The 143,168-nt window shown below is 38.5% G+C and overlaps 4 protein-coding genes and 2 long non-coding RNA genes across 11 annotated transcripts; 5 read left to right on the plus strand and 1 right to left on the minus strand.

Annotated features, from left to right (window-relative positions):
* Window positions 1-13,871: 13,871 nt before the first annotated feature.
* Window positions 13,872-65,074, plus strand: RIC1 (RIC1 homolog, RAB6A GEF complex partner 1). 6 transcript variants are annotated; one of them, XM_067315224.1, is made up of 26 exons: window positions 13,872-14,128; window positions 25,216-25,323; window positions 29,239-29,315; window positions 39,615-39,722; window positions 40,788-40,930; window positions 41,177-41,313; window positions 42,685-42,776; window positions 44,047-44,135; window positions 44,924-45,068; window positions 45,567-45,615; window positions 46,676-46,828; window positions 47,175-47,378; window positions 48,822-48,860; window positions 49,121-49,231; window positions 49,889-49,978; window positions 50,536-50,696; window positions 51,766-51,904; window positions 55,008-55,124; window positions 56,056-56,784; window positions 57,097-57,255; window positions 57,372-57,505; window positions 58,501-58,787; window positions 59,542-59,736; window positions 61,918-62,107; window positions 62,264-62,452; window positions 62,789-65,074. In XM_067315224.1, exons 1-26 carry the CDS (start codon window positions 13,988-13,990, stop codon window positions 63,072-63,074), a joined length of 4,272 nt encoding a protein of 1,423 aa, XP_067171325.1. In that variant the 5' UTR covers window positions 13,872-13,987; the 3' UTR covers window positions 63,075-65,074. The 6 variants fall into 6 exon arrangements, with proteins under 6 accessions (XP_067171325.1, XP_067171329.1, XP_067171328.1 ...); XM_067315228.1 differs by having other exon boundaries at window positions 61,930-62,107; XM_067315227.1 differs by having other exon boundaries at window positions 42,688-42,776.
* A 5,642-nt stretch (window positions 65,075-70,716) lies between these two features.
* Window positions 70,717-71,827, plus strand: LOC136995309 (uncharacterized). The gene is made up of 2 exons (XR_010886876.1): window positions 70,717-70,816; window positions 71,554-71,827. It is a non-coding gene; the product is annotated as an uncharacterized lncRNA (long non-coding RNA).
* Window positions 71,828-73,976: 2,149 nt separating this feature from the next.
* ERMP1 (endoplasmic reticulum metallopeptidase 1) lies at window positions 73,977-93,974 on the minus strand. The gene is made up of 15 exons (XM_067315664.1): window positions 93,649-93,974; window positions 92,732-93,033; window positions 88,902-89,029; window positions 88,446-88,551; window positions 87,461-87,607; window positions 86,142-86,234; window positions 84,406-84,618; window positions 83,279-83,499; window positions 81,341-81,515; window positions 80,576-80,766; window positions 79,817-79,969; window positions 79,078-79,280; window positions 78,205-78,320; window positions 77,540-77,703; window positions 73,977-76,279 (listed from the first exon to the last, which is right to left on the minus strand). Exons 1-15 carry the CDS (start codon window positions 93,972-93,974, stop codon window positions 76,115-76,117), a joined length of 2,703 nt encoding a protein of 900 aa, XP_067171765.1. The 3' UTR covers window positions 73,977-76,114.
* A 134-nt stretch (window positions 93,975-94,108) lies between these two features.
* On the plus strand, window positions 94,109-95,024 carry LOC106496778 (uncharacterized). The gene is made up of 2 exons (XR_001294681.2): window positions 94,109-94,335; window positions 94,446-95,024. It is a non-coding gene; the product is annotated as an uncharacterized lncRNA (long non-coding RNA).
* A 14,946-nt stretch (window positions 95,025-109,970) lies between these two features.
* Window positions 109,971-117,896, plus strand: LOC106496767 (monocarboxylate transporter 13-like). Its single transcript, XM_067316379.1, is given in 5 exon segments — window positions 109,971-110,172; window positions 114,063-114,206; window positions 115,340-116,143; window positions 117,671-117,787; window positions 117,790-117,896. Coding segments are annotated over 5 exon segments (1,374 nt in total).
* A 10,899-nt stretch (window positions 117,897-128,795) lies between these two features.
* On the plus strand, window positions 128,796-133,957 carry MLANA (melan-A). Its single transcript, XM_013957538.1, has 4 exons — window positions 128,796-128,866; window positions 131,205-131,301; window positions 132,820-132,924; window positions 133,889-133,957. Exons 1-4 carry the CDS (start codon window positions 128,796-128,798, stop codon window positions 133,955-133,957), a joined length of 342 nt encoding a protein of 113 aa, XP_013812992.1.
* Window positions 133,958-143,168: the final 9,211 nt, after the last annotated feature.

The raw sequence follows: 143,168 nt of genomic DNA on the forward strand, positions 1-143,168 counted from the left end.
AAAACCACAAAACAGCTGAGAAATCTGTTTTTGCTTCTTTTTTAAATTTTATTTGCTGTGTGTTAGCAGCATGTATGCATTTTGTAATGGATGGACTCTGGATCTTCCTCTAATGGTCTTACAGTTTTAATGACAGCTAGCCCTCGTAAAACAGGTGAAATCCTTCCAGGTGTAACTTCCATTTCCATTGCCACTGGTGACACTAGTATTTTACATGTTCTTTACAAGTTGAAATACCAAAATTCGAAGTAGTTCCACCTAATGTTTCATTCATAATGAAATGATAATGCTCTGTTCTTGGTGCCAAGCTCTTTGTTTCTGGACTCCTCATATTCTTCTGTTGATTTAAGCCCAGTTTTCAGCTCTCTAATTCAGATTTTCAGATCACACCTGGAAGCTCCTTTTCAGACACTTACAGCCACATTTTCAGCTCAGCACTCTTTGTATGGAGGCATTTTATTTTGCTGTCTCAGTGGAAAATAAATTATTTTGAAATCCAGTTCTTTTTAGGAATCAGTCTTTCAAAGACTATTATAAAACTTAGGGGAGAAGGATCACAAGACAAGTCTCAGAAGGCCAAGAATGTCAGATGGCATTTGCACAGCAAGAGACACTTCTTTTAACTTTGGCTTTTTCCAGATTTCACTGAGCAATGATGTATCTGCTTTTCCTGTATAAACACAGAGCCAAGTTCTGAGAGGCACTGAGCACTTGCAAGTGCCTTTACCTTCAGTTGCAAAAGACTGAATAGTACCCAGGACTAGATCTATACACTTAATTTCTCTAGTGACTTCAACTATACATGTCTTGCATGTAAAAGCCTTGCAAACTTGGAATCTTTTCCAGCTGAAAGAGTGAAGGCCAAAAGAGCATTTTTGCCTGTGTGCCTTCCAATAAGCTCTCAGATGTCTGATGGAGGGGTTAAACTGAAGATAAAATTTTGCAAATCCATCTATTAAGAATTAATTTGGAATTCGTGAGTTACTAAGGTTCTCTTTTTTCTTCCAACAGACATTAATTACAGTTCTAGCTACTCTTTGAACATGGTTTATGGATGGAAAAGACATTCTGTCAAAGAACGCAGAAGTGGCCTTTGAAATGTAGAGTCTAAGTAAAAAGGATTAGAGTAGGATCATTGGATACCATGGAAGAAGGATTAGAGTTTGGCCTCATTTAATGCTGTGGGCTGCTCATAGACTATGTATTATGCAACCTAAATGGAGGTGTCACAGAAGTGACAGTGATTTTGATTCTGGGCGTTATTATTTTTATTCTTTATGCAAAATTCTTTCTGCTCTTCAAGGAACACTGGATACTGGCTGATCTATTTGATTGAAAAAATCATAAATTAGGTTCCTAGAAAAGAAGTGTCTGTAACATAACAGCACCAGTCATGTATTCTGTACCTACTCACGCAGTGGATCCAGTGCAACGAGATGCTATCAACAGGGAAAAAAAAAAAAAAGATGACCACAATGGCACTAATTTCAAATGATACCAGAAAGCTCCACTTGATTTAGTGTCGATATTCTGGACTGAGTCTTGTTTAGACAGAAGGAGAATTCAGCCCTCTGCCTTCTACTGTGTTAAAGGAGCAAATGGCTGAATAGGGGAAATAAGTCCCTGAAGCTGTACGAAAATGTGTGTATACCTTTCCATCTAATTCTGAGATCCTAGAAATACAAGTGAAGTATCTGAGATTATTTAGATTTTGTAATTCTGTTGTTTTTTGGCTTTCCCAGCTAATGTCTTCTGACTTCTATACACTATAATGGTAGAGTCAGCCAGTTGTGTCAGTGCTGCCATTTCACAGACCAACTATTACTGGAAAAAACAGGCTAAACTCTTCTCCTTTGGACTATAGAACTCCGCCCCTGAACTTGTCACCTTTTCTAAATCTGGCCTAATAACGTTATTGCCTTTCTTTACATCTTGCCTTGTCCTTAGACTGTTGTGCCAATAGTCACACTACTGCTACAGATCTGTCATGAAAGATAACTGAATCCCAAAGGCAGTGGCAAATAACAATCAGAATCACTTCTGGTCAGTGTAACTTCATGATGTTTTGATTTTTATTCACTCTTTAAAATCAGCTCCAACGGAAGTCTAATCTGAATTAAGAAGGGCCACACTCAGTCAGACTGAGAGTCTGTCTAGTCCAGTATCCTGTCTTCAGTCTGCCAGGCACACATCCCTTAGGAGAATTAAAGGAATAAGGCAAGCATATATGTTACTTCCTCTGCTTACTCTCTTGTTCTACAGTAATTTGTGGTTCAAAGACTTCCTCAGCTAGAGGTGGGTTCCACAAATTTAGTAACTCTCAGGGTTAGTAAATCTTTTCCATTATACATTGCCTTGACACCATGTAAACATTTAGCATCCACAGTGACATAAGTGAAAGCATTCCACACTTAATTACACCTTACAAGTTGACTGCCTCCTTCTGTTTGCTCTGTACCTACCAAAGGCTGGTTTCTTTCCATACTCTCTAGGTCTTAGATTGGAAGAGACAGTGAACAAGAGATCCTCACCCACATCATCCATGACACTCATGGTTTAATAGACTTTTATCATATTTCTCCCTCTTCTTTCTTCCATGTTAAGGAATCCTAAATCCTAATCCCTAATTAGACTAGGGTCTATTTAGTCACTCTGTAACAGAAGTCACTCCATTTCTGATGCTAAGGGACATTGAGACCAGTGGGCTTCTGAGACCAAGGGGATTCCTTGCTGCCAGATCCTCTAGATGCCAGGCTTTGCCCTTCCCAGGTCCCTGGTCCTGCGGGTAACAAGGCTGAGCAGGTAGTCCAAAGATGCAAATATATACACACAGACACTGACAAAATACAAACATGGCCAGCCATGCAGATTAACACAGACAGAAAACAGTGCCTTTAGTAGTTACCACATAAACACAAACCACACTCACTCACATAAACACATGCAGATGGCCTGATCCTGTTTCTTCTCTCCAGCTGATCAGGCTTGGAGTTTGCCAGTGGAATGTGTCCATGCTGTCACTCACATACCTAACATGCATTCTCACATTTGCAGTCCATTTCAGGTCACGTTCACTAATTTTCCACATCCTGTTCACACAGTTAACCTCAGGTTAATCACGGTCTAGTCAGCAGCCTGCAGCCCTTTCTTTCTTGTTGCCTTGGTCTCCTTTTTCAGAAGAAAGAGTAAGAACAGCCAACACTGCCGAAGGGGCAAACATACCATGAACTCAGACACTGAAAAAATAATGTTCTCATTACTATCATTGAAGTGATACGGAGTTGCCAGTTGCTAAGAAAAAAAGACAATGATTAAATAAGTGTTTAAGAATTGGTATTGTAGCCTTGGTTTAGCAGTGCATTAAAAACATGCTTCATTATTTAAATGTGAGTAAAAATCTCCATCTGTTCAGTAGAACCCACTAGAAATATTGAAGTATTTAAGTACCACAGAAGCCAGTGGAGAGTTACAAAGGCACTTAAAGCACAGGCTTGCTAAACTAGAGTCTTATGACTGAACATCTTGCTGCATCTGCCCTCTATCAGGCATGTGTCGTTTTGGTGACACAGCTTATTTCAATCTATTCAGGGCTGGCCAACAATTATGGGTGAAGTACACAAGTAATACAGAAGAACAACTCTTAAAATAGAAGTACAGTATTCTTAATAAAAACCTAGTAAGCATTCTTAATAAGGCTTACTATAAATATGCTAATCACCCTGTGAGACCTGTGCTTCCAAGAACTGTGTAAGAACAGTTGTAACTATGTTTTATTATATGATGTCTCCAAAAAGATCAGTAATAGAAACATTTCTGTTTGAGCAAGTCTTAATTTGCATTAATTGTCCTTTATTTATTCCGACTATTAAACAAGTCATAAAGCTGTATCCAAACTGGAAAACTCTCAAACATTGACTGATACATAACCCATTTACCAAAACACATAATTTGTACTTTGTTTTGCCAGCCTTCCATCCAATTTGCTTCCCACTTAATAGTCTTGCGGGTAAGGTCTGCAAAAGCTGAAATGCTTCTCTCTTTTTTAATTAAAACCATGTAACAGAAAACAAACCACTCTGACTGCATTTAGAAAAATGTTTATTTAACTCTGTCAAGGAACTGCTGAAAGGTTGACATGGTTCAGTGATTAAAAAACTGTGATTACTGGAGTGTAGCCTGAAAACAGTTCAGATAGATAGCTCTTCCCCTTTTATTTTGCTGGTTTGATGCTATGTATTTACATTTTGTCTCCAGAAGAAACAAGCTCTGTAGCTCCACCCAGTGTTTTTTAAAGAACTTCAAATCACTAAACAGGCCACAGGAAAACTCATTAAAGATTTCTCTAAATGTGGACATATACAACCATCTCTTTATAATTTATCTAATGCATACCTTTTAATAGGCTTATCTTTCTAATAGCTTATTTAATATATGTGAGTTACATTTAAGAATATAACTTAAAAATAATCAAGTTTTGTTGAGTATGCATATTATCAGCTATTCCTGATACTGCAACCTTTGCCATTTCAGATCTTCAGCTGAAGTTAATATGAGCTTTTGGTCGACAAACAACCTGGAATCTGTCTTATTAAGTAATTTATATCCCTAACACTGACTTCTTAAAGACCGCACAGATACCCTTGTATGGTCTGAGAACAGAAGTCAGAAGTCTTGGAGTATAATCATGCCATTTTCTCTGAGCCTCCTGATCAGAAAACATGTTTTGCTTATGTGCAGGAGATAACCACAAAGAGGAATAATTTACTAATAAATGTAGTAATGAGAAGGTTTTACTTCATTCTGATGATATTGCGTTCAGACATATGTTAGCTTTTAATCAGTGATGGTTTGGGGTTGAGCAATCAGTTTTCATGTAACTGACCATGTGGCAATCCACTTCAGAATTTTTTCCTGCAACTGGAAGGTATGTAAAGTCTGAGACAGATCATTAACAAGTAGAGAAAAGCAGAATTAGAATATATTTTATTTTGCTTTCCATTGCACTTGAACAGGAAACTTGACAGCTCAAAAATATGACTGCCTTCTATGACAGGGACAAAAGGCAATTTAAGTTTTACTCACAGCTGTGTTGCAGGGATGTTGTGACAGCTCTCCCTCAGCATCCACTTGGCTGAAGCTAACACAAAGCCCCTATAACAAAGCCGCTTATTTTCCTCAGTGTAGTCACTGAACACAAAGAATTGAAAATTGAATTGCTTGTCCATTTTACTACAGATAAAGATGAGCCCCTAAGGAAAATGGAGGTGGGAATGAGAATTATTGTTGCCAAGAGTGCAGAAGGACTGTAAGAAACAAACTGATAGGAAAACGGATTTTGTTATTTCCGTGACTCTTGAAACAAGCCGATAATTTGTTTGCATAGTGCTTAATGGATGTTCAGTTACAACACTCTCTGTTTGCTTCAGGGCAGCCTCGGGAATAAAACTCCAAAGTTCAGACGATGCTCTCCTAAAAAAATATTTAAAAAGAACTAGCTCAGCCCAGTAATAGGTAATTGAAATACAGCGGGGTTGCTACAGCTCCCTTTGCCTACGAGATAAGAGTCTGCAGAGTGCACTGCCAATGCCACCGCCATGTTAATACTCTCAGAGGTTATGTAGTGTGCTTCTCAGTCCAGACAAGGGCCTGCGTTGAAGAGATATGCAAGACGGTATTAAGGCTAATATCCACTAGTCATGCACAAAATATTCCCTCTCTTTTGTGCTCCATTCTTTCCTTTCACTTCATCCTTTTGGAGGTTTGACGCTGTTGTCTACAAGTAATACTTGCAAATATGTTGTGTACCTTGACACGTGTAAATCAGTGTCCTGTTCGAGAGAGATAGTGTCAAGGAGAGATGGCTGGAGAGAGAGGACCAGGCTGCAGGTGATGTCCAAGAGCTTACCAGATGCTTACCCAGCATGTTTTTCTTTACTTTCCTTCTCCAGACTGAAAACATTTGTTTTCAAATCCAACAGCACAGTCAAAGCATTATCTGCTGCAGATAACACCACATAGAAGTATTTCTTCAGTGAGTGATCTGGTAGTTATAATTTTAGGTTCTTTTCTGAACCTCTACTACTTTCTTACTGGGAGAGTGTAAACTGATACCAAACTAATGGGCAGAGTCTGTGTGAGGATCAGATAAAAAATGGAGCCAAAACTTCAAACCTGAGGTTTTCCTCTTCTTCTCTTCCAAAGAAATTTTGTGATCTAATTTTTGGAATTATCTTCTGTCTCTGACATTTCTAAAATTAATGCATTTCTAAAATTGATACAATAACCTTTGGTTTTTAGAATGCTGCTATCTTACTACCTCCTTTTTTTTTGAGAAATACATGTGCTAGATGTCTTGGAGGAGGTGTGGGCCTCCTCACAGTCTTCCAACCACAGCTAAATCTGTGGGCAAGGAAATTGTGCACATCAGCACACCTATGAAAAGCTCAATGTGCAGTACAGCTGTCCAGCCATTAGCATTCAACAGCATTATAAAGAAGGCTACAAATGTGACAGCTGAATATCTTGTTGCTATAACTACATGTAAAAGACATATACAGTATACAGCATATACAGGACATACAGCATACGTATAACAGACAAGCAAAACATTCATTGGAGGCTGTTGCTATACTGCTCAAAACACACATGCAACAGTCAGATTGCTGTCTGAACACTGATGAGACCGAACCTTTCTTTCTAACCTACATAATACTGCTGCCACTTGCACACTTCAGAGGTTGTCTGCCACACAAGAAGAAATGGTCAGAGCAATCAGATTTTATTCAGAAAGCTCTCATTTTGAAGTATGGGTCACAAAGTGCTCTGCCTTTACCAGGAGGTCTAGAAAACTCACCTTCCACGGTGTAGCCAACAATGAAAGATACATTGCAAAATTTTAACATGGAAACACCCATATACATCCCACACTTGAGAGAAAGCAGCAGTGGGCATATCTTAACTGACCTGTTACGAATGCGCAATATCTGCCAAGGATTCACTGGAACAGAAATATCCCATCATCATTTACGGAAAACGGCTAAGATACAAGGTCTGTATGACACAGGACTTGCAAATATACATATATGTTATCTCTACTAATTGCCTATGAGTGTGGACAACAAAGTGAAAGCCACCATGGCCACTGGCAAGTCCAAAGACCCTCAGGCTTCTTCTTTGTTATGAAGACTCATTTCATAGTCAGTGAGACTTAGATTTGCTACATCTGAATGTAAGAATATTTGAAATGGCCACATGTTCCTCTCATCCTCATCCCTACAGCGCTTATGGCTGTTCAGAATTAGGTGAGTTTGGTGCATAAGTGATAACAGTCTATTACTGATGTGACCAGTGCATGTACGCATGCACATATGCAATACCATGCCTAGGAAAATGGCTTCTGAGGATTCCTGTGGCACCATCACACATTTTTAAATGTGATTGGAATGTCTTTGCAGTCCTCTAAAACTGAAGTAGCATTTGTCTACAGGTGATACTGTGCTGAACACCAGCTAGAGGAAGCTAGTGAACTCTGTATTGTGTGGACAAAAGACAAGTATATCTTTAATGTCCTATTTACAAGTAGATTAAAGACAGATTTTACTGTGTGATGTGAAACTCTGTATGTCGCTCTCCTTACACAGCATACAGACACCAACCTTCCTAATGTAGCTGAAAGCACATCAGTACTGACTACTTGTACATAGGACTTCTTTGTGATAAAAGTTAAGCAGTGTGCTTAATTGAAAGGCAAGACAATTCAAGTGCACTTTTGTGAGTTTTAGATAATTTAATAAAGCAAATGCTTACAAAATTTGAGAAACACCTCCTAAAGGCAATAGTTTAAATGTATAACATATGGCAAGTCTAGGTAGTTGTAGCTATCAATTTCACTTCCATATACAAGAGCTCCCACCTCTCCAACCACCTTGCCCACAATTCCAGGTCGATGTAACATGCTGTGGCTGTACTGGGTACCCAGAACTTCAAGCAGGGGGTGTTACCTAGCTAAAACATGCAGCAATTATCCCAGAAAGCTTCACTCATTTTTTTCATTTTTGGCAGCTTGGAAGGTTCCTCGGTCAGTTTGTCACTGTCCATAAAGTATGTCTTTCCAACACTGTGTTACATTGAAAGCTATGCTAGGAATCATGTTCCTGAGTCATTTAATTCCTTTTGCAACCCTTTTACCCTTTTTTTGGAGAGCCCTATATAGTTTGAATGCCTCTTCCTCATTGATTATAGATGATCCAATCAAATTAAGTAATTTGCAATTCACAGTGTTAGTAGTGGTCTTTCGAGGCTGCACTATGTCCCCAGAATCTAAAAGAATAAACTTATTTCCTAAGGACAAAACTTAAAATGATCTGTGATTCTGGATGCTTCAGCTTCCTTGTATCCAATATCAATCATCTTCAAGGAATGTAACTCTCTGGACATATTCAGAAACCACAGTGACTTCTGGCATAGAAACTGTGTGCACAAAGCAAATTCTTCAGTGATCGAATACTCTTAAAACTAACAGTGCATTCCTCAGTCACTGAAATCAAGATAATAAAGTTTGAAAGAGGATCATATATTTCTAAAGATATTTTCACTGACCTAAAAAGAGTATTTTCTAAAAAAAAAAACCCCTTCTAAATTTATAGCAGCTATGAAAACCAAACTGAAGGCCTCAGGGCTGTTTATATAGAGATTTTATTCCAAACGATCTGCATCATTGGCAAGTGTTGTGATAGCTAGCAATGTTAAATCAGTCCTACATCCCATGGTTTTGGCCACACATTTATTTACACTGACAATAATTAGCCCATTAAATGATATGGATTGCTTTCAAAACTTTCAAATGATAGTTTTATACCTCTTCCTTCATATTCTGTTTTAGATATCATGTATGGTTGTTAATGTATAGGTAAAGAACTCAGTGCTGATCTCCCTTTCTATTTTCTCAGAGCTGAGTAAACATAAGAAAGTATTTTCAGCCCATACGTGATTTCTAAACTAAAACCATAATTACAACGTTGTTGCTTTTACTTTCAACAAATATTTCAGCTCCAAAATTTAACTAACAAATTCACTAACTTACTTGCAAATGTTAGGCTTGGATTCAATTCAAGAATTTTTGGTGAAACCCAATTCTGAATGATACATATATCTGTAAAATTCAGAATAAAAACGTATCAATTGCATATATAACTCGTCCACTGGAAAAAAAACCCAGAAACATTATTGCAAAACTCATGAAATTGAGTTCTAATACTAGTGATTTATACTGCTGGTTAGTTACACAAATTTTTTAGTCAGAAATTGAAGACAGTAATATGCAACATATAAAAAGACAGTCCACTGTAAAATGGATGGTAAGTATTTATAGGTAATTAGTGAATGATATGAAACCAACAATTACTAATTGCATACACTTCTAAATTATCAAGTGGTAGATAATGTTGTTAAATGATTTTGTGACCATTTGTGAATAATTTATTAGGAAAATATTTGTTATGAAAACAGGTGGAATGTATACTATTAATTTTATTACTTGTACTTTCTTTACTCCAAATTAGCTTTTTATGCTATTTAAGTCTAGTTGGGTATAAAAAAAAAAAGTCAGAAAATGTGTTTAAATTTAAAGATGCATTAAAACCCCTTCATTGGAGTATTAAAGAATGCTTCTTTTATGTGATAAAAAGATGGAGTCTAGCCATTGCAAAAGAGTACCTTCTTGGTATTTGAGGCCCTATCTTGTATATATGTACATATTGCTGACTTGGATTTTGCAGCTAAGTAATACATTGTTCTTCTTCTTTCTGGCAGTTTCTTCACAGGAATACTCCTCTGCTGTGTTGTGGCTGAATTTAGAAATTCCCTGTAATAATTAGTGATTTTTCTCTGTATGTTTTACTAAAAAGTGGATTTGCAGTTCACTAGCCTTAGGAATTAGTCTACTGCAAGTTTCTTTCTTTTCTTCTTAAAGTACATCAGATTTTCCTGTGATGCTGTAGTAAATAATTTCCCTTTCACTGTTTTTTAATATCTGACCTAAGTATTTTGACAGTTCTTTAGATTACATCTTTAAGGATGACAATAACCACAATAACTTCCTCTTTGAAATCTTATCTGTGAATGGTCCATAGGAAAGAGAGCTGAACACCTGTCATACTTTGTTCTGTTTCTATGTACCTGTTCTAACTGAAAAAAAACATTTTTTAAGGTTCAAAGGATGACTAGTACAGCAAGGAGTTTAAATGACCTGCTGGGTGAATGACTCATTTGTCCTAAGATCAAGCTCAGTTTGTCCTAAGATTAAGAAGCTCAGATGACTTAATAAAGACGTCTTGATGTACATAATAACAGAGATGTGCATGCATTATCACATGCCTTCTGCTTGTTATGTGACATAATGCCTGCGTCTTTAAACAGCCTGGCAAACTTCATGCCATGGGCTGTGACAGTGAATCATTAACACTCTTCCTGTAAGGTATTTTTGGCTTTAAGCCACTTTGTCTGTAGCAGTAATTTTTCGTTTTTTACAGCACCTATCAGGACTGGCCTTCCTTAATTGTTCATGCAGATATACTGTAACACAGCTGCAGATATGACATCAGTTCCCGCAGATCTTCATGAGCTCTCCACTTTCAAGACAGAGCTATCTCAAGAGTGCAGTTTCCAAAACAACATGCCTGTCACTATGTCGACAGTCACATGAAAGTGCATCTTATCTTCAGCTGAGTGAACCTGATGACAGCTGGACCTCTGTGCATGAAGGGCTTGCATGATTCCACCCAAGTATGTTATCATAGCCTCACTCCCATATCCCATAATTGTACCTCAGCAGTCACTGCCAGATCTGCTGAAGAAACTCTGTGGGCCTGGTCCTCTGCATACTTGTCATTTCTACACATCTTTTACCCCTTGGGCGAGTAGGACTTACAGTCTAGTATCATAACACTGAGAAATGTGTGGATGTTTTTGCACTCAAGCACAAACAGTCTATGATTCAAAAAAATCTACTATCTTATTATCACATTACCATTCAAGGCATCTAAATATGCTCTTGGTTCAGCACACAAAAATGTAACAAAGGACATAGTTCAGTTCATATTAGGTCACTGATGTCAAGATTTGGATAGTTGCACTTTCAAAGGAAACATTGCACCATTTTGTAGTCAGTGAACTCCTCATCATCACTTCTCATTTTTATGATGTGTCCCATGTCTCTCCACAGGGAAAGGAATGACAGCAGCAACGTACACATTACAGAGACTTCTGTCTCTTTGCTTGTTGCACAATGTAGAGTTATGACAAAATCCTACAGAGTAGCTGTTATTAGCAGTGGCAGCTTTCCTTCATTAATGCATAGAGTCAGCATGATCTAAGCAGAGGCAGCAGAGGCAGCATGGGCTGGAAGCACATTTGCCTCTCATGTATGTATGTGCTACAATGCTGTAAATGCTATTTAAAACTAAGAAAGACATGTGGATCCCTTATTAATTTTCTCACAGATTTGGAGAAATTTCTCTGTATTTTCCTTTCATCAAGTAAGATGAAAAGACAAAGTGTAATGATCCCAGAAGAAAGATGATTCAAAAAGCCATACTTATGCCATGGGATATCTTTTGTGGCATTTATTTCTTAAAAAAAGGAATAGAAGGGGATTCAATAAATGAGAGGCTGCTATACTCCTGAATACTACTGCTATTTCCTCATTTAAAAGGCTAGCTAACAGAAAAACAGGCCAAAAAGGGATCACAAAAGAGATGAGTGTTTGTAGTAAAAGCGCTGATTGGCACCTTCCTGAGGGCAAGGAATCTGATGGCAAAACATTTTCAAGTTTCACACATAAAAGTTTAGTGTAAAAAATATGCTTTGCTTCTTTGCTATGAAATCTTTCAAGGTTTATTATGGTTTTGTCTAGGTTCTAACATATACATACTCATAACTCACTTCTCTTTTTGTGTCTGTGCCCACACAGACACGAGATTTCAGCTAGAACATGATATTCATACAGTAACAAAAACAATTTATTACCAGGAAAGATACTAGGAAAGAATGTATCTTAGATGTGGGGACAGGCCACACTCCTTGAAGGGAACTACATAATGTGGATTTTGCATTTTGTAGGCCAGCAGAACTCTTTTCACAGCCCATGTAGGGCAGTGGTTCAGTAAGCTTCTCTGATTATTTCTGCCTGTAGCTATTTCTTTTTGACATGGGTGCTGCCCTTGCAATGGTGGGGGAATTTACCTCTAGTTCTCTTCCATATTCCTTTTTTTTTCAATTGCAAGAGGAGACAATCAATAGCGAAAGCCTCATTCACTACATCTAAAGCTATAGCTTAAGCTTAAGCAGTTACCACTTCCAGTCATCCTCCTCCCCACATGTTCCTGCTCTCTCCTTAATGCGCCAATAAAAGTGTTTGAGCAATCACAGAAAAAAGATTATAGAACAGGTTTTGGCTGAAAAATAATCTAGCAAAAAAAAATATTTATTTTTCAGATGAATTAGTTCCGTGACCCAGCTCATCATGCAGCAGGACAAATCTTCATGCCCCTACCCAGCAGAAGTGCCAAACTGCCACTGCACTGAACATGCCATGGGTGGAGCCATGCCCTGAGCCTGAGGTAATCCCAACCCAAAACACACAATCAAAAGTGACCTCCATGGCATTGGCAACTCCTGGATCTGTCTTTCCTTCCCAAGCTTGTCGCCATCACCTCCAGCATCGCCCTGTGGAGCTGTGTGTCACTAAAACGGTCTCTCAGGTTGTGTGTCGGGTGCGAAAGGACCCATTTTGTGTGAAGCCTCCAGCACAGTGCCTAGGCCTCCCAGGAACTGTAAAATGTGAGTGTGTAGCAACACAATACTCCTTTCCTAATTGATGGTGGGATGAACCGGAGAACATGACCTCTCTGAGCACTGTTTGCCTATTTGAAGCATGCTTTTTTCCTCTGTAGACATATGCTTATACTGGTGCACCAGTTCCCTTCCCCAATAGCATCCCAGCATCCCAACGTGCTCCCAAACGCCCCACTGCCCTCCACAGTGTCCCAACGCCCCAACGGCCTCCGCAACGCCCCGCCCCCACACCGCCCCAACTGCCTCCGCAACGCCCCGCCTTCACCGCCCCGCCCCCTCGCCCCGCCCCCGGCGCGCGGGGAGCGGAGGAGTGGGGCGCCTTTGTGCGCCTGCGCGCCTCTCCTCGCTCCCCCCCGCCCCCTCCAGCTCTGTCCCTCCCCGCCCCCAACCCCAGCGCGCGCATTTTCGCCCGGAACCTTGACACGAAGTCTCCTGGGGCGAGGGTGAGCGGGGGGGGGGCGGGCGTCCCGGCCGCCTCCGGACGTCACTTCCGCGCGGCCCCGCCGCCGGGGCCAATCGGCGGCCGCCGCGGCGGCCCCGCCCCGCCGCCCGCCCCGCCCCCTCGCGGGCCGCCGTCGCGCTCGGGGCTGCGGCGCTCAGACGCCGTAGCGGGCGGGGAGGAGGCGGGAGATGGCGGCGGCGGCGGCCACGACAGCCCCAGCCCCAGCCACGACCGCGGCGAGCGCGGGAGCGCCCGGCACCGCGAGGCGGTCGGAGCCGCCGCCGCAGCCGCCGCGGGCCCGCTCGCAGCAGTGACCGGCCGCCGCCCCTCAGGCCCCGGCCCCGCGGCTCGCTGCGCCCGGGCCTCGCCCCGCCCCGGGCTCTGCTCCCGCCCCTCGGCGGCGGCGCCGCTTCGCTCTGATCCCCCGCGCCGCGGCCGAGCGGCGGCTGGCGGCGACGGCTCGCCCTGCCCGCCGCGCCCGGTGAAGAGGCCGCGGCCGCCCCCCTCCCCAGCGTGGCGCAGGGCGGCGGCGCCGAGCGCAGGGTCCCGCCGCTTTGCGCGTGATTATGCTCGGCCGGCTGCGGGCCGGCGGTCAGAGCCCTTCGTCCGGCGGCCCGGGAGCGGGGAAGCGGTGGCCCTGTTGCTTCTGCCCGGCCCGCTGAGAGCCCGCGCCCCGCGGGGAGAGCCGCAGCCATGTATTTCCTCAGCGGCTGGCCCAAGAGGCTCGCGTGTCCTCTGGAGTCCCCGGAGCAACCTCTGCACATCCAGACGGATCCCCAGAGAGCCTTCTTCGCGGTATTGTCCCCATCTCAGCTGAGCATCTGGTACTGCAGAGTGAGTATCCTCCTGTTAGCCCTCAAACCCTCGCCCGCCAGCCGAAAAACCCTCCCGTCTGTAAAATGTATGTTCGTTCCTCTTTCAGAAAGCGTTGTGAAAGCTGGGGCTAAATCTGACAAAGTGCTTCAGTATTTGTGAGTCTCTCTTGCGAGCCAGACCTTTTAAGCCGAGACATTTCCTTGAGAGTATGTTGCTATCAGCAAACATGTAAAAGCAGCCTACTCGGAGTTACCACCTGTTATTACTGAAAATGAGACTTCTAAGCAACCTTTTTTTTAGTTTGACTTTAAATAGCACGCTAGTCTATTGCAAAGGGTGTTTGTACTAACCCCCGTTTTGTAAACGTGCTTTATGTATTTCATGGTCATGTGACCCATGTTTTTTGCACCCAAAATTGGGAATCTAAGGAGTCTTCCCCAAACTTAACTGCTTATGTTTGCCATTACTTTCAAGATTCAGGCTTGATTCAGGCTTTATTCAAGAGTAATTATATAACACAGAAATTCATAAACTTGTCTTGTTATGATGCCCACTTAAATGTTCTGCAGCCCTGAACATTAGAATCAGCATGGAATAAAATTGAATTTGGCAGGCTTTTGCATGGAAGTTGCAGCTCTAGCAGCACTGAGTTCAAGAGTATGCATGTAACATTAAATACCTTGCTTGAAATGGAAATTTAACCTTCTCCCTTTGAGTTAGTTTGGTAACAAAAAGTGTCATTTGTCAGTTTGTTTAGACACGGTCTTATGGAGCAGCTGTGATATTGGCTTTAGATTTTGATGACGGATCTTTTTAAGTACTACCTAAATTAGACCCTACATCTGTGTATAAATATCTCTGTCCCCATCTAATTTATAGAATTCATCTCAGATTACAGGCAAAAACCAAAAATCTAATCTAATCAGTCTAATTTTAGAAAGTTGATATTCAAAGGTATCAAGTGACAGTCAGAGCCATAAAATCTTGTCTTAAGTTATATTGAGATTTCATCACCTTACCTTGTTGTGTTGTGCTGCGCTCAGCGTGGCTGTTCATTAGTTTCTGGGTGGGGTGCTGTTGCTGTTTTTTAACCTGTACAAATATCTAATTAAGGCCCATTAGTCCAGTTGCTATGCTGTGTGAACATCATCATGTGGCCTTTGGTCTCTTAGATTCATGATACATAGTGTAGACATACTCTTCTAGCTTTTGCCAGTTAAATTATAGCTGTAGTCAGCCAACAGAGCCTAATTAAAGGTAAATATGTAAAAGAGGACAGACTTATAGAATACTTCTCAAGATGTGTTGTCTAGAATGCAATTTCTTTTATGGTCCATCACTGAGGATTAGATACGTTAACTTTCAGGTTTGGGCTTGTTTTCAAATTTTAACTGTTGTATAATTGGCTAGAGGCAAAGCCTAAGCAGAATATTCACTTGATGCAGAAGTCTGAGCAAACTTACAGACCATTTAAAACTTTTTTACTATATTTTAATTCCAGTTTGTAATGGGTGCTTTGGAGTAAAATACTGACTTTGCCAGGTCTGATCAGTAGTTGACCTTAAACTAAAAAGTATGTTACAGTCTCTTGCCCTCTGCAGACAGTCAGCCTTAGCAAAACCAGGCAAGACAAAGGTTAAGATCGTCTTTTCTAAGAGACTCCTTTGTTATTTGTATCTATATAGAAGAAAAAAAAAGTCATTCTTTTATTGAAGATAGAGCTTAAAATCATGTGTTGGATTTTTGTGAAAGAAACTAACATTTTTGCATTCTGTAATAAGTTTCTGGTTGTCAGAAGTATCTTCTTTGGAGCAAAACTAAATTCTAGTTGGGTTTAATTCAATTTCCTGAAGTAAAAAAGCCTTCGGGCTAATGTCGTTGTTAAGGCTTATTACTATCTGAACTATATATGAAAAGTTCCACGTCAGAATGAGATGAGGAGTCTGGTGAGATTCTGAGTTTCGTATTACCTATTTCAAGCACAGGGGCCATTGAAATATTTTCAGGCTTGCAAACTTACATTTATTATCGTGTATTTTTCATGTAAAATGGTAATGTCTAAAGCTCTTTTAAATCTACTGTGTGCTTAAGAACTAGTATTAGGAAAATTTATCTTAAAGTGTGAATTGCTTTTTCAGTTTGGAAAATTAAAGATTAGAAGCGGGTAAATGATGTGGGTAAAAACAGGTGGAACTCGGTTAATGTTTTTGAGGCAAAAATGCATAGACTATTTTACATGTTATTTTGTAGGGAGAGATTGGATGTGTATACGAAGATTGTTGGTGATTCTTATTACTGTAATGAAACAATAGTAGGTAAAATCAAGGCAGTATTTTTTTTGTATTTTGAAAATTAGGAATGTGGGACACAATACTCGCCTGTACGGCCAATCTTTAAGATCTTATTTCTTACAGTTTTATAATTAAATAGTTCTAATCTGTTGTGGGATCTTGATTCTTAAATGTTTCTATTGTTAGAGTACTGAAATTTGGAAAGGGAGGACAACTTAATGGTTGTAATCTTTGGTTACCAAAGAAGCCTTGAACTCCTACAGTTAACTTGGAAATCAGAATGTTGCTGAAAATTGGCTAAACAAGCAATGTATTTCCTGCCCTTCCCCCCCTTCCCAAGAAGTTGCAGTTGTACAAAGATGCCATTTTATTGCATGAGACATAGTCAGTGGTTATCTGCTGTTTTTAAAATATGTTTGTTGGCTTTCACTTGCTGAAAGAAAGCTTAACCTTATTTTTACCTCTCCATGGGTTTTAGCCTTCTTTGATGCAACCTAGACTTCTCATTTGCTTCTATAAGGAAATGATTGCAAAACCCCTGGATATAACAAAGTAGATTGCTTATCTTGCTGTATAAGTTGGTCTTGGGGGAAAAAAAAATCTGCTTTGTGGTTTTTAATGATATTGTCGCGAAACTGAAGATGGCTTCTTTGACAGAGTGTTGTTATTCTAAAAAATCCTCCAAGTTTAATTTTGAAGTTTCTTTCTGAGGCTGCAGTTCTGTTTTTGTGCATTGTCAGTGATATATCCAATTTGAGGGGTTTTTGCCTACTTACCTCCGTTATGCTTTTACAGGTACTGCTGTTTGTTATGCCAGCTTATTTTTTGCATGGCTGTGCTCTAAACTGAATTTGTAAAATGATCTTTTTTTAAAGAGGAAAACTTTCCTTTTTTTTTTTTCCCCCCCAAACTGGGTTGCTTCACAGATCTGTTTCATAAAGTAACAATGCAAGCAGTTAAATTGGCATAACTTGGGTCAAAAGAAATAAAAATGTCTTAAAATGGACCTGCTTCTGACAGAAGAATGAGGAGGAATTACAGCCTAACAGTAGGATGTGATAAATGGTGGTATTTGAGGTTCTTTGATATCATAAAATAGAACTCATATATTACAGATTCAGTGGGAAAATGATCTTTAATAGTATTTCATTAATGTGACAGGTTGAGAAGCCTGATTTATTGATGTTTGTTGGCTTGTTTCTGGTATTGGAACTTTTGCTCACTTTGCCTGCTTTCTGTACGTAGTATAAATGAACTAAAATAATGCTGATGTTTTTCACTGTCTTATTGAGTAAGATGACATGCCGATTTTGCTGCATAGATAGCTGTTTCCTGAGAGAGACTAAGAATGGTCTCCTAAGGCAAATTTCAGAGAGTCTTATCATCTAAAATCTAAAATCTTAAGTGAAATGTCTTGGAAGGATGAACAGAATCAACAGATGTTTAAGACTGTAACAAGTAGGAGACAGGGCATACTTCCTTTGTGTGATGTTCTCTGTTTTGCCACTTTCCCAGTTTGACAGTCACATAAAACAAGGGAGAAACACTTTTAAAATAGTGTTTGAGGAACCAGAAAATATGCAGTGGTGGTTGAGTAGCTAAAACCAAATGTAACTGAGCTTTTTGAAACTCACTAGTTTACAAGTTGAAGTCATAATTTTCTTTATGTAACTCCCTATAGAGCAGTTCAAGCTGTGTAAGGATTTGAAATCTGATGATTGAGATGTCCTGTAATATCTTCTGTACAGATAGTTGAGGATGTGGTGCCCTTGTGGACCAACTGAACTAAGTTATTAGCTTTCTTGAAAGAAAGGTTACACTGTGTTTCAGTCTTCCTTGCTGTTTTCTGATATTTTTAAAGTGTTTCTTTTGCAGTGTTTTAGGAGAAATTTTCATTTAAATACCTCGGAAGCTTCCTTGACATTAAGAGCTAATGAAACCTGTCATAGACAGCTATAGAGAGCTTGTAAATATTTTTAATCTGCTTCTGTTAGGTACTTGGATTTTTGAAATGAGAAATTTCAATTCACGAGAGAAATTTTCTGAAATGTTAAAATGAAGTAATAACGTTTACTAGATGGACTAGGGATCTTAAGGTGAGGTTTCCTGAGGCAGCTGTGCAGTCTGAAGTGTTGTCGTCTTTCTTGCTCCCAGCTATACTTTTGTGACTCTTGTGGACTAGTGTTGGCTTTTATCTTGATTCCATGGTTGTTCAGCGTGCTAAACAGATAGAAAACTGTTTGCTTTTTTCCTGCCAGGGTAGGAGACTGTACTCATCAGGGGATCAGAGGAGCGTTGTAGTTGGCTAACTGAAAGCAATTACTCCTTTGACAGCAGTAACTTTTAATGCCATTAAATTGGTTTGGTTATTTCATGAAACGTGAGCTTAAGATATTTTAGGGAGTTCTAGATAATTACCCACAGGATTTGGTAAGCTGAGGGAAGATGTATGTAGCTGAGGAAGGTGGTGTGATAAATCAGTGGAGTTCCCCTGGAGATCTTGAAGACTAAAGTAGGTGGAACAAGAATAGTGTCTGATGATGCAGTTGTATATATAAATATAGTTCAGCATTTCCTTTCTTTAATCTTAACAGACTGTGGCGGTGTCAGGAATATGTATTGTCCTTGAATATTTAACGAAAGCTCCTGGAGGTTGTTAGAGTATCTGGTATGACTCTGCTGGTCAAATCCAGTTTTGTAAGCTCTCTGGAGCTCAGAGTAGCTTGGCCCAACCACTTATTTTGAGGAAAATTTCTTAATAACCTAAGTGTTTACCAGCTTATGATTTATATCTAGCCATTGTTTTTAAGCTTTCCTGGTTTTTTTTGACAATCTGATATTGAATCAGGCCAGACAAATGAACTTTAACTTTATGGGAAAGCATGTGTGTCAGAATCCCAGACTACAGAATAATTTGTATTTATTCTGTATGCTGAGCTAGTTTGTATACAGACAAGTCTCATAACTCTCTTTTCATGTGCATTCAGTGTGATGCAGGTAGCATCAATGCAAGTTACCATGTCTTACCTCCTATCACTGTGTTTTTTCCTTAGTTGTTTAACCCCTGAGATGATAATGAGGAATTTCTTACTGATACCCAACAGATGTTGATCTGAGAAGACTTTCTTTTTATATGAGCTACACAAAGACTCTGGGCCTGATGTGACCCAATGACCTACAGATAATTATAATCTTAATTTCCTACTTGAGCTTTACCTTTGTCATTGCCTCTGTTGTTTGTGTTAAATCTTAATAATCAGTTATTAAATAGATAATACTTCAAAAAGCAGTAGCAATTTTGCTGTTTCTTCTATTGTAATTATATACTTGTAGTTACATAGTTAAGGAAATAAGAGAAATACCCATTAGACTGATGGGATCATCATGTGAAATGTAAAGTTGTCATGTTAATATTTGGTGGGCCTTAAAAGTTTTTTCAGTTTCTCCTGTGCGAATACCAAATAAATGACCCTTGAAAGACATTAATTGCATTAAGAGAAAAGGATTCTCAGTTGTGAATTTTAACAGTCCAATCTGTTGCACATAAAGTTATTTGCCAATTTGTTTATGGTTAGAGATTCTACTCTCTATCACATAGAATTCTGTTTATTTCAAATTTAAGCACTTGTATAATCTCATTGCTGGTAATTTGTGAGACTGAGGGGCAGCAAAGCTCTGCAGTATGTTTCCTGTCTTATTTGCAACATTTTTGAACAGTAGGTTAACTGAAAAATTTCAGCTGGGAGAGACTGTGATTCCCATGTACTAGATGATTCTGATACACTGAATTTTTTGAACTCTTTCACAGTAGTTTACATGAAACATGGTCTGTCCTGACATTTTTCGTATGCTGCGTCTGTAGTGTTTGTTGAACAACTGCTCTGTTGATACTAAACTATTTGCTGGTTTTTAGACTGAATTCAAGGAATAACATTCTTAAACCCTAGTTTTAGGAATTTTTACCTCCATACTATGTCTGTCTTACTGGCAAAATGACTTTTGTCGTCTGTGTTTACCTACCTTTTTTTTTTTTTCCCCCTGATCCTTAGTAATAAATTTTTCTCTTCCTTATGCATGCATGCTTTTCTTAGTTTCCTTCATCCAAACTTTCCAGTCTTTTACTGTATAAACCTACAAAGCTTCAGCCTTAAAAGTTTAGCACAGACCACCTAATGATAACTAAAATAAAGTGCAGTGTCACCAATCTTGTTTGTGATGACCTTTTTGTTCTGGTTTCTCCATGCCTTGTCTTTGACACTTAGATTGTAAGCTCATCAGGGCAGCGAGTGTTTGGTTTTGTGTTGAAGCATTTGTCATATAAAGCTGAACAGAAAGTCATTGCATTTGGTTTTTTTTGAAACAAACTGCCTTCTGGTTCTGGATGAGGTTAAGTGTTGATGCCTAAAATAGTGAATTGTTAAGGGATGAGAATATCAGGATTTTGACAGATATCTATGGCCCTGCAACTTCCTGTATTGATGTTCCATTAAAAAAAACCCTTTGTAATACCATATTGTCAGCTGCTAATACTGTTGTGTACTTTCAGCCAATGTACTATATTAAGAATCTTCTTCCTGGAGATAACAGCTGGGAAAAGACTGCTAGTCTTCCAGATGTTCAGTGTTTGACAGCCATAATTAAATGCAAAAAACTCTTTGGAAAGTAAATTAGTTGTAGTGAATTGGTGGCATTAAGGATGAGAATCTTTTAAGAAAGAAAAAGAAGTATTAAGACTGGTGCAATTTACTTGCATTGGAAATTCAAGTAATTTTGGTTTCTTATTTAAAATGAAGAAGAACATGGAAAAAAACATATAGCTCAGGTCAGAACATGGTGTCTACATATAGCTAAGCAAAGCATTCAGACTTCTGGATGTTCTTTGGGGAAATAATTGGATTCTGTGCAACTCATTTGGTATTTTAAGTATATGTGTAACTTTTTTGCAGTACGTACTTAAGAATTTGAGCATGACTTGATGTATCAGCTGCTTGACATATCCTTGCATAAATTCTAAGAATGTTATGGTTTTACTACTCATATTTAGTATAGAACTACTTCTTTGTATTGTATAAAAAATGAATGCTGTTGCCTTACAGGAACATCTAAAGACCGGAGAGAGACTGTTACTTCCTATTTTTGCTCTGTATTAATTTTCTTAACTTTATTTGTGTAGGTTATCAAGTTTAAAAAATCAGTTCTACCATTTTCACTAGCAAGCTGAATATATGTATATATATGTGTGTGTATAAATATACATTTTATGTACAATTATAACACAATATTATATATTATATAATATTATACATTAATAAAATATTATAGTTATACCTAATATAATTTATACCCACATATATGTGTAAAAATCTCACTAGTTAAAATAATAGTAATTCATCTCAGTATGATCCCAAATTTCAAACATTTACTATTACTGTAATTGAGTGACTTAAGGTGAACCTTCTGGCTTTGAAAGTCCAAGCTACAGTCGGTCAAGGCAGAGAATATATCTAACAGGAAAAAAAAAAGTTAGTTTTGACAGCCATTGTTGCTATCACCCAAATAACCACTCCTCTTGAATAGCTGACGGGGTTCATTACTCATTTTTGGGGTGGCCATAAATGGCAGTGTTCCTCTCTTGCACTTTCTCTTTCTGGATTCAGGTGAACTGAAATTTTTTTAGGGTTCTTTCATTTTTACTTGCTCTCTTACTTTTAATGTCTGAAGGTGTAGATGCTGTTAGGTGTCTACTTCTCAAAATGTGTCCAGTAGTTTTCCATTTTATTTCCAGACCTGTTTAACTTATTTATTAAATCTACTATGTGCACAGTTTGCCATTAACCTGCAGCAGTCAAACCACAGAATCCAAGTTAAGGAAAACTCAGTTTTTCCCAATTGTACGTTCTCCCAGACAGAAACAGTGACTTTACCTCTCTCTCTGTACCTTGAAATTTATTAATATATCATTTTCTTTTAAGCCCTTTAAACATCTCAGTTAAATCAGGCATTTACTTCTATTTGGCTACTCCTGCTATTTAAAGACTGCCTGTTCAGAGCAACATTCACGTCTTAGTTTAGGATTTAAACGTCTATTCAATGTGCACATGAATCAAGCGTGGGTAGAATGCTTGTGTTTGGAAATGGTAATATCACTTCTACTGAAATGGTAATATCACTTCTGAAATGGTGATACAACTTCTACTTTGCTGAAATAATTCAGATGTAGGGTTTGAATATCTTGATAAATCTCTTCATGAAAACTACTTGATAGAGTTCAGTTCGTTTTGAGGCTGTCCGTGTTGCTTGTGGATACTGCTTAAAGTAATTGGGAAAGATGATGTATCCCATCAGGTAAAGTTAAGTTAAATAATTACAAAATTCCAAATGAATATGACAATGCTTGTTCTAATGTTGATGCAGAGCTATGGCAACAGAGCTGCATCTTCAAGTATTTCTTGGCTGAAAATCCAAAAGAATTCTTACTGTACAGCCTTACAGCAACTAATAACAAAATGAAAATGAATTTTAACATAGGTTGTTGAATTAGATGTCTTTACATATGAAGCTAGCCAGCTACTGTTTTATAAATAATGCAGTTCTTCTGTTTCAGCCTTGGTCATCCAGAATATATTTGCACTCAGCCATCTCCTGTGAATGTTGTCATAATCTGACATCAATAAAAAAGATATATTTTATACTAGAAAGGCATTGTTGAGAAGAAGCATAAAGATTGGGAGTGAGAGCACTGTGGAAAGGGCTCTTGTGAGAAAGGAAGGAGAAGTAGTTGAATGGTAGTAAAAAAGGGAAGGAAATCTAGTGTATTCATGGGAACAAGAAGTTGTATCCTATTTCTCTTTTCAATATTATTAACTAGAGCACTGGAGACCTTGTTTACTTTTGGGGGATGACATCATTACATACTTTCTAAGATTCTTTCCCTTTTTCTCTTTTTTGCATTTTTATTATTCTGTGAGCATCCATCCCCCTGTTCTACTCATAAATGAGTGTCAGCTTCTGTTATGCCTGACCTTATATGCCTTACTTGGAGGCCAAATTGTTATATCAAAATGCTAGATTTTCTCTGCAGCAGATTGTGAAATGCCAGATCTACTTTTCTTCTATTTTGGTAAGCTATTGCTAACTTTAAGTCACAATTTGAGGGAGAGAGTTACATATTAGTTGCACAGAAAGTCTTCAGTTATTTCTTCCTTAAAAACTGGAGATGTTTATTTTTGTTCTATAAATGAATCTCTCTATATATCTTCTTAACAACTCTGGTTTTATTTGATAGATCAATTCCTATGTTTCTGGAATCACCAGTTTCTTCAAAAGCTGTTACTCTACCATTAAATCTTAACTGAAAGCTGATTTTAAGCATTGCAGAAAGGAGGGTCAATGTTTTGACTTATTTGAGAAAGAGAGTAAGCATGTTTCAGTTATGCCTAACTAGATTTGTGTTATAATTTTCAATTGCTGCATGAAGAAGCGTGAATAGGAAAAGCCATATGGAGTTCATGAAGCCGATGTGGGAAGTTGTTTTTTACAACAGAAACAAATGTAAAGATTTAAGGAAAATTCTATGTAATAGAACCTAAATACCTGTTGTTTCTGTACTGGCTGTGAGCTAATTATCTAAAACTAACTAGAAAAAAGTACTGTACTAATTGGGCCCTCCTTTTGCTAAAAATAGGCATTTAACAGCTTGTTTCACTTGGGACAAGTAATGAAAACTATGCCAATATATCCTCCTGTTTACAGAAGGAGTGCAGTTGTACACGTCTTAGCACTGTTATACATCTTAGATGACTTTTCACGATACATAGCTTTAGATGTAAAATGCTTGACTTTATTAGAGCTTGACTTGTTTAATTTTGTTGAATCCTGAGGAGATACGGTTGTCATCTAACTGGTATACATGTTTCTTCCCTCTTTCCCATCCTGCAAAAGGATAGAGGGTGGCAGAGGTGAGGATACATATCTAAGCTGAAAGTTGTTACAGGTTCAAGAGCAAGTGAGTACAAACTAGTCTCAAATATACTTAGGAAGGAAATTAGAAGGATGTTCCTGGAGCAGTGAAGGGTAGCGTTCTGTTAGGGTTTCTCTATTGCATCTCTCAACTACCTTCACAAAAGGGAATAAACAACTTGGTGGTTACGATAGCACTGTCTGGGCTTTGTGACCCAAAAGCTGTCATCCTTTCCCAGAAGGAAAGGTGCTAGTGAGGGCATCTCATAAGATCATATGCAAAGTCTTTTCATCAAACCATATATGTGGCTTTGCTGAATAATTTCTGGCAATCTTTTTTTTTTTTTTTTTTTTTTTGGAGATACAAAGTAGATTTCCTGATTTTTCACTTTCTGTGATGGCCCATACATTTAGTAGGAACAAGTAAATAGAATATACCAAATCCTCAGTGTAGAGTATTTCATCCTGCTTGATTTGACACTATTTTTTATTATAAAAGCCTGTTTGAAATGCCTTTTCTTCATCTCAAGTTTCAGTCACCCTGTTTCTAACTTAAAACTACTTGTACACTCTGTGATGACTCCTTACTGAAAGAATGAAGTATTTTATTTCTCTGTCTTGAGTTTAAGAGTGAGATTAGGACTGACAGTGCCACAGGTATGCTGCATAATCTCTCTTTAAAAGCATTGTGTGTAATCCATTGTCAAGTATACACTAATAATTTCTTGAAACTGTGTTTTTTAATGGAAAAGTGTTGTTATTGAAGAAGTGTGATTGCTTAGACTTGTATCACAAGATAACAAAAATCCCTTTCCTTCTAGACATAACATATCATTGTTGTTGTCTTTTCTCCAGCCCAGTGTATTAATTGTAAGCTACAAGGAACATTCAAAATCAGCTTCTCAGTTTGGACCTTATAAACAAGCAGAATGGCGGCCTGACAGCACCATGATAGCTGTTTCAGTAAGTAGGATTTTTTTTATTATTTATACTGTGATTAAACTATTGTAAAGAAAATTTTGTGTTACAAGTTTCCATGCAGAGACCTGCAGGCTGTATATACGCATATGTGTATATGTATATACGCATATGTGTATATGTATGTATAATTGATACATATCTCATGCACATATATAATAGTACCCATTTTTTTTAGGATGACTAAATGAAAATTGCTTAAGAAAGCTTTAATTTTTCCCCGAAGAATTGCAGTTCTTTGTTTTAAAACAATGTTCAGATGCGCTGGCTTGGGTTGACCCAGCCGTCTCATTACTTTAGAAACCTGGTCCTGAAGAATACGTACAATCCTTTCTGTAGGGAATTTAAAGACAAGGCATGTGAATGAAAGAAATAGTTGAGGTGGAATTAGGTAACATAAGCATATTTAGTCTGACAAATTGTAAGGGTTTACAGGTCTTCCAAAAAGGTGAATCTAAAGAGGATGAAACTTCGGCTTTATTAAGGTGTGAGAGTGGTATGTAGTGTTGATTTTTAAAAGCAAAACAAACAAAAAAAAAAAAACAGTGAGGCCCTGAGAACATAGAAGCAAAGGTCGTGGTCAGTGTCATAGGTGATACATAGACCCTTACTTCTGTTAAGGGTCTGAAAGGAGTAGATGAAATCTTGTTTTACGTATGAGAAAAAAATTTTTGGGATGATGGTCAATGGCTAGTGCTGCACTTAACAGCAGCGAAGTGAACGATTTTAGCATCAGCATTTGAAAAGTAAATCGGCAGAGCAAGATTCCCACAGCAAAGGAGTCAGAATGTGGAATGATGCCCTTGGTGACTGTTGGTATGTTCAAGATTAATCTTGATTTATTTAACTTGGGTATATTCCTTTTAAAGATATAGCTTAGGTATAGCTTTTTAAATCAAGGCTGTTATATGTAAGGTTTTCTTGTGAGAAGGTGCAGAAGAGAAGAATGAAATCATTAAAATTCCTCATCAAAGGTTGGCTATGTGGAATTACAAATTGGATAATAACTGCTGTATTTGTTGGTACAGTGACTTCATCTCCTAATATAAACAATCTTTTGTACTTGAAATGATGCCTGTAGTGCCTTGTATGGTGCCTTTTAACCACACAGACATTGTTATTTTAGTTGAAAATACCTCAGATGATTTATGGAAGAGTTCCTATCTCTATCATTGTCTTCATGACTCTATGTAAATCAACTAAACTTCCTGTGCTCCAGTTTTCTTGTGTGTAATCCTGAAATAGACTTCACTGAGTAGTTGGTTTATAATGTTTAAAACACCTAAAAGGATCTGATGAAACCAATCCTGTTAATGTCAGATTATATCTTCAGAAGATAAATGCTGATACTTACCAGCAAAGGCAAAAAGGAGACTATTGTAAGTCTTATCACAAATAACCAGAGAATTCTGTTTTATAACGTGGCATATAATCACAAGTAAATTGTCTAAAGTAGTTCAGAAGAGATTGTTTGTTGTATTGAATTAATTTGTATATTATGTTATCTCTGTGATGTTAGGATCCATTTGCTCAAGTGACCTTATGTTTCAGCTGAGAGTCAGACTAGCTTTAGTTAGCTTAGTGTTATTTAGCTTAGTGTTCTTTATGGCAGATGATGTAATCTAAATGTCCATATCTTAAACTCTGAGTTTGTAAACTTAAGTTTCACAAACTAAAATTCAGAATGGTCAAGCAGTTGTCAAAGAACTGAATTTCATGAGGTTACTAGTATTCTTCATGTTTCTCATGCTTATCTAGCATCTCCTATGTGTAATTATGTATTCAAACATGTTATGTTTGCTTGAACAGCACCTTTCTTTAGTTTTTGCAAGATTTTTTTAATAAACTTTTGGAATATGTCTCAAATTTAGTTTGAATTAGATACTGAGTCCTACCAAAGGACCAGATTTTACAATACTGGTATTTTTGTTACAGAGAGAAAGGCAGCTTTGGGGGTTTAGTGAGGAAGATGGTCCTAGGTGATGCTTTTATCCCCAAATAAAAGATGTAGTGAAGTTTTTTTCCTAGAGAATAAACATGTTTTCCCTTTTTTGTGACTTGGATCTGTGAACTTGTGAACTGGATTGAGGTGCTTCAGTGTAGAAAAGTATATAAGAGATCTGAGTCCTTGCCCTGCTGCAGTCTTCTAATAGTCTACTCTTCTGCATACATTCCCTTAGCTAAATTGGAGCATTATTAAACATCATAGCATATGAGAAACTATTTAGTGAAATTTGTTCTGAGGCAATTGATGGTTATACTTTGATCTGTAAGAAGATGCCATCTTGATGACAGTCTGAGATGAGAATGATCAGGGAACAGATGACAGTGATGGTAACTTTAGTGAATTTCTTTGTAAGACATACATTTCTAAAGCGATGTAGAAACCTAACTGAATGAATATGATCAGTTTACAGCAAGTGTATGGTAGAATGCTTTTACAATTCAAATGACTATTCATGGAATTTGAGGCTCTGCTCAGAAATGAACCTGTGACAATAGCAACTGCTACTTTGGATAGAGTTCAGGAAGGCCTTTTGTATCTTAATATCAGTATAAAGATACTTCACAGTATTGTTTTACTTCTCCTTCCAGTATAAGATAACTTACGGGTTAAATATTTAAATATTTAAATATTTAATTTAAATATTTAATGATGTAATGGAAAATACCTGTAAAGGTGTTAGAAATGAGTATGTTTCTTTATTACGTAATACCTGAACATTATTTTACTGCATAGGGAAAAGCTTCCACTTATTTTCAGTCTGTCTCAAGATCAACCCTATGGTACCTATCTTATTCTTGCACAAGAAAGATACTTGCTTTGAAGGGGAATTGTGTTTTCTTAAGTACATGCCTGAACCTTGTTTGAAGCCGAAACACTAAATTTCTTTCATTTTAAAGCAAAATGTTTGAGTGGAAAAAAAATGCCCCCCTCCAAACTGCTAAAATAACCCAACAAGAGTGTTTCCCTTTCCTTTATTGGAAGAAAGGGAAACCAACCCTACAAAGCAACTTGAAACCATTCATTTCACTGGTGCTTGTCTTCATAGTGCTTTGAGTGCATGCCCAGCCCCTATTAAAATGACTGGACAGAAACACTGTTGAACTGGAATGCATTTGCCAATTTATCTGAAGGACAAGCTTATGCTTTTAAAAAAATAATACTTCCTAATTTTGGACAGCTAACCTTGTTGGTCACCTGGCTCCTGTATTTACACAAATGCTGGGTCAGCTTCTAGTCCTGACTGGAACATCTGATAACTAAATGATTTGTATTTGTTTTCCAATTAGTGTTATAATTTGAAGTCATTCTTCCAGAGTAACAGAATATGAATTGGGCTTGAATTATGAAAAATTTTCCAGACACAGACAGGTTTTTAAAGGTATTGTGGTACCTGATGATACCGGGTGACTTTAGGATTTTTTAAAGCCTATCTGGATGACTAACAGTGAGAGTCAGTGCCTAGCTCCTATGCACTCTATAGTACCTGTCAGTGTTTGAATTGGCTCTGAATGCCTGATATATTCTATTAGATGCCTTTTGTATTAACTCTTTCTTTTAGTGGGAATTAGGTACCTACGTTTTTGACTAGCTGAGGTAGCTGTCTATTTTTATGTATTTAAATCAATGTAAATCAGAATGAAATCCCTTCTGGGGGCATACATCTAACTGTTTTCCCTGCTTTCTCCCTACTGAGTAATCTGTATAGTGGATTTTAAAGAGTAGTATGAATTTTATCAACAATGAATTTTAAGGGACAGGTTTTTAATATATCCGAAACTGATATGAGTGTATGTTTGTCTGCAATGAATTTGAGACTTGTATAGAAATCACAAGAGTCTGTATAAATTTTATATACGCAGATAGATATATATTTATCAGTGTTTCTGTTTCAGACTGCAAATGGATACATCTTATTTTTTGAAATTCCATCAGCAAGGGACAAGTATCTTTATGAGCCTATGTATCCCAAGTAAGTATTTAAATTTCTCTTTGCTTCCCTACAATATAGTAGAGTATGACTAGCCAAGTCTTAAGTGGATTTTATGATTAGAAAAGACTTGTTCTTTTAAAGTAGCTTTTAAGACTTGATGGATATATGAAGTATCATTCTTCTGAGTTAAAGTCAGTTCAGAGGACAACTTGAGTCTAATTGGTGTGCTGTGCACTGGTAAGATTCCTTAACTCCCTTTTGTCAGCAGCAAAAACTCTCAATAGCAGGGTTATAATAGCCTGATTTTATAACTGATTTAAGGCAATCTATTTAATTCATGTAATCTAACAGGCTTTAATAGTTGCTTTTGAGTAACTCAGTTGAACAAACCATGTTTCTTAAGAATTGATAGGGTGAAATCCTTTTTGTAGATTCCTCTCCTCACCCCAGCTTTTTGGTAGTTTAGAGACTTTTAAAACAAGTTGGGAAGAAATTCTAAATATTTTTGGAAGAATATGAAATACCTTTAGTAAAAAGTACAGGTATTTTAACTGTAGTATGTTATGTTGACATGACCATCTTATTTCCCTTATTGTGAACCAGAGAATATTTCTTATTTTTTTTAATGTGACTGTGCATTGAAGGTATTTCTGATTGGCTTTTAATAGAATTTGGCAAAATTATAAAATGTTTAGGAGAGAAATTAAAACCTTAAGGGGTATGTTTATACATGTGTGTGTGTCTATGTTTAGGCAGGATCTGTAGTCATTGTTTGAATCAAATTTGTCTAGGGCAGTAGTAAAACACTATTATTTCTTATTGGCTAGAAACTGCTTTTTAAAATGTATCTGAAACTTGGCATTTGAAACCATGATGTGGCTTGTTTCAGGCAAATTCTGAAAAAGAAAGCATAATACCAAGAGGCCAGCAAGAATTTCACTGGGCAGTTAAGAAAGGATTCATATCTGAGCTCTTGTTCTAGGGATACAGTTTTTCGAGTGTTAGCCATTCAAAATTGTATTCAAATATTTTTTGAAATTTTTGTCTGAAATACATGAGACTTCATGTTAAGTAAATTTTTTGTCCTATAAACCAGAAGCTAAATTATATACTTGCATTATTGTGATAATGCTAGTCAATTTAATTTTAAGCATTTTTTTAGTATTCATAAAACAAACTAAAATGGAGTGGATGGAGTGAGTGGGATAGCCCTCAAAACTCTGGAATTAAGTGGAATTTAATTAATTAATTGGAAAGCATAATACAAGAGTATCAATGACTTACCTCTTGTGAGACCCAAACAGCATTTTTCAAACTGACTTTTTACATCTAACTTACTGCCTTTAAAAAAAAAAAAAGAGAGAGAGAAAGAGGGAGCAGAAAAGCCTAACCTGCTAAAAACCTGCTGAAGTGAATAACAGGATAGTTTATCTTCAGCTGTACGTAATATACAAAACTAAACAGGAATTGATGGTATGCTGCTCTCGTTCTATTAAGAATGTATTTTTAATTGTTCTTTTATTTGTAAAATCTGAAAATATATGGAAATATGTATAAAATTGCAATAAGGGTTAAAACTGGCCAACTTGTTGGAAAGTTTGCTTCAGTCTGCATGTAGGAGGCTTTAAAAATAAACTCTTTTATCAAGCCATGACTAATTGGTCCAAATTTGTAGAAAATATTGATTGATTTGTGTTGTCAAGCTACAGGCTTATATTTTATGAAAGATGTCTTTCTGTTAGCTAGGCTTTATGTTGAAGGGTGAGGATTTTAAGATATAAATATATAGCCCTAAAGGATATTAATGCTAAATCTGTGGGTGTATAAGAGAAGGTGTTTGTCACTAGAGTGTTTATGATAGGTTGCTTACAATCTCCTAAGACTAATGCATATGCTTAACTTTAAGAAGATAAATGATCTCACTGAACTTTTTGGGATTACTTGTTGGCCTATATTTAGCCCTCAAGTTTGCAAACTTGCACAGAATTACTACTATTTGACTTATATTAGATCACAAGAAAAATACAAACCTAAGAGGATTTGTTTATAAATTAATTGTGATTAACCTCGAATTATTCTACAAGCTATTATGATTGGATAAACTTTTCTAATGGTGCAAGGCTCTGTCTGCAGACAGTTTCATTAATTCAGCTTTATAGTTTTTCCTTTAAGGATCAAATATTAAAGCAAAAGCAAACAAAACCCCCCAAATCCCAGATCTGAAACTTGAACTTTCTTCTGGGATGTGTTTATTTTCCAAAGAGGGAGATTATTTCACTGAAGTACTTGGATTTTATTTCTAGTGGACTGAACAATATTGAAAGAATTTGCTTAACTTTGAGACCACTGAAAATCAGTGTGTGGCCTCATACTCAGTTTAACATTGTGCTTGAAAGGAGTTGTATTACTGTGTTCTCCCACTGTAGCAGCGTGTTCATGGCCTCTTGCTGTATGTTGGCAATAGTGACTATGCAGCTGTGCCTTGAGTCAAATCAGGCTGCTGATCTGATGGCGAAACTAAACAGGCCCCTTTCCCTTCCCCCTTATTTGTGTAGAAAAAGGTAGAATTGGAGACTAGGAAAATTGCTTTCCTGTTCAAAAAATGCTCATTAGGCATGACTTCCCCCCCCTCACAGCAACCTATTGTAATGATCTTTATATTCTGAAATTCACTGTTTTAATGGAAGTGCTGGGCATGAAGATTAACAGAACTTGCTGCTGGTGCCCACAAAACCTTTTCAGTTTGTTTTATCAATATCTGAGGACATAGCTCTTATGAAGCTGAGGCTGTATGAAATACTTCAAGATGGCTGAATGGGAGAATTTTTTTAAATGTATGTAAGTATTTTATGCCTTTTGAGGCTTAATCAGTTTCAAATGTGCTAAAGTAGATACGGTAAGTGTTAAGGAACTGTTCAGCATTATGCACGTAAAATGTAAGATAAGAATAATGTGGTAAAGTGAACGCTTGTATCATAAGAACAGTATTCTGCCATTAACTTGGAGTGTTTTTCCAAAGAAGAAAGGAAGCTTTTGGGATGTCTCCTGGAGTCACTTGATAACTTTTTTTTGTCAAATTGTAATATTTTAGGAATGTTATGAATTGAAATTGTCTATTGAAGGAAGTATTTTTGTCTTTGTTGAAATTAGGCTAGGAATTGCTAGTCCATTCTTGGAGCGAGTGCCCAGTGAAAAACCCAACCTATCCTGCTTAATTTGTTAGAATAAAATCAGGGGAAAAAAAGAAATAATTGGCTTTCAAATTGAGCCAGAATACTCTGCATTTTTTTCCAGCTCTTAGAAACTTTGTTCCAGTTCAGAGCTGACTTGGAACAGTTTCACTGTTGGCCACTAGCCCGCATTCTGGGATACTTTTCCTTAAGTGAACACAAACACATAGTCCTGCTTCAAATAATTCAGTCTATTTTTACCACCATATTAAAAACAAAACAAAAAAAGCAAAATTAAAATATGAAGAAATATATGTATGGTGAGATAGCCTCTAGTTCTACACCTTATAAAAGTGGCAGTATATGTATGCAAATTTGTAACTTTATAAGCTGTGGCAAGGTATGACAGTATTTTTTTGGAAGTGTTCCCAAAGGAATTTGTACAGATATTCTTTTGTTTCATGGTGATGAGATCTATAACACCCTTACAGTAGAAGCTTCTCTGTACTGAACTATTAATTATTTCTGATGAATTTTGGCAAGAGAGCAACTTAAGCTTTGTAAGTGAAGACATAGCATGCAATGATTTAATGCCAAGGATATTTTCTCATTTAAAAACAAAACAAAACAGCAACAACAAACTTTACATGGTTTATAAGCTGCACATGGTAACTAAATTTTTTTTTTCCTCAAATTTCTTCATATTTTCAAGTGAAGCCTTCAGTTGACCTTGTAATGAAAAGATGTGGTACAAATGTTGTGCAAACAATAGAATAAGACCAGAATGCTTTTAAATACCTGAAGAAGTCTTAAAACTTCTTGCTAACTTATTGCTGCTTACACATGTGGTTAGTGTATTCATGTCCTACTCTTTTTGGCACTTTTCACATCTTTTTCCTTTTCTATAGCAAGACTGTTTATAGGCACCATAAATTACCCCATCAGCATGAAGACTTTTTTTTTCTGATTCAGTGGATTTAAGACTAGTGTGTACAAAGGTTTGAACTTTAAACTCTAGAATAATCAGCACCTATGCAAGGGCAATTGATTGGGTGTACAGTTAATTAACTTATTAAAGCATTTTTGCTGGGAATTATATTTGGACTAAACTTTAGCAGTGCTGTTTTTCCAATAAGTTGTTTTTGGTATTGGTTAGATGATGTATAATTAAAACTAGATTAGTTATAGAATTTTTATTAACCATTATGGTGCTTTCTAGCCCATTATGTGGTTTCAGGATATTTAGTGTTTCATCAAGAAGTCTTTGAAACCAGAATAATAATTTGGCAAACCATTTAGCTTTTAAAAATAAATAGTTGATTAGTATGCTAGCTAATTATTACTATCCTCAAACCATGGAAAGCTATTATTTTTCAGATTATTCACCCTTTGTTAGGAAAAACAGTACTAAGAATTACTTCTTAAAACTCTTGCCCATTCTGGAGCTTTTATTATCAGTTCCATAGGCTCTTTTAGTTAAATTTTTCATTGTCCAACTGTTGCCATTCTTTGTATAAAGGGATACATATATCACACACATATATATATGTGTATATATATGTGTGTGTGTATATATATGTGTGTGTGTGTATATATATATATATATCTCTGGATTATGCATGTCATTTCTTCTGATGGCTGGTTGCAGTATGCGGTGGGAGATGCAGGTTTAGGAGACAAGACGCTATCTATGAAAGCAAAACTCATGGAGCAGCTTGTTTTACTTGTGTCAACATTGTTCATAAAAAGTATTATTATTGAAGGATCACGCATTTAGAGATGATAATGCAGTCTGTTTAAATCTGGCTTACAAAAAAGTAATAGCTGTATAGACAATACACTAACTGAAGTCTGGGCTTGAACCCTTGAACAATTAATAAGCATTGTCTAGTTGTGCTAATACAACAATAATCGATGTTGCCAGTTTTCTGCTGTTACAGCTTCAGGGGGAGCAACCCATGGGACTACTTCATGGTATAAACTCATTTGTAAATGTTGTTTGCCCTCTTTCTCACATCATATACCAAGCTCCTAATAGCAGAAATATCAAGCTGCTTTTTGCCAAAAGCACTATTGAAGGAACCATTTTAGCAGGAACAATTGTGAACTTCGTAGTCCCAAAGTAGTATAAAAATATTTAGTCTTGTTAGTTAACATATTTGTTCTAAAGGTACTTACTTCTGTACTGGTCTGGAGTGTTGTTTTGTGTATTTTTCAGTAAAATGTCACTATTACTTCTCAAGCAGCTGTGATTTGACTCATAGGAACTGATGTTATTGACTTGGATTTTTTCTTTATATCTGACATTTAGACACATTCACTTTTTTTGGAAGCATAGCATTTCTTGACCATGAGAGCATCTATGAACTTCTCTAAACTATTATCCAGCCATAACTGTAGTTATGGTTTTAAAATTATGTAATATGCAGATATTCTAGGATTTCTTTGGGGTATATAATAATTTTGTTATGTGTTCTCTTCTGCCCAGCCTTCATGATGTAAGTTTTTAAGTGCCGCCTTTTGTCTACTGAAGCCTTAGTTTGGTATGAGGTGCACTATAATCCAACATACTTAAGGTCCTGTTTCCTCTTTTTCTAGGAAAGGTCATGTTCAAATTCTCAGGTACTTTAATCTCTGAAAGTAGAAAGTATTCTATTCATCAAATACCTTTGGGCTGCCATGCTTTTGATAATAATTAGGCTCTTCTGTGTGTGACATCCCAAAGGTAAAGCCATAAACTGATACCAGAACAATCTGATGGTTTCAGAGACATCAAATAAAATCATTAAACAGCTTCCTGTATTACTCTGATTATTCCAGATAGTAAAGTGGAAACTTAAATCCGTATCTGTTATCTCTACCTCCAAATACAGTGCTCCAGTAATAAAGAGAAAAAAAAAGTGAACCTTGTTTTGAAAAACCGGAAACTTCTTTACAACAGTCAGGCTAAAAAAGGTGTTGTGTTGTTCTTGGTCACAAATTCAAGAAGTCCTTAAGTACATCCTTTACTGATCAGCTTCTAAAGGAGTACTGTCTAGCTTTTCCAGTGAGAGTTTGACCCCTGTGCCTTTCCCTGTCTGTGGAGCACTGTGGCCCAGGGTGGCTTGTTAGTAACAGCAGGAGTTAATTTATAAACATTTATAAACAAACATTTTATTTAAAATTTTTAGTTTAAAAATTTATTTTTTCTACTTTTTATTTTTGCCTGTTTAGGAAAACAAATTCTTCTTTTAGGTTGAAAAACAGAAACCTGATTGGGTTTCAAGGAAATAACTATATTTCCTTAGGAAGAATAGCATAAATTCAGACAGTAGACGATTTCAGATGTGTCTGGTACATATTTTTCAGCTAATTTTAATAGGGAAGACATCCATATGATACATTGAAGGACAATTCAGGGAACTCTCTATAAATGTCTTAATCATTGATGACTGGAAAGGAAGTATTGGAAGTATTTCTGTTTCTGCTGGAATTAACCTTATTTCTAAATATTTCTTGGTTGCTTCTGCTAGCAGTGACTAAGACTGGTAATGATATTTCTGAGTAAGTTTTGTCTGTGGATCACACTCTATCATTTAACCACCACTTATGTAGTGGAGGACATAAATGCAGCACTGTGCTACTGGAACACCTAGCTTGCTTGCATACTGTGTCCTCCCTGGACCTCCCCCAACCCCAAACAACAAACTCCCAAAAAATGCTTCCCTATTTCTCCTTCCCCCATCAGATTCAGGGGAGGCTAGCTGACTATAATTTTGCATAGTGCTTTCTCTTTTTTATAGTTAGGGTACTTTAAATTTTTGTTTTTTTAATACTGTTCTCAGTTTTCTCATACTGGTATCTTGCATCTTTGAGCTTATCGTTTTTTCTTTTAACAGAATCCTTTACTGATTACAGAGCTAATTATTCCCCTTATGAATACAACAAATTATGACTTCATGTGGGAATTTTGGCCATTCACTTATGTATAAGCTTCTCTTTCATTTTGGGGAAATAAGGGCTAGAACTGAAGTGCTGGAGAGGGTCAGTGTAGGAAAAGCTTAGAAAATCAGAGTTTTGGAAAGGCAGGCAGCCCTTAACATAGAATTATTTACCATTCTTCTTAGTTTTTATTTAAAAGATAATTCATAAAATTTGGTTACTTAGCTTTTCAGCCTCTGCAAGGCATTTAATTGAACTATATATAGGGCTCTGTTTTTTTGTGAATAAGCACATTATCTATGACATGTGAAACAGGGAACAGAGAATGAACTTTGTGATTAAAAACTCCTCCTAAATAGACAGTTTAAGAAGATCTGAAACTTCCCATAAAAACTTGCATTTTACCATTAAAAATAGTCTTGACATTCCTTTTTTTCTTTTTTGGGATGTTTTTAGGTCACACATGTAGTGGGAAGTTTTTCTGAATTCTGCATGTTAAGAAACTTATTTGAAGTTTTAGTTACATCAGCAGATAAGGCTAATATCTTTAATGAATAAAATACTTGAACATGGAATCTTGCTGCATACAGGCCTTCAGTTATTCACAGAAATTAATGCCAGAACTCTGAAAATTAAGGGACAGACAATAGACCTTTGTATCCTTGACTTATAATTTTCTCTCCATTCTTTAAACCACAAACTCATTCACTTCATAAAGGTGTTTTTATGTGTATTGAAATGCAAGTAGAAATGAAATAGCACTGTTCTTTTCACACATTAAGTTTAGTCATTGCAGTGTGCTCATTCCTTTCAATTCCTGTGCAAAGCTGAGTTACTTAAAATTAGGATTCAAGTGTAGCAGATGCTGATGTGGCAACACAGACCAAACATTCTTTCCTGTTTCTGTCAGCAGTACACATTCTTGGTTTAAAGGTCAAAGTAACTTGTAGCTGACTCATGAAAATGTGGACTGTTTGTGAACATGGTGTGGTTTTGATTGCTCCTGCCAATAGTAAGTTTCTTTTGATTTGGAGATTTTAACATCATCATAGTAAACAGATTAAAATACTGACAATTTGAATTTTGATCGTGACAATAGTGCCTCTAAGGAGAAAATATACCCTACAGCTAGTAATAAATTAGCTGAAATTAGCACATACAACTGAAAATAGTCCTGCATACTTTTTTAAAAACGCTTTTGATTTTAAAAACAAACAAACAAAGTCCTGCCCACATGGACACTGCAGTTTCGCTTCCAGCAAAAGATGTCTTTTAAACTGTATGTTCCTATTCTGGCTTTATAGTTTGTACTCTTTAGAAATGCTACATTTATACTTGATTGTATACCTCAGTCGGTTATAAGAATCATATTGTTTGTTGTGTTATGTACACATAACAATAACATTTATACAAGCATAACTAATATTTATACAACCATTTTCCTTCAATTTTAGTTGCTGTAGTTGATTCAGTTGTACCACTGGTTCTAGCCTTGATAATGTGTAGGCATTTTGTCTTGCTTGGGAGTATATTATTATCTGCATCTTCCATTTCATTTCACCTCCTTTACCCTTTAAGCTTTTCCCATGCTACTGGACCAAAGAAAGACCTAGGCATCCATGGCTTGAAAGACATGTCTCCAAACACCTTTTAAGGGAAGGAGGGAGAGGCAGTAGTATTTGTTTTCTGTCCCCTTCTCCTTCCCCTAGGATGATGGATTGCAGATAGTGATATAGAAATCTGAAGGAATTAATCCTGTATAATATAGCTTTTCTTTCAGAATGAAATCCTTGACTCTAAAAGGTGCCAGGCCAAATCAGGTGGATTTGGCTTCATGGACTTCAAGAAATGCAGTTTCATTTATGATTTAAGAAAAAACAATGTTATTCTTAACTAGTCAGCTTTTCTTATAATATCTCAAGCCTCCTGTCACTCCCTGATAGATAGCCTCCATAAAAGTCTGTCTTTTCCCAAGCTGACTGTATTTTGTAATTAATTATCTTTTGAAATGCAAAACAAACATTTAATAATTGTATGTGTATATGAATGTGTCATTTATGGCCAGTAGATTAACTAACCTTATGTTAATTGCTCTCCTTTTTACTAAAATCCTTGATGGTCACCGTGGTTTAGTTCTGGAAAGATGTTGCTAACTCCTTCTGCTATCTCTAGCATATCAAAGGTCACTGTGGTCTTAGCTAGCAAATATCTTTATCTTTGCTCTATAAAAGAAGGTGTGGTTTCCATCAGGGAACAATTGATATGAATTATATGTCTTGCTATAAAATGCTAATGGAATTAAAGTACTGTGATATAAACTGAGATCAATCAACGCAGGAAGGAGATTGAGGTATCCTTGTGATGTCCAACTTACCTAAAACTGTAGCTGCACTGGTCTCTGCTCTGTCTTAAGCAATTGCTTTGGCTAGCCTGCTGTAAAATAAACTGTTTTGTCAGCTGGAATCCAGGTAAAGATGATGTGAATTTGTGTGCATATCTATTGTTTCTGACTAATGAAGTTAGACCAGCTTTAACTATAATTTGTCTGCAATGCCTTTTTCGTGCAAATTTAGCTTTGCTGATTAGTGTAGCGCTGTGTTTTGCACTGGATAGCATGATATTTCAATACTTATGATTGTAGGTCACTTTTCTTAAAAATTTCATTGTTAAACAAACCTCTGATAACATAGACACGTATGGAATTACTTGGTGATGCTGTATTGAGGTTTAAAGTAATTGTGTTTTATGAGAGAATGGCATGTGAAATTTAAAATGAGGGAAATATAAATTGGAAGCTTTCTGCATCTCCAAGTTGGTATGGTGTGATGATCTTTTTAGAGGAAGAAGATCCATGGTTGGCCATGTTTTTTCTTACTACAGGTCTTAAGTTTACTGTTAATGAGGAAATATTCATATGGATTACTGTAATAAATGTTTACCTGTTGGGTTACGTGTGCAGAGTTATTAGTATAAACACTAATCTTGCAAAAGGAACTGAAGAAACATAAATGGTCTAAAATATCTGTAGTGCATTTTGGCAAAGAATGAATTGGAGATTTGGAGATGTTCTGTGTTTATCTCCATGAGAAGTGAAATCACTACTTTTCTAAAATTGATTAAATATGTGTGGAGAATTGAGAATTTCTGGTATACATTTCTTATTGTTTTCTTTCCTGTGTGAGTCTGTAGCTGTTACCTCTTTTGAGACACATCTTGTTTCAGTTTTAATATTTCTCTTTTCTTTTAGAGGAAGCCCACATGTGAAGGGAACCCCACATTATAAGGAAGAACAATGTGCTCCTTCCTTAAATCTAGAAATGAAGAAAGTGCTGGACTTGCAAGCATCTATCACAAGGTGTGCTCACTAATCATATGCTAAGAATTTTTCCGCGTATAACACTTGCTTGTTAAAAAGGGAAGCAGAAAGCCAAAAGGAAAAAAACTTCTAGTAAGTCTAAGAAGGTAGAAATGTAAATTGCTGTTGAGGAATTAGTATATGGAAAGTAGACTTTTTTTTTCTTGGCTTGTCTATACTGATATTTTTGGCTTTTAGAGGTATATATTGCATTTACTTTCAGTATTACGTGTTTGACCTCTGACTCAATATGTGAATTAGGGATTTTGTGGACACATATGTACATCAGAGCAAAACTATGGACAGAATTCCAGCCCCTCACCTGCCATCTGCTTCGATTTGCCAGTTTGTTTTGAAGTAATGTTTTGTTTAGCTCAAACTTCTTGTGGTAAATGCCTTCTCTGTAAATAAAGATTTAATGTGTGGAGTGAGCATGAACGAAAAATTGATGAAACTGTATGGGATTGGGAGGGTGTGGGGTGGCGAAAGAGAACAAAGTGCAATTTGGGAACAGTACCCATAGAGAAAAGGGATGTTAGAAGAAATGCAGTAAATACTGAGAAGATGCTGGTTGTTATCTGCATACAAATAGATCAGCAGTGTTTTGAATTTTTGAGATCTTTTGGGAAGGACTACAGGAGAAATCTCTTAATAAGCTTAGACCACGGGTTAGAAAGTGTTTTGAAATTATTTATGGTCAAGGCAATATTGGTAATCTTCCAGGATGGATGAATAATTGATTGTTGGTAGCAATGTATTATGTCTAGTGAAAAAAATAAAATGACCTTCAGTTCATGTACCAGTTAAACAATTACTGTAACAATACAGACCTGTTCACGAACTCTGATTCTCAAGGGAGAAGAAACATATATACCATATTTTATGGACTTGTTACCTTTTCTATCTAGAGGGCTTCTGCACTTAGTTCATAACTTATTTTATGTAATTTGCTGGCATACCTGCTTAAACAAAGTGCAATAATGTAGTGGTTGTTACATTAGTTGATATTTCTGTGATACTGATTTAAGCTGCAAATTTTTAGAGAATGACAAATGCGTTTGTTAGTTTGCAGTCTATGTTAGAGGATCTACTTGTCGCTACTGCTGATGGATTTCTCCATCTTATTCATTGGGATGGCATGACCAATGGAAGGAAGGCCATCAACCTATGTACAGTTCCCTTTTCTGTGGACCTGCAGTCTTCTAGAGGTAGGGGGTCTTCTGTGTGTTTGTTTTCACTTATGATGATGAAATACCGGAGAAATACCCTCTAATATAAAACATGATGTTGTCTTTTCTCAAGCAGAGAGGAGAAAAATGTCCCTTCTGTAAATGTGGATAAATTGCCTGTTGAAATTAGTTTTTGCTCTGAAGTAATAAGTAAAGAACTGAAATCTCTGTGGGCTTGCGGTGTCGCTATGTTGATGTATCTTAAAATTATGAATGTTTTCTCAGCAGGTTCATTTTTGGGCTTTGAAGATGTTCACATCAGGGATATGGAGTACTGTGCCACACTTGATGGGTTTGCTGTTGTTTTTAATGATGGAAGAGTTGGTTTCATTACACCAATGTCAAGTAGATTCACTGCTGAGGTATAATTCCTTTAATATTTCTTGTGTACATTCTGCAATTAGGGTTTTTTTTTTCCTGCTTCCTATATTTCAGTTAGCTTACCACTAACTTCAGCTGATCTAAAAATAAATTTAAAAAGTACCAGCTGCTTAAGAGGTAACATGAGAGCAATCCTCGATTTTGTACCATAATTTGAACTAGATTGTTCATGGCTAGTAGTTGGCTCTGTGGGAGAGAATGGTTGGAAGTAGATTTGATCTTTGATAATATATTACCTCAGAATCTCATTACAGTTCTGAAGTCGTATTCCTGTCTCTGCAACTGACTTCCCGTTGCTAGTTATGAGAGGGGGTGATAAGAGGTAGATTCTCCAGCTACAAAGTATCATGTGTACTATTTCTAGCTTTCAGCTGTAACTAGGTCCATCTCTTTTCATAGTGACATATTTCAGAATTTGTTTTAAAGGAATCTTTTCCAAGCCATATGTTCTGAGTCCTGAAATTAAGCCTCCAACTGCACTAAATTTTATCATTAGAGTTCTTTATTTTAATTACAGAAAAAGTAGAAGGATTTTTGTAGGCACATCCAAACTCCTGATTTGCTTTGGTTATTCAGAGCGCTGATAATCAAAATCCAGTATATGTGTAACTTTGTTGCTAACAAAAATTAGAGAAAGATGTCAGTCTATAGGGAGATTACTTATCTGAGCCATGTCAGTTAATACTGAAATTTGCAATAGAAATAGAATTTCAGATAGAAATACAATCTACCTTAATACTGAAATGAAAGTGTAAAAATTTTGATTTGATATTTTTACATTAATATGCTGTGCAGTTTAAATATTGCTGTGATTTTTGGTATTTAAAATACAGCTATGCTTCTTGCTGTAGATGCACATACTGTAAAGAAAAATGCCTAGGTGATGAAGGTCATCTGGCAGATCCAGATTATGGTCTTGTCTCTGCTTCTGTAAATGTGGCTGGAAACCCATAGTGAATGGACAAAATCATCCAATAAACTGCTGTTGCACTCATGGGAGAAAAGGGTTGCTGTCAAGATTTTATGGAATTTTTTATTGTTATTCCCAAATAGGCAGCTGGATTACAATGTAGAAAGGTTGGATCACTGTGCAAACACCTATATATGTATATGTATATTTATATGTATGTATATATACTATATATGTTGTTTGTTTGGTTTTGACCATGTCTATCAAATCAGTCTAACTGGGAGCATCTTGGGCTTGGTACTGTAAAGCTCCATTTCTTGGACAGCTTTGAGCTTTGGTTGAGTGATTGCTGAATTTTGTTAGAAATACATGGATAGAAGCTGACTATCACAATTAAAAGTACTGTTTAACCAAAAAATTGTGTGACTTCTTTTCTTTGCAGCAGCTCCATGGTGTTTGGGCACAAGATGTGACTGATGGAACTTGTGTGGCAGTAAATAACAAATACAGACTAATGGCATTTGGATGTGCCAAGTAAGTTTTGTAAGGCAAATCGAATGGGAGAGAATTACTATTATTGTTTTTTTAATAAAGCATAAGTACTAGTTTCTGCTTAGAAAGTTGTGTTGCAGAAGATTTTAAAGGTGAAAATTATCAGTGTTGCTAGAGGTGGTATAATCTACCTTGTCCAGAAGGTTGGAGGAGGGAAGAGAAGAAATGATTGCCTGGTTGTCATAAAGCTGGGACTGATGCTTGTTTTTTCAGCTGTGGAAAATAAAAGTAGCTGGAGCTGTAGCAGCGAGGGCTGGGAATGTGCTGCTGTCCCAGTTAATCTCAAGGCAAGATTATAAAATCAATTTTAAGCAGTTAATCATGCACATTTTGAACAAGAAACAGCAACACTTTGCACCCAACTGTGAAGTGCTGATTTGGTTAAGAAGAATGTTGCCTATTTGAATAACTGGAGATATCCATAAATTAAAAAGTTAGGAAAGGGCTCTTAGTTCTGGTGTTTGCTTTCCTGTTCTTGCAAAACAGTTCCTCCTATATAATATTGTTTTAGAAGGGCTGGAGTGTACCTTTTTTAAAGCATTTTGTAAGAACTTGGTCATCTGGGTAGTTTAGTCTTCAACTGTTTTCTTAGATATTTCAGGTTGTAATAATAACGCTGTATTTTAATGTTTGCCTTCGAAACAAAAAATGGTTACTATAATTCATTGATTTTAGTATGACTAGTGCACTTTAGATAAAACTTCAGCACATAGTAAATACTGTGCCCATTACATGGATTGTCGTGGGGTTGGAAGCCATATAAATACTTGGGTTTGTGTATGTGTGTATGTTTTCAGAAAATGAAATACTCTCAGTGCTTTGGTTGCTTTGTACCAATGTAACCAGGTTTTGAGTTCCCAAAGGCATTCTGGAAACCATTTTGCAAATATGTTTTGTGAAGTGCTTTAAAGTTACTTGCCACAGTGCCTCTGTTCTAGATTAATTTAGTATTATACAGTAGCAGACGTGTATAAATGTTAAAGTGTGGTGTTGTCTTTTCCCCATTTTTAGAAGGGAAAATTAATAGTTATAAAAATATTTGGCCTTAATCAGAGCTTACTCTTGCCAGAAAATTGTGTTACGGACAGGTTCTCTTTTTAAATTACTTTTATTAAATTTTGTATATGAATGGAGCATTTCTGAGAATGGGAAAGCCACTTTTAAACAATAAATAACAGCTTTTTTTAAACTATTGATATCAATTAGAAATCCAAATACTCTTGTAGCCTAAAGCATGTGTAATCTCTTCCAGCGGCTCTGTACAAGTTTATACAATAGATGTCACCACTGGAGCCATGCAGTTTTCTCATAAATTGGAGCTGACACCAAAACAATATCCTGGTGAGCTAATTCTATTGCTAGAATTTTTTTCAGCTGTTTTTCAGGTATTAAAGAATATTTTTATCCCTTGCTAGTTAGCAATTGTTTTTTTGCATTGTCATTGATGGTATTTAGTATTTTTCCTCCTCCTCTTTCTCCCCTGATTATTAATAGAAAATAAGATGGTTTTTCCATTATTCACCTGAGAAAACGACAGATTATTGTCAAAACTGGTAATGGGTATATGGGTGTGGGAATTAAAACAGTTGTCATGCTTTCTGTAATTCTATAGAAAATCACGTAGGGTTCAAAACTGCAGAGAAAAATTGAGGAAACCACCTGTCTTCTGCCTGAACTGAAGCTCAACAGAATTTTTCATGTAGTAGTCATAAGTACAGTGGGCTTGAGAGTGGGGACATATGAATGGGTAAATCATGTCCTTAATTGAACAGTTGTACCTATTATAAAAGGGAAATTTTGCAGTTTCGCTAAATGCCAAAGGAAGAGGATCCCCTCAGCCCCCAGGAGAATCATTTTACCAGACTAGCAGTTACATGGTTGTGCCGTAGCACAGTGTATTTCTGGTCTGTTTTTACAAATTCTCAGTTTCCAATGAAGCTGACCATATCTTTTAAAGAAAATACGAATTCTTTATTTTCTCCTTACTCATTTTTAGATGGTTAGATGCAGCAAAGTAGTAAATTGGAAAATCAAACTTTTGTACTGTTTTTATTCTTTTCATGTGACAAAAGTAATAAAGGTAATTTTGACATCTTTCACATGGTAATTTATTGTCTGCTTTTAAACAGATATTTGGAATAAAACAGGACCTGTTAAACTTATCAGATGGTCACCTGATAGCTGTGTTGTTATGGTGACCTGGGAATGTGGAGGTTTATCCTTATGGAGTGTTTTTGGTGCTCAACTTATCTGTACTTTAGGAGGTGATTTTGCGTGAGTATCTTTCATTAAAAATTATAAAATGTTTTATTAGAACATTCTATTTTTCTAATAAAAACATTTAATTAGAAGATAATTAGCTGAGTTAGAGGGTTTTTTTCTCATTACATTATAATTTCTTAGATATCAGAGTCATTCAATGATAATTAGGAGAGAATTGTTTGAATATAAATGATATATTATCTTTTTGTAGTGGTCTTTTTGGACAGCAAAGCAAAGTACCTAAAGGAAGGCTTTACCAGGATAATAGTATTAAAATTCCCCTCAACATAATATACTTGCTGAAAATGTGCTAGCATCCAGAAATCACAAATCAGAAATGTTACGCTAGACAACTGGCAATTGCTTTGCCTTTAGGCAGTAGCATGGATCAAACAGGCTTTACAGCTGGAGGCAAGGACAGAAATAGAACCATATGGTAATATGACAATAGGGAGATACTTTTTTATTTTGATGCAGTTATTCCAAACTCAAACTTGTTCTGTTTTTAAGGTATCGGTCTGATGGAACCAAAAAAGACCCTCTAAAGATCAGTTCTATGGTAAATATGAATATAAAAATACTGTAAGAGGATGGCTATTAATTTTTTGTATTATTTTTAATGGAGCAGATTTTCAAAAAAGCAGGCTGGCTTTCTTCAGCTGTATTTACATTTAATAAGTAAGATGCCTTAACTATACCTCCTAACACAAGTATTGTATTGATGGAAGAGGGAGAATGGGATAGCTGCCTGATCATGAAGTATGCATGCTAAGCCTTTTCTTGACTTTTGTTTTAATATTAGAGTGAATATTTTTTATTTTCCTTAATCTCAATTGTTATCCTGTGTTGTATTTTAGAGTACCATGGGACACAAAACTACACTGGTTGTAAATTTACTCGTTTTCCTAAAATTACTAGCCTACCCTTGGCTGTTGAAGTAATTTAATTCACAGTATGGACTCATGAGAGACTTAACTGCTATTGTTTTAATACAAACAAACTAAGAAATCTTGCTAGTCTATCAAATCAGTAGATGTTGATAAGTGTAATGTTTAATGATCTTCAAGGTCTCTCACAAACCATGGTACCTTTTGTACAATTCTTCCAAAAAAAACCCCAAAACCCTTGATTTTATTTCATGTAGCCTTGTTGCTATCAAGATTCATAATTTTGAACTCACACCCAATTGGAAATATATATTTGCAAGAACAATACCTTAAAAGTTGAAATTTTGATACCATTGAAGTTAATGACCAACAACCATTGTCGTTATTGGGATCAGGATTTTACACCTGATACTATATGTGTGTTTTGACTTTTTTTGTTAGTTGTTTAAGCCAGCAAACTAAACAGTCTGCATAAATTAAGTGAACTTCTTACAGAATTACTTTTCATTTAACAAACCTTTTTTATATACATAAATAATATAAGTTAGATTCTTACTGTTCTTTGTAGGTTTTATTGATTAGAGGCACTTATATGATGCCTATGATGATATATTTCAGAGCAGCAAACGTGATTTTTCTCCCAGTCACGTATCTATCATAAGATCAATTACAGTAAGTTTCTGTAGCTCTTGTTTTCTGAGAATCAGTAGTGACATTTTTTTTAACATTCAGAGCTGGGGTTCAGAAGGGTATCACCTGTGGGTGATAGATGGAAATTGTTCTCAAAATGCAAGGCCTGAAAGAGATGCAAAGAATGAAGGTCACCAGTTTGGTATTCTGCAGTTCCAGTTCATCAAGAGTGCTCTCACTGTAAACCCTTGTATGGTAAGTTTTTATTGATAAATATCTTTATTTTAGAGAGTATTTCTAGTTTGCAGATGACTTCTGAGTTATTCTCTTACCAGATTTTAAGTTTAATTTCAAACCATTAGGTTGACCTTGCTTTTTTAAACATCTGTTATGAAGCCTTTAAAATGGTACTTTGAAAATATTGCTGTGCAATACTTTAGCATAAAACCTATAGTTTAATACATCGGTGCCTAGTGATACAAAGATTGAAAACTGCCTTAATTTCTGATTTTCAAGTCATTTAAGCTGAACTTGTTAATGCAGCAATCTTGTGGTTTACTTCTTGTTTTCTGCACTTTTTGTTGTTGTTTTTTTAATGTAGAGTAACCAGGAGCAAGTCCTCCTTCAAGGAGAAGATCGCTTGTACTTGAACTGTGGAGATGCAACACAGGCCCAGAGTCCCAGAAATACTTCAGTACACTCTGAACACAAGCTTACCAGGGAAAGAGGCCCATTTTCAGATGGCAGTTTAGATTCTCAGGGTTTAAGCACTTTATTAGGACACAGGCATTGGCATGTTGTACAGGTAATTCGCACTGGCTGCCCTTATGTGTTCAATGCATGCTAGAGCTTATGGGGCTGGAATTTGCACCTGTTATTATCAGTCTTTAACATACCCTTTCTGGTTTATATGAGAGTTTTGTCTTCTTATTTCCTCTTGGTTTCCCTCAGCTTTTTCTTATTGCCTAGTGATAAAGGAATGTTGGCCATCTCAGCCTTCTGACTGTGAATTTGCATCCTAGCCAATAAAAAAAAACGAAGATGTCTTTTGACATTTTGTAGAGTAGTTGAATTCCCTTCCTATGCTTTGAAATGGAGCATAGGTACAAAATGCAAGAAATCATGCAGGGATTAGTTCTGTTTATGCAGATTGCTTTAAGCATATTCAACTGCTGGATACAGTCTTAGGACTTTGGTTGTGTCTTCAAGCACTCTGAGATGGCATCTATTTAAGTAAATAATTAAAACTTTACAGTATCGAGCTGGGAAGAAGAAGCTGTTTCTAGGAGTATTAATGACCAAGATCCTATTTTTACTGTAGTACAGACGACAAATTAAATAACTTTTAATCTGTAATTCTATTTTGTCTTCTTCCACACGTGAATTAAAGATCTTCTAAAAACCTATGTTCAGAAAAATTATACCAGGATTTTGTTTTTCACATAGTCATAGGCATAGGCAATATTATTAAACTGCATTTCACACTAGGCATGTAGATCAGATTTTGGAAACTGTTGAATTTCTACTCTAACTGTCCAGATAGTTTTCCTGTCTTCTGAAAATAAGTTAGGAGAAGAAAGTCTTCATCCTGTGTAGGAAGAAAACAAACACAGCTGAAGTTGTTTGTGAGGAGCAATATATCCATGAGAACAGCTTAGTGGTTTGGTAATGAGGGCACTTGCCTGCCTTTTATCAGACTGAGGACTGAAGCTTGATCCTGGATTTGTATTATCCAAGGTGACATGAAAAATCCATGATCAAGATTTAATTTGACACAGCCCAGGCAAGTGCCCTCATCGCAAGGCTCCTGGCCATGCTGGTGTGTGTTTCTGCTTGGATTAGAAATTTCACCCTAATGCTGAAAAGTCCTTCTTGCCTGATGGGTTTATGAAAACTGGTAAAAACTGGTACATTCCTGTGAAAGGTTCTCATGGAGCAGAAGTTTCTGGTGGGGGACAAGAGATGTACTAATTTGACTATTAATCCATAGTACAGCATTAGTCATTGTGTATTCTTAATGCTTTTCTATGTTTCTTGTCTTAAAAACAGTCTAACACCTGCTATTCTGCAATGTTGTGAGGGAAGAGAGAGTACTTGTATTTAAAAAAGAAATCACAATACTGAAAGCCCTTAAATCAAAGTGATTTGCAAAATAGTGCATATTGTACAAATTCTGTTAAAACATTCTAACTAATCACAACTCTAATGGATTTTGATATAATTATTTGTTTCTTTTTGGTTTTTTTAGATTCACAGTACATATCTAGAGAGCAACTGGCCTATAAGGGTGAGTTATTTTAAGAATATGTTGTTGCTTTATTAAAAGTATTAGGTTCTTATAACCTGTTCTTTAGGGTTGCATCTCTAGCAGATCAGATCATTGTATTAAATTACAGAAAGAAAAATATATGTTGGGGAGGATAGTAGGAAAAATGAAGATACTTTACAGATTTTAACTCTCGTTTTATATTGCTTGTACTGATGTGCTTGGATAGGATATACAGTTAAAATTTCTGTACTGAGATTCTGTTTTTTTTATTTGAATAGTTTTCAGCCATTGACAAGCTGGGGCAAAATGTTGCTGTGGTTGGCAAGTTTGGTTTTGCACATTATTCTTTACTCACCAAAAAATGGAAGCTGTTTGGAAACATTACGCAGGTAAGTGGTTATTGAACTTTGTCCAGGTATGCTGAGGCGATTCTACTTGTTGAAATGAAATTTTTAGGAAAATGAAAATATCTTTTTCAAATAAATAACTTGAAGACAGACTTGAGATTAGGGATGCTGGTTTTCCTTGTCTTTTCCATAAAATGGATGGAACACATCTTCTGCCTTTGGCATAATAATTTGTATCTGATTACTAGCAGTTTCCAAATCTTGTGTGTAAGGTCAGACTCCTACTCCAATATATCTTATTTAAGAGCCTGAGAGAGGCCTGACTTTGGATGCCAAGCTTGTAAATTTCATGAAGAGCAAAAAACTAATTTGGGACCGTCCAGATCAGGGATGGCAGTAGACTGATGAACTGTAGAGCTGTGTTTTGTAGGATGGAGTTTATTCTTCTCATACTATTCATCAGCAACTGGTTATTTTTAAACAAGAACAATTTCATATACCTCAACTAGATTGTCTTGCCACTATCATAAAGCTTATAGAGGTCATGTCTGGCTTTCAGAAATTGCCCACAGAATGTGCATATGTATATGTGTGTGTGTGCACGCACGCACTTGTGTGTGTGTGTGCATATGTGTATATATATAGACAGATAGTTCTGTTACTTGCTTGTCCTATTTATTTTTTTTCCTTTATTTTAAGGAGCAAAATATGATGGTAACAGGTGGCTTAGCATGGTGGAATGATTTCATTGTTCTTGCATGTTATAATTTAAATGATCATCAGGAAGAGGTGAGTTATTTTTTTCTTCTGAATAAATAAATCATAATGTTTTGTATCAGATATATTCTAAACTAATATTATAAATGCGAAAAACATGGTAAGGTAGCTTTGGTCACCTTCAGAAATTCTTTTTTTAATGTGTAACTAATTCCTTGCAGAAAAGTTTATTATTCCTGGTAAAAGCTATTTTCTGCTGCCTACCACGAATCTGCTCATTGTTCTGAAAACTGACATTTTTGAATGCTAGCATAAAAGCTATTTTGAGGTTTCCAGTTATGGTATAAGTTGGGCATAAGAACCTGGATTAATTTTTGTTTTTTTAAACTAAGGAATGAAACTTCTTCCATTCTTACGCACTTCAGAACTAGCAATACTGTTTTTTAACCACTTTTGATGCATTTGTGTAATATTATGGATAAAGCATTTGTTAAAACAAAAACACAGCAATGTGTCTTGCTAGGAATCCTTGACAGCCATTCCATAAAAATGTGAATAATTGAATATTGAAGTACTGCTCATTTCTTAGTGAACAGAATCTGTATTCAAACTACTAGTTTTCCTTGTAGCTGAGAATTTACCTGCGAACGTCTAATCTCGACAATGCATTTGCACACATCACCAAAGTGCAAGCAGACACGTTACTACTCAGTGTCTTCCGGGACATTGTAATATTGTTCAGAGCGGATTGTTCAATTTGCCTTTACAGTATTGAGAAAAGGCCTGAAGGGTGAGTATCAGTGAACTAGTTTTAATACAATTGTTTTAATGCTTTTTCTGTAATGTACTTCTAAATGTCTCCTCAGTCTCAATAAATTCTCTTGATAATACAAAACCCTGTGATAACCTGTTGAATCAGATTTTTAAAATATGGTATCAGAGTGGCAAGTGTCATCTGTATGTATAAGCAATAGTTCATGAATGTTGTCACTTGCATGCATGCAAATACACAGATTAGGTGTGGAGGTAATGACTGAGGTATGCACGTTCCAAGCTGTATCTGTACAAATACTGCACTGGGGTGCTTTGGAAAACTTAGCTTGTTCTAGCTGATAGGAACTTGAAAACTTACTGTAAACAGAAGAAAAAGACATTGGAAGATACCTATATATTTGAATATTTTTAAAATGAAAAATGTTGCAAACATTAAAAGGAGGAATTCTTGGGGGGCTGTGGGGAATATGAAGACAGAAAAAAGTTTGGCCTGCAGTGTGTTTGTGGGGAACTATTTTGGGGCAAAAGAAATAGCAGCACAAGAACCGGATGCTTACAGATGGTTAAGACCAGTGAATGGAGGGAGGAGATAAAGACTCTCGGACAGCTTTTGAAGTCCCCAAGCGGATGATCTTCTTCAATGTTGTAGCTTGGTTTCAGCAAGAAGGGGCATATTTTAGCAGAAAGCAAACTGTTGACTAACTTTAGAGGAAAATATTTTCAATGCCTTTTCATAAAAAAAAAACTAACCGCCCCCCCCCCCCCCCCCAAACAGAAAACCCAAACACTAAAATTGTCTTATTGAAGGGTATACTTGTTATGAAGTCTCTAAGGTTTCCTTCTATGCACTTATAACTTGATTCCCCTAAATTATCAAGATGCAGTAACTCAGCTTAGTTAGGTTTATCTGGTAACTTTATGTGGTGTTGATGTGTAAGCCTGCAGGATTCCCGGTTAAAAGGGAAGTCACTTTGATCTGTGGAGTAAATTGTTTGCTAAGGTTAACTTGGTTATTTTCAATGTTTGCTGTGAGATAATAATTTTACCATTTAAAACTTGCTAAACGAAGTTATCTTTTCTTTCAGTCTTAATCCTACTGCCAGTATCCAGATTCTTCAAGAAGTATCCATGTCTCGATACATTCCTCATCCTTTTCTTGTAGTGTCTGTTACATTGACATCAGTGAGGACAGAGACTGGCATCAGCTTGAAGATGCCTCAGCAGGTACAAGTTCTATGGTGCTCAAAATTTAAAAGAATTGGTGTCAGCCCTGGATTTGGTTAGCTCTCAAAAGTTGTCTGATACTGTCATAAAGCAGTGGTTCTTCTGCATGGTAACAAGCCCAACATGCTTTTTCTAGTACTTATTGCATAGGCTTTTTCTGTGTGAACTAAAGAAAAAAATTGCAGACTGTTATTTCTATTTCATATCCTCTCCTGTCATTTTGTAAAACCTGTAAAACCAAATCTCAGAGGACAAATTAAACTTTGCTATGCAAAAGGGTATGTTTCTCTATTGCATATTAAATGCTGAATATGAGAGCTATGTATGGCACTAGGAAGCATCTTTGTTGCGACAATAGGCCAACCAAAGAATAAATAGCAAAAGGTATTGGGGGGGGGGGCAGGAAGGGAGGAGAAGAAGCACATAACCCTATAAGGTACCTTCTAGTCCATTTCCTAGTACACCAAAGTAAAATAAACTGAGATAAAATGGTCAATCTCACTAGTTCTGTCAGGAGACAGGCCAAACAATGACTGAGGTGTGAAGATAACACCCTGTGTCAACTCTGGGAAATGATTCAGACTCCTGAAAAGCACAGTGCAAAGAGCTTGATTTTTTTGTCTGTGGTGTAAATAAATTAAGCTTAACTATTTGAGTAGCTGCAGTATGAAACATGTTTTCTCATCTGTTTCTGACTGACTTCTGGTACAGAGAGTAGATACCTTAGGATAGTTCTGAAATTGGGGTATCTGTGAGGTAGGCCCCTAGACATGCCGAAGAGGGTACTTCTCTTTACATACCAAAGCCACTGCACTCCAGTGGCAAAGATGTAAATCTGAAGGTTTGCACTTGCTTCCTTTAGTTTATTCCAGTTTAGTGTCCCCACAGCGCTGAACGTGTCCTGAGCCTTCTATGTGATCTTAGACAAGGGCATAAAAGGGAGCATGCAGGCAGACCAGAGTCTGTTTTGTTGTCAGACAGCATCCTTATGTCTGAACTACCTGACCTGTAGCATTTCCTGATTTTGAGGGAAAAGCTACTGAACTTCTAAACTTTTAAGCTACTGAACTTTAAACTTTTAACATTACTATTAATATTTAAATTTAACTTCAGATTGAACAAATGTGATCCCATTTCTTTCCAACTAGGAGACCATAATTTTCAAACTTTCTGTCCTGCAACTGATTGGTTTCCTAGTGGAAAAATATAACAGATGTGTGTTCAGTCTGGGTGTATCCACATGCCAAACTAGTGTTTGATTTTTATCTTTTACCTCTTGCCTGGTAAGTCCTGGTAAAGACAGAGGTTCTCAAAGGATGGTTAAGTAGTATCAGACTTAAGAGTCAGGCTCCCAAAAAGAAATGCTAATCAAGCCAGTATTTACACAATACATTTATACAAATGATGCCTGAGATTTGCACTAAAAGTTCCTACCAATCAGAAGACAAGTGTTAATATCAGGATTGACTATAAGACTGCACTGGAACCACTGTATGCATCAAGACCTCAGACGATTAAAGCAATGTGCCCGACTTAAGGGAATGTGACAGCCTTTTTGATGTTGTTACCCATTAATGACATCAGTCCCTGATGCTACAGACTTACCATGCAGACCCTCTCCCCTTACATATTAAAACTGTACTTCATGCACAGCAGAGTATTAACTCAGATAAATAGGCTTTAAAATGACATTATACAGTTCTGAAATACATCCTTAAAAACAATACTTTGCTTCCTTGGTATACCCAAGTAAAAATATTTTTCTCTAGCTGCAGCTTCTAAAAGTTCAAGATACTGTGCAAGTGCATAGCTAAACTCTTTCTGGCTCTTGTGTTAGTCTCTGCAATCTGATGCTAGTAGTTACATAATTGCGATACCACTAAGAATACAAAGCTTTATTTTTCTGAAAATACTGGTGTCTTGTCCATGCCAATAGGGGTAGATGGGAAAAGCTCTTAAGTTGTAAGTGAGATCAAGTGAACATGTGAAATGAGTCTAGTCAATGAAAAAACTACAATACTTACCATTTTGCTCAAGAACTACGTAAATGACTCTGTAGATACAGTTCTGCTTATTTCTTTTGAGTACTTCTGCACAGAATTGGGTTTTAAGAGTCTTCTCTTATTTGGACGGGGAAGCTGCTGAATCTGCATTGGCAGAAAGGCTACTCAGAGTTTAAAAAGACACAGACAAAGACTTCTCTTAAGGGATGTGGGCCTAGGGACATGCTTGGAAGTACAAGAGGAAAATTTAAAAGTTTGAGGAGTTAAAACACTTGATTCCTTCCATCAAAAATTGTGATAATTTCTCTGCTCTTACTCTATTTGAAATAATAGCATTATTAGCATAATGGCATTATTTCATTTCCATTTCTGGAACTTACTAAATCACTATTACTGATTATAATTATTTAATTAAATATTATAATTATTATAACCATTATAAATTCAGTTTTGCTGCTAATGATTGTGCGAGCCAGCATCTACATATATGTATATAACCAGCTATTTCAGGTTTTTATATAAAACATTTTCTAAATTAGGGCATTATGCAATTCAGTTTTAGAACTGTTTGGGAAAGTGTCTCCATATACATAATGAAACATCCATCATGCTTAACTCTCGACAGGTGTGAACAGAGCTCCGAGCTACATTGTGTTTACGAAGGGGTAGTTGTTGGCTTTAAGGTGGTTGCTTCTAAGAAGCTGTTGTGTTGCAAGTTTACGCAGTAGCTTATCTTGCTGTAACTTGTCGGAAGACAGTGCCTGGAGTTCTCAGGCGTGCCCTGTTTACGTATGCTACTTCTAGCAAGTAAAACTGTTAGGGAGCTCATTGGGTAGTGTCTTGCCTGAGAAGCAGAAGCTGAGGGCTCTGGACTAGTCACCTTTCTAAACAGAATCTGCCCTGGAAGGTAACTAAGCATGTAGTAGCTTGTAAATCCTGGACACCAATTATGAGCTGCCTTTGCAGGGGCAGCACAGTTAACTTGCTCTTTTGTATTCTGAGTTTGCATTTGCAGCTATGGGTAAAACAATGCTTTCAGAGCTTAAATAAATAATTTACATAACACCTTTTTTTTTTATTATTATTATTATTATTATTAGGTCTGTGAGGCTGAAAGCATTATGCTAAACTTAGCTGGACAACTCATCATGTTGCAAAGGGATCGATCTGGCCCCCAGATACGAGAGAAGGATAATAATCCTAACCAAAGGAAGCATGTAAGTAAATGCTTGTGGGATGTTGTATACAGTTTCAAAGATGTCAGCAACTGGTCAAGTTGTGGAAAGGAGTGATCTAAGCATAAGGCAAAGATGTAGACGCCACATAGCATTATATACAATTAAAGGTTTATTTGACAGAGGGAAATAAAGCACTACCTCTACAAGTCTTCTAAGAATCTCTCAGAAGTAATTCCTTAATTGTGTGAAAGTCTAACTAAAGAAGTATCTGCTACTTGTATTTACTAGCAGTATTTACTACTTGTATTGTAGTGAAAGAGGAGTTTTAAGCATCAAGGTCTGGTACAAAAGATGGTATGCAGTATTGGTAGGAAATCTTCGGTCTGTTATTGCAAAAACTGTTCTATATGTTTATGGAATGTTGTCATTTTCACAGAACACATCTGAAAAAATTTCTAAAAATAATAGAAATCAGTGACTGAACTTTCTTGTCTCAATTTTTCTGTGCTGATGAACAACACTTCTGCTATATGAAACAAACGCTTTGGGGAAAGTGAATAGTGAAAAGTTTAATGAAGAAGAGTTGTTTACCGTTCAATCAAATATTTGTAAATTTTGTCTTTGTAATAATTTTTATCAATTCTAGGTTGAACTTGGGCTAAGTGAAGAACCAGAGAGCAATTTTTTTTGTTTTCCTCCCTTATCCTCATCCCTCTGGCTTCCTGACTAATACCAGGTGGTAAAAAATGAAATAAATTTCTTTTTTTAAGTCAATGTAAGTGATCAGTGATGTTTTCCCCAGTGATAGGGTGCAGTTAAACTTAAGAGAGAAACAGCTTTGTTTCTTTTTTTAGAATATAGTGTGTTTTGCAGAGAAAGGAGCTCTCAGCTGAAGGAAGAGTTCTTGTGAGCAGAAAAATAAAAGGAATAATGAGTTTTGATAAATGTTCTTTTTCTTTCTGTTTTATAGCTGCCTTTTTGTGCTCCAGTTGTTCTAGCCCAGTCTGTTGAAAATGTCTGGACTACTTGCAGGATCAACAAGCAGAAACGCCACTTACTGGAGGCTCTCTGGCTCAGCTGTGGTGGGGCAGGTATGAAAGTCTGGCTTCCCCTGTTTCCCAGAGATCATCGAAAACCACATTCCTTTCTGTCAAGACGGATCATGCTGCCTTTCCACATCAACATATACCCATTGGCTGTTTTGTTTGAAGATGCCTTGGTTCTTGGTGCTGTTAATGATACTGTGCTCTATGACTGTTTATACACTCAAACCAGTGCTAGAGAACACTTAGAGGTCCTCTTTCCTTTCTCCATTGTTGAGAGAACCTCTCAGATCTACCTCCATCACATTTTACGCCAGCTTTTGGTTAGGAACCTCGGTGAGCAAGCCTTGCTTTTGGCCCACTCCTGTGCCACGTTACCATACTTTCCTCACGTACTAGAACTGATGCTTCATGAAGTGCTGGAAGAAGAAGCTACCTCGCGGGAACCCATTCCCGACCCTCTGCTTCCCACTGTGGCGAAGTTCATTACAGAGTTCCCCCTCTTCCTGCAGACAGTTGTTCATTGTGCTAGGAAGACAGAATACGCCCTGTGGAATTACCTTTTTGCTGCTGTTGGAAACCCGAAGGACTTATTTGAGGAGTGCTTAATGGCCCAGGACTTGGACACAGCTGCCTCTTATCTTATTATCCTTCAGGTAATGCTACTCTGTATATTTCAAAAGGGAGGTGATATTTAGCAATGTTGTGTTATTTAAAAGTGATTGTCATACCATACATATGCATGTTAAACAAATTTTTAATTTAACAGTTTTCTGCTGAGATTATGCTCAGTTGCAGAGAGGGGAATATCAAGAAATTTGAATAGTTAATTTACTGTGATAAAAGCATCAAATCTGCTTCTAGTATCTGGTGGTATTATGTAACATGAAGTGGCTTGACTTCTTAAAAATACTTTTTGTTGCTGGACGGAGAAAGCAAATGACTTAAATATATTTTGTTACTTGCAGAATATGGAAGTTCCAGCAGTTAGCAGACAGCACGCTACTCTCCTATTTAACACTGCTTTAGAGCAGGGAAAGTGGGATCTTTGTCGTCATATGATCAGATTTCTTAAAGCCATTGGGTCTGGAGAAACAGAGACACCTCCAGCGACACCAACAACTCAGGTTTGTGATGAAAATAGTAAATACTGTGCGTCAAACCATGTCTGATTGATCTTCCCTATACCATTACGCAGCATGCTTATTCAGCTGACTGTACATTTGGGTTTTCTTGGTTTTAGGAACCTAGTTCAAGTAGTGGCTTCGAGTTCTTCAGACATCGCAGCATTAGTTTATCCCAGTCAGCAGAGAATCTCCATAACAAATTCAACCTGACAAAGACTCTGAGCATGCCCTCTGGCCCATCTGGGAAAAGGTAATTGGTAATGTCTGTCGTCTTCTTCCCCACTTCGTTAGGTACTGTACTAGCTCTCACCAATTTCTGTTACAGAAAAATATTGTATGATAGATTTGTCCTGGTCTCCCTCCACACTGTTTTGCATTGGTCTTTTCCAGTCTCTTGTAATGCCCGTGCCTCTCTTATATTCTTGGCAGAATATGTTCCCACATATGTAAATATGTATGTGTGCATATACATATGCATACATGTATATATTTGTGTATGTTGTATATACACATACATGCATTGCTGACCAAAAGCCTCTGAAGCCACTGGATGCATGCATAGTAATTTAAGGGCTTATAATACTGCAACATCATAACATGCATTGCACTATGATACCATGCATGTCTTGATCCAGCAATGTGCTGCCCGGTCATAAGGGAGATAAGGGAAATCAATACCTGTGGGTATGAATTACGTGGGTATACTGCTATATACTGAATTCATACTGAGCTGCATGAATTTCTACCTCAGATCAAGCACTGAGGTAGAAATTTATTATTTAGGTTTTTTCTCATATAAGACTTTCAAAACAGTCTAGTACAAATCAAAGTGCTTCTTATTTAGTAATTTTCCACAGAGAGTAATGTATTAGGGTTTTGAAAGAAAGGGTCTCAGACTAATGCTTGTCGTGTTCTCTAAACCAGGTTTCTAAGAAATTACTTTGCAATGGAACCTTTTCCTCCTTTTTCTTCCTTTCTGTCCTTACTTTTTTCCTATTGGTAATGTTTGAATACTCTATGGATACTGCTGCCATTGTAGCTTCTTTCCCTTGTTTCACTTGCCCATTGTGACAGTGGGATCTTTTAGAGAAAGTAAGCACCAAGGAATGGTGAAAACTGCTTTTGTTGGTGTAGAGAAAGCTTTCACTGTTACACTGGTCGCTTTGTGTCCTGTCACTGTGGCCAACAGTCCTTTCAATTCAGTTTTGTCAGTCTTAAAGTTACTGTTCTGTGGTTTGTCCACAGGTGGAGTAAAGACAGTGACTGTGCTGAGAACATGTACATTGATATGATGCTCTGGCGACATGCTCGGCGTCTGCTAGAAGAAATCAAGCTGAAGGACCTTGGCTGCTTTGCTGCGCAGTTAGGTTTTGAGCTGATCGGCTGGCTGTGTAAGGAGCGAGCCAGAGCTGCCCGCGTGGAGGATTTTGTGATTGCTTTGAAGAAGCTACACAAGGACTTCCTCTGGCCTTTTCCCGTCATACCGGCTTCCTCTGTTAATTCACCCTTCAAGAACGGAAAGTACAAGACAGGTGCTGTAACCTCTGAGTTGATTTGAACTAGATTTCTCTTGTGCAATCTTGCACCCATCAGTCTGAATCTCTCCTTCCTCAGTTCAGCCAAGCAAAGAACAGGCTGAGGCTTAGCATCTGCACAGCCTTCTCACACTGGGTGTGTTTTCTGAAGGAATTCTGTTCAGCATAGACCTCATCTCTTCTATAGTCCTGTTACACTGTTGTTTCTGTTCAGGTTTCATGCTTTCTCAGGTGCACTGAATTGGATACCACTCATGCAGGTATTTAGTTGACCTTGGATATTGGTCCTCGATATAAATTCTGCTATGGAAAATTACTAGTAACAATGTTCTTATATAGTTGTCCTCATCTTTAGGTGAGGATTTGATTAACTCTTTTAAAATGCAGTGTTTTTAATCTTTGAAGTTTGCTAACTGTCTGGTAAAAGGTTAGAATTTTCAGAACTTGCTATAAACTCCGTTATATCTTTCAGTACAGTAGTTTACCTTCCTAAAGCAAAGTTGACGCTAGCAGCCAAGTCTTCCTTCTGGTGGTTGTAGTAGCTTATTAGCTGATGTTTCTTTTATGCCAGTATTTGCATAAAAAGCTGATCAGAGTTCTTGAAATAGCTGAACTTGCTTTTGGTCATTTCTCAACAAACTAATTGAATGTTAAATACAGCTTTTAGCTTCCAGAAATGCCTTTCCTTTTTGATAGTTACATGACCTGTCCTTCAGTGGGGTTTTGTTTGTTTCTTGTTTTTTCGTTTTAGCTATGGGGGAACAGCTGTTAAAATCTCAGTCTGCAGACACCTTTTTAAACATGGAAGTAGAAACAGGGGTTTCAGACACACCTCGGAGTCGCAGCTGGCTTGGCACTATCAACTCCTCTCAAAGGGAGATTGACACAGTTTCATCCCATGGACCCCACATGCAAGATGCGTTCCTTTCCCCTTTGTTGACTAAAGGTTAGTCACTCTTCCTTCTGTATGGCTATTAAAAAAATGCATATGGAAGTAAACATTTGTTTATCGCATGTCCCTGCTGTGTTACTGCTTCTCAGCTGCTGATACCATAATGCCAGAGGGGCAGAAAGACATCAGGCAAGTGTGCTGAAACTTCCACAACAGAAACATACGCCCATGTCATACATCTATGAGTACTTTAAGTAAAAGATGAAGTTTGTATTTGCTGAAGTTCCTTTCTGTGGAATTAACTTGAAATTTAATTCATTTACACTCAGGCTTGGGAGTGTTCTAAGTTTTTTATCTTTGTTCTTGCAAGATACAGTGCATCTCATTTTTTGTTCTATAATCTGCCATTGCAAATAGCATGATGGACATCTCTTTGGCCTTTGCTAGTCTCCAAGTGTACTTTCTCTAAGCTGCATGGGTAGTTTTTCTTCTCTAGTTAGCAGTAAACTTTGTGGAATACTTTATTACTGTTCAGTAATAGGGAAAGAAAAGGTTATTAGGTTAATATTTTTTTAGACTTCTGAATGGACTGTTTATAAGCAGATAAGAACTAGGCACAAAGTACACAGATAATTAGATAAAAACCTGTAACTAAAACTTCTCTTTAATAGGAAGTGTTTTGATGCATGAACTTTGTGCTCTTGGATTTCTTTAGAAAGGAATATTACCTACATTTTTAAATACTTTGAGGAAGTTGAGGAAATTTTAGATCTATATGGATTTTTTTTCTCCCATGGATTTGCTTAATCATTCTTGTCAAAACACAAATATATTTCAGCTCACAGAAAACAGAAGAATCATATTCTTTATGCATCTTTCCTGACCATAGTCATAGACAAGATGTTTTAGTCCGACCATTCGTGGTTTTTTGGTTTTTGGTTGGTTGGGTTTTTTTACTGCATCTTGTCCTGAAGTCTAGAACAACAGTTTCAATGGGATCTACATCAAGTGATTTCTGTTTCAGTAGGGGAAAGAAATAAGTGCCTTCTGTGTGAAGTGTGATCTCCTCAAGGTGGTAGGGCCTTCTGAGAATCACGGCACTTGCAGGTGGAACTTGCCAGCTTAAAAGGTTTTAAAAATTGAAGGAAGAGTCAGGTTCTGCCTCTTTGCATGGGCAGTGCCTCACTGTATTTTCATGCCTGTTTCTTGTGTTTATCTCTGGAGACTGCAAGAATGCAGTTAGGTTTAAATATCCTTGGTATATAATCCTCACAAAAACAGTGTAGATGGGATTTCTCTTTTCATTGCACTCTCCTGTTCTACAGTCTGCCACTACTGCTGCTTCTACAAACAGGTATCAGATTTTTTTCTATGCAGAATTAAGACTTTTGAGTTCAATGGACTTTGCATTTTGAAGCAGTTTATATAAAAATTAAAACTAAATAAATTAATAGTCTGTAAAACATTGCCAGCTGAATTCACAATAATTTCACAAACAACAAATCCTGCAGTGATATTTATAGGCAAGAACTTAATAAAATAACTTGCTGACTTCCTAAGCATTTTCCACAGAAAAGATGCACCTGTTTTAACATGGAAACTGTTTTGAAGGGTAGGTGCCTTCATGATTCATGTCTGTAACAGTTGTAGCTTTGCTCTTAATGTTTCTGAGAATAATCTGCATCTGCATCTACTCTTTATGTTTTTATTAGAAACACTCTTGTCTCCCCTTCTACTTTATTAATTAGCATAGGTAAATGTTTTCATTACTGATCATTTAGAATCTTCAAGATTTTGTATGAAGAAAATAATTTACCATTATACCCAAATTTTTAACAAAGTGGCTGAAGGCTAAGCAGTATCTTTAGATAGATTGCAGCCCTTTCTACAGACTTAATTTTAGGTTTATCATACATAAGAGGCTCTCACTATGATCTCTTAAAATGGTTACCAGCACAGCTTTAGGACCTCTTATCCATTTTATTCTTCAGAATTGTTTTTATTTGATACAAAAACTACTGCACTCCTGGAAATGACTCAGCATTAAAGGTATCAGTATACTGTGTCAATAGGAATGGTTAACTGGGATGGACAGTATGCCTCAAGTAACTTTGTAGCAATTACTGTGATATACAGCAAAAAACATTACTGGGTAATTTGTTAATTTCTATAGGAAGTATTTCAAGAATAGCATTACTAAACTAAGTAGTTTCCTTTTTCCCTTATACTTCTGAGTGTTTTTGATAGGTGATGAATGCAGCATCGGTTCAGCAACAGACCTGACTGAAACAAGTTCTATGGTGGATGGTGACTGGACCATGGTGGATGAAAACTTCTCCAGTATAAGTTTAACTCAGTCAGAGCTTGAACATATCTCTCTAGAACTGGCTAGTAAAGGGCCACACAAGTCACAGGTCCAGCTCCGGTAAGTTATGTGATCTTTGTATTTGAAACTTAAAATGACATATCTGTTCTTGGAATGCAGCTTTAGGAAGAAGCAACACTGTTTACAGAATCACACACTGGGCTTTTATCTTTGGCATGAAAATAAAAAAAAGTAAGTAGACTGTTTTTCATTCAGGTATTTGCTGCATATCTTCATGGAAGCAGGATGTCTGGACTGGTGTATTATCATAGGCCTTATCCTCAGAGAATCTTCAGTAATCAACCAGGTTTTCAGTATAATGCAGTCCTCTGATATTGACGGAGAAATCTGTCGGAATATAAAGACTGGCCTACATGCTGTTGACAAATGGGCTTCTACAGATTGGTAAGTTGTTTTCCACTTTCATTTCCATTCCAGTTGGAGCTACTTAGTCACTTAAGAAATAAACTTTGAGTTCTCTCAGCCCTATTTCAAACAACTTAAGCATTTTTGCAAGAAGTTTCATGATTGTCAGTACAGTCATGGTCTAACTAGAAAAAAAAATTTTTGATTATAGTTGTATTTTTTTCCATATTTAAAAGTAAAGACTCAGTTTTTGTACAGGAAGGATGATAGAAACTATTCCTTTGTTAGACATTTCCCAGGAAATACTGCATTTCAGGCATTTGACAGAAGTACTATTTTTAATTCACTAAGTGTTCTATACCCATTATTTCGTAGCCCTGGGTACAAGCCATTTCTAAATATCATCAAACCACAGATCCAGAAACTAAGTGAAATAACAGAAGAGCAAGTGCAGCCTGAAGCTTTCCAGCCAGTGAATCCTTCTAAGGTTATAGAACAAGCAAATCCCAGAGCTGAAGAAAGCAGGACTTCATCTAGCCATTGCACTAATCCTCAGAGCGATGCTGGGAACAGCAGTGTAAGCAGACATGAGGAGGACAAGTCTCGGACAGAGGATGAGGATTCATTCCAAGAAGGCAGTTATGACTGCATTGTGTCTTAAATGGAAGATGATGACTTCTCAAACATCAGGTGTGGAAGGAAGCAAACCAGCTTTTAGACATGCTTCCATGAACTTTTGAACTTTTTTTAATATATATTTCAATATCTTTGAAATCTGCTGTGGGGATAATACAACTAAGAAGCAGTTTCATTTAATAATTTCAAAAGAAGGCAAGATTTCTTTTTGCAAGCTTCAGATTGCAGCTTTCAGTTGTTAAGTGTTGAGAGACAGTGAATGCATATGTAGACAGCTTCAGCTAATATTCATCAGTTCCTCTGCATCAAAAACACATGTTCTGGAGAACCTTCTTCCTTAGTACCTCCTGCTTGAGTATAAAAGGTAAAGAGGAGATTAAATTTAATGTTGTTATCCTTCCCAGCTTGCCCATTTTCCCTATGAATTGCAAGTACATAGAAACTAGACAGAAAGCTGTTAGACTGCCTAAAAGAAAAGTAAGTCTGATCAATGCAGTTCAGATTGTGGTTGATATCAGTAAGATTTTGTATTAAAGGACTGTAAAATATATTGTATGTTTTTGTGAATACTCTTGTATAAATATTCATGGTTGTACCGTATTTGAAGGTACCTATATGTATTGTGCATGTTTCTGGATTACTAGTAAAGTCAAAGCAAAGTTGCACTTCCTTCTGGATGAGGCATACTTTCCTGACCTACCAGTGACTTTAGGTGGCTTATCTTTTTCTACTGCCACTTACTACAGATCCTGTAGTTGGACTTAGGGGATTGCTAAAAGTTATTTATTTCATTTGTAAATTCTTTTCTGAAAAATTGACTTTTTTAGTGTAAATACTCACTTATCATGTACTCTTGCTACTAAAGTTCAGTTAAACAGCTCATACTTAAACATTTTTCAAACATTTTATAATCTGTATACTTGTAACTAAGACTTTATTTTAACTTTCAAACTTTAAGGAAAGCTGGCTGCAAAATTCTATTGCTTTGAGGTACTTATTTTTTCTAGCTGCTGTCCCTATGTAATAACTACCTGTAACAGTATTAATTTAGGTATTAGCTTGTTTGTACCTTGCAATCTGAACAAAAATGCAACATTGCTTATTTTATACAAAATAAACTAGTTTATTTTTTATAACATCACTTGATTACTAACATGGACCAAACTAGTCATCGGAGGGTAGTTCCAGCATCTGTCACTTTTCTAGTGTATTGCTAAATACAAATCCATTTAAATTTTGAAAATTAAGAGCTTTCATAATTAAGTTGAAAGAAATGGTGGTTTTGTTTACTTGTCTATTTCCTTTGCAGACAGGATTAAGTGCTTTAAAATGTACAAATATTTAAGTATTGCTTTAGAATGGCTTTACTAAGCCAATTAAACCAGTACAAGTGCAATAATTGTGTTACCTGGCAAGCTGGAGATTAGTGGATGCAACTTGAATTTCCACTTGAATAGCTGAAACTCTTAGATGTAAGTTATAGCAAAGAAATACAGTTCAAGTCCTGGCATTAAGTTTAGTCTGCATTGTAGCTACTGGTTACAGATGTCTATCATACTGCTAAAAGAAACTTTCTTCCAAATTAAGATTTACAAGCCTCTTGTGAACTGACTTTAAAATCCATTATTGTTCTTGGGGATACTTAGAAAGCTATTTTTTAAGAAAAACCTGCATAATCTATAAGTTTTCATGTTAAATCAAATAAAAACTGTGCTTCAAGTTAGTATTCTTCTGTGATTCTGTGGTAATGTGTTATACTAATAAGCAAAGCCCTTTTTTATGCTTTCAGTTTTTGGATATGTACAAGTAAATGTATGCATTATCTCATATACTGACATTATCTTGCTACTGTGCTACTGTTGTTGGCAGAGTTCTTTTAAATCTTTAGTTGTGAAATTTTAGAAGTTTGTATTTCTATAGTAGTAGTTATCTCTATGCAAAACTTATGTGCTAATTTTGTATTCAATTCCACTGCTGTTACACATGTAATTAAAAAATGAATTTATTCAACTTTACTCAAAGTTACTCCTGTGGAAAAAAACTATTTCTGACCTCAGCCCATTAATAGGAAGCTACCAGAATTTAAGGTTGTCCCAGAAAAACTAAACTTCTACAGTAAATACCAGATAAAAGTTGTTTTAGGGTGCAGCATCTTAGCCATATAGCCCAACTGTCGTACAGAATCAAGACATCAAGCTTTTAAGTAAAAATAACTTCAAAGATGCACTACAGGATAACAGGGTTATTTTAAGTCCATCTGTTGTTTTGAAAAGAGGCCCAAGCATCTACTGCTTATTTGCTTGATCTGCTTTATTGTAAAGCAAGGGGGGGAAAAAGTCATTGTCTACAGATAAAATGAGATAGTAAAGGAAGACAGGTCACTTGGTGAGAGTGGTAAGCTGGCTACAGTCAAATGAAAGGAGAACTCCAAGAAAAGAGACAACTGACTACTTACTGCCTTGGAGTAACTTCCTGTCTTACAGCCAAAGGATATTGAAGGATTCGAGTGAGTAAGCGGACAACTATCAGCTTACAGTGAATGCCAAGAGTAATACCAAAGCTTAAACACAGAAAAGGGAGGAAATGACCATGTATTTACCTTCTGATTTTTTGCAGTTATACTTGTTATATACCATTGAGGTTGAAAACTGCAGAAATCTCATGATGGGTGATTCAAAGAGAGCACATCAACTTCTCCCCCCCCACTCCTACATGGCAGGACTTGATCATCAAAAAAAGGTTGTGTTGGCAACTTGAACATAATGCAAGTATCTATATGGAAACCAATCTGAGCAGAGACAGGAACAGCAAAGAAGTATCTTTATTTATGAACATACCAAATGTTATGGGGGTGAGGAGAGGGGAAGCCAGTTCAGTCCTAGCACTGGTGTTGCAATTGATCTGCTTGCCCGGACAAAGAGAGGGGCAAACTGGAAACAAAGAACCCTACTCTGCCCTTGAGGTATTTAATTAATTCACCTGTCCAGCCTGCAACTACAACATGAAGAAAAAAGTGCCAGGTCAAGCCCTGCAGTAAAGAAGCAGTGTTACTCTCTAGGACATGTGTAATTTTCTTTTTCCAAGCACCTTTCACACATCTCTGTGTAGATGAAATGGTTTGCAGGCCTCTGAAAGAAAGGTAAGATTCATTCACTGTAGCGAATGATGGCACGGACTTGAGAAGTGGTGCATCTTGAGACATTTATTGTGTGTTTCTAAGCATATTTATACTAAGAAGTTAGCTGCTTCAGTGGTTTCACAGATACACTTTGCTAAGCCAGTCATCATGCAGATTATGCCACAGGGAGCCAGTCATTACACCCATCACGCATGCAGTGGTCATGCCTTGTACCTTGCTACTTGTTTAGAAAAGCTGTCTTGCTTTCAATGTTGGTTCCAACTGGCTTCTGCTAGTTTACCTGTACTTTCTCAGGATGTATCATTCCCAGCTGCACTGGTGTCCTTGGGCATGTCTGTCTGAGGCTCCTGTTGAAACTCCTTGTCCAAGCTAGTAACAGTTCCTTCCAACTTAACCCTGTCATGACCCTCCACATCTCCCTCTTCTTTTACTAATTGAAGGGCTAAGGCTGTATGGATCTGCAGGGTCATGACTTGTCTCATACTTTGGTCAATCATCCTTCGCACGCAGCTCAACAAGCACAGTACACAGATTAGTATTGCAACAAACATAAAACTTATAACAAGTCCTAGAATCAGTATGCGTTTTAACCAAGGCCCTATAGCAAGCATATTCAACCAATCAAACAGTCCCCACAAGTTTTCACCATCGTCTTGCAATTGTTTTGTTAACTCCTTCAGTTTTGTAATGCTTGTATGTATTGACTCAGAATGATCACTCAGGTTCATACAACACATTCCTTCAAAGTCCTGACAGCCATGGTCTTGGGCCAATAGCAGAAAGTCAATTGCAGCCCGATTTTGTGAGGTGGCATATCTAATTGAATCTACATCTGTTAATAACGTGCTTAAAGCAGTACTAGTAGCATTTGCTGCTTTTGCAAGCCAACATCCTAATCTATTAAGTTGTGATAAAGCATGAGCAGTCCCTATTCCTGCAAAAATACTACTCAAAATACATTCTGCTGGATTCAAAAATTCAACGTTACTATCGCAACTTGATGTAAAGCCGTGGGTGGACCGCTTTGTTAGAGTGTGGACGGTTCCATTAACTAAGAATTTTTTGGGATGAAACATCGTCAAAAGCCTAAAGGTACATGGGCCTCCCACAGCTTTACCTGGTATGCCTTTCCAGGCTCTTTGGCCGCATATTAGCAACGCATATTAGCGGCTAGCCCTCCGGGTTCCGGTCTGGGCGTTAATTGACTCTGAGTGGTATAATTTCACCACACAGATTCATTGGCATAGATGCCTGTGGAGGATACGTCAATGCCAGTCTCATGGATACATATTCCTGAAGTGTAGTTTAGATAAAAGCAAACTGCAGCCTGTGTGGTTCCTAATAGGTCAAGTTCCTGTGGTTGCACTGGCAGTGTGGGAAAATTACCTGCATCATGCATGTTGTTATACCATGTGGAACCTCTTCCATCCGTGCTTCTCCACCCTGCTTCACACCACCACATGGGCTGAAGCTTACCCGGCGCGCTGCAGGGTGATAGCACAGTATCATTGTACAGAGACCCCATGCGCTGTATATCAAGAGGAAGTCCAACCAGGCAAGTGCGGAAGGGGTCTGATGGCCTCGCCATTGATGATAAACTCAAAGTGTCCGTATCAGTTACATTCGCAAGAGTCACCCAGACATTGCCACGCTCCCAGGTGTCTGATCCAACGGGCATGCCTGCTGCTCTGAGGTTGAGGCAACATAAGGTCGTACACATCGTGATGGCACCCATCGTAACCGAGTTCCTGTAGAAACACAAGCATTTCCCCTCCCCCAAGTTATATCAGTTCCATTGGTCCCACCCATTGACCAGAAACTGAATCTTTGACCAGAACTGGGGGCTTTTGTGTTAACCTTATATCTGTGGCGTGCTGACATTCAGAACTATTATAACCTGTTTCATCACAATTCAAAAAATTAAGGACATATAACGCTTTGTGCAGCCGTTCTTGTGCGGTGAGCAGTGTCTCTCCCTTTTTTTGTTTTTGTAACATGTCTTTCAGGCTGCGATGCGATCGCTCAACAGTGGCTTGGCCGGTTGGGGAGTGGGGTGTGCCTGTTACATGAGAGATGCCCCAGGCATTGAGGAATTGACGCGCCCGGCCTGAGCAATAGGCTGGGCCGTTGTCCGTTTTGATGGTCGTTGGCATCCCCAAGACCGCAAAGCAGGCAAGCCAATGGCGAGTCACATCCCTAGCCTTTTCTCCAGTGTGGGTGGTGGCCCACAGAAATCGAGAATGGGTGTCGACTGTGCCAGGTACATATTTGAGACGTCCAAATTCCAAAATATGCATAACATCTGTTTGCCAGAGTTCATTGGCCCCTAAGCCTCCTTCGAAGGCATTGGGGCGAACTGCTGACAGTCCGGATAAGACAGAATAATGTCCCTGGCCTGCTGGATGGGTAGTTGAAACTGCCTCTTCAGCAAGCAGGCGTTTTGATGAAAGAAGGAGTGAGACAGCCTGGCTTGTTCCAGAAGGTTGGGTACCACCGCTGGCATGGCTGCAGCATTAGCGCATCGATTTCCCTCAGCAATGGGTCCAGCCAGGTCCATGTGTGAGCATACATGCAAAACATAAAAGTCATGCTTTCTGCAATTAATAAGAGTCCAAAGAGCACAAAAAGTTCTGCAAAGAGCAAGGGATTAGAGACCTCACGGAGATAGGAGGCCTCTAACCTTTGCACAAGGCCCGTGGCATAACAGGAATCAGTAACAACATTTACAGGTTCACTGGCACAAAGTTCAAAAGCCATACGGACGGCCACCATCTCCACTACCTGTACCGACCCTTGTTCCTATGTACGTACGGTTGTTTTCCACTGTTGTGTGGTAGGGTCCTGCCACATGATAGCAGCCCTTTTTTAGATCTGCCTGAGGCATCAGTGAAGACAGTTAAACCAGGAACCAGGACAGGGCGACAACGGCGTCAAGTAACTAGGGGTAGGCTGCAGGCCTCTGCTCATAACTTTTATGTTGGGGATAATGAGTGGAAAGATCAGCAAGGGCGACTTTTGAAAACCCCAGTCCTCTGACATCAACCAGTTCAAGTTTTCTATTGTGGCTGGGATATAAATAACTTACTGGCATTCATGGTTTGCAATCTCTCCCATCCCTTAATTATAAGCTTAGAATACATTTCTGTAAGAGTCCATAAAGTTTTTGGAGGGGTATGATGTGACAGAAAGATGCATTCCAAAATGTGCAAGGGATCTTTGTCTCTTAGGTCCCATTGAAATAATACTGCAAAAGGCTGGAAGCGGTTAGCAATCAGAGCTAAATAAAAAGGCAAGGAGAAGTCACGTCGCCAACCCTGGCGGTCCTCCAGAGCGCGGGCACATGACTGGAGTGCCTCTCTCGCTTCAGGTGTCAAAGAAGTTCGGGTGGCGGTTAGGGAGGTGTCCCCTTTGCGCACGTCAGAAAAGGGGGTGTAGCAGTTCCGTGGAAAGTCCTAGCACTGGTTGGAGCCAATTAATAGCTCCGAATAGTTTTCGCAGGTCATTAAGCGTAACAGTATCACTTAATTGCGGTTGGACCGGCTGCAATTACAACAAGAAGTGGAGGAAGAGAATTAGGGCCGTTATCTCTGAGGGTCAGGGCTGCGGGTGTTCCGGATTTATCCGAGTGCGCTGCCTTTCTGAGCCCCAAGCCTTCATCTCTCAGGTGCCGGTTTTCATCCGACAGCTTCCTAACTTCTGCTTGAAGTCTTTTGCACTCCTCCACTAGCTTCCTCGTTTCAGTGTCATTAAGTGAAACACTCTGTGGTTTTGGCATCGGTCCGTCCCGTTCGGATGTATTCAGTACCGGGGCGGATCGAGCACCAGGATGTGCCCCTGCTTAGCCAGAGCCCCGCGGCGGCCGCCGTCTCGCTCGCTCGCTCGCTACCGCGGGGGGGGGAGGAGGAGGAGGAGGGGGAGGGGGAGGGGGAGGGGGAGGGGGGGGGAGGCCAGGCTGCGGCTCGGTGCTGGCGCTGAGGGGCGGCCGCCCCCCCCCCCCCCCCGCGCGGTGCTGCCCCACAAGGGAAACATCCTTTTTTTCCCTTTCTGTTCCCCCTTGACTCTCCTGCACGTACAACTGCGCCGCCAGCGCAGCAGCCAGGGATTCAGTGCGACGGCGCACAGAACCCACGTTGTGACAAGCCCGCGCCACCTCGGCAGCGGTACAAGGCGGTGGGTCCCCGGCCGCCTGCGAGGCTGCCTCGCAGTCCGCACTCCAAAGCGAGCTGCTCCAGCGGCGACGCCCGGGCTCCTCGCTCCCGCTCGGCCGCCGCACGTGACCGGCCAGCGGGCGCGGAGCGCCGCTCCGCGGGTCGCCGCAGCGCTGCCGCAAAGCGCAACCGCGCGTGGGCGCTGCCGCCGGCGGCCCGCGCAAGGCTCCTGAGGCGACTCAGCGATGGCGTCGTCCGCCTCGCTGTGCCAGCCCGCTCGGGCTGCCGCGCCGCGTGCTGCCTTCTCCCGCCGCGCGGTGGCGACCTGCTGCCCGCCGGTTGTGCACGAATGGTAGCGTGCACTTCCCGCGGAAGCCTGAAAGCCGTACAGCGTGCTGAGCGGGAGTCGAGACCGTTCTGAACAACGCTCTCCAGCCGTAGGGAGTCAGCGCATACGAGGTAGAAAGCGCCTCCAAAAAGGTAACGGTGTGACTGGACGGGACTCCGCTCTCCCTTGCCCATTTCCGCAATTCTTTTTAACTATCTATCTCATAACTGAAAGTCTGATAAGCCGGACGTGCCCCTGGGTTACAGACGACTGGAGATGCAGTGACAGTCTGTAAGTCCCCCGCTCGCAAGGCTTCCCGGCGGCACAGCCCCCATCCGTCTTCCCCTTGTCCCGCCCGCAACCCCCGTCCGTTTTGGGGGGGGGGGGATAAGTCGGGCTCCTGCTCTGAAGCTGTAATCGCCGGATCGGAGGGGTTAATTTCGTCACTGCCATCGGCTTCTCCAGGAAGAGCTTTGAAACGCGAGTCGCCGTGTCACGAGCACCTTTCTCGCCTTCCTCATCCCCAATTCAGGGGTCAATCGGGCAGGATCCAGGTCGCGGGGGGTGTCGCGACTGCCGGGGGTGGCTCCTCGGGGGAAGGTGCCGAGGGTAAAGACGTATCAGAGGCGGGGGGGCAGGAGGCAAACCTTTCTGCGTGGCTTTAAGAGTACTCATACTCGGCCCCCATGTAGCCAGATGTTTACCTACAGCGACATTCCCAGTCCCTGCTTCTTCATGTAATCTTTGACCTATTTCCACCCCATTCATCAAGTTGAAATGTTCCATTTACAGGGAAGTCAGGTACATTTCTCGTAATCCAGTCCAAAAGTGTTAATAATTTGCTGTCCAGAAGCTGTCTCAATACATCGAGACTTTGTTTCTGTTCTAGGGATAACCTTCCCCCCATGATTCCCTACTGCTCACCTTCGTCGAGGTGATGGACGTGTCACGCTCGTAAGGCCCTGGGTCCCGATTCCATTTCTGGTCCAGTCCCTGTATGGGTCTCCTGGTTCAGTCGGGTTTCGCTACTGGATCAGCGTCGCCTTCTTACGCCGCACTGAGTCCGGATCGAGGTCTTCTGCTTATGTCGAATCGGGTCCCTGTTCAGGCACCATTTGTAGCGAATGATGGCACGGACTTGAGAAGTAGTGCATCTTGAGACATTTATCGTGTGTTTCTGAGCATATTTATGTTTCACAGATACACTTTGCTAAGCCAGTCATCATGCAGATTATGCCACAGGGAGCCAGTCATTACACCCATCACACATGCAGTGGTCATGCCTTGTACCTTGCTACTTGTTTAGAAAAGCTGTCTTGCTTTCAATGTTGGTTCCCACTGGCTTCTGCTAGTTTACCTGTACTTTCTCAGGATGTATCATTCCCAGCTGCACCGGTGTCCTTGGGCATGTCTGTCTGAGGCTCCTGTTGAAACTCCTTGTCCAAGCTAGTAACAGTTCCTTCCAACTTAACCTTGTCATGACCCTCCACAATTCACAAAATCCTGCTGAGTCCTGCTCCTCTACACATCACATGCCCCTTAAAGTCAGTACACTCAACAAGTTCCCTACCAAAAAAACCTGACAAGAATTTTTATTAACATTCAGATCTGATTCTTACAGCTTTCTAAATCTGTAAACACAGTTTCTTTGAAACAGCAGCGGCCACTGATGCTTGATGCCCTGCTTGAACGCAATAGCTACTAATGAGTAATTTCCTCTCAAAGTTGGCCTATGCTTCCTGCTCAGGCTTCAGCTTTCTCCTGGGCCTGTTCTCAAGCTGCTGAGCATTCTGGTTTTGGGTTGACAGTGTATCCTTCATGCTACTAGTTTCATGATCTGGTGCACGCTCTGAGCCCTGCTATTATCAAGGAGGCATAACAGTGCTACCCTATGCTGCATCTTAGTTTGACAGAATTGTAAAGCACTGTAGCATAAGAGAACCTCCTCTACAGCGAATATGAAAGCCTGACCCTAGAGGACTAATTTCTCCTGAGACTGGAGCAAGTTTTCATGAAGACCGAGAATCAACATTCTCCATTTGAAATACAAGTCACATTTAAGCAACTTTACCATCTCTATTCACATACACTTTTACCAGAGAACTTAGGGTTCCTGCATAGCTTTTTAACCATCCCTCACTAGCAGTGCATATCAGCTTCTAAGATGGGTCATCCAGATACTGATAATCATCTAGAAGAAGCTTGCAAATATTATCAAGCATCCAATTAGACTCAGCCTCCAAGAAAAAAAGATACTGAACAGCATTACCACAGTCAGACTCTTCATCAGCTCATCAGTACCATATGCTATAATCAGCATTGCTTGTTCCATCTTGTCCATTTGATCAGTGTTTTTTCAGTAAATTTTCAACCCAACTTAGTGTCTGCACTGAATCTAAAAACAGGCCTTGCTAACACCAAACAGCACCACTTAGCTGAACAGTCTGTCATTTTGTCTATGATAGCTAAAACCCTCTGCTGTTTGTTGCACCTATTTCAACACTTTCTTCAAATGCACACTTCTACATGACAGGCAACCTGAAAGTACACTGACATATTCTAATAGTACATTAGCCTACATAATTAGAACATGCTTCCTTTGCAACCACATGCTTAAGTTGATATAATGCTTACTGCTCAAGCTTTCCCCTCCCCCTCCTCTTAAAAAAAAAAAAATTGTATAGATTCTCCAAATTAACATGTAGGAAAGTACTTTAGCCTAAAGACAGAGTAAAGCATGTAAGTTGTTTCAGATGAATATAGGAGATTCCAACCAACTAGCTGCCTGCTGCCCCACTAAGAATAAAAACAGTTGCTACTGCCATGCCCTTTTAGCCTTAGAATTACTAGCTGCTTTCTTTGTGTGTATTTCATAGAATAAGACACAATACTTTTATTAGAAATAGGAAAAACCACAGTAGCAGAATAATCTGCTTTTATTGAGTGGAGAAACAGACAGTGAAGCAGTCTGCAAAATTTTCAATCCTCTTTTTCCAGCTATGATCAGCAACAATTAATTTGCAACCAGCTATCCAATCTGAAAAGTGTATTTAAGGCTGCTGCTGTAATATCTATTATCCCTCCACACCATACCTTGCTTCTGTCCAGGTGAACAGCAAGGACCCTCATTTTACCAGCCAGTCTCAGTTCAGAGAATTTTTTGCATTCTTTGGCCATGCTTACCTTACAACTAGCTCTAACTGTAGTTGTTTCCAGCAGCACTTAGCAGTATTTCTGTACAAAGCTTAAATAAAACTTTTTTGCAATAAATAAAAACTCAAATATGCCTTAAACAATCACACTGAACACTGATTAAGTTTCACTTTTATTTAGAAAGGCAGAAGTTTACAACAACCTAGACATCCCTCATAATTTAATTACTTAATAAAGGATAAATCCTGAGTTAGCAAAAGTTATTGCTTCACTTAAATTCCAGAAATTTCTAACAGGCATGTTTAAATTTTTTTGGCTCTCAGTACATATTCTTCATGCAACACCTTAAAGCTTCAAATTAGAAGAAAAAAATAAAACAAAAAATCCAAATGAAATCAAAACTGAGAAACAGTGAATAAATCAGTGCAGCTTTAGTTAAGTAGCTGTGCATCAGCTAGGCAAGAGTGCAATACAAAACAATATACTTATTAAGATTCAAACATAAGTTATGAACTCTTCTTTTAAATGACTTAAAAAAATTAAAGTCATTTTTAAAAATAATGAATGCATAATATAAGGATTGTACTTTAAAAATCAGATACAACCAAGTGACAACACACAGTAATGTAACCCATTGCTTTTATTTAAGGAGCCTGATGTCCAGTTCAGTATAATTACAGTAATTAAACCTCTTACCCTTGTCCATGAGTCAGTCACACAATCTTTGCAAATGTACCTTGCAACAAATAAGACTGTTTCATGCTGTTTACATACCCAACTGCAGAAAAATTTGAAGGAGTTAAATATCAAGGCAAAATACTTGATCATGCAACTGCTGTCTGTCAGGGATTACAGCAAATTAAGAAGTGTCACAAAATTTTCTTTCACATGCCCTGCAGACTTCCCAGTACTAATGCTTTTTATTTAGTATGATGACGCATGCACAAAAAGCTGCTTTGCATGCTACTTGGCAATGCTCATGAGATGAACAAAACATGAAGTCTGTGTTAGTTACAGTGTGGTGTCAATGTCACAGAATATTTTATATTTAGCATGGAAAAACAATAAAGAAGCTTCTTTAGATACAGAGAACTCTTTGAATTTCAGGAACTAATGTTAACTATTACACTGCACTGGGGAAAAAACCCCAAACAAAAAACACCTTGGGGATTTAAAAAAAAAAAACCAAAACAGGTAAGTGGCTTCAGACCTCAAGGCTTGCCAATTAAAATTGGAAGCTATTCTAAATCACTTAAGGTCATTTGTAAACCCCATTCTGTGGAAATAAGATAATCCACAGGTATTAGATACTCTTTTAAAAAAGACTTCTTGATACTTTTCCTTATGGAAAGCAAACTTTACTGTTAAAAAAAAAGGAAAAAAAGTTAAATGTGAAAGTATTAACAAAGTGCAATACTGTCACACCACCAAAAGTCTCTCCAAAGGAGATACCAAAAATACAGCCAATTCTAATAAATTAGAAGTTTATAACCAGAAATTTAGAATTAATTATAAGACATCTATACAAAGGAGTGGTGACTTAGCACTCTCATACAAAAGAGATCAAGTCACATGCTAATATGCTGATACTTAAAGATCCCCACAGGAACACAAGTGCAAGATGACAGTTTGGTCAAACTTACCCACTCAAGTTGCAACACTAAAGAGACAGGCAAAAGGGTAGGCAGTAAGTTTTTAACAGAAAGATAAAGTTTGAAAAAGATAATCTAGATGAATAATTACCACATTCCATAATACCTAATTTTCTGCACTGTCCATTTGCCAATGACTGGGAATGCAACCAAGACAGGCATTATAGCTTCCAATGACAGAAGTATTTTACCACCCCAACATGTAAACAATCATCTTTTAGCTGAAGGTTTTACTTTAATAGGACGGATAGTATTGGCAGGTGGTAGTCTCCACATACGTATGAAGCACTGTTATATTCAGTGTAGCAAAGTAATTTCTTCACGAGGCCCTTCTCATTACAACTGCCATTGTATTATGCTAATGTTACCTCCTCAAATGCAGTCTTCATGTTAAGAACCATACTAGTCAAACTGCCATTTCAGTGGAAGAACCAGCTGAACTGTATTTGCATCAACATGGAGCATTGCTTTTTCCCCAGAAACTCAGAGAGCAGTAGCCCCAATTAGCCTTTAAATAGTCAGACTGCCAGAGAAACACCATTTGTACTTAAGTTCTCGTGAAAGTCTCTGGCATCTTGTCAAAAAGTTTATTACAGCAGCATCCTATGACAGAGATTAGGCTATTATCTTTGCAGTACTGCAACATTAAAAGACAAAAAGGTCATAAGTGGAGGACCAACCAGAAGAAAATGTCCAATTTGGAAGTCTCTCCAGTAAGGCATAGAGTTGAGGTGACTTTTGATCTTCCCCAAAGAAATAATGTGCTGCTATGGCAAGGGAGACTATTCCATCAGCATGCTTTTCTGAAGCCTGAAAGAAAGAAAGAGCAACATCGCATTTATGATTTGTTTAGGGCTTCCAAATATAAAGTTAATCCAGATGTACCCTTCCACAGACTTAATATATATGCAACAAACTTGACCCCACAAGTCATTGTTCTGTACTTTAGAACATCCCTAGTATCCCCGAATGTATCATTAAGTATACAATGCAAGTTCAATTCAAATTGAACTCAACTAGATATTTAGATCACAGTGCTTTTGACATGTTTACATAGCTTGCACATGCTCAAAATATTTACTCAAAACTCAACATTTACATCTTTTAGGAACCCAGCATGACATTTCAAGATATGGAGTCCAACCTAGCATTTATACTGATCTTCCTATAGTGAATCTTTAGCCTGAAAAGCCTTTTCTGCCCAGCTTTGCCATGGCAATCTTGCAAAGCTAGCTGTACTGCAGATTCCTGTCCATCTTTACCAAATGATCCTCTGAGGGTACTTGCTAAGTGTTTAGGCCACCTGATCCAAGATGGAACAAGGGACTTCCTGAACTTTCATAGATTCTTGTAACACTTCTCAAAGAATAAGACACTGTTAAACCTGTAATAAAAACTTATGGGTTTGCAAACAAACAAACAAAAAACCTTCACTGGCAATTTGGCAGCTGGAAGTAAAACCCTAAATCCTACTGAAGTAGGAATGCTGAAAGCTTTGCTTTCAGCTGTATTAAGAGAAAAAAAATCCAAAAGGAAATTAGCAAAACAAAGCCTTTATAATTCTCTTCAGCTTCAGGACAGATGAGTTTCCCACTAAGGGCCCTGTAATTTCAAAAAACAAAAAACCCCCACAAACACCCAACAAAAAAACAAAAGAAAAGCCAAACCAAACTAAAAAGAATACCATGCACACAAAGGGTATGGAAAAGAAATCACATACAACAGGAAAATGCATCATGAAGTAACAAGAATAAAGACAAAACTTCATGAAATAAGAGTTTAAGATCAGAGAAATTCTAATTTCAGACCCAAGACTGTGGAAGTAAGTTATTGAAAGAAACAAGGAAAAGTCTTCTCCCTTTGGCTATTTGAAAAGTTAGTGGACAAAGCATCAAGATATATACGAACTGATACACGGTAGATGGACAAATTAAGAGACAGAGAAGCTATAATTAGGAACTTTGAAATAAAGCAAGGTTTAAGAAAGTTGTTATAACATTTTTCACTCATAGAAATGCAGAAGTGGTGACATTGGGACAGACCAAGTGTTTCCAACAATGGCATACTCACTGTCAACTCCATCCAGAAGTGCCACGGTGTAGCCTGCAGCCCATGGGAGTAAAACACAAAGTAATCTCCTCCTACACTAGCAATCGGCCTTCCGTCTCCAAGAGACCAGGTGGACAGAGTTGACCCTTCGCGTGGTCGAATATACAGTGACATGTGACTGGGACCTACAGACAGGCAGATGTATCTATGTGTGTGAACAAATGAAGGTGGAAAAACCATCTACCCTGCTTCGTTTAATTTCAACCACCTGTATTCCTAAATGGTAACATGTAGTCTCCACATTACTATCTTGTATCTTCCAAAGCAAGATACAGCTAAACAACTGTGTTCTCCACAGAAGAAGCTTCAATTAATAAATGTTAGCCATGAAAGAGAGGGATAGAGCTATAGAATGGTCTTCGAAAAAGGACTAGCTGAAAGAAATCAAGACTTACTCAGAACAGACAAGATACCAGTCTTTGACCACCTGCAATATGACACCCACAGCTTCTAGTGTATTACGAGACTGAATTAATTTGTGTCAATCACACAAAACCAGTCAAGCTCACTACCTTAGGAATGGCACAATAGCCTTCAGTATTGGAATCAAAATCTGCTGGGGGGGGGGAGGGGGGAGGAAGAGGGAGGAGAAGGAAGGAATTAAACCAGAAGCTTCAGTCACTCACCAGATATTTCAAAACTTAACCTCACAGAATTCCAAGGCATTAGCTCTTTGGCCAGAACTTTAAAGTGAACAGGGTTTGTTGGCAAAAGTTCTGGAGCAGGAAGATACCAGTTTTTCCTGTAACAAAATGGTTAGTTTTTAATCTCAATGCAGCAGTTGGATGTACTAAATATACAGAAACTTATTCTTGGCTTCTAATAGCTGACTGTGCTATTACTAAACAAAATATTCAAAAGCTATTTATTCTAGCAGAAGAAAGTTTAAAAATTAACAGCTTGTGGCCAGAAAAATATTTGAAGGGCATAAGAGTAGAACAGTTGTCATCACTGTTTTCATTCATTACTTTAATCTCTTAACTGAATTTACACAGCAGCTTGAGAAACATTACAATAAATAGGGATATCTGAATCTCCAAATTGCTGTCATGAGTTTTTTGCGGATGAGGGAGGCAGTCACAGCAGTCGGTTTTCTTCTGGGAGGACTAACTACTCCAGGCTTTCTCTATTATCAGCAAGAAGGGTGGAAAAGAGGGAGAGCAACACAGACATGCATTCTTGTACTCTGAACCGCCCTTTACAAGGCCTCCCTTTACCCTTCTCTCTGCTGACTACAGAGGGAGCTGAGGGTCACTGCTGCTAACATCAGTTTTCACACAACTCCTAAAATTTCTGCAGCAGAAGCAGCAGTCTCTTGCAGAGATTCTTGCAAAAGACACTATACCTAAACAGAAGCGGAAGTGTCCTCCAAAGCAGAAGACTTATTTACTTTTAACCAAGATTAGCCTTACTTTTTCTTCTCTTACTTAAGCAAAATGCATAAACATCCAATTTGCTTTGGCCAGTAATTTCTCAAGTTAAGCAGCATTCACACCAACCGGAACATAAAATGCACTGGCAGAATCCAAGGAAGGCCACAAAAAGGTGCCCACTCCTCACACTGAGTCCTAATGGTGTCATTGATTTCAGGTACATGGGGAGTTATGTGAGATATGCCATTATAATCAAATCCATTAATCCATATACCAGAGTCACTTTTAACCAAGTTTCCATCTAGATCATGAAATCTTCTGTTTGTGTGCTAGAATAAACAGGAAAAAAAGAAAAAAGGACATTGGAGTCTGTGCAATCTGCAAGAGGTAGAAGTGATTCTATCTTCCATGTCAACCCTGAAGGTCTTCTGCATGTTCAGTATGCGCTGAACACTGTATGCACTAAGTATTTACGAACATGAATAGAGAAACACCTAGACAGAAGTATACCACAAAAACATCTAAATTCAGAAGACCACTGGCCACATAAATATTCACACATCTCCCATCACATCCATTTTTTAAGTGATCACTGCTTACTAAACTCGCCTGCTAAGGCTTAACCTTACATACCCTCCCCACACCAAATTTTTCTGGCATAAGTGAACTGAACACAGAAATGGAGCATGGAAAATATTAGTAATTCTTTCAAATACAGAAATAATCTTACACTTTTTAAATCAAGCTAGTATTTTCTCCCTCTCAGAGCAAGGGAATGGTTTAATGGTTTCTTTCTTAAGCTTTATAAAAGTGATAGGTGTTGCAAGCAACATAGAGGCAATATGATATGCAGGACTTTTCTTACCTGGAGAAAGACTCGCTTAGGCTTTGGATTAGCGGAATCAGAACTGTAAGGAAAAAAGATTCCACTACAAACGAGCAGCAGAGTGACAACAAACACAGTAGTTAAAGTTATTAGTGTAGTTTTTGTGCTTTTGACAAGGTAAATGAAGTTAATCTAGAGGAAAAGAAAAAAAATGGCTCAGTCACAGAACTTCATGACTTGGAATTAAGAGACATTGTCTCTTCTAAAATCTAATTATGGAATTAAAAGTACATTAAAAAAAAAAGATGTTATTATCACAAATACCACCTGAGACAAGACCCTTCTTTGTAAATCTCAATACCTAAAACCAAGAGAATACTTCCCAGAGCTTTCAAAAAATTTCCATTTTTAAAAACATCTACCAACTAAAATAATCTGTAGCAAACACAGCCCCAAAAGAGCATATAAAAATTTAAGTGTAATACAAGCATTGTTCAGCCACATGCTATACTTCTCCTAAAATGAAGGCCTGTTTAAACTCCAGCATTAAATTGCATATTTTATACAAGTCTTTGCTACATTCATTATCCAGCAGATTTATTTTTCTAACCACTGCTTCAATAAGTTTTTGAACTAACATAATACACAGAATCTTGCAAGACTTGGCATGCTTCCTAGAAGTTCCCTATAGTAACATTTTTGTCAAAATATAATTGATTTCTAATATTTAGAAAAACATTAATTTTAAACTCTAAAAGAAGTTTAAAGTTTTAAACAATGTTTAAAAATTCTCCTTACAAAATAGGATGACAGAATCATAGTGATGGCCACAATTAATCCTGCCAACACTACATCTGGTGGAATTTCTGAACCACTTCGTCCCATGATAGGAGTAAACATTTCAAATACAGTCCAACTAAGGTACATCGTATACAGATATGGAACAAACATTCCCAGCATGTACATCATGACAAACCTCATTGTGACACCTGTATGGAATAGAAAAAACCCAAAAGACAAAAATATGTAAGAACTAATAGGACAAAAATCATACAGCTTTACTATCTATGCATATAGTGCCTCAAGGCCCAAAACACAACATTAGTCCACACACCCAACACTGATCAGAAAGCAGTCCTCATTTTACATAGCAAGTGCCAATATGACATTTTCAAAAATGTCATGAAACTATTCCAGTAATAAAAAAAAAATTTAAGAGGTCTTCCACCCCAACCACTGTTCAACTATAACAATATTTATAACAATCTTTACTGTCTGTCTTTCTAGTACATGATCAGTTATTATAATCCCATGTAGCGTCATTCTTCTTAGCCTGAGAATCAGAACGTGTTTCAGACTTTCTAAACAGCCCATCCATAGTCATAAACTGTCTTTGGTTCAAGAACACTTACTTGCAACAAAAAATATTACCTTTGTACTTTGACTACTCAAAAGTTCAGGATTTCTTTTTTTTCTTGCTTAAACAGCAGCTGTGGGCAGAAAACACCCCAAAACACATAATAAAGGTTTTGAAATACAAAAAAACCCCAAACAGATTCTTACCTTTTTGTCTGAATTCTTTATGGATCATCAGCTTAGTGATTAAAGGAAATGCTACCCATAATGTACAAATGAATGCTGAACAAAGGCCTATCTGAGTAAGTATAGCCAATGCTATAGACCAGACCATCAACGAGGCATCAAAAAACACATCTCCCAGGTACTGCTCATTCATAGTCTGTAACAAAAAAAGAAAATACAATTGTCACTGAGCAGAAATATTCTCTGTATCGCATCTCATAAGAACGTACAAAGAGAAAGAGTTTAACCATTAAAAATGTTTTTTAGTTACACAGGCAGTGTCAGAGGGTTTGCTGGGCAAGATTCTTAATTGTGAATTATACTAGTAGTTCTGGCCAAGAGGGACTGCTGCCATGAACAATGGCTATCAGAAAGCACTGTGCTTGATTTTGGGCAGGGGGAGGAGGGGAGGGAAAGGGGAGTTGCCAAATCTACTTCAAAACAAAAAGCTAATTAATTCACAAGTTATTGAGCCACTAACATAAAATACACTATTTCATCAACACCTAGGCAGTACTTATGATAGCTGGGTAAGAGATCAGCTTCCAAAGTTCTTATGCAACTCAAATACAGTGACAGTTGCAGAAGGCAGCATAAACCATACATTACACTGCAAGCTATAACATGCAAAGAAAATTGTAAGAGAAATGTGAGATCTGTTGATCAGATAAGAATAAGATCCAAAAATTGAAATAGCTGGACAGTTAGCCAAAGCTCTCTTGTTAGTAACAGCCACTATTCAAGAAGACTGGAAAATGGCAGTGGAATATCTACATTGAAAATGACTTCAACATGATCTCCATAAGGGGAAAACAGTATTTTATATATACACATGCCAATTCATTAAAAACCCTCAAAAAAACCAACAACCCAAAAACACTTCCAGATGAGGATATTATAGATTCACCCATAGGTTTCCACAAAATAATATCTCAGTAAGTTCTTAAGTTTCAAGCATTTGGATAAAGTTGGACTTGGTTGACAAATTAGGTTTCCAAAATTCCCTTGTCCAAAGCTTGTATAAATGGCTAAGAAGAAAAGTAATTAACAGATGAATGATATTGACATGCCTAAAACCTGGAAACCTAAAGCAGGATCAAATAACATTTTTATAGGCAGAAACTGACTTATCTGTTTGATAGCTCAAGGTTTCACAGTAATACAAAACCATGCAACTGACTTACCATCCAAACATTTTGGATTACTAACTATACTTATGAATTACAATATTACTATGCAAGTAAAAAATTGTTTCTGTTAGCCCATACAGAAGAATTCTAGACAAAGAGAGCAGTATCATGACACAAAATGACAGCAATGCAAAGGTAATGCACACCAAACCTCTGCCTAAACCTTATGGGTGTCTCATGACCTTTATCTACTGCAGAAAAGGACACCGCAAAAAGCTCTGTTGCATGTCCAGCTATGGTGAAAACAACTAATACCAGAATAATTATAGAAAGGAGGACAAATACTCAAATTTTTACACCAGCTTCATCTAGAAAGCTGTGTGCAGTACAGATAACGCATCTAGAAGAGGATATTACAGAAGCAGAAATTCTGCTAAAGGTAAGAAGCAGCTCTCATATGAACATTCAGTTTCAGTTCATTCTTTGATCTCTGATGGCAGGAAGGGTAGGGAAATATTACCCTATACTATCTTCCACAAAGCTGTTGCCTTTTCTTCAGCAACCTGTAGCAACTGTTACAGGTCATTAGCAAGGAGAAAGCTGTAAAATCAGGGATGTTAACTCTGATTCTGTAGAGCAACACATTTGCTTAAATGAAACAACTGACAAACATTTTAAATACCTCTGGGCAATGCACAAAACTTAACTCCTCTTCTGAACCAACTCAAAAATTAGTCTTCCTTGGATTCCCCAGTACATTCCCCTTCAACATTAGCAATGTCAGGCTTACCTTGTAGTAGAACTTCTTGGCTAGCGTATGCACAAGAATGAGTTTGGCTGTAGCTGCAGTGCCATACAGAGAGACGGAGACATAGAAATGGGTATACCAAGAAAGAGACCGTCCAATGAGAGAGATGAACACTGCCACAATAAGGACAGTTACCAGTGCAGAGATCCAACTTAACAATGTTAGGCCAAACGCAGTAGAGAATTTCTTCAGGTTATTAATAGCTATGAAGGAGAAAAAAAATGTTATTCAACAGCGCCATATTCTACAGCAGACTACCAAGATTAAAGTTATCTCTGGAGTGTAATTACTTTAAAGACCAAAATGATAAGACTGTATTAAAAGTCTACTTTGAAGACTTCTGAACAACAGCAGGGTTTAAATCACTCAGTCTGTCCCCTTGCAAGTCTTCCACACTGCAGGACAAATCCCCAGAGTACTAGCATATTATCTTGGTTACCATGTGTCTGATTGGTAAAAGTTTCTCTAGGGAACTGGTAAAACCATCCTGCGGCTTAGAAAGTCTTCAAAAAATTTCAGAGTTGCTTTTCTTGCAATTTTTTCTTACCTCAGAAATGCTTTCTGGATTTAGGGTTTTTTTGTTTTTGTTTTTTTTTTTAAAAGGTATGCTCATATGCCTCTAATGAAAAGGTCTAACTGGAGGATTTTAATTGTTAAGGCCCTTTATTAAGTTCTATTATCTTTTTTCCCCATTTATTATTTTGTTATTTGTTCCTGTCCATAGACAGATCTTAAAGAAACAGATGTTTCTAAAGCCCCATCTGTATGATTACAGAAATGAGTTAATCCAGATGCTAACCAAATTTAAAGTTTCTTCCATTTTCAGATCTTTAAAAGACTCAATTTAAATCTTCATGAAAGGATAAGGGACATAATCATATGATTCACAAAAGCTAAGCATTTAGGCCTATTTTAGTCTTCCTTCATCATAATTTTTCACAGCTGAAACATTTCATCTCTTAAATGAAAAGCAATTCCTATGGCATGCTGCATACCTAAAATTCATTTCTGGAGTTTAGATAAACAGATAATGTTGTAACTATTGTTAATAATTAATAGAATGAGAAATGGTCAGTTTAAAAGCAATTTTTTTTTTAAACTAGTCTTACCTCTGGTTTTGGGCTGTAATACGTTTTTGCTTAAATAAAGAAGAGCAATTGCTGCTATTATACAGTTCATAATGGTGCCAACACGAGCAGGATAAGCCAGGACAAACAAACCAAATATATCAAAGAAGACGACATTTCCATGTCGATACTCAAAAGATTTAGCCAACTTATCTGATGTTGCTAGGTACTTTAGGACAGCTAAAATGTTATCACCTATTCAAAAAAAGGAGACAGACAGCATAACTACACCAGGTTGAAGAATTAGTGCACAGCACTCTTACACACTTAAAAATAAAGCTATTGAAATATCCTCCTCCATGAAGCAAGAAGTGAATATAAAACTGATTATCCTGAATGCCTGTTTGATGCTATACACTGCACAGTATTTTCATAAAGTAATCTATGCAGTCCATAAAGTAAGCATACTTGGAAAGCTTCATGTACTGAAAGACTATTGCGGAAGTATCAAAGGAGCAGGCAAGCTTTCAGCCCACAAGCTCTTCTTTAGGTCTGATGTTAAAGTAGCAGACTTCAAAGCTCAAAAACAGAAGAGTAATTTTCTGCTAATCCTCCTCTTCTCCCTCCTGTCCCTACTAACCTCATCATGTTTCACTGACTATGAATTATCTACTTTTCTTTAGAAGACTGTAAGGTAGGAGCAAAGAAAGCTATTTTCCTTTCTAATCTATGGGTACCAATCACCTTTTCTCTCACACAATACAGCTGAAACACATGTAATCAAGTAAGAACAGTTGTTCTCAACTTTTATTTTGCTTCTACTTGACCCGTAGAAGTTCTTATTGGCTCAGGAGTTTGCTCCCCCCCCCCTTCTTCTTCTTTCCAGTAATACATTTAGCAGAAAAATGTTTTATCTCACCACAATGACCAAGAAAAAAAAAAAAAAAAAGATCAGCTTTCCAATAGGAATTTATGGAGAAAGCATTACCTTCTCTCACAACTGCATTTCTGCAAGATGTGTTTAAAATGCTTATTTGTCATAATATTAGATTTTCATTCCCAGAATTTCAAAGCTAGAGCCATAAGATGAATACGGATAATCCATGCAACTTCTGCATGTTTAAAGAGGGCAGTGGTCAAAATCATGGAGGCACCTAGATTTATTTTAGACTCTTCTGTGAAACTAAAGAACTCACTGTAATTTCCTCTTTTTGTAACCCATGAAATAGTCTGTTATGAGCAAAACCTGTTAGAAGAGGCTGGATCCCATTTATCCGCAGTATACAGACAGTGTAAGCTTACTTATACAAACATTATATAGCGTATAGTAACGCCATAAAATTTTGACTGAGACCCATTCTCAGAGAAAAACCTCTGTTGATGGGTCAGTCTCAACACCATCTACTTAACTGTAAGCTTCTCACGATGAAGATCAATCAGTGAGGGTATACAAACCAAAAGGAAAAACAAACACATAACTCTGAACAACAATCAGGTATCAATGAACGTAACTACTCAAAACAGCTAAATTACAGTTTTAAATACATTCCATAGTTCTATAACCTACTTAGAGGTTAATATTTTCCTGGAGTTGACCAAACATTATTCCATATGTATTTCAGAAGCACACATATACCAAACTCTTCTTTCTTTAGAACACGCCCAGCCTTTTTTTAAAATACGATTTTCTTGAGATATTGGTGTTACAGCAAAATAAAGTAACAGCTCTGTATTCTCTCTCTTCGGTAAATTTTTAATGGAATTCTTGAAATACCAACCAGCTCTCTGAATGGAATCTGTTAAAATTCTGTCTGAAGTGTCATATTTTGTATGATAAATGTAACCATTTTCAATAAAAGCCAAGTCTATTCCTAAAGAAAGAAAAAAAAAAGAAAATTGTAAATCTGAGAGCTCAAAAGACACGTGAAAGTTATTTTAGATATATTTCATTCAAAATGTAATTGCTCTGCTTTGTAAATCACCCACTTTCCTCAGATGAACAAAAATAGCCTGCTTTGTAGAATGAAGACTTATTAGGATTCCACAATTGTTTAAAAGAAAGAATACTCAACCATTTAAAAATATCCATTCCTCCTAATCCATTGATTTTCACAACATCTGTACACAAACTGACATGAACTGGCAAAATGCATTTAAAAAAAAAAATCTTACAATCATCTCAGCTTCAGAAAAGAGAAGATAGTCTACCTTCATATGTACCAGTAGAGCAGCCTAAGTTAAATGTTCAGTTTCACACTTTGTGCTTTCTAAACATTTACTGTTAAAGTATCAATAGAGATCTACTCTGAAAAGTAATTAAAAGCAAAACTGTAGCCTTCTAAGAACACTCTCTCAAAATGCCAGGTGTTTTCTTTTTACTCCCTCATTTTATTACTCAATCATTTTATTTCTGTTAGTTTGAAAAAACAGATGTCAGTAAGAATCCATTTATGAACTAGCTATGATTCTGATTGTACAAAGAACAAATTGTTCAAGATCAGCTACTTGATTTTCAGGCTAGAAATGTATTTTGGAACAGTTTAGAATGTGCTAACATGTTTTGTCCTAAGAAACACTTCAGATAGATCACTTCTCTTGAAAGTGACTCCAGTAACAACCCACGTCAGATAGCAAGGATTTTACAGCAGTTTACATTCCTCTGAACTGTGCTTGTTCAGACGTCATTTTGTGTTCCACATTTTTCCAGTGCACATTTTCTCCTTTTATTCATTAGATAGTTATTTGCTTTTCATTCCTCCAAGCAGGTTATTTATTAGCATCACTACCAGAATGTTTCAAAATAGGATATTTAACAGTGGACTGTTATTTCTAGAAGTGCTTTCCTGATTTTTAGGAAGTTTGTTTTCCACCCTGTAGTTTCTATCTGGAATACTCCAGTCTCCAAATACATGCTTACAACCTATATGGCACACCAAAGGTGAAGGCTCGTGCCTTAGAAAAGATGGGAAAATTTACTCCCAAACCAAAAGACAAACCAAATTTGAGGGAGTGCTCAGTGATCAGCTCACAATCTCCTTGTTATAAACTTAGATAAATGGTTACATAACACCCATTAATATGTCTTCCAATAACATACCTGGAACATTGCCAAAGTCCCTGTAGATACGGAAGTCTGTATCTGCTGGGATAATACCGCTCTGAAATATTTCCTGTGCCACCACAGAGGCAAAGGGATGTTCGGCTGCAAATACATATGCTTGTACCAACCAAGGATTTTCAGGTCCTAACAAAAACGGCAAAAAGCTTACAAAAAATATTTTGAACTTCAGTTAAGACACATACCTCTAGTGAGTTTTTCTACAATACTTTTGTTATCATAGACTTTTAATACTGTTGCTCCAGAAAGTACACTGAGTTCATTTGTGTTGGCTAAAGGACTCATGGACTTGAGGGAAAGGATTAGCTACACCGAAAAAAGGCTGATGCCTTGAGTGTTCAGTGACAAGACAGATAAGCATCTTGCAAAGAAGACCCAGTATTAATGCAGCCTTTAGTAGGGTTTCCGTTTTATTACTCGTGTATCACACATCAAAATTGTCACAGAGAGAAAAGTCTCTCCACTGAAGCATTCAATGCAAGGAAACAATCAAGCAATCGCAACAGTAGAAGTAAGTCTACAGTCCAGCCAGGACGGTGTAGAAGTTTAAAAAGTGTCTATTTGAGGAGTTTTGCTGCTTTCTGGGCAGCAGATGGAATTCTACTGACAATATCTCTCTGCAGATATTTTGAAAGAACAGCTGCCTAAATAAAATAAAGCATACCCTATGAAAAACATCCAGATATGTTTTTCCCCTTACAACCTTGAGGTGAAAGAGAAATACAACTTCTGTAATTCTGTTCTGTGCAGGTTTTCCCTCCCATGAGGGGAAATTCTGTGGCAGTGCTTTAGCTTTCACGTAACTAAAGATGTAGAGCAACTTATTGGCTGCAGAGGGTTGAGAAAAAGGCACAGGAGTTCTCTTGTCTTTTGTTTATGAGACACTTTCAATAGACTTTCAAATCTGCATTGCTTATTATCAAATTACCCTGGTGTAGAAATGGGACACAATGCATGCTCATACCTGTTTGAAAAACAAGTTCTTTGCCTCCTACACCTGCTGCCTCCAGGTTAATAAAAGCTCTAATCGACTTGGCCCACTCATGTTGTGTAATGAAGCCGTGACTAGCCTTGATGGGAAACAAAGAAGATGTAGGTCAAATATCTTCCAGACCAGCCTAAATGTTCTTTTCCATCACGGATGATCACACCTCAAGGTCTGACAAGGCAGCAAGATCATAGTAAATGACAAATGAAGGTAGAAGACCAAATTCTAATTAAATTCATATGGACAATATTCTTAATCTAAGTAAATTTTTTCCCTTTGACAGCAAGTACTTTTTCCTCAGGATATTAAGAGTGACATTTAATTAACATTTCAACAGCCAAAATACAAGTCATATCTGTAGTTCTTTTTTCCTTTGTCAGAATCTTAACTCACAGCTTTGATACATATTTTATAATTCTAGCACATTCTTACCTGCAAAATATTTTCTTCTGCACCATTAAATAAGAATATGACAGCATGCTGCAGGGGCTCTGATGATTTTGAGAGAGTGTTGAGTATTTCAAGCATCACTGAGCAGCTAACAGCATCATCACTGGCACCTTAAAATAATCAGTAGAACAGCATGACTTACAACAAACACAGAACTGCAACAAAGACCAGAGGAGAAAAAGAAGTTTGTTGTTCCTCTCAATCATTTAATCTAACTGTATATGGGGTGTAATTATGCCAAGCTTCAGAGTATTTTCTGCTACAGGTTGCATCCTGTGTCTATACTAGCTAGGAGCAACAGAAGAAAGAAAAATAATGTTTAAGAGTTCAAAAGAGGTAAAGTACAAGATACCTGATCCAACATTACTCTTAAAAAGCAGACTGACTAGGTTGCTCAAGTTGAGAATGTTCCTTTAATATTCACAGTCTGACATTTTTATAATTAATCCTACTGAATGCACTTCCACTCCAATAATGTTAGATAAATGATATTTTAAGATCATTTGAATAATAATTCTGCCAAAACCCATTCCCCTGCTGGTGATAGTTTGCTTTTGGTACATCATCTAGCTTAACAAGCAAAGTGATAATTACACTTTTATTTTTCTAACAATATGAACAAATGAGGACATAAGTTTCGTTTACAACATAATCTAATTTAAAAAAAACTAAGTATTCCCACATATCACCCTAAAACATTCTATACATTGCTACAATGCAGTTAAATAAATGGACAAAACCACAAAGTAACTAAATGCCAAGACTGCGAAGTAAAGCATTCAGAAGCAAGTAAACACCAGAATTCAGACCTTTATAACATTCTTTAAAGGAGAGTATACATTATGATGTGGTATTTTCATGACCAAATGCTTTCTATTACTTGCTACCCTCAGCTTCCTTTGCTCAGGACCACTTTTGCTTTGACCTCAGTTTTCTGTTTTCTTTTAGATCCTCATCCAACACCTTATTCTTGACTTACCCCCAATTCTTCCTCCCTCCCCCTGTCAAATTTTCATCTTGATTAAATATCCATCTTTTAGCCAAGGTCTCACAATGCCCCAATTCCCTCACTTATGTGCAAGTCCTAGCCTCTTCCTATCCCACTCTAATCAATGAAACTTGGGAGCAATGGGAGAAATTCACTTCACTCGTGTAGCCTAGGTTGCACGTACCACGCTCACCTGCACTGAGAGGAAGACAGTGTGGTCAGCATTGCTTGCCACAGTATGATTCAGCGGACTCACTGGCTGCTAAAGTTGTCTTACACTTGAAAAGAAAATGTAGCTTTTCCAAGACTTGTAACTTGGCAAAATTGAGATGCATCTGCCCTTCTGTGAAAAGGGCATATTCCTGGCACAAATACGAACCTCAAACAAATTTTTAGCCTTAGTTCGTTGTGCAGAAGTACTTCAGAATTAAAAAATAAATAGAGACAAAGAAAATCTTTTCCACCCCGATTCTCTAGCCTCGTTCTGCCAAAGTTTTGAAAACAAAACAAAACAAAAAAGCCCACCAATAAGATATCCAGTTAAAAACCCAGATTATATTACTATCTGAATTTATCAGTAGCCTACCCTTCGCCACACTGAATTCTTTTACCTAGCTTATGTTGTGCTGAAAAATAATTCAGCAAAAGTGTGATTAGGTTTCAGTGAGATCATTCCCTCAGCAGTCTCACTATGAAGCTAAGAGAATTGTTTCTTTCAGACACACACATTTATGCCTGATTAAAGTGGTCATGCAGTCATAGACTGTAGTACACAAGCTCAGAGAAAAATTCAGCCCCAAATATTTAAATATACAGCAAAATTCTAAATAGTTTTAAACAGATCTTATGGCAAACATCAGCAATCTAAGAAAACCACATTATCACACCCATCTACAGTGAAAACTTCAAAGATATTTCTACCCTCAAACTCATACAGTCTATTTCATTCCTCTTTCTAATAAACTGAAAACTAATATTATTAGAACATGAGAAATGTATTGGGAGTTCATAGTTTACATTTTTCCTTCGCAAATTTTATTTTCACTTGGATGTTTAGCTAAAAGGATACTAAAGTTTTCTAATGCTGAAGGTCTAATGCTTTACTGAGTTTTACTCTACTCCATTTCCTTGCTGCCTCCCCAATACCATACCAAGCTACACCATTAGCAAAAGTGACAGTTTTGCTTTTTTTGCTTTCCAAGAAATGCATACACAAGAACATTAGTGGCACCTTAAAGATAATTTTAAACATCCAAATAACAGAACATCTTGCAATGCTTAAAAATAATTAAGGTATGAGCAATACTAACCCCTAAAGCAAACCAAACAAGTTTTATCAATTTTATACAGATTTGATATCTATTTCATCAGCATACAAACAGGCTCATTGACCATTAATCATATCAGGAAAGCACATGACTATGCAAGTCAACAGCAGATTATCTTTCATTATCTGATATTCAAATGTATCAGTCTGATACTGAAATATCAGAGACATGCCGATTCTGGTTCTGTACTATATTTTTGGTAATTAAAACAAAGCTGTGAGCAAAGAACTTAAAGAAATACAAGGGAACAGACAACAAAAGATTCTTGCCTAGGCTATGTACAACTTTCACAATAAGAAAACAAAAGATTTTTTCACTCTTTACCACAACCCACTGCTGTGGTAAAGAGCTGCTTTGTGATTAAGGGTAAGCATACAGCTTGATTTTTAGCTCCTCTGCTGATTTCTGTGTAATCCTACACAAATCACTAATATTTCTTTGGCACTTAGGTGTAAAATTGGTGAAATACTTCACTGTCTGAGTAACTGCAAAAATAAATTAACGCATACATAAGCACGTTACAGATACATAGTGTTACAGACAGTGTTACAGACCATAGTCCCTGACTTGCAACTTATATAGGGCAATTTAAAAACTGGTTTTAATAAACATTGTACTATACTTCCAAAATATTCTTCTTAGGTCTGGGCAGCCATATCTGGATTATAAATACGGTAATTAGTGTCTCTTCAGCTCCTAAATCACAAAGCATGTACAATAATAACACAGTTACTAAACCTAACTGGATATCCACCTTGCCTAAATACGGCTGGAAGAGAAGCAAGTGTTCTGCATGCTGTTTGCTGACAGAAAAAGGGCAAAGAGTACAGCAGGTGTTTTGCTTGTCTAAGTGGTACTCAACTGTTCTTGACATGAAATTACTTGTGTATGTTTAAAACAAATAAACAAAAAACAAACCCACCAAGCACATAACTGAAATCACTATAGGCTTTTAAGACAGAAGCTTTGAGTGCAGAAATAAAAACTGGCATAGTGTAAGGATATAATAGTAGAAATTTGAGGTAAAGTACAATACCAGCCTTGGGAGAGGAAAACACACACTGTGGTTAGTGAATCAAAAAGAAAAGCATGGGAAATCTCTGGCACAAAGCAGCCTGTGAAATGAATATCAGGTTTAAATCAGTACAGAAATACAGAAAGAGCTGAACTACAGGTAAAGGCACGTGAACCACATGTATAAGCAGTGAATTACAGGAAAGGTGGATATAAAAAAAGAACTTTCTAGAAATACAAATAGAGAATCTGTAATTAACCATCCACTAGAAAATGACAAATCCTGAAATACACTGACTTCAATAGGACCAACCTGTTGCTCTAAATACTGAATTTCACCAAAATCAAGCACAGACTAGCTGATACAAGCAGTCTTCTAGTGTGTGGCTATAAACACACCTGCTATGAGAAAAACAAATCACATCTTAAAAAGAAAAAGCTCTGCAGCTCATATGATATGCAGCATAAGTATATGGACCTACCTGGAGTATTCGGTACAGAATCAAAGTGACAATTGGATAATACTGCATGTTCAGCTCCATTTCGGGGTTCCAGTTTCACTACAATATTGGTTATGTTTGCATAGTAACTGGTAAAGCCTCCTAAAAAGTCAATGCTGAAGGAGCCTGTGGGCCTCTGTATGTCTACAAAAATCCTGTGAGCATCTGTGCTTTCAACTTCAATTGCCTTAATTTGTTCTATGAGGTAGTTAACTGTATGAATTTCATTTTCTGGACTTCCAACTGTTCTGGGCCCAATTGCTGTTATGCCATCAAGATATCCCCTGCAAAAGACAAATTACACATTCAGCACCAACACATTTAATACGTAACTGATCCACAACTACAACATTTTTGTGCACCCTTCTACTCCAAAACTTGCAGTAAGCAGAAGAAACTGAAGGCAACTAGACTAACTGTAGTCACATATCTAAGAGCATTACAGTAAGGGACGCAGAACTGATCTTTGCTCAGGGCTCCTTATCCTGTCTGTCAGGATACTAAAACAAGGCATTAATTTTATGTTTTGAAAACGCATTTCTCTGTAGCATCAATCCAAAAAAAGAAATGAAGGGATAAAGGGAAAAGATCCTGCAAAGGATTCTGTCTCTGGCTGCATGCATTTTGCATATACACACGCCCTTTCCCCTGAATAAGCACATTCTCAGTAAGATTTCCCCGGAGCCAATTAACAGCTCGCAAAGCATCTCCCTAGACGCTACGCACTTTTATAATACTACGAGAACTAAGGTAGGAAAGGTGCATTGTTCGAGCAGAGCAAGATCTGTCTCTTTTGCGGGGCAGCCCACGCGAGAGCGACAGCACTTGAAGCATCGGAGCCTACGCTTAGCCTCGCGGCCCCGTCGCGCCGGGGCGGGGACCGGGACCGGGCCCCGTACCTGGCGCGGGGGGCGCTGAAGTCGCGGGCGCCGCCGCGGCCCGGCCGGCTCAGCAGCTGCCGGTGCGAGACGTGCGCCAGGGCCCGCAGCGCCAGCAGGTACAGCAGCACCAGCGGCGCCGCCCGCGCCTCGGCCAGCGCCCGCCGCCGCGGCCCGCCCCGCTTCTTCCCGCCCGCGGCGGGAGCGCCGTCCTCGCCGCCGCCGCCGCTGCCATCGTCGTCGCCGCCGCGCCGCGGCCGTTGCGGGTCCCGCCGCTCGCGCTCGCCGCCGCCGCCCGGCGCGCGCACCCGCCGCACCGCCGCCGCCGCCGCCGCGCTCCGCTCCATGGGGCACGCGCTGCCGCCGGCCGACGCGCGCTACGGAAGCGGCCGAGGGTCAAAAAGCAGCGCCGGGCGGGGTTAGAACGGCCGCTGGGCGGGGCAGGGCGGGGCTGCCCTGGTAACGGCCGTTGGGGCGGGGCGGGGTTGCCCTAGTAACGGCCGTCGCGGCGGAGAGGGGTCTCGGCGGCCTTCGGCTGCCGCGGCCCGCGCCGAGGCGGGGCAGGCCCCGGGCGCTGTGGCTGGCGGCGTCCGGTGAGTAGGCTGCGTAGTGTCGCCACGCTAATGGTGTCGCCTCACCCGTTTCAGGCCCGAAGGGTGAGGCCGGTCGTCCGGCCCCTGGCTGGTGCTGGAGGGAGGTATCGCGCAGGTAATAGCCGAGCCCGCCCTGATACTCAGCCGGCGGAGTTAGAGTTCAGAGCTCACCGTAATAACTTCAGCTGCACTGAGATAATTTTCTGGTGTGCTAATTATTAACAGCTTTCACCGAAGTAACGCCAGTGAAGAGCACCTGCGAAAGTCCGAACTTCTGGAGCTGTGACTGTGTCTGAAACTCGTGCTGCACTGCACATACTTCTCTCCTGGGAGCACTCTTCTGGCTTCTCAGCACCTAATGTGGCACCTCTCAGGGATGAAATGGAACTTTATGATGGTCGTTTTCCCTGTCTTTATTGCACTTCTTTGCAATTTATGTGGCTACTTCTGAGAACAAATATTTGTTTCTTTGATTTTATTTTGATGACTATGGGAAGTCATCTGGAAACAAAATATACAATGATGTGATCCAGAAAAGTGAAAGTTTCAATATATTAAGTGTCTGAGATAAACTATGAACGCTGGTGTTTTCAACAGTGTCTCTGTGTTGTTTCTTGGAGACTTTCTAACACCGATTGTGATATGCTTCAGGACAAAAGAAAGCCTGAAGGAGTGATGCACTGAAATATGATGACTGTGTTCTGTGCAAACCTCAGGTGCTTTTGTAAATTTCCATATTCTGGTTTAGTGAGTTGTCTCATTTGCTTCACTCCAAACTCATTAAAGACAAGATTATTGCTTACAGCTGCAGATCGTGTTACTACATTTAAGGCCCAGTAACCTAGTTCTAGCTGAGGAGATTTGCTGTAGTCTGTTTGGTTTGGTTTCTTCTGCTTCATTTTTTCACTTACCAATTTTACCTATGTCTTCTCAAGTAGAAACTATCAGGACAAACATACTCCCAAATTTGGTTCTCAAAAGTGTATTTTACATTAGAAAGAGCTCCTGTGTAAAAATTCCATTGTAAATGTTTTCTTAAAAATGCAAGTGCATAATCATTCCAGCAAAATGCTTGCAATGCAAATATTCTAAGCTAATTAAATGTAAGCCCCAAAGATGTGATGCAATGGAAGCTGCCCTTTGAAAATCTCATCTTAACAATCTTTCATTAATATATGTAAGAAAATGTGGTTTTAAAAAAAGATGTGGACAGGTACTCTGTGTACATCTGCATTTCCCCTTTGAAATTCCTAAGTAAGCCCTGCAGCTGTATAGAGGAGTCAAACAAGGAATCGGGTATAGACTTTCATACTGAGCCTCATATCTTTTATTTTCATTTCACATATTAAAATATCATCAGCCAAAGTACTGAGCTCCTGAGAAACTCACCTAAGCAGCTTAATGGAGGGGCTGTTCCTCTCCAACAAAAAGTCTTACTGAATTTCAATTTGACTGCATCAGAACCAGCCCTACATTCCTGATCTGGAAGTAATACTTACTTAAAAAAAAAGAGAAAATAGGAGCTACATATCATTTATTTTGTTTCTGTGCTCACTTGAGGATTAGAACTGTAATAGAACTATGTCCTTTCATTAGTGGTCATTTTTTCGTTCATTTTTTAGCAATATTTGAACAAAAAAAATATCTCAGTTAAGAAGCAGATCTGACTACACCAGCTTTGGTGACAGTGATCTTCTGCAGGTGTTTTGATACTCTGTCAATCCAAAATTCAGAAGCAATTTTCTGCTTTAGTACAGAATGTGTTCTGAATCTTGGAGCACTGGACAGCCCTTTTATCAACTGTTCTGGGCACAGGCTTTGAGAGGACACTGCGCAAAGTGAGTTAAGCTGGAAGCACACTGCATACACGTTTTGACATGAATGCAACCTCAGGGTCAAATATATCAATGAATACAGTGCCCTTTCTTGCTCTTTTAGTCTGGAAAGACTGATTTAAGATAATTTAACCTAATTTCCAACCAAATGATTAAGCATTTATTCAGTTTGATTTTATGTCAAGAAGACTGATGCCTAACCTAACATCGTGTAATCAACCCTGCTTCATTTTCTCAACTGGCATTAGCAGGAATTCCCATGTTCACTGAATATGACTTATGCTTTAAAGCTGTATTTTAAGCAGAGAAAGAAAAAACAAAAAGCCAATATCTTATCCACAGGGACTTGGGGCCTGCTTTGTTTTCTTAGTAGCAAAACCAGGTTAGATGGCAGCAGGATAATATTCTTGTTTAAAAAATGCATACAAATATGACTGTGTTACAGGTTAAGGCCATTGTTGACTGTTTAGGGAAAGAGACCTAGAACACTGTCCTCAGAACAGCATCTAATTTTCATTAAAAATAAACAATGATGAAGAGTGCATCAAATAATTGGTAAATTGTCCCCATGGTCAGTCATCTTTCTCTTAAAAATGTGACTTGATTTGTAGTACTAATTTGCTAGCTTTCTTTTTCTCTCCATTGGATCTTCTGCTATCTTTGACTGATAAATTGAAAATCCTTTTGTTACCAAATTTCTGGTCCACCGTAGGTATTAAAAGATCATACTCATGTCTCCCTCTACATTTCTCTTTCAAGTTGGAGCTTTAGAAGCCTTCACTTTTCCAGTCCTTCCATCCTCCTTCTAACTGTTCTCTGGCCATTTCCAGTTTATCACTTTTCTACATTGCTGAATCAAAAGTAGAAATGGTATTGACACCTGCACCAGGTAAAATGGTAAAATAATCACTGCCATGCAGGAGGGCAGAGTGTTTGTCTGCTTTAACATAAGCATGCTGCCATGGTTTAGAAATCTCAGTTCTGTCCAGCTGGCTGGGGAATCTGTTTCTGTCAATACAGCGTATACCAGTCAGCCACTCAGTGTTACTGAACTTCTTTGACAGGCAGGGTCTCCCGAATCAGAGCTTTCACTGAAATTGGAGTTCAGCGGGAAACAGAAAACCCTGTGGGAAGAGAATCCAGATCTTACATCCTGAACTTACAGTGGCTCTTGTGTTTCAGCCTTCCCTGATGAGACCTGTGGGTTTGGAAAGCTGAATCTTGCTTCCCAGAGCTGCAGTGCATGTTGGGTCACTGCTGATCTCACACAGCTTCTGAGCATTCCTGCTGCAGTAGAGCTGTATCTTCACTTGTCCCCCACACTTCAGGCATCAGCTACATCCCGTCTTTGATCGTGCATCCATCAGTCACGTCACTCCTGCAGCCACAGCACTGGAACTGGAAGCTCATATTCAACCGATTTTCCACTATGTCTTCAAGTCTTTTTCAGTCTTTGCTTCCCGCAATAGAATCCCTCATCCATTAACTATGGCCTGCCTCTGATTCTGTGCATTTCAAAATACAAGTCTCAAAATGTTTACCATGGGAAGTGGGTAAGCATTTAACATCATTCTGAATCAACAGGTGGTCTTCATTATCTGTAGCTCTCCTAGTCTTAAAAACAAAATGAGTGTTTTAAGAACTCAGTGCAAGAATCCACCCTTGTAAAAATACAGAGTAGTGTTGCATAGGCTATACTCAGCTCAACATAGCATAAGCAGCTGTTCACTTTGAGAACTCCTGCACAGGGACACTTTATGTTGTGAAGGAAGTTTTCATTTCATCTTGCTCTTTATTGTTTCACTTTGTCACATAACTCCACAATACAGCTTCTGTCCCATGGATGGCATTGTTTTTGGTAATCCAGTTTATGAAAATGACATTGGGTATCTAATGAGCTTGCACCTCCTGATGTCCCTGCTCTTAACTGAATCTTTGTAAAAATCTTCCTTGCACATTAACTAAAAAGAGGACATTTAGAGTTCATTTAGTCAAATGCTTCCATCTCTCTCTTCCAAGACACAAAGATGAGGAAGACCTCATCAGCAGTCCAGTCATGCCCACGAACTGGGCATTTGCACCATCATCCTATAATTAGGGCAGAATGATTATATTCTGACCACTCATTTCAGCAACTGGAAGTGGAAGAGGCATCCACAGATACTAGATTGACGGAGTGCAGATAGATTGTTGTTTGCATCAGCACTGTATTTAACCATTTCATTTTGAAAAGCTTAAGCAGTTCTTTTCCCTCTTTCTTTAATGATACTTATTTTCTGTTCTCCCTCTCTTCCTTACACTGTTATTTTGTAATGGGAATTGTGATCACAACCAGTAATTACATAGAAAGAGCAAACTGATTATTGCTTGTCAAAACCCAAAACAAACAATCCTGCTGCAGATAGATGTATCCTCCCTTCACAGCCAATTCAGACTCTGCACCACCCACCTCCCTCTGGATACCATCCCCTCTTTCATTCAGCAGAGTAGTCGCTTCCTTATTAAGGGGAGGCCAGCACTTGACGGTACCCTGGAGAAAGGTGGGGGGAAGAAACACAGTAAAACATATAGCAGGGACAGCATCATCCTCTGCTGCAGTGCTTTGTGAATGATTTCAGGACAGAAGGGCTTTCTTTTGCTCCCAGCCTAGAAAGGATTTGTTATCTGGTTCAGTCAAACATAAACTGACAATCATTTATTACACTGATAATAGGATTACCCGGGCCCAGTCCAAATATAGCCAGTTTTTCTTCTGTTATCAATTAAGTATTTGACCTTTCTCTAAAGTCTGACCGCTTCAGCCTTCAGCCGAACCTTGATCACCCAATAGCTTGACTGTTGCCTCTTTCTGCTCTTTAGCCCTCTAATACTCTATTGCTACCTATCCTATCCATACAAAACACAAGCACAGAAATTACCTCCCTCATCTAGCTGTTGTTAACAGCATTATGCAACTGAATCACCTCACTGGTTCCCCTTCTTCCATCACATTAAGAATAACCTTTTTTTCTTCAAGACCTCAGGTCACTCCACACTCACTGCATGTCTTACCCAGTTTGTTTTTGCATCCCATGTCAACTGTTCTTGGCAGTAATGTCAGCTTTGGTGCCTGTTTATTTCTTCCATAATACTTCCTTAAACTTTTCCCATGCTAACACCTCTCCTACACACAGTCCTCAGACAATTCATTTGATACCCATATTACGTCAATAATCATTTAACAGAACACACCAAGACCAAAGTGATTTTGATTCAGTCATTTTGATAAACATTCCCTTCAGCTGAGAAATTATGTGACCTTGCAATATTTTATTTAGGCTTACTGTATGTTTATAGAAAGCTTTTGGTTGGTAAAAAAGACATCATGTGCAGTGAGAGCCAGTAGTTCCAGCTGGAGGGATGAGCGTGGTCACCATCAAGAACTGCAGAAACCAGGAGGTGTGTTTCCACAAGTGATCTTTCCTTCAACCTTAGCACAGCTGACTGCTAGGAGACTTTGCAGAACATTTGTGTATTTACAGCAGGCTGGCCTTTTATTGTTGTGCAGCTTATTTAAATAAGACGTAAACCTTAGAGACTTGTTTTCCACATCTCATAAACACTTCAGTAATAATAAACAGCAGGCAGAAATATATATTTTCTATAAAAGCAGCCCTGGCCAGATAGAGAAATCACTGAAGGAGTTCTCTGCTGGTGAAAGGGGAGGAAATATTTTTGAAATTAATGGAGTTACAGCAGCAGAGAACACAGGCACTAATTTCATTTTCCAGATTATTAAGAGCAAGACATTTCCAAAAGCCGATATGGCTAGCCTATGTTTGAGCCATGGTCAATTTTGTTCTAAAAGCCAAAAAACCAGCTAACTCCTGAATGGTTAAATAATTCTTTCTGACCTCATTGAGCAAAACTTATGCATAATCTCTTCATAGCCATGAATCACCATTATTCTCTGAATCACAGATGTTCCAGGCAGATTCTCATTTCATTTTTCACTTCACAGCAAATATTTTATGTAGCACTGTACCTATGAACTCATTTTGTGCTTGCTCAAGCACTTAAAGTGGAAGCTAGCCCTTGGACTTAGTGAAAGCTGAGCTGTCAGACTAGATCTGAACAGATGTGACTCTTCTTGCTGCCTGGAGTAAAATGTTTTCTGCAATGTACAAATGGAAACCCGAAACCCCTCCCAGTGTATTATAAAACTCTTAAATTCTAAACATGAAAAATAAGAGTAGTATTTATAAAAGTGCAGTCTACAAGTTTTTCTTACATTCTTGAGGAGAAATGAGAGAGGCTGAGATGATTAGTTTTGAAATGTAAAATGTGATGAACAACAGTAGGTGATTATGGAGAAGTGTTGCACAAAGCTGCAGGCATAGGCTAAAGATTCCATATATTGACAGAAAGTTGCAGAAACAACCTTTTAGCCTGACCAGCTGAACAAAGGCTGTTATGATAGTAATACCTGGGAGTAGTTCTGGATAACCCAAACCACATGATGATGATAAAGATGAAAAAATCCATGTATGTAGCAAAACTCAATTCGAGCCATTCAAAAATCCTTTCATCTGGAATAATGTTTGTTTCACCTCTGCATTGTTGGTTTCATCATTTCTGCCTTCAGTTCATACAAGAAAGAAAAAGAAGGAAAATAGGCATTGCCAAAAAAAAAAAAAAAAAAGCAGCTCCCATTCTGCAGTTCCTTGGTATAAATGTCTCTACTTTGGAAATGCAGCCACTGCTGACATGAGCTGCACTACTATTCCTAGCAATACTACTCAACAGCTGAGGTAATTCTTTTTAAAATAAGAGAATTAATTCCAGGATCCTATATGACAAAGTCACTCAAGAACTTAATTTCTACTCCAATTATATTTTCCTCCTTGTAGAAAACAGACATTCAGCATACTATCAATAACAGCATTCTGTTTTTAAGCCACAGTCATGACAGGCCATGACAACATTCTCGTACACATAATTGATCTCCAATAATTTTGGTGAATGTAATATAAAAAAAATCTGATGGACTGACTGATGAGCCATGCTGAGATCAGTATGTTGTCTACAGAGTTGAACTTGCATGATTAAAAAATGAAACAATACTGGAATCATGAACAGTTCTTCATGAATAACAAGATCAAGGCAATAGCAAGGAAGTCTTTGCAAGACTTCACTACAAAGAATCCTGCTTGTCTCATGTATTTCACCAGATGCAAAAAACCCTTTGAGCAGTTTATTCTTTAAAGGCTTCTTCCCATCCTACTGCTGACTTAACGTCTTATTTCTAAGTACTAACAACGCTCATTTGTTTAAAATGGATATGAACCACTAATGGAAGTCTTCTTATTTTGATTACATAAAATGTCCTTATCTCCTGGTTCCTAAATGGGACAGTTTCAAGCATCTGTTCCTCCTCATTTACTAGGCTATCCATTATGCCTAAATTTTCTACTGTCATTTCTAATGGACTGATAAAAAGCTCAATGAAATTGGCAACCTCCCCAAAACCTTAGCAGGCCTCCAGTAGGCATATCAAGAATTGCCTTTTGCTTTTAATTCAATGGTACAGCAAAAAGGCAAATATGGCAAGTTGCAGCAAGGGAAATTCCAATCAGATATTAGGGAAAGAAAATTCACAAAGAGGGTGGTAAAGCACTGGTTCAGATTGTCCAGAGAAGCTACAGAATCTTTATCTTTGGAGAGACTTGAAACTTGACAAGTCCTGGAGCAACCTGATCTAACTTCAGACTTGGCCTTGCTTTGAGCAGATACTTGGAATAACTGACCTTCAGAAATCCCTTCCAGCTAAATTATCTTATAATTTTAGATAGTCTAAATCAAGGAGCTGGTGATGACTTTCCTGCTGATAAGAGTCTAAATACTTGTGTAGGAGGTGGGTGTGAGTGAAACGTGTATTACGACATGGCAGAAGCTCTTGATATAAGATCTTGTGATCCCATCCCTGCCAACCATAAACCGAAGTTTTTCCATGTGGTGGTGAAGGCCTGTGTAAGAAGAGAGAAGTTACCACGTCACTTGTCCAATTAAAAAAAAGGCTCTGCAAAGTTTCTAGGAAAGGTGTCTTACTCTGTGACAAATCAGCTGAAATACAGCCTTTTTCCTACATGTTAAGAAATTTCAAGCATGCTCTTAGACAACAGCATTTATAAGTTGTTGCTGAACTTTAGAGAAAGAAAACAGACTTTCCTGGCACTACCCAGGCGAACACATCACTTCTTTGTGAGTTGTACTGCCTTGCTGTTCAAGTCTCTCAAGACTAGAACAGGTGCTGTGAGAAGCAGCAGGATGGCTGTGCTCTGCTGTGATAAGCAAACCCCATTTGAATTGCTCTTTGTTTCCATCCAGATCACAGCTCTAACTGTGTGAGAAACAGTCTTGTTTATAAAGTCCCTGTCAAACGCATGGCTAACAGGATGATATAGCATAGCTTCATCCACCTGTGCACATACACTACAATTGCTAGACAGCTTATCTTTTCACTGTGGGGCTCCAAAAGGTAATTCAGGCCTACCTAAACTAAACCTTGGCAAGAACCAGATCTACCAACCCAGTTCATATATATCAGGCCAAAGAAAATCTGGTGTAAAAACACCTTTCTGCTCAAGGTCTCACAGGTTTCTCAAACACAAGCTGTTCAGCATCAGAATACACAGCTCCCATCAACATGGGGAGGAAGGAGGGAGAAGGGGAAACATGAGCAGTGTCACTGCTGCAGAGTTACTCCAAAACTTTGTCTTAAAGTATGTCCCTATTTCAGTTAGCATTCTGCATTAGCACCTCTGGAGTCATCTACTTTTCTCTGTCTGTGCTATAGAGTTTCTAGGCTCACGGCTTAGGTCATGTGAATATACTAATTGTGCTATGATTCCCATGTGAATTTCTGCTTTGGATAGTGTTTGTTCCTGGCCACTTTTTCCTGCCCTCTGCTTTGTAAAAGTGCACAGTTCCTTGAAATTGAGGAGCTACCTCAATGGTGTGTTTTTCCCAGCTGGATCAGTTCTGCAGTCTGGTTCACTGCATAAAAGCCCACATGGCAGCAGGAAGGTGAAGAAGGGACATCAGCAACTTTTCTGGCAGTGGTACACATTTAAACACACATCAAAAAATACCCTATAATTTTGCTTTACCATTCCCTTACCTCCTCCAGACCTACCAAACTGTCCTGGAGAATCATTCCAAAGAAAGAAAATTAAAATAGGTTAACACTATCTGTACAGAGACTTCCCATTTCAAAAAGTATGACAAAACCAAAAAAGCGTCATTAGGAATGGTCAGAAGCTGCCTAGACCCCAAAATATTTCTCACACAATGGACTGATGCTGATTTTAATTCTCAGGAATTTAGTGTACCAAAAGCTAGTTATCGTCATGCTTTTGAATGGCACAAGGTGCACCAACATATTTAATAACTAACTCTGCTTTAAGAATCTGCATTGTATGTTTCTAATCCAACTTACAATGCAACTAGCAGGAAGTAAAGAAATCAGATGGCATGGTGTTAAGTTTTTCTTAGACACCCCAGGCTCTATTTCTCCTACTGGATTGAAAAGAGTGTGAAATGATACTGCTATAAGAAATAGCTTTCTATTTTTGATATACCTGATCAACTGTATACCACCTGTCATTATACTTACATGTCATATACCAAATTTTGGGTAATATCATTCTTTTCTAAGGTATATTTAATCTCTCAGGGCTAAAAGCATAGTGTAAGAACTCTAGTGCATATTGATGTTCCTGCATAGACAATAACATAGTATCTGAAGATACTTTGCACTAGATCTTGTGTTACAGAATGGGCCTCTGCTGTTCAGGCTTATGCATTTTTTGTTGAAAAGCTAAACATAACTAACTTCAGCGGAACATCTACTCATATGATTTGTATTGGGTGAATGGCTACAATAGCCCCTTCTTTTCCCCTTTCTCCTACTGAGTGCTTAAGAGCTCATCATATCCCATTTTGTGAGAAATGAATAATCCTGTACTTTTCTGTCCACAGACACTTGGTAAGTTGTTTCAATCCTCAGAGAAAAGCTACGTCTGTTTCTTCTTTCCTATTCAGCATCCCAAAAAATAGTCCTAAAGTTGTGGTGCCAGCTCTTTCCCATACATCAGAAGATAAAAAACAAAACAAAACAAAATCTTCATCCATTTCTTAGTTATGTGAATCAGTAGATGTACCAGTACAGTCATGCTCCCCATTAGCACACACAAACCATGCAGATTACTGATCAGTTCATAAGATAAGCATGATAGTGTGTAGAAAAAAAATAGAAATAACAACAAGCTACTACAACAAAACCCCACACAAAACTATTACCTTAACAGGCTATAGCCACCACATGGTTAGTGCAAGACAAATTCTTAGGAAACACAGAATCAGTTACCGTAAGTTAGCAGTGAAAGCATGGCAAGATCCAGCAGAGCATATAAATACATAAAGAATTGGGGGCCCTGAAAAAAAAAAATCACACAACCAAGGGACTGCTGTAATATGGTGAAAGGCTGTAGCCATATGTGTTGCAGCCTTAGGATCTGGAGAGCACAGACAAGCTTTCTGTCATTTCTGTAGTTGCTGAGGGCTCTGTGACACTCCTATGTAGTCAACATCTGGCCAGCAGAAAGAAGACACAAATAAATTCCATATGTGAACAAACATCAGCAGCAACTGCCCAAAAAACCCAGGGAGGTTCAGATCTGCTGACACATCTGAACTTTCCAGTCGGCCCAACACCTGAACTGAGTAAAAACTGTATATTGCAGTCCAAGTCTAGTACCTGCACAACACATATATATTAGTAAATCTATCTTCCTCCTCTCCTTCCCTCCATCCATCCCTGATTTTTCTTTCTCCAATTTCTAGTCAGTATAGAACTTAGATTTTCTGAGTGTAGGTGGAGTCAAATGCCTTTTGGGGAGGGGGAGGGAGGAATTTTCTTTCTTATAAAATCCAACAGCTTACATATCCTGAATGAGACTGATTGATTGATTGATTTTCTCAGCTGGGCCTACAATGAACAATGAGTAAGATGACTTGATGGTTTGCTGCACAACTCAAGAACTTATGTATGACTGGGAGGTAAAGGAAGAGCTTCATACCCCATGCAAACCTGGCTTATCTGAATAAGGTAATTTTTTTATGCTATACTTCATTTTTGTTATTTCAAACAGACTGCTCAGAGCATTCAACCAATATCTTCCATCCTGATATGTCAGTAAGTTGTTTTATAGACCCTGTTCATTTAGGCTGGCTCTTACTGAAATTATGTTAATGAAGTTAGAAAGGACAATTTTGTTAAGAGGTCTTGAATTTGTGCCTGAAGAACAATAACTAGCTTGGCTATGTTGTATTTGAAGTTGGGGAGGCATGTGAGCATCAGCAGTATCAGTTATTATATGAAGACCAGAAGGTATCTGAGTCTGACAAACACAGTAAATATCTGTTTCCTGGCTGTGTACAAAGCCACATGTATGAAGGAAGTTTTAGCATATATTAGCATTTATTTCCTTGTTTCTTTCCCTCCTTCTTTTAATCTAACAATTAAAAAATATTTTAGTCAATGTGTTGTCATCTTATTAAAGACCTACTTCATATTTAGTTTTAAGTAGTTCATTTTCCTGAATAGTTTCTACTTGAAGGTAGTTTTGGTGGTAGTTGTGACCCAGTATCAGCCATTAGGTTATAGTAGTTTTGCCTTTGTGTATATCAGCAAGCAATTTTCTTTTTCGTTCAAACCCAAGTTGAATTACCATACTTTACTGGGAAACAAAACCAAAAACCCACTAGCAAGTCATGGTTCTTCATGTAAGCATGACAAAACTTAATACTTGCCTTTTTTCTCTTCTGTGAGAACCTGCTTCTGTAAAATGCTGAGTATCCCTGGCTCCTACTGAATCCATCCAGCCCCTAAGTGATAGTAAATATAGTTATTTAGGGGCCTTTATTTGTTAGTTGCATGAGAACAGGAAGACTGTGGTTCATGGCAACTGGAATCTTTTCTTGATTTTACTACCAAGTTGTTCTGTGACCTGCAGCAAACATTTTACAATCATGCATAAATTTGCCTTCGTAAAAAGCAGATTAGACCATTGAGCACCAGATAACTAAATAATGCAAGTCTCATTCTTTACAAGTTTGTATGGCACCCTAAAATGAAAGCAGCCAAACAAGATTTATGTAATTCATTATTATTTCCTGATTTACCCCTCTGAATCACTGACATGAATAAAAGCACTACTAGCATAATGGCTGTGTTAGGCTTTGGAGAACTTATGGCTCATGAGTAGAGGAACACCTAAAGTGCCAGAGAAAGTGCCTTTGTAGCTACTCAGCTGCAAAGATACCGGTTGCACTTTTACCTGCACATCCTTGCTGTCTCCAACTGGAACAGACAGTGCAAGCATCTGAAGCACAGTCATTTCCCCCGTCAGGTTAATGGCCCTACTGGCAAAGCTGCCTGGTCTTCCTGCTGCACGCGCTACAAGCACAGATCACAGCATTACGGCTTTCTTGGCTGAAGTTCCTGCCTCACAGGGCATCTGCTCCAGCAGCCACGGGAAAGCTCAGAGCTAGGAAGCAGTGGGATGCTAGAGATGATGCTTGTGCTTCCAAGCACAGCTTTGCATCCTCTTTGAGATTTCTTATGTGCAGGCAAGTGCAATGGAAAGGGCAGTTTCCCTGCAGCTTTTTCCTCCTTTCTTTTAATTGGTCAGTTTTAAAAGCAAGAGGAGAAACGAGAGACTTTTAAAAACTTATCACTTATGACTGCTCAATAGTTGAAAGCAAAAAGAGATTTGGGGTGATTTTCTCAACTGAGTTTTGTTCTCACTTACATGCCTGTAGCCAACTTTCACCTGCAAGTAAAGGAGCGTACCATCAGAGCATGCTGTCAGAGACAACACATCCACCCATTGCAACATCTCAGCTTTTCTCTGCTCAGTTCAGGCATTTCAGCAATTCCCTATAGTATGTAGCTGCACTGCTTTCAAATTTGTAGGACTCCTGAGAAAGATAGTAACTTTATTAACTAATCAAGCAACTGATATAGCCTCTTCATTTTGGAATTGCATCTATAACTGTGAACAGGTTGGAGAGTGAATTTGGAGCTGTGACATAGAAGATATTCTTGTAGGAAAAAGGTCATGAAAGTCTTATGAGCAGTAGAATCTGATTTATTCTCCTTTTAGGGCAGGGTTTGCCTAATGAAAGTAAAGAGTCCTGGGTGGTGTCAGGAAGTAGTAGATTTTATCATGGTTGCTTTAGTCTGGGTGCAGCTTGGTAAGTAGAAGCAGTTCTTCGATCTGTCCTGCGGCACAGATCCTAATCCCTTGCCTAGGCATGTCCATGCAGAGTGCAATAATGTCAGTATCACTCTGCCCCAGCAGGCTAATTTAGACAGAGTCTTGCATCCTTCTTTATGTTTGCTAATGCCTAAAGCCAAATTACGACCATGCTGCTTGAGCCCAGCAATATATGACATGGCTACAGTTTGATCTCATTTTATATTTTCTTACAGTATCTGAGCACTAATACAAATGTTAATGTTTTCAACCTCACAAAATTCATGTTCTGTGAAAGTATTAGCTGCATTTGATAACGGAGAAAACAGGGGGTCAGCAAGGTTAAATAATGTGCTCAAGGTCATCTAGAAACTGTGGGAATGAATTCCAGATTTCTTCATATAGACCCCAACCACGAGGCATTCCTTCTTCTCTTTTGTCTGAGCTTTTAGATTTTCAGGAGGTTGTTTTTTGCAACTGACAAATCTGTCTGGCTATGTCTGTCATGCAGATGTGTCTGGTGCCATATGTTGATCAGAAGTTTGAGCCAGACACATGGCAGCAGGATGATTTTGCTTCTGTTATCTATAAGAGCCTGACTGGTGCTTTGTACTGGACAGCTTGTAGAGCTATGGATTCCCTCAACCCTTGTCTTTCTCAGCTGCGTACAAGAGGATAAATGTAAGTACAGCAAGATCATTTTTAGCTCACATTCTCCCTCCTAAATCAAAACAGCTTTCTGTGCCATATCTCTTTTACTCTGTAGTTTATAGTGCAACCTGCCTGCTCAAAATTATTTTCAGTGTCTTTGAAGAAAAACAAGAAGAGTAGGAATGTTTCCCTCTCAGCTCTTCCATGCACTGCATGATTTTCTCAAGCTAGTCACAGACTTTCTAAGGAGAAATATGCTTTTTCAGCTACAGATTTAGTAAGATGTGTCTGTCTATTGAGACGTCTTCACAGAGAAGCACGTCACATTTGGACAAAAATGCTTTGCAGCACTGAAACCATCAATGTTTGTAAATGCTCAAATACTACAAAGAGGGCTCTTTCCCACTGCTCCTTGCAAGTTACTCACAATGTAAAGATGGTTATCTTGCTTCAGGCCAGAAGGGGATGCCTCAGGTTTAACCATAGATTAAGCATAAAGCAATAGTTCCCAGGTTCTGACTATTTGCAGATTGGAGACTTCCTGAGCCAGAGACCATTTTTGAGTATTTAGTGATCCTAAACAGTTTTCTACAGCCCAAATGTATCTAATATTTCCATGTAAAGTTTTAGCATCTTGTGACAAGGAGCTCCACAGTTTCACAATGTGCAAGTAGTGTCCAGACCTCTACTACCATATCTAACACTGGTTCCTTAATATACTCCTTGGAGACCAGAAAAATACCCAGTTTTATGCTGAATACCATTTTCAGTATTGCATCCATGCTGTTTAGGGAAAAAACCTATTGCCTCTGGAATTACTAAGAAATTATTGTCTTGGTTCTGAATTAGAATATTTCTTAAAATTTTTCATATTACTCTTAGTGTTACGAAATAATCTACATGAGTTAGTATTAAGTTCATGCATTTCCACCCTTCTCTTTAGTCAAAGTTACCAGTTCACCTGGGATATGAAAGACAAAACACACAAAAAAAGGGGTTGGCTGCAATACTCCTAGAATTTATGCAATGATCAAAAAGACAGTATCAAGGTCTAGACAATCCCATATTCAACCCCTTTAATTTTTCTGCTTTTAAATGTCATTTAGATCACAAGGTAATACATTTGCCAAATAGAAGGTTCAGTCTCCCAGAGAGAGATTCAAGTCAGCAATGGAAAGCCCACTGGATTCAGACTTCCAGATAAGTGAAATAGCCTTCTTTAATTTCTGCTTTTGAGGGCACCTAGAAGATTGAAACTGACAAGTTTCCTGCCTTTTGAAGGTTAAGGATCTTTTCTTTTTCTACCTCCTATTCAGTCACAATAATGATATCACTCACAGGAGCACATAGCAAATATAATTATGCTTTATTCTTATACACAGTTGTGACTGGGATTATTTAGCTGATGACTGCAAACAGCAGCTGCTATGGCCTTATTTGTAAACTTTATTTCATTGCCCAAAGAACATTAGAAAATATGGTATCATGTCATACATTTTTTTTTCTTGTTTATTATAAGATGTTGTTTTAAAAAATAGATGGGATAGGGTTCTTAAAGTTTACTAGAATGGGTAGGATACTGGACCTATCTTTGAGAATCTTAATGCCTACTTCATCTCTCCTTCCAGTCTTACCATATTCTCTCCCATTTGCACTTGTGCATGCTTCTTTTTGTCCTCCTTACCTGAACATTTTTCCTTTCTTCATTTTTTAACCTTTCTTCTCTTCCTCCTGTCTCCTGGCACACCTATTTCCCAGTTAATACTTTAAATCAAAGCACTGAAATGCATATTATATTTTCCATTGGCAATTACTTGTGTAAGCCATTCCTAGAGTATTTTAATTCATTTCCTTAACACTAGGCCTTTTCCTGATTTGCAGATCTGTTAAAAATCCTCACCACCAGCAAGCCCCAACAACAACAACAAAAAAGGAACTGAGAGAAGATCTGATAAGTAGAAAAGATGCAGGGCAAAGAGAGCAATTCACCAGATGGTGGGTATGGATGGGTTGTGGTAGCGTCAGCCTTCTTGGTGATGGGCCTTAGTGCTGCTGTCCTCAAGGCTTTTGGTCTGTTCTTTGTTGAAATCCAGCAGCACTTTGATGAACTGGCAAGCATCAGTTCCTGGATCACGTCAATAACGATAGCCATTTTTCATTTAGGAGGTAGGTATAAGTGTTCCTCTAGCACTTATTTTAAAATCTTAACTACTCAAGACATTTCAAAGAGCTTCCATAAAAAAATCTCACAAAACCAGACATGCAGAAGCAACACTTCCTCCTTGTCTTCACAAAATTGGTATTTGCATCCTCTCATAAAGATGTATCTATGCCTCAGACATGGAATGGATTAGTGATGACTCTTTGCATATACATAGAAATCTGGTTACCTTAAAGAACTTTATGTACCTAGGCTCGTGATTCAATTTTCCTGCAGGCCCTGAATCGAACTCAGTGGGAGTAAACCTAAGAACTTCAGAGCTTGCTGGATCAAGCTCATAAACCAGTTTGTGCAAGCTCACTGATTTCACAGTGACTATTACTTTTTCCAATTTCCGTAAAACAAGAGGTGTGACCCTGCCCTGTCAGATAACTATATACTACCAAAATGGTGGCTCTCAGTCCTGCTTTCCTCCCATTTCTCATTTTTGCCCTCACCAAGATCCCTCTCCTTCTGTCCATAGCCAGTTCTGGCACACTCTATGAACCATTTCAAGTCATTAATCTAACAGAAAACTAGGTTAAAAAAAATTTTTCAGTTCACCCAGAGCTAGTATAAGGAAGGCAAGACCATACAAGCAGAGAGTAAGGGAAGAGAGAGTGAACTATTCCAGTCAAAGGCAATGAGCTATTGGATCAGCTAAACTATCTTATCTCACCAGACTAATGAGGGAAAACTATCAAATGTACAATATGCATTCTTTGACTCTTCACTGAGTAGTCATTTTCAGAGCCCTTCGTACCCTTGTAAATTAGGTTATCCTTCACCATTACAGTGAGGATTCCAAACATGTGTAGACAGGAACTATACAGAATTTGTGATGTCCACATATTCTCATTATAGATACATGATTTTAATGGGTAAGTATACTTATGTAATAAATACTATTATAATTCTGGCTGTGAAGACATTTCATTGCACAGATACTGTGTAATTACAGGCATCCTACTCAGTTCACACCTATCAGGGTTACTGTTGTAATCACAGTACTTCCAAAGATCATGAACAACTGGTCTTCCTTTGAAAAACATATTCAGAAGAACAAAATAATAATTCAAAATAAAAATGCAAAAGATAAAACAAATTATAGGCTCACAAAATTTTATCAGTTCCATAAGCTGCTGTTTTCGTTGCTCAGTTTGGAGTATTAGAGCTTGTTTCATTCTGACAAAAAGAATTAATTAAAAAATCAGTAAAAAGCCTGTTTTCCCACTTCCTTCATGGACTCCAGAAATGAATAAATGGGAATCTATCAATTTGGTTCACAAATTAGGCTTATCACTGACCTGTTGTGGTACTAGTTTTGTCATTCAGACATATGAACTTAATCAGAAAAAAATGCCAATATAGGAGGACCAAAGAACTCAAAACCTTGATTTTGTTTTAAATTTACATTTTCATTATATAGGAATGCATCAAGGATACAGCAGAAAGAATGAGATTATCAGTGTATAAGACAACAAAAATTATGTTTGCCTAACCAGGGTCTGAAGTTGTCCTACTTCAAAGAAAGCAGCTATAATTTTCAGCAGAAAGGCAGTGATCTTCCCATCCTTCAAAACCTTTTGAAAATAATCCTATTTTATGAATACAGTCTGATGCCCAAACATTCTAAAACACTTTCTTACAGCAGTCCATGGTTCTCAGGTCACTAGGTAATTTTCATTATCTTTTCTTGCCTTTGCTTCATTTATAGGGAACAGAAGACTTTCTGCTGAAGATCATCTGAGCCTCCAGTTCATTGAGCATCTTTCCTGGCCTGACTTGGTCATTCTTAGTATGTTCCTGTGGGAAACCTCCAGTGTCATTTGTCTCAGTATGAAGTATGATCAGCGAATTATTCATTTTTCCCATTTGGATCATTTCAGCAGTAGCTCCAATCTCTTGTGTGGAAGGACAGTGCGTGCTTCTATATTTTGGGTTTGCATCTGCAGCAGGCAGTTCAGTTATCATAGCAAGGACTCCCCTATCACAAAAATCTGCCTCCTCTTAATACTAATGTGCATCTCCCACCACTTTTCATTTTTGCACAGTGATTGTTTTCCCCTACCATTTTTTGTAAGTTTTTTGTATATTGTCCTTTATTCTTTCAGACTCTGACCCTTAGCAGTCTTCACCACTTCCTGTTCTGGGGCTAGTTTCTTTCTTCTTTTCCTTGCTACCCCATGTTTAATTTCTACCTATTTCTGCTCCTCATTCTCTAATACAAAAACTTTCTCTGTAGCAGTATTTCTGCTCCAACTTCAGGTCTTTCTCCTGTAATTAAGTACTTCCATGGGTCTTCCTTGTTATCCCAGAGTCTAATTATTTTTTGCTCATCATATGACTCTCCAACTGTGTATGCATTGTCCTATCTCATCCCCTCCACTACATCTTTCAGACCATGACTGAATTCCAGTATCATTTTTACATGCTTATCAAAACATGGTATTTTTGCTGTAAATGCTGATGGAACATTTGGGGTTTGTATAGCTTCTTTCAGGTACCTACTGTCAGATAATATACATCCTGCAGCTTCTTCACCAATTAATGTCTGTCTGCTAGGTTTATTTCACTTGTCTTAGTTATCAAATTCTCTTCTTTCTTTTCTTAACACAGGAAAATATACAACAACTTGCCCCTACAAACTATTATAAAACCTACTTTGCTGTCTGCCTTCTGTTCATTGTTTCTGCACTTATTTCAGTTTATAGCAATGTTTCTTATGAATTCTTATGAATTTCAATGTATCCCTGAACTCCAGTTTCTAGATTCTCTATCATTTGTATGAAGCTGACTACCTATACTCACTAATAAACCCCACCCAAGAATTGATGGTGTGATGTGTTACTTGGGATCCCTCTAGTGGCTATGGTTATTTCACAGAAATGTATATTTACTGGTTTGAGATTGTCTCTGCAGAACATGCCTTTTGATGATAGGTTTAGTCTTGATCTTGACTCTTTGATGATGATGGAAAAATAGCTAGGGAGTATAACTGATCCTTAATTAAGCAAAAATGTTGTTAATAATTTCTGGTGCTTCTAAACAGTGACTAGAGACTGGTTCTTTGTTTTTTTTGGAATTTCTGCACCAAGTTATGAGCGTGACTGAGGAAAAAACCCTCAGATTTGTAGCTTGTGCAACTTTTCTCTCTTGTGTGTTGAAGAGTTCCTACAGTCTGCTGAGAGAAACAGTACTATTGAAAACCAAATTTAAGAAATGAACTGTACAGTTCCTGGAAAAAATACTGCTGCAAGTTAACCCTGGATTTTTTGTTCTTTATAAAACATTTGCAATTCCATGAACAGATGATTTTGCAAAGCTCTAGAAATTAAGAAGAGGATTAGTTTTATTCAGATAATTTTCATGCCGGCCATATCAGTGATACATTGACAATAATAAAAGTTTTATAGATTAACCTAGATAGTCTATGGCTGAGGCTTCACTTCCTGCCATGTTGTTAGGTGTACACTTACATGAAATTCAGTAGAACTGTTCCAAAAAGAAGGCACTGACATGCTCTTCTCTATAAAAAAGTCCACTTCACATATTCAGAATATATTTTGGAAGGGTTTTTCTTCTCTCTGCTCTCAGGACGATTACTCCCCTATCAGCAAACATCCAATTTTAGAATCACAGTCTCCCCCTTTTCCAGCAGAATACAGCAGAACTGTGACACTCTCTCTCTCTGTCTCACACACACACGTACCTCTCCTCCACAGAACAAAACACTGTATTTGAGACAGGCATTATATGGCTAATTCTTCAAATGCTTTATTTGGTTGTACAAGCACGTTAATCAGCTGCTTGTTCCTAATGTAATTATCTTACTCTTAATTTGCTGTTGATCTAGCCCCTGTAGCCAGCTCACTATGTGTAAAATACACTCATCGGGCAGTTGTGATTACTGGAGGACTCCTTGCTTTTTCAGGAATGGCACTGGGATTTCTTGGACTCAACATGGTTTAAATGTATGCAACAACTGGCTTCCTGCAGGGTATAGTTTTATGGCTTTAGAGATTTTTTTCACTTATAAATCAAAGCCCTTATTTTACAGTGCTGATGGTAGGAGGTTTAAAATCTGATTCCTATTGTGATTTTATAAATAACCAGAACCAGTAACAATCTTTAAAGATTGTTTCCCTCGTGTCCTGCTCTGAAAGTAAGAACTTGTCCTAGAAAACTGCAGTCACAAAGTATGATAATAATTAGATGGCAATAATTTTCACCTGCAAATTATTTTCAGTCAGAAAGTTAAAAGCATTTTATCTTTTAATCACAGCTGAAAGCTCTGTGAAGGTCTAAAGAACCTAAAGGCTGCTAAATTGCAAGAACATAGAGCTCCCACATTTTGTATTTTGTATCAAATAGTCCTATGTTTTTGGTCACAGGCCGAGGCCTTGTTTCCAGTCCTTTGCTTTACTCCAGGTTAAAATCAGTCAGAAAGCTGTTTTTAACAACTACCAGATTTTCCTGGAACAGGAGGTAAAGCTGGCAGGAAATAAAATAAATCATTCCCAGATCCATACTGGATGCATGAGAAAATGTCTGGAATTAGAGCCTTTTGGCAGTCCTGGGCCTGCTAAATAGTTTCTTGGAAGTCATTAAAAGTAGTGTAAAATAGAGCAGATTTGAAGCCAAGCAGGTCCATCCAGAAAATGAAGAGCATATAGATGCAATATGCCAGCAACCTACCCATCCTCCCCCATTTTCTAACCCTGAGCACAGCTCAGCTTAACCCAGAGATCTGATCCGGGACCATCTAGTCCTTAATTAGGACAGCATTAACACTCCAAGGTCTATCTTGTTTTAACCACATGGACATCTATTTTCCACCTAGTGGCAAATTTGTCATGCCAGCTTTTTTCTTCCACAGTCAGAATATAATAGTGTAAACTTCATACTCCTGTTTTGCTACTTAAACATACAACTTATTCTTACAGAACACGTGCCACAAATAAACTCTAACAAACAGTACAGCTGAGCTGATGCTTCTGCTAGAAACAAAACTGTTTTTCTTTTCCCAATTTTTAACTTTGCAAATATAGGAACATTTACTGTTTTAATTGTCACCTTCATACAATACCCCAGTGGTGTCTAACTGGTGCTATTTGTACTGGTGTTTTTCAGGACTTGGGATTTCCTTTTCATGGATACCGGCCATTAGCATTGTTAGCCATTACTTCTCCAAGAAAAGAGCTGTGGCTAATGCTATTGCCAGTGCTGGAGAATGTGCCTTTGCCTTCACCTTTGGGCCATTTTTCCAGTAGTTGATTGGTCAATATGGATGGAAAGGTGCCCTCTTGATCATAAGTGGCATCCAACTCAATATTTGTGTCTGTGGAGCACTGATGCGACCACTGAAAAGCAGCTGCCTCCCTGAGACTAGCTGTCCTGAAGCTGAGACACCATCTGGCAATAGGACACCTAGGAGAGACAGAGATAAGTCTCCCATCACACACAAAACCTTCAACTGGATGCTTGTGAGGAGACTGGAGTTTGTACTTTATGACATTTTTGGCATTTTAGCTGCTATGAGTTTTTTTGTTCCTCCATTATTTTTAGTTCCACTTAGCTACAGTCTTGAAATAGGTGAGTCTCGGACTGCATCTCTCCTGTCCATTTTGGCTGTGGTGGATTTTGCAGGCAGATTGTTATGTGGCTGGTATGCCAATCTCCATGTCACCAAAACTATTCATTTGTTGACAATGACAATTGCGCTGATCAGTACTTCTCTGATGCTGTTGCCACTGGCTAACCATTACCCGTCCTTGGCAATATTCGCTGGCTTCGACAGCTTCTTCTTTGGCACAACAGTTGCCATTCACATTACAGTGTTAGCAGATGTTGTAGGCATGTCAGATTTTGACAGTGCTCTAGGGCTTTTCATGCTCATTTGAAGCACTGGAGGTTTTGCAGGGCCTCCTCTTGCTGGTAAGTTAAGATACTTTCCTCAATATAGTTTACAAGTGGAAAGTAAAACTGTACTGAAAAGTCTTGACCTGAGCCCAAATTTCCCTGCCTTTTAGCTCAGAGGCACCTGGGCCAAGAAGTATTTTAAAACAAAGAGTCTGTTTAATTCATCTCAAAAATATCTTGCTCCCTCTCTTCTCTGTGACTTTAGAGATACCTTTCCAACATGAAAGCAGAGAAGAACGGCAGGGCCACACGATGTTGTTCCCATTTCCTGAATCCCACAGAATCCTGCTTGATGAACTCCCGCTGTCTTGCTATGAAAGTGTATCTCTGGGACAAGCAGCAGATCCACACTTACAGAGTGGAGACTGTTGGGTTACTGGCAATTTGAGAGCAGCGATGGCTGCATCAATGTTGAAATTGCTGGAAAGGTTTCTACAGAGGGTCACAGCTAACAGCTTATGCGAACCTCAGGGAAATATTCTTGGGGTGCCTGCTGTTTTCAGATAGCATTTGAGCTAACCAATATAATAAATGTGTAAAAAAAATTGTAAAAAACAGTGGGAAGAGAGACCAGACAGTGAAACAGCACATAGGATTGTGGGTGGCAATGATAAAAAGTTCATCTTGGAAAAACGCGAGAAAACCAAACTACAAGCTGGAGGGACTTTACAATGTGATACAGCAGAGAAAAGACCAATGCGACTTGTACAAAGTGGATCTGAGTCCTCATGCAAAGACCACTGCATGTAATAAGGAACTGCTCACAGATTACAGTGACTTCTTGGTAGTGGTGCCGCACTAAGACTAGAATGAGGGCTAGAGAACAGACCAAATCTGGACCAAATTTGCAGTGGCAGGAAACCAGTCAAGCAGCCTTCATCAGCCCACAAATGAATCTGCAGTTGTACCCGCAGAGCAGCCCATACTACTACATATACAACTACGGTACTACTACAGTATTATTATTTTTTCAGTATGATACATGATGGCATGAAGTATTGTGGTTGGATTAAAGTTACCTAAAAATCAGGGCCTTTTCGCTCATTAACCTCTGTAATTCTTTGAAAAGTGATTAACAGGAAAGCCAGTAACACAGCAGGCAAGCTTTCAATCTCTCTCTGTCCAGTAGAGGGCCTCTCCTTTCCTTTAAAATCTCATGCTCTATAATTATGGTCCAAATTACAGCAACTGAGGATAGCTATGCTGCAGAACACAGGACTACTAAAATACAGAGTTGTAGGATTTGTTTTTTTCTGCCATTACCTTTATTATCTGCTGTATTTTGGGTTGGAAGATGCTTCAGACTGTAGACCATTTTGTTTTACTAACAATTCTCATTATGCAAAATAAACGAGAAGTGAATTGTGTTTCGCATTTAGAAATGCTATAACAGAGTGATGATGATCTATGCACTCTTAGTGCAAGGATCTGCAAGATGTAGCACATACACTCTCTTTATGAGAGGATACATTCACGTTTATAAGCTAATTCACATTATCTCTTTTCTATCAGTTGACATTACTGTCACTTTTTTCTCTCCAGGTCTGATTGTGGACATGGCTGGAGATTACAGAGCAGGCTTCTACATGGCAGGAGCCACTCTTATCCTATCTGTTGTATTTTTAGTTATTTTAGATCAATTTCAGCAGAGAAAAGAAAAGAAAACCAGACTAACACTAAACCAGAAAAATCGATGTTGCCCTACCCTTCGCTCCATTTCCTGAAACTTCAGAACAGAAGATATCAAGAGCATGATGTAGTGGTGTGATTACATTGCACATATTACAGCATTTCAGGACTTACTGAAGTGTTTTCTTTTCTCCAAACTCAGTATCAGTAGGATCTATAAACTGAGAGATGTTTTGGGTAGGTGTGTATGAAACTCAGGAAAAAAGTCATTAGTTTACAAGTAAGCAACACCAATAATCATTGTCTTATTATTTTGATGCTGAAGTTGCATTTTGGCTATGCTCGTCTTCAATACAGTCCCACAAGGCTGTGATAAGCAAACTAGGGAAAATATGGTCTCAATGAAATTACCATGAAGTGTGTACCCAGCGGACTGAAACCCTCCCCCCAAATACAGACCCCACCTATCACAGTCAAGTAGGAAAAGGCACCAGCTGGAATGTCACAGCTGTTTAACCTGGGGCAAATACTGTTCAGTATTTTCATTTAACAATTGTTTACGAAAGTGAGAGTACATGAATACAGTGTTCAGTTAAAAGGTTTGCAAATACTCAGCAGAGCAAGGATTAGAATCCAAATGAACCTGATAAACTGAAAAAATGCATGAACAATTAAATTCAATAAAGAGAAGTGCAGTTCTAAATATCAGAAGGAGTAAACAAAACACACGCGGAGCAGGGAATGATTGATGAATAAGGAGAACTAGAGGAACTAAGGCAACTAAGTAACTAAGTAAACTAAGGTTACAGTTAACTTCAGACTGAGTAAGAACTCCAAATACAACGCTGTATTGCAAAAGGCAAATGCCTTCTGTGCTGCAGTAAGATAGAGGCAATAATGATGCTTGCGAGGCTTTAACCAGAAAAGGAACATAAATTGCAGGCAATTAAGGGGAACAAGAATGAGAAAGGTTTAGAAAACATGGCATAAAGAGAAAGGTCAAGAAATTAGGTTTGTCTAAGTTCAGAAAACAGAAGGTTGTGAAGGGCATGAGAACAGCCTTCAAATCTGTAAAAGGCTGAGCTAAAGAAGACATGATCAATTCCTTTCCTTGTTAAGGCAATTAGTAATTGACAGAGTTTGTGGCAAGGCAGAGTTATATAATTGGAAAAAGCTTCCTCACTAATAAAGACAGTGAAGCATAGGCATAGAAACAGACTACTTAGGAAGAATACGAAATCATAGAGATATTCATAAGACAGAATCTAAATATACTCAATTCTGCCTCAGAATAGGGGGATGGACTAGATGGTTTTGTGAGGTCCTCTTTAGTCCTACATTTCAGTTATCCTAAGGCTAATGTTTGCAAATATTTGTAATTTTGAGCAAATGTTTGATTTATGAGATTATAAAGATGCCTGTATTTATCCAAATCATATATTTTTTGTAAATTTATTTTATCTGGGGTGAAGAGAAGGTAAAAGAAGGGTGGAAGGATTGGATCATATTTAAACACAGTAAAAAAAACCCTAGCATTTAAAAACTTTAAACCTATTGCAAATATTATAGCTGCCCTAGTTCTGAACTTCAGAAACTTCTGTCATTGAAACACTCTATCTGTGAAGCCAAGTTTAACATGAATCACTCATATAAAATAATTATTTCCTGTCTCTTAGGAATAATAATCATTTCAAAATTTGAATTTAACTCACATTAAATCAGCCAGCCACTAATAAATCAAGTATCTATGAGGGCTTGATTACAGAATACACATTGGAAGGGTCACACTGAATGGTAAAGTCTCATAAAAGGGCCCTGAAATTTGTGACAAAACATTTTTCAATCATTTCAGTTTAAAAATTTACATTTTTTCTAGAAAGTGTTACTCTTCAGTCACTGCTGTGTTCAAGTACTTAAAACAACCTTTCAAAGGTTGGAAAGGAAAGGAAATCACTGGATGTGGGGGGTGAATGGAGAGGCATTTAACCTACACAATTTACACCTCTGAGTTTCTATAAAATTTTGCATTTTATTTGCAGTCCCTGTCACTGATTTCTGTTTTGATGCTTCCTCACATCCGGCACAGGCAGCAAAGAAGGTTAACAGCAGCCTGGGCTGCATGAACAGCGATGCAGCCAGTAGACCAAGGGACTCAGCTCCCGGCGCATCCAGTTCTGGGCCCAGCAGCGCAGAAAAAACAACTGGTGAGCAGGAGCGAGTTCGGCGGAGGCTGGCCGGGGTGCTCGACGTGGGAGCCCGGCGCGGCAAGGAGAGGCTGCGGCGCCGGGGCGGCTCGCCCGGAGCGGGGGCGGCTGCGGGGCACCCACAGGTGGGGAGATGCCACGGGGGCATGAGAAGAAACGTTTCCAACACTGAGCCGGGTCAGAGAGGTGGTGCTGGCTCCGTCCTCGGAGGGTGTCCAGCCCCGGCGGGGTAAAGCCCTGAGTGACCTGGTCTGCCCCCACCAGTGAGCCTGCTGTGGGCTGGGCTTGGACTAAGCACTGGTGGTGCCCGCCAGCCTGAAGAGGATCCTGTAATCCTATGAAGGGAGAAAAGGTAAGCCATTTTGCCGTTTTTTTGCTAAGCACAGTTCACAGTAGTGATCTTCTGGACATTGTGACAGTCAATGACAGGTGACGATCTGTTCCAAAGCATGGAGCAAATACTAAGTGAACATTTGGTTCCTTTTTGGGACTGCTTTTATGTCTATTATAGCAGGAATAGTGTTCAAGCTGCCACTGCTTTGATGAAATTAAGTGGAGGGACTAGCATAGCCCAAGTTTCGTTTCTCTGGACCATTACTGCAGGGAATACTTGCATGAGGTGTAATTGCAAATAACATAAAATTCTTGTAAGATGAAGATGATGCAAATTTTATTCTCATAGGGCATTCCAAATCCCATGTTTTTTAGGACCCTGCAATTCTTATGGAAGGGTCGAAATACAATTTGGACACACCGAATGCAATTACATTAGCTTGTTCTTCTTGGATGTGAAAATTACCTTGTGTCTTGCCCTCTACTGTGAGAGGGACTGAAGGGTAAATGGTACAAAGTAGGAAAAGAAAAACAGAGATCTTTCTCCACAAGAAGCATGAAAACATTATTTTACTATTTTACCAATTTTGCTATAAACTGTTCCTCTAAAATGCAACACAGGCCCTAGAACCTATCTTCCTTCTCAAGAATCACTGCAGAATTTAGCTGCTACAACCAGACATCATAGCGCTCACCCACATAAGATTTCAAATGAAGTCGCTGAGAGTTTTGTGACCAACCCTCATTTGAGAAAACCAGCAGTAGTCCAGGTTTTGCCAGTTCCCAATATCAGCTGAAGCCCACAGAGCTTGGACCTTATGCCATGCATCACTTTTACTGTACTTGCATCTCACCATAAAGGACTGTGAGTTAGAACCACTGATATAAAGGCGCTATGGGACAAATGCCTCACACTGTTTCTGAAGCGTATGCCACATCATGTGCTAAGACTGAGGTCACATCACATCTGCCTAAACCCATGAAGCTAAACACAAGAGCATAAGATACCTTTGAGATCATCCGATCTGAGATGATACAACATGTTGGCCAAAGGATCCTATTAATTAGGAAGGCAGGTGACCCATCTATTCAGAGTTTATTTCTCAATCCTAGAATTCTGCAAGAATATGAAATGTGATCTGCTATTGAGAAACAAGAAGCTGGTTTACTTCTTTAACAGGTCATCTCATAACAAAGTCAGGATTGCCCACATGTGCTATGCTGTTCTCATGCCAAGAGATATTTGATTGCTAAGTGGCCTCTACTGTGTGGTCCCTTATTGCCTGCAGAATACCTGGAAATAGAAATATTCACAGACGTCATCAAAGAAACATAAGTTCTTCATCACTTCTTCCACTTGTTTTCATTAACCACCTGGCATCACGTCTGTTTTACTGGTTTAAGGATCAGGCATTAAACTTCCTCCATGCACTAAAATCTATCAGACTTGGCACACAGCATTAATTTGCATGAGAGAAGTCAACAGAAATATGAACTTTGGTTCAGAAATATGAACTTTGATTGTCATCAATACCACCTGAAACACAAGGAATTCTCTCTACACATAGGAAAACACTTCTTTACTGTGAGGGTGATTGAACACTGGGACAGATTGCCCAGAGAGGCTGTGGAACCTTGACTGGTCATGGTCTTGGGCAACATGGTGTAGCTGAGCAGGGGGTTGGGCCAGATGACCTCCAGAGGTGCCTGCCAGCCTCAGCTATTTTGTGGTTCTGTGAATACAACAAAGGTACTGCTCCCTTTCCTTCCCCACTCCTTCAGTGCTTCAGTCCTGTATCAGCTGGGATCTATTTCAACCTTTGGTCACTACTGTTGGCTCCAGAGTAGTGTAATGAACTCTACTCCTGCTTCACATCATTCTTCTGCACCCTTTGCTGGAAACGGCAGGGACATGCCACAGGGACTCACTCTGCTTGGTTTATTTGCAAAGCAAGACTTGCCCTGCCCTGAAAAAGGCAAAAAGCTGCTTGGTCAGCCTCCCTTCAGTCAGCCACTAAGAGTGAGAAGCAATGGCATGATCCCACTTCCATGGCTTCCTTTGGCAGAGCACATCCCTCCACAGAGATCCTGCATGATACTGAGTAACTGCTTTGGTTTTACAGGGCTGAGCAAGGAATACACAACATAGGTACAGAACTGATCTCACTTCAGTGGACAGCCCACAGATGGAGTCAGTCACAGGTTGTATGTCCTGTGGGGGTGGGAGGAGGAGGAGGAGTGCAAGAAAGGCTTGGCAATCTGCTATTGCTCTAGTGGAAACCAAGCTTATAGTATGCAACAGCACTAACCAATGCGAGATGAGGAGGTAGGTGAACTTTTATAACAGTGGGGATTTCAGATAACTGATTTCCCAAGGCAGCCTCTGCAGCACACAGCCCCACCCATTCTTTGGTCTGGATGGGTGGTACCACAGCACAGAGCAGACTTCATAGCAAACGCTGACGCAATGCTCCCACTGTGCCCTAAGGCCTCATCTCCTATGGACAGAGGAGCAGGATGAAAGGGCAAGAGTTTCTCAACCCACTCTCCACTCAGTGCTATCCCCATTCAAAACTCAGCTTCATCCACTGGTCACAGGAGTTCGTCAAGGGAAAAAGGACCTGGACCTATCCCAGGATTCTCGTTACTCTGCAGGACCTTGAGTGGAATAGATGGCCACAGTCAATGGACCTACACATTTCAGTGTCAGAGGCACTCATGGACTGAGAGGCTTGCTCTACAGAGCCCTCTGAACAACAGGCTGCAGCAGTAGTCCTCCTTCTGTCCCTCACCTTGCTCCTGCAGTGCTGCTGGCAGGATCCTGGTAGGCCATCCCGTAAAAGATGCTACAGGCCATGGAGATGTTATTAAGGATCACACTGGAGGCTTGGTAGGCTCCAGCTGGCTTCACTATGATGCTCAGCAGGTCTGACAGCAGTTCTTGCCCCACACAAATGTCAGAGGCTTGGGAACAGGACACTCCAGAGAGTCTGTGGGAGTAGCAGCTCTTAAGGGAAGTCTTTAGCCTCCCTCCAGATCTGCCAAATCATGTACCCAGGCAGCAGTTGGTGGGCCAGCCACAGGAAAAGCAGGGGAAGGAGGAAACTCAGCTCAGTGATGAGACAGGACTAACAACAATGTGCGGACTCAGTCTACAGAGCTCCTATCCAAGTACCCAAGACAGAGTGGTAGGATAAGGCCCATGTGGACCCACCTGAGGCAGGAAGGGTGTGATCACTCTTGCAGTGTCTCAAGGAAGAAGTCTAGATTCAGGACAGACAGGTGATTTCTCCTGAGAGCCACAAAGTGGGAGGGAGATGTGACAGGTGCATGTCTTGCTAAGAGTAGTAAAATGTTTTTATGTAGGGAGGGTGAGATGGAGGAGCTTTCCCTCTTTCAGGGCCTAATCAACTGGCTTTGTCCCCATCTCCCTAGCTCTTATTTTAGCCACTGCTATCCCAGCCCCTAGGAAGGCTGTCTTCTCCCCACCTTGGTAGAGCAACTCCCTGAAGAGCTACAAGAAAGCAGCTTCCCCTCTCTCTTTCCTCCTCTCAGTCCTTTTGAGCACAGCTAGTAAACCAACCACTTCTCCCCCTTCTCTTGAGATCAGTGTAGCAGACATCAACTTCTGCTACATTTTACTGAACAAATCCTATGCTAACGAAAGTGCATGTGAGAGTAGCAACACCACCTCAGGAGAAGGGTCAGCAGTCAAATATATATATCATATACTGAAAGCAGACAAACTTAGAGATGACAAAAAAGGTCAAAAAGAGAATGCAGGTATTAGTGAAGACACAATCACTGTAACTGTGTTTGTCCAAAGGGACAATGGACTGAGTGCACCTGAGGAGCAAGATTCCTCCTCCTGATCAGGCAACCTATAGCAAATGCCCACAATAACGTCATCCATATTGGTCTGCCCTTTAATCCTTATCCCTAAGCTCTCAGCCAGCGCATCGCCCACCCCCAGGCAGAGCTCCATACATTCCCACTCCTCTCTCTCATAAAGGACAACTCTCCCTGCCCACCCTCCTTGCCTGCCCTTCCTAAAGAGCCTGTAGCCATTGCAGCATTTCAGTCATGCGAGCTATCCATGTCTCTGTAACTGCAATGAGATCATAGCCCTGCAACTGCACCCAGATCTCTGTTTTCTCCTGTTTACTCCCCATGCTGCATGCACTTGCGCACAAGCACGTCAGGCACTTCAGAGAGGTATCCACACAAGCCGATTTCCCAGAAGGGGTGCAAGAGGTTTCCCCATAGCCTTGTCTTGTAGGCACTTCCTTGCCTGCCTGCAGATACTTGAGGTGCCCCCACCAAAGCCCTGTTTTGTTGACTGTGTGGTCCCTGTAACTCTCCCCTGTCTCTCCCAGTTTAAAGCTCTCCTTAGCAGGCTGGCCAGCCTGCTAACAAAGACACGTGTGCCCCGTTTAGTGAGGTGGATCCCATCTCTCCCAATCAGTTGTCGTTCTTCAAACAGGGTCACATGGTCATAGAAACCAAAAATGAGTTAGCCACTGACTTGTGGGGACAGAATTGAGGCTTCAGAAAGCAGCACCACTCTCTTGAACTCAGGTATGGTGTCCTGAAGTTAGATGCACAGAAAGTGAAGTCAAAATCCCAGCTCACCTTGATAGTGGCCCACTTCACCCCAAACATTTGCATCCAGGGTTGCTCATCCCACATCTCAAGAACGACGTAGTCCTATAAATATCCTGGGCTCAAAAACACCAGGCAACCACAGACAAAATAGCTGCAAAGAAAAACACTCCTGGAAAGCAATCCAGTCTTTTTTTCTTAGGAAAAATAAGGTGCAGGAACACAGGCACTGAGGCATTCAGGGCATCCCCATGGCATAGCTGCTATAGGATTAAGACTACTGCTTCTTCTGTACTGGCACTGTTCAGAGATGTAGTTGGGGGAGATGGGCCTGGCACTGGGGACCACAGCTACACTTGGAAATTGCATAAGGAAAAACAGGCTTTCATGAACCAGGCCTTCTGTGTGTGACAACGTACTAATGCTGTCTCTGTGAGACAGTGTCCTGGACAACATGGTGTTTCCTAAAGGGGCCTGCAGTTGAGGTGGCAGCAATTTGCGGAATAACTTCCTTTCAAAAAGCTCCACATACAGGGGACTCGTTCAGCCCAGGAGGCCACGTAATATCTAATTCAAAGTAAACCCACAAACCATGTATAATGGAGAGTTGAGTATTCTCAGCACCAACTGGTGTAATCCTCTTATCCACTCTTACTGTACTGTGTTACTTGTTAACTTAGATGTAGCATTGAAATGCTCAGTTTCCACTGAAATTCCTGTCAAAAGCCTTTACTAAATCAGGCATCAAGCTACTTATGTTTCTTTGCACTGTCCGCCCTAGTGAACCTCAAATGCCAGAGAAAAATAAAGATTATCAATTAAGGCACATAAATAAAAGAATAAAAATGCTAGAATCTCATACTAGAAAGATGAAATCACACAATCAACAGAATAGAAACAATTGCCATTCTGTTTAAAAGGTGAGATAAAAATATTCATTTCATACCTATTGTCAGGACTCAGCAGACTGTTATACTGGTTTGCCAGAGGCTGTTGGCTATCAAAAGAAGTCTTGATTGCTTTGGGGTTTCTCCTCCTTTCCCATCCTCTTCTCCTCTTGAAATGTTATCTGTTCAACATAGAGCTAAGCTGCTAACAAGTGTAATGTCTTTAAAAAGATAATGCCTGTTGAATCTGCACTTAAATTCCAGTGACTTTACACTGACGGAGTTAGCAGCGCTCCCAGAGAGAAACAGGTTTTGTAAAAGATAACTGAGATCGAAACCACGACGTGGTGTTTCACCTTATCATCTATCCAATTCCTAAATAGCAGCATTATGTATTTATATACCACAGATCTATGACAAAGTCGTTCTCTTTTTTCCTCCTTGTTATACTATTAACAAGAGATTCCTTCAGAAGATAAACTGTTCAGTCAGTTGACATTTTTCCCTCCAATGCGTGAGGCAAAGAAGGGCTAGAGACATACTGATTTTGGTATCACATGGATGTTCTCTATGTCTCAGTTTTTACTTTGACAAGAACAAACAGCACTCTTCAGTCAGCATCCTCTCCCAGAAGTGAAGCTTTTTTTCAAGAAAACACATGATCTGATAAGGAATTATATGACATTTTCAAAGCACTACACCAGGGCTGGCATATTTCTGTGGAAATTTACTGGACAGCAATAGCATATACTTACTGTTTTACACACATGGGTATCTACAGAAACTTTCTATGCATCTCTTTCACATTTTAACCTCCCATTAAGTTCATCTGGGATAATATAAAAGAAACACTGAACCATTTGGCCAACTGAGCAAATTTATGCTCCTCACTAACGTGCATTCTTCTTCCTCCCTTTACTTCCTCTTCTGCCAAAAAAATGTTGCTTTGAACATTGATGGTTCTAGCAAAAACAATTAGATCCTACTGGTGTTCCTGCTTCACAAGGCTCAGATTTTTACCATCATTAGGCAAAATCAGGGGAATGTGCAGAACTGAAGAATGGTCTGGCCTTTCCCAGCACTGCACTCACTCCAGATAGCAGTGTTACAACTTCCCTGCTGATTTCTGAGGAATTAAGTCTCTCATGATCTCTCATGCTATCTGTTCTTTCCTGTCCATTTCTGAATCTATCTATTTCCTACAAAATTTAGAGTCAAGTTTACAGCCTCAAAGATAATTAAACTCCTTCAAGCTTAAAAAAAAAATCTGTGATGGGATAGAGAGAAAGGCCCATGTTAATGCCCTCACTGGAAGAAATGGCAAGCAGAACATGATCCTTGTACATTTTTTTTGGCAGTAACTGTCACTGCTGGCCAATCACAGTACCTACAACTCTGGATTAATCATAGACCACTGTTTTTTGCCGGGTGCTGTAAATGGAATTACTGCAAAATGTACGCAAGCATGAGCACGCACAATGACACTTCACACATCCGTAGGGAACCAGACTTCATTAGTTCGGCTGCCCACGGGAAAGTCTCTCTCTGCAGCAGCATTTGCCTACCGTACAGAGCAAACCGTACCCACCCCAGTGTAAGACACTTCTATCACGGTATAACAGCATCCATGTTAGGGTTTTGCTCCAACCATACTGGTTTCTACATAGTGTTACAACAGTATAAAACGTGGGTGTAAACAAAACTTGCGTTAAACCCATACAAAAATTCTGTATAGACCAGCCCTCTGTCACAAAATAACCAGTCCTAAATCAAAACAACTTTTAATTTAGTACTAGTCTGCCCCCTCTAGCAGTTTGTATTGATTAGGTAGGTAAAGCGGGGCTGGGTCACCTCTGAGAGGATATGTGATAACACAGAGAAATAGCAGATTTTTTGAGCTGCTTAGTAGGAAGGAAGGATGTGGACTCCAAGAAGAAAGTAAAAAGTTGTCTTCTTGCCTCTTTCATGCTAATTAATGCAGTCAGAAGTTGCACTGAAAGGAATTTAAACTCGTGATAGTCATAAGAGAACAGATCAAAGAGGGAAAAAAATCCAAATCAAGTCCAGAAGAAAGCTGTACATGCCTTTAGCTAGCAGACAGAGTACAGGTCTGAAGGAGGTAAGCCTTGTATTTTTTTATTCTACCCAAACTTTTCTGTGTTGCTTTAGAATTATGCTTCAAAAGAGGCTTGACTGGCTCTTAGTGAATTCTGAAAATGTTTTGTTTCCTTGGCCTGAATTCTCTTGAGTTGGGTCATTGTTTTTTAATGGTACAAGGTAGGTAGATTAGTTGGGTACTAACAAATACGATCTGTTGTTATGCTATTTAAATGACAGAAAGATTGCTACTTGTGTATTATTCCTTCACTATATCTGATGAATTCAATTTTTAACTATTCAGACTGATTTTAGTTGGATGCGTCATTCCCCAAAGACTGGAAATTCAGATTACGATATAAATTCCCTATACATATTGGCAGAACATCTAAATATAGATTGTCAACAAACATAAATTGGTATAACCATCTGGAAGTCATCAGATTCCTGACAGTTTATGCTGACTGAGAATCTGGCCCTTGAGTGTCTACAAGGAATAGAAACTATGACTTGTAAGGTCAATATTAGTTTTTTCTTTTGAGTATTTTTTCTTGTCCAGTTAAATTGCCTCATTTCTATATTCCTAAGAGATTTAGTTCAGAAGTCTGCCATCATTTAGTACCTAAAGAGAACACACCAAGTCGTTCTCAGTTACACTCAGATGCAAGTATCTTGATGTCACTGGAGCTATTCAGACATAAACTTTAGTTATAGTTTTGAGTTCTGCCTTAAATTGGGATAATTGCATATGTATATATCTGATTCTAAAGATATCAGATTGCCCCAGCTCTCCAAAGTGTGCCTGTCAAAACAAAAAAGTTGATAACATATTATGCTTTAGAGGTAACAAATTATTTCTTTCACTGAGAGGCTATATTTCTGTCTTGTAGGTTTGAAGAGGAACAAGCTCACAAAATGCCCAGAAAAAATCACCAGCCAGATGGCAACTCTTTCAGAGGGAAAGGACACAGTTACTTTGCAGAAGAGTAAGCATAAAGCAAAACCTAAGTTAGCATGTAATCTGGTGAAAAATTTTACATTGAAAATAAATTTACCAAATAGGATTAATTACTGGAAAAAAAAATTGTAACTGTGGAAGGCAGAGGAGTACTGTTTAGCTGTTCTGTAGTTGTCTGTAATGTCTGTCATTGCAGTATCTTAAAGAGCATTCAATGGTTAAAAAAAATTGGAATGGCAGAAACTCCGGAATCTACAGTTTGATCATATGATCACAATTAATTAACCTTTATAATAAAATTACTAGGCTTACTGAGGTTTATTTCAAATTATTCTTTTGAGGGTGTTGTAAGGTGATCTTTGCAATAGGTTTTATCTCCAGATCCATGTACACGTCTTCAGAACCTCAAAGAGACATCATCTCACCCCAAGGAATAATATTAGTGAAAGCTCCAGGGAAATAGTAAAATACCATCAAAAAGCTGATGGAGACATCGATGCCTTACAAAAGTGACTCTCAATAAATTGTTCCTGGGGGGGACTCCTTTTAAGCAGAACTAATTCACGCTAACACTTTGCTAGCTCACAGTGAAGTATGTTGGGTCTTGGATTACTACAGAAGACTCTACCGTGCTGGTGATGTGTTACTACTTTAGACATGTTTTCCCAATGTGTTTGGGGTATCTGCATGTGGAATGAGCTTCTCCTACTGGTTCACTAGGCCCCAAACTTGGTGACTTGTACCACACACATACTGCAAGACATTTGTTCTTCCATGCTTATCCCTGGGCACAGACAAAAAACAAAGGGGAAAGCTCTCTAATGGTATTTCCAAAAAATTTCAGTCCTCCAAGCCAGAAAGGTGGCTAGCCACATCTCAGCACTCTAAACTAAGCACACTCACCTCAGATTGCTGTAACTTCCAATGCTCAAATCAAAGTGCTTATGCAGTTTTTCCAGAGATGGTAGGGGAAAGTTACTGTCTCATTCCAGGACTGCAAGGAGCATTTAAGATATAATTAATAAAAATTTCCAATATCACAGCTGCAACTTTAACTGAAATTGCAAGGAACTGCAGTTGCACTATCTTACTTACCTATCTAGCCTCTAGATAGGCAGGTAAGGAGTTAGACAGCAAATATACAGTAAAATTACCAACTTCAGAAATGTCAAATTCTGTGCTTCCAGGGGAATATGGGCTAATTGATTGCCAAAGCATTAGAAGTGTAGAGAGAACATAAGGCTAAAAAGGAGAAAACAGTCTCAAAAAGCAGAAATGGAAGCAGCTGCTTGGAGAAGGAAGCAGTCTTTCCAAGTTTAGCTTCTTGGAGACAGTAACAAAACAAGTGGAGCCATCTCTTAACTTCAAAGATCATCGGTTGCAACACTGCTGCACTGGGCAGCAAGTGAGCTGTGTTCTCGGACAGGTTACCAGATCTCCATCCAACACAAGGTACCCTTTTGCAAGGGGCAGAAGTAACTGGCAGGATTCAGGTATGTGTGATTAAAAAAAAAATCCTTTTGGCTCCAAGGGGCTTCCTGCTTTAAGCTGCACCTGGGCAGTTTAGATGCAGAGACAACCTGCTCTGCCACGCCAATCTCTTTGCACTCCATCTTCGTTTCACACTTCTTAGGTCATGGGTACACAAGAAAGAGTCCCCAGGAAATCTGAATCAGCACAAATGATAAGAAATAGATATAAAAGGTCTTTAAAAAGTCACATAGTCGGTTTCTCAATCCCAATGGAAAAGCCTGGTGGTAATTACTCTAAGCAACCGGATACGAGTGAATTATGGTAAGATATATAAACTGGTGTTAAGATGGGTTTATCCCAACTCATGTCGTCACTTTTTTTCTGCCCTCTTTTCCCTTGAGGCAGTTCCCAGACTCTTCTGTTCATGCAGCCATGGTTTTAGTCTTCTCTTTTTTTGATGGTTATTTATCATCCCTAAAAGTGGGGTGGGGGGTGGAAAAAAAAAAAGAACAGGCAAAGAACAGAAAAATGGGGAGCTGTTTCTATATCTCTTAACAGAGAGAATGTTACAATGGGTAGAAGAGGTTTTTATGACTAGGAACTTGCAGTTACTTTGTCACCTTACTTTCTGACAAATAGTGCAACAGTGCTACTTCTCCTGAGTTCCTGGTAAGTAGTGGGAAAGGTGTCTTACAACACATTCTGCTAAGCCTGTGTTCACTAAAATGACCCAGTGACACCAATACTGTGCCTAGTATGTCACAGAACAAGAATCAGAGTATTATAGAGCTGCTTATGAATAATTTTTAATAATTGGTTACTTTCGTTCTTCTTGCTACTGGAAGAATACATCCAGTTCTGTTGTTAATCATTTTGGTTTGCTTTCGCAACAGAGCTCTGGGCATTGGAATTTTCATTTTGGTGCTGGCAATTTTACTTATCTTTGGCTGCTGGTACTACAAAAGACGCAGTGGCTACAAAAGTCTACTGGTAAGCATGGCAGCTCACTTTCTATCGTATTATTTTGCCAGCGTGTTATCATTCTCTGCATTACACTAACGCACAGAACATCCAATCCATAATAGGACACTACTGTCTCAGGCAATACATACACTGACATATACACAGGTATGAAAACACACAATATGAAACACGCCTTGCCCTGAAAAATTTGCAAGCTAGGCAAAAGGGTAAGAAGCACATGGAGGTGAAGTTACTTGCCCAACTTTACGAAACACATCAGTGAAAAAAAAAGGTATCTAGGAACACTAAATTCTTTATTTACATAATACCCAAAGTGTTCTGCATATTTTTGATTGAACAAAAATAGCATATTCACTGTTCATAAGATTTACCTGTATGTAAGGACAGATATGAAGAAAATGAATCTAGGAAGCTGAGAACAAAAGTAACTGCTATAAGCAACTAAGTAAATATTATGTTCATGTATGGGTGGTGCATAATCTATTTGTGTAAAAGCTGACTTGCAGTTCTTTTGCAGTTTTAAGATTTACAAAAAAGCAGGACAGTTTGTGTTTTCTTTCTTAAAAATATTTTTAAAAGTTCTATTTTCTGTCCTCTTCAAAAATATTAAAAATTTGAAATTTGGTCTGTCCCACTCTAAAATTTGTTGTTAAAATCTCAAAGCTTTATGTTCAGAGTTCTGCTCTCTCTCCTGTGAAAGGGAGGCAGTTTTGAATCCCTTACAATGAGAGATTTATGATTAAATATCTTTTAGTTAATTGAATTGTACTAAAAAGATGTGATCATTTTGAACTAAAAAAATACCTGTCTAAGTCAGCAACTCCATTTCTTAGTCCAACTTTGCCCTCTTACCTCTCTAGTGACATATCCAATATATCTCTACACTGGCAGAATACATAAAACCTGAACTTTTATAGTGAAATTTTGAAAAACTAAAGGTGGGATTCATAAAAAACCTTTAAAAAACCATAAACCAGAATTCTTTCTGGCCCTCTTGCACATCATAGAAAAACTGTACAATCTACTAGCAGATCCCTGCTTTCAAGTTTTCAAAAATCTTATCCTGGCTAGGGTTGTTAGATAGAAGAGAAATGGTACAGAAGGTCTACAAAAGAAATGGTGAAAAAGAAATAAATTTGAGAATAAAAAATATTTTCAAAAGAGATTTTGAAAAAAGAAATGTGGCAACAGAACGGGGAAGAGATTCAGACAGCTGAGAAGGTGTTAGTTCTTGCAGCAATCTTGGATCTAGAAAAGCGTAAGCCTCATTTTTGCTGGCAATATAACTGGATTTTGTTAGAGAAACAAATACAGGACAGGGGATATGCTTTAGCAGAGACAGCAAAAAGTGATATGCAGACAACCTCTCTTACTTGCTAGCATTGTGTCTAACCCTAATATCACTTTTCTAATAAATACTGTAAATCTGCTGTCAAATGTCAAATGTTAAATGATCATTTATGCTCCAACATCAAGTTCTCTTTTCCTTTCACCTTCCCCATATTTCTTTATGATCTACCACAGAGCAAAAGCTCTAGTGTGGGCACAGTACGAACCGTGGTAGGTGAGGGAAGTCCAAGACCGGACTGCAAAATGGCTCTGCAGGAGTACAGAAACTTTAATTCTGTGGTAAGTCGCAACTGAAGGTTTCATTGCTTATGACATGGCAAGACACAGTGAGACAATTTTGGTACACAATCGCTCATTGATGATTTCTTTCTTGGGACTGTGATCTCTAGATTGGGTCTTCACTGTCCCTATATTAACTGTTAAAAAGTAGAATTTCGCACAATTTTTACAGTGAAAAGGGTTTTAAAAATCTACTATTCAGAATCCTTCTTTTAAAAAATTCTCCTCTTTCACCTATTCTTAAGCTATGTGATCATTACTCAACCTACTAGCTGTGATGTAACATAACACACATGTGCTAAAATATACTGGATAAATACACATCTTTCTGCTAGATGCTCTACCATTATTCAAAACAACAAATGGGTTGTGTCTGGCATGCTATAGCCTGACAAAAATTGTCAGGGAATGTCACAAAGCAAGAACCAAAGTGCTCTCGTGCTCATAGCTTCTCTAATCACTATGGAAAGATGGACATTAAAATCTATAACTTAAAGAAGTTAAAATAAATTAATTGATAAATATACATGTCAAGGTATGGTTGTGTTTAAATAGTTTGAGAACAGGGAATAGGGTAATTACATGACAATTTATAACCAGTTTTAAGCAGGCTGCTAAAATTGTTAGCATTAGCAATAATATAACATACATGCATCAAGAATCTTAATGAAATGTTTTAATATTAATCTGAAATCTCAATGTATAATGAATATTTTCCTTTAAAAAATCCTGTCCTTATAATACTGAAAATTCTCTCTTTTGATAAAAAAAATCAATTTAATCTGATGCAAAACCAGAAACGTAATTAACTTCAAAATAATAAAGACATAGCAAATCAGCTCAGTTGTTTTAAGCTATAATTGTTCATCTCATATGAGGGTGAATAGATGGTTGTATCTTTAATGTCATTTTCTTCTACCTCAACTGTTTTTTCACACTTTCACCTTGATTTTCCTTACGATAGGTACCTGATGCTCCACCAGCTTATGACAAGATTGCAGCAGAACAATCGCCACCACCTTATTCACCATGATAATAAGAAATCTTAAACTCTGTGCCTACAGATTCATTTTCTTCATGCCTCCTCTTTATTTCTTGTACACGCTAAACTTCCTTTACAGCTAAAACTGTAATAAAAATCACATGCTTTCATTAGCAGTTGCTGAAAATTATTCCTGCTTAGTTTGCAGAAATAGTTCTTGAAACATTTCAATAAAGCTGAATGTGCTTTTGTTTTAAAATTTTTACTTCCTGTGGTCACATTAAAACAACATGTTCAAGCCTGGTGTCTTGTGTCCTTCGTAAATCTACCAAGAGCAAGTACCTTACACTGAGTATCAACAAAAGTATCAACAGTATACAACAAAAAGTATACAACAGTATCAACAAAAGTAGGAAGTGTTGGAACCTTCATTTTTTTCCATCTTCCCCATTTATTTTCCCTTTCTTTAAAAAAGAAATAAGTAAACTATTCCCTAAAATATACTGTACAAAAATCCATCACAAAATGGACAAAAACATGTTGACTACATGTCCTGTCAAAAAAACCTAACCATTTTCCCTACCAGCAGTTCTAAAAACTAACCTGCGCTATCAGGCTATGTTTTATGACAGGTTTTTACTTCACATCATTTGCTTGTGTATCTGTAATGAAACAATTCCTCATGAAACACAAAACATGATGCAGGCAACTTAGGAATTTCTGCTTAAAGTCCATGTTATTTCATACCTGTCAGTAGGTATAATCACTGTCATCTTTAATTTTGCCCTGGCACTCTTATGAGAAAGCAAAGAACCCATTATATACCAAGCTTTAAGTGTCATTTGTTCATGAACAATACGAGAAAATATGTAAAGCCCATGTTCCTTGAAGAATACAGAAGATAGCAAACTCCAACATTTTCAGTTCTCCAGCTTGCCAGAACACTAGCAGTAATAGAAAATAAAGAATTGTAATACATATAAATTAAGCTACATATATATGGCAGTTATTGTCTACATAGCCTTTAATTAATCAATTGCCAGATTATTACTAAATATTACATACAGATCAACACATTTATACACAAGATATGATATTTCACAGCAGGAGGCAGCTAAAGCTATATGTTAGTTGAAAAAGAAAGGAAAAGTAGTGACACAGAGAAATTGGTTTACTAAGTTACTAAATACTGTTAGTAAAGAATTCAGTTCTTTTTTATTAAATATACAAACACCTTTAAAAAAAAGATTTTTAAATAAATGGTAAATTTACTTGCCTAACATAAACTCCATATATGGTGATACCTTGTAAGACACAGGTTTTACTAATATTTCTTTTACAATAAAATGTTTATATAGACTAGTAAAATTAGATACTTGTTGGGAAATAATAAATATATGTAGTTGCTGTGAAAGGACTTATAACCTATATGTTTGTTTTTATAATTTAGTTGATTTTTTATTTAGAAATTTAGAGAAGTACCCTATTAATCTCTAACCTAAAAAGGTGCCTTATATTTGTCATTTTTGTTTGAAGATACTCCCTTAAGGAAAACATTCTGTGGACTTGTTTAGTAATAGTAAGAAAAACACATAGGTAAATATACAAATTGCCAGTTTACAACTATAAAGTGACACAAATGTAGAACATAATAGGCTGACTAAATTTGTTGCAAAACTAGTAAGCTAAAGATCCAGACTGAAATTAATACTGTTAATCAACCAGCAGCATCTGAGGCAACATCCTTTCAGAGGAGTATGTCCTATTACAGTTCAAAAAAACTGACATATGCATTCCTGACTCAGAAAAAATATTTTAAGTTCTGTAAAGATCAATTATTATAAAGAAGTGCTTAGAACTAAAAAAAGTTTACGTGATGCCACCCATTTTTCAGTAGTATCAGCATTAAATCTGTCTCTAGCCATTTTAAAAGCTCATGAGTAACTAACATTGACTAAATAGAAATATTTCTATAATATGTAAGCATTAACCAAAGTAGAGTTACTATGCTACTATTCAACTACATAATGCCAAATTGTTGAATTGCTCATGCCAAACAAGAGCAACCAGAGCTTAAACTGTTGAACTTTGACACTAATTTAAAGATATTCAAGTGATAGCTAAACTCTATTGAGGGACTACCCTTAGCTTTCAAAAAGTCATAATATTTTTCCTTCCTACGAAAGCACCCTTCTCTCAGTATAGACACACCGTTAATCAGTGGTCTCCGATTTTAATTAGTGCATGGAAACAAGACCAAGAAACAGAAGTTAATGGAGTACTATATTATAAGGATGGAAGCTATTTACCACTCATATTAAACATCCTCACAGGCTCCCTTCTGCAAATCTGGTTCTATATCCAACGACGGGACACTGCAGGGATTGGATATTGATCCATTAAAAACCAGCAATACAGAAAAACTCTGAACTTAGCAAGAGACATCTAATTGCTGAAGTTGCATGCTGCAAGAACCAGCTTGTTACATACTTTCTGTATTACACTCAATCTCATGGTACTTGACCAAGGGCAAGCCAAAACTTTTGAGGAAGTGAATTTGCATCCTTAAAAAGAATGAGAGAAATGCATAGAAACTTCTCAACTGGCAGACATGAAGAGTGGGGTGCAGAGTTTTCAGATTTCCAGGAAAGACTTTCAGTTTAGACACATAGTTGTATGACATTAGATTAATAAATGGCCACCAGAATTTACATTTAGAATTTCTCTTGTATAGTCATTTACAGAACTATTAAAACTTATCTGTACAAGAGGATGTTAGCTAGGTCTGCAAAGCTACGCATGCAATCCCTCTGCAGACAGAGTGAACTACACAAAACAAGGTCTTTTTTTAATATTGCACATTTTGTTCAGGCTGGTAAGTTATAACAGCAAAACAGCAGCAGCAGTAGCAGCTGCATTGTCACTGCTGGGGATTCCTGAAATGACTCTATTGGATTTTCTGCTTTCTAAGGCAGGCACAGACCTTCGTATAGCTGTAAAGGATTGAAAAATATTGTTCAGCCATAACAGCCATTGCACAAAGCTAAAAAGCACCAGCTCCTGAGGGGTGCAGTCTTCCTGACACAATAACCACACACTGAAATGTGCACAGGGTCGAGAGCCACAAGGTAGGTACCATGTACCCCAGGGAGCTCAGAGAAGGAAGTCCTGGGTGCTGTTCTCAGGAAACACTCAGCTTTTTGGAGCTCACCATTGCAGCGTTATGGGACTGGCATATGCAGCTGGCTGTCACGACAACCCAGTGACATTTACCTCAGCCATCTCTGTTGGCTTAATTCCTGCAGCAGCTGGGCCTCAAGAACTGTATTAGTATTAGCCATATTGACCATTCAAGAGTAATTTTTTCAGTTAAATAAAACATTGTCAACATATTCTGATTCACGTTTATGTCTAATAGTAGTTGCATTGCACTGCTGGTATTTGTCCATACATCCATGTGCTGTAAAGTTTTCCATTAAGCAATGTACATTTTCTTGCCTTTAAAAGCAAACTTATCTTCACTTCTTACTTAAAAGGAAAAGTTAGCTGGTTCTTTTGTGCTTTGGAGAAATAACATTTGTTCATTTGTTTCACAGTATTTTTCTGTTGACTGCATAATAAACTGTGCAACAAGTAAAAGTGAAAAAATGATTTTTTCACACCATTTCACCAAACATATTTTGGTGCTCATTAGATATGAAAGGTGCTTGAAAGCTTCCAGCATCTTTTTTTGGTCATGCATCTGCACTGAACTTCACATACATTAATAAAGGTAAACTAGCAGCAGTATGAAGCTGAAAAAGCTACCTACAGTTAAACATATGCCCTACATACTGAGAGCTAATCATGCACTTTGTGGACCTGTCTGTAACCTCGCACAATGCTCTAATTTTCACTTTACTTCCTTTCCAAGATAATCCTTAAAGAAGCATTGGCTTCTAGGAAAGAGAAAGAACAATTATGTCCTTACAGTAAAATTCTAACTCTTCAGGATGTATTGTTCACACAGAAACACAGAATCACAGAATGGTTGAGGTGGGAAGGGACCTCTGGAGATCATCTAGTCCAACCCCCCTGCTCAAGCAGGGTCACCTAGAGCACCTTGCACAGGATCGCATCCAGGCGGGTTTTGAATATCTCCAGAGAAGGAGACTCTGCAACCTCTCTGGGCAACCTGCTCCAGTGCTCTGTCACCCTCACAGTGAAAAAGTTTTTCCTCATGTTCAGATGGAATTTCCTGTGTTTCAGTTAGTGCCCGTTGCCTCTTGTGCTGTTGCTGGGCACCACTGAAAAGACTCTGGTCCCATCCTCTTGACACCCTCCCTTCAGATATTTGTATACACTGATAAGATCCCCTCTCAGCCTTCTCTTCTCCAGGCTAAACAGGCCCAGCTCTCTCAGCCTTTCCTCATAAGAGAGATGCTCCAGTCCCCTAATCATCTTCGTAGCCCTTCGCTGGACTCTCTCCAGTAGTGCCACATCCCTCTTGTACTGGGGAGCCCAGAACTGCACCTAGCACTCCAGATGTGGCCTCATCAGTGCTGAGCGGAGGGGGAGAATCACCTCCCTCCACCTGTTGGCAATGCTCTTCCTAATGCATCCCAGGATACCACTGGCCTTCTTGGCCACAAGGGCACATTGCTGCCTCATGGTCAACTTGTCTGTCAGCACTCCCAGGTCCTTCTCTGCAGAGCTGCTTTCCAGCAGGTCAATCCCCAACCTGTACTGGCGCATGGGGTTATTCCTCCCTAGGTGCAGGACCCTGCACTTGTCTTTGTTGAACTTCATGAGGTTCCTCTCTGACCATCTCTCCAGCCTGTTGAGGTCCCTCTGAACGGCAGCACAGCCCTCTGGGGTATCAGCCACTCCTCCCAGTTCTGTATCATCAGCAAACTTGCTGAGGGTGCACTCTGTCCCTTCATCTGGGTCACTGATGAAGTTGAACAATACTGGACCCAGTATTGACCCATGGGCAACACTGCTAGCTACAGGCCTCCAACTAGACTTTGCCCCACTGGTCACAATCCTCTGAGCTCTGCTGTTCAGCCAGTTCTCAATCCACCTCACTGTCTGCTCACCTATCCTGCACTTCCTGAGCTTGCCTATGAGGATGTTATGAGAGACAGTGTCAAAAGCCTTGCTGAAGTCAAGGCAGACAACATCCACTGCTCTCCTCTCATCTACCTAGCCAGTCATCCCAACGTAGAAGGCACACAGACTCTACTTTTGGACCATTGCAAAAGACCATGTTCTTCTGGGCAGCAGTGTCCTTAGATAGCCTTGGACTCATGAATACATGAAGGAGAGATGAAGCTGAACCATTGCTTGTAACCCTTCAACGAAAGATTAATGGACCTTGACTTACTGGGGAAAAGGGCAGGATGCAGAATCCACCGTGACAACACATTTTTAACTGTTGACAACTAAGCTACATGCTATATTTACTGCAACCTTTAACTCCTCTGAAAAAACACTTGCCAGGTGATAGTGACATACTGCACTTCACTCTTGCTGGGCTCATATGGCCCAAATACTGAGACAGCACTCGTGCAGGTGTGCCTTCACCTTTCCAAACCATTTTAGTGGTATAGCCCATTACATCCTTGGACTATGTGCTTTATTCACTCCTTTCCTCAGAGGTACACTACACTAGCAAAGTACGAATCAGTTTAAGGCCAAGAGTGATGGCCTAGTATACATATGTTAGTCTTTCAATACCAATCTTTGTAAGGTCTTTTCAGCTCAGCTAGTCCCCATTTCTGGGCTGGAGAAACACACTGCTCTGCTAAATGTTGTATTCACCGTCTCTCTATTTTCTCTGGCTACACAGAGAAGCAGCCTTCCTCCTTCCTAGTCATCTTATTTGAACTTACATTGTCAGCAGCTGCATCCTTGTAGCTATTAGGGAAAACAACTGTCTATTTTTGTCGAAGTTGGAGAATTATTTATAAGAAAAAGGTCTTATCTTTCAATAACATGCACTTTCCCATTTACCCTGGTAACGGTAATTACCATTACCTTCAGTAATGGCAGAGGTAGTTAATTTCCATTTCTCCATACCATCACTTATCCTCCAAAATAACCCTTACTGAGACCCAGGCAAATCCAAGCGTACCTTTTAGGCTCCTTTCAGTATTAGATTTGCTGTCTGCAGTTGCTTACAGCAGGAACTTTAGGCTTGTTGTCTGGTAACCACATTTACAAACATCTCAGAAATGCTTCAGAATTTGTTGTAAAAACGAAATCAACATGGCATACACGAATACTGTCTGAACATTAACCTCACACGTAGAGGTGTCCTTGCCATTATCAGATGGATACCCTGTAATAAATTACTCCTGTAACTCCAGAAATCTTTTCCTGAACATTTCTAGGTCAACACAGATTTAAGACTGGTAATCCCCAGGATATGCAGACTGTCTGCTTTATACCTTTTCTACACCTTTTTGGCCTCACCATCAGGAGAGAGAACAAAGGTGTTTCACAGTCAACTCCTTGTTCAAAACTCCTGCTGTTTAACTGTTTAACACGTAGACATCTCTCCCCGCCCCCCTCTCCCCACCCCCCCAACTACAGGAGCAATTTTATGCTTTTAAAGTCCACTGCTGAGTTGGTATTCTTTGTTCTCTCCCCATCTAATGATTTCCTGAGGATCCTTTATTTTTAGCTTCTGAATATCCAGATTATTATTCTTAAATTATTTTTTTCTGCTGTGTTTTCTTCCATTTAGTAGTCATCTTTTTCCAGTACCTGATTCTCTGCCTGCAAAATCTATTCTTTCATCTCATAAACAAGTCTAGACTGAATTCACATACTTCTCCTGGAATTATTGCTGGAGGCTGCCTGCATATGTACTGTGGAAAATTAACTCATACTTGATCTATTTATTCTTTTCACTAAGCATCCCCTACCGGCCATTACAGCGATAGGATCCTGAGCTAAATGCACAGTCCAAGACAGCAGGGCTTACAGGGAGTGGACTGCCCTGCCTGTCTTTGTCACTTGCATTTCATGGCCCAAAGTGTCCGAGAGATCCACTTTCAACTACAGACTGCTTTTTGAACAAAAGATCATGATTTTTACACAATTACTAGGCTGTGGAGAAGGAAAAAGGTTTTCAGTGAGATTCCCACTGCATTCACCGTGGGAACAATATTCCTGCCTATTCTATGCTCCTGACTAGTGGAAGGGGCAGTAACTTCCCTTGACAGATCTGGATACTGAAGGTCTCTCTCTGATGGAAGAGTGGCCTCGGACTCAAATTGAAATACAAAGGAACATCAGCTGAAAAGGATTTTTGGGACTGAAATATCATTTTAATTTCTGGTCCAATTAAGCTGTCAGATGTCTCTAGGAAAAAACTTTAAGACACGCCTTCCCCATTTTTGTCTCTGTGTCAAAGATTCTTCCAAGATCAATTTGCAGAATGGCACTCTTTTCAGGCAAGAATGATGTTTTGAAGACGTAACATGTAGTGGAACAGTAGAATTACTAGTCAGACAAGCTTTGAACAAACTATTTTAATTTTAGCATTCACATGTTGCTAATGCATATTGACAAGTTTGTTTTAAGAAACAGATGTACAGCAATTCTCCCTCTGACCCAGGAATTAAAGTTAGAAAGTCCTGCTTATTATACTGAGTAAATTGATTCTATCATAAATTCAGTTTTTTCTTACTATCACCATGACACCCTGTGACTACATACTAATACCCAAATACAAATCTCTCTTTGATTTATATATTTTATTACTGCAAGTGTTAAAAAAGAGAATGAGAAATGACTGTATCAACTCCATCACATATGCAGACAGAATGCCTATGCATATGCTGGCACTGGGTGCCCATGAGCTACAGATAGCCAAAATAATCTGATCTTATACTTGTGGATGTACACAGAATGAATCAACATGAACAACTAATTAGAGAAGGATATTGCCTTTCTTTGTGAAATCAACATTGACAAGGAAAGCTCCAAAGCCTGAACACAATGACAAAAATCACAGTCACAGTGGATTCTTCTCCATCTTGCTTTTCTGTACTCTTTAATTTTTATAAATGCTACTTATCAATGCCACTTACAGTCTTGGAAACTACCTCATTTTCTAATCCATTTTTTTTCTTTGGTAAAAATCTGGAAAAATAAAGCAATGATCTAGTTATCTATACCTTCACTTATGAATAGGATGCTGGAATGGGAGTCAGGGGATACAGGGTACTGTTCCCAGTTCTTCCATTTTGCTGCAATAACTCTGTACTTCATTTTCTCCATCTGTAAAAGGTGAAAAATTATATTTATACGCATTTCAACATACCATGTAATAAATTTCATTGTAATAAATATTATTACAGACTCAAGCAATTCATTACATTTCTGTTCTACTTTCATTTTACATACCATTTCCATTTAATGTGTGTAGCTCAACTGCTTATAGTATGGTAAAGGCAGAATCTCTAGAAGAAAATGGCAGCGTAAGCACGTGGCTAAATGGACATCAAAACACTTAATTTAAACAGTGATTCAAAACAAATGCCATTTTCTATCCTCAGCCAAGCAAAACTATTGTACAGAACATGTTCATTTAGTTAAAAATTAAAGATACCAACCAAAATGTTGAAAGTTGCTAATAAAACCAAAGTTTGTATAGAATAGCTGAACTGGTCATTCTGTCTGAATGCAATGCATTTTATAAACTCTGAAAAGGTCAAAATATTTTCTTTGAAGATTGAAATATATAGTTTATCTAGACATATATAAATAGATATGAAAATCAGGTCCTTTTGCTTTTTCATTGCTTCTATGAATGTAATCTACTTTTTTACAGTTCTTTTTGTGCTACAGGTATATATTTCGTACAAAGAAGAAAAGATATATAGCAAAGTGTCAATAGCCACTCATTTTCAGTTGAAAGAAAGTCTAAGACTAATATTTACATTATCAGAGAACAGTGATGACAAGAGGAATTGTATTCACGCAAAAAGACTAAAATTTTTTTTACAGAATAATGAATCACTCAAGTCCATTACACAGCAATCTCAAGCCATTATCCAATAGAATTTGAAATCTGAAGTTGTGTCCAAAAGAGAATAAAAGTCCATGAAAATTACTGGAATACATGCCTTCAAATATGCATATGGCAAATTTATACCTGTCAAATCATAACATATTATCATACTGATTCAGAAGATTTCTACAAATCATTCATATAATTGAGTTTTGAGCTCCTCAACCAGGCTTTTCTAACTTTGTTCTTTATTAGAAT

This window comes from Apteryx mantelli, chromosome Z (assembly GCF_036417845.1).
Source record: "Apteryx mantelli isolate bAptMan1 chromosome Z, bAptMan1.hap1, whole genome shotgun sequence".
NCBI lineage: Eukaryota > Metazoa > Chordata > Aves > Apterygiformes > Apterygidae > Apteryx > Apteryx mantelli.

Bases quoted from the DNA above. Each gene is read 5' to 3' on its own strand.
- MLANA (XM_013957538.1), top strand. From the start codon at position 128,796: ATGCCCAGAAAAAATCACCAGCCAGATGGCAACTCTTTCAGAGGGAAA. The intron at 128,867-131,204 runs GTAAGCATAAAG...CTTTCGCAACAG, and splicing joins CACAGTTACTTTGCAGAAGA to AGCTCTGGGCATTGGAATTT. The intron at 132,925-133,888 runs GTAAGTCGCAAC...TCCTTACGATAG, and splicing joins ACAGAAACTTTAATTCTGTG to GTACCTGATGCTCCACCAGC.
- RIC1 (XM_067315224.1), top strand. From the start codon at position 13,988: ATGTATTTCCTCAGCGGCTGGCCCAAGAGGCTCGCGTGTCCTCTGGAG. The intron at 44,136-44,923 runs GTGAGCTAATTC...GCTTTTAAACAG, and splicing joins GACACCAAAACAATATCCTG to ATATTTGGAATAAAACAGGA. The intron at 62,453-62,788 runs GTAAGTTGTTTT...ATTATTTCGTAG, and splicing joins AAATGGGCTTCTACAGATTG to CCCTGGGTACAAGCCATTTC.
- ERMP1 (XM_067315664.1), bottom strand. From the start codon at position 93,974: ATGGAGCGGAGCGCGGCGGCGGCGGCGGCGGTGCGGCGGGTGCGCGCG. The intron at 87,608-88,445 runs GTATGAGCATGC...CGTTTTTGTTAG, and splicing joins AGAACTTGTTTTTCAAACAG to GACCTGAAAATCCTTGGTTG. The intron at 86,235-87,460 runs GTATGTTATTGG...TTCTTTCTTTAG, and splicing joins GGACTTTGGCAATGTTCCAG to GAATAGACTTGGCTTTTATT.